Source organism: Phyllostomus hastatus, unplaced genomic scaffold, assembly GCF_019186645.2.
Source record: "Phyllostomus hastatus isolate PE091 unplaced genomic scaffold, TTU_PhHast_1.1 phas_scaffold_345, whole genome shotgun sequence".
Classification (NCBI taxonomy): Eukaryota; Metazoa; Chordata; class Mammalia; order Chiroptera; family Phyllostomidae; genus Phyllostomus; species Phyllostomus hastatus.
Window position 1 is genome coordinate 30,262,913 of NW_025334024.1, and position 136,078 is coordinate 30,398,990.

The 136,078-nt window shown below is 60.3% G+C and overlaps 5 protein-coding genes across 12 annotated transcripts in view; 4 read left to right on the plus strand and 1 right to left on the minus strand.

The window, feature by feature from the left end:
* CUNH16orf87 (chromosome unknown C16orf87 homolog) overlaps window positions 1-6,565 on the plus strand; it is a 21,627-nt gene extending 15,062 nt beyond the window's left edge. For 2 of the 3 annotated variants that reach the window (XM_045819021.1, XM_045819018.1), the window contains one exon: window positions 5,571-6,565. In XM_045819021.1, the coding sequence (XP_045674977.1) occupies window positions 5,571-5,689 (119 nt within the window). In that variant the 3' untranslated portion in view covers window positions 5,690-6,565. The remainder of the gene's footprint in view (window positions 1-5,570) is intronic. The other variant, XM_045819020.1, reaches the window with a different exon arrangement.
* A 5,444-nt stretch (window positions 6,566-12,009) lies between these two features.
* Window positions 12,010-46,632, plus strand: MYLK3 (myosin light chain kinase 3). Of its 5 annotated transcripts, none has more exons than XM_045819009.1 (13): window positions 12,010-12,220; window positions 28,193-28,283; window positions 29,035-29,440; window positions 30,875-31,323; window positions 33,384-33,489; window positions 34,044-34,137; window positions 34,557-34,666; window positions 35,298-35,439; window positions 40,803-40,873; window positions 42,102-42,230; window positions 43,241-43,393; window positions 44,082-44,214; window positions 45,077-46,632. In XM_045819009.1, the coding sequence occupies exons 1-13, from the start codon at window positions 12,203-12,205 to the stop codon at window positions 45,134-45,136; spliced, it is 1,962 nt and encodes a 653-aa protein (XP_045674965.1). In that variant the 5' UTR covers window positions 12,010-12,202; the 3' UTR covers window positions 45,137-46,632. The 5 variants fall into 5 exon arrangements, with proteins under 5 accessions (XP_045674965.1, XP_045674967.1, XP_045674964.1 ...); XM_045819011.1 differs by having other exon boundaries at window positions 12,011-12,216; XM_045819008.1 differs by lacking the exon at window positions 12,010-12,220 and adding an exon at window positions 17,056-17,210.
* Window positions 46,633-48,952: 2,320 nt separating this feature from the next.
* ORC6 (origin recognition complex subunit 6) lies at window positions 48,953-54,531 on the minus strand. 2 transcript variants are annotated; one of them, XM_045819016.1, is made up of 7 exons: window positions 54,144-54,531; window positions 52,917-53,046; window positions 51,826-51,989; window positions 51,533-51,622; window positions 50,828-50,940; window positions 50,107-50,178; window positions 48,953-49,613 (listed from the first exon to the last, which is right to left on the minus strand). In XM_045819016.1, the coding sequence occupies exons 1-7, from the start codon at window positions 54,206-54,208 to the stop codon at window positions 49,486-49,488; spliced, it is 762 nt and encodes a 253-aa protein (XP_045674972.1). In that variant the 5' UTR covers window positions 54,209-54,531; the 3' UTR covers window positions 48,953-49,485. The 2 variants fall into 2 exon arrangements, with proteins under 2 accessions (XP_045674972.1, XP_045674973.1); XM_045819017.1 differs by lacking the exon at window positions 51,533-51,622.
* An 80-nt stretch (window positions 54,532-54,611) lies between these two features.
* VPS35 (VPS35 retromer complex component) lies at window positions 54,612-76,369 on the plus strand. The gene is made up of 17 exons (XM_045819012.1): window positions 54,612-54,740; window positions 59,377-59,475; window positions 60,361-60,457; window positions 61,010-61,133; window positions 61,623-61,805; window positions 63,275-63,488; window positions 64,388-64,471; window positions 64,858-64,967; window positions 66,711-66,807; window positions 66,920-67,068; window positions 68,379-68,586; window positions 68,877-69,032; window positions 70,872-70,994; window positions 72,703-72,882; window positions 73,435-73,674; window positions 74,608-74,751; window positions 75,378-76,369. The coding sequence occupies exons 1-17, from the start codon at window positions 54,738-54,740 to the stop codon at window positions 75,555-75,557; spliced, it is 2,391 nt and encodes a 796-aa protein (XP_045674968.1). The 5' UTR covers window positions 54,612-54,737; the 3' UTR covers window positions 75,558-76,369.
* A 918-nt stretch (window positions 76,370-77,287) lies between these two features.
* On the plus strand, window positions 77,288-92,575 carry SHCBP1 (SHC binding and spindle associated 1). The gene is made up of 13 exons (XM_045819013.1): window positions 77,288-77,429; window positions 79,710-79,877; window positions 80,019-80,134; window positions 81,482-81,690; window positions 82,543-82,635; window positions 83,071-83,304; window positions 83,412-83,580; window positions 83,888-84,008; window positions 86,336-86,467; window positions 87,119-87,237; window positions 89,922-90,008; window positions 90,353-90,494; window positions 91,482-92,575. Exons 1-13 carry the CDS (start codon window positions 77,321-77,323, stop codon window positions 91,808-91,810), a joined length of 2,028 nt encoding a protein of 675 aa, XP_045674969.1. The 5' UTR covers window positions 77,288-77,320; the 3' UTR covers window positions 91,811-92,575.
* The last annotated feature ends 43,503 nt before the right edge of the window (window positions 92,576-136,078 follow it).

Here is a 136,078-nt window from a genome sequence, read left to right on the forward strand (position 1 = left end):
ACCCGAAACCCAGCCGTGTGCCCTGACCTGGCATCGAACCTGCGACCGTTTGCTTTGTGGAACAGCACCCAACCAGCTGAGCCACCCTGGCCAGGGCCAGTGTGAGCTTTTAATCGCTCGCTCTGTGCTTCCCGCTTTGGGGCAGCTCCTTGGGTGGTCGGGTGAATTCTTCCTGGTCCAATGAATTCATATTTCTCCTTACAGTTCTCCCTTTTTAGTATCTACCAGTATCTTGTTTTTTAAAAAATTCTTAAATGTATTGATCTGAGAGAAACATTGATTGTCGCTCCACTTATTTATGCATTTATTGCTTGGCTCTGTGTGCGCCAGGCTGGGGGTGGAGACGCAGCCCTGGCTCGTCAGGGCGGTGCTCCAGCCGGTTGCCTTGTTTTAATTATTAACTAAAACTTGAGCTTCTCCTTTTCTTGGACGTAAACATCGTTTATTATTTTATGTCCCCCACACTCTGCCACCTGCGGCAGTGCCTGCGGCCTCTGGGCAGAAGCCAGGCAGTGGCTGAAGACCACGGTTTGCTGTGGCGCGGGGTCCTGGGAGAGATTCGCACAGCTCTAAAAAAAGCTCGTCCTCGTGGAGAACGTTAATGACTCCACGCGAGTAGAGGGACTTGTGTGGTGAACCCTCATGTGCCCACAAATACCTTTTTCAGATCGAGGCTTTCAGGCTAGTAGTTAATGGAAAAAAGGGATAGTTGCTCTTCATAATTCTTTAAAAACCTCTATCAAAATAATTTCACTTTCAGTGAAATGCTTTTATAACGTCTTGTGTTATTTTTGAGTTAGGCGCTACTTTTTCAGGTAGTCTTCCTTAGGTATTCGAGTGTTCAAGCATAAGTGTAAATTTCTCTTTTTATAGACACAGAATTTTTTTACCTGTTTGCCACTTTCCTCTGCTTTTGTCTGAATAAAGTTACTGCTCTTAGGGGGAGTGACTGCACTGGCACAGCTGTTCCGAACTTCCGTCACAGTAAAGGGTGACACTGTGTGGCTGGAGGCAGGCGGGGCGCTCAGTGTTGGGCTGTGTTCTGTGAGGACTGTGCCTAGGCATTCACTGATTCCTTGGGCCAGTTGACTGCGTTTTCCTCCTGCTACACTGCTCTTCCAGAGAGTTTCAGTCGCTTTCTCAGTTTGGGTGTATCGCTTTAACAGTGGGATGTTCAGAAAATGTATGCTAAAGCAGAAGGGAAACGAGGTAATGAAAAGCCAACAGGAAAAGGGAGAGAGGAAGAGAGTGCTTGGCCCAGGAAACAGAACGCCCTTTGCCCCCTTTCCCGCCGCAGCAGAGGGGATGGAGCCCTCGGGGTGGGGAAGCAGCGCTCCCGGTGGGGTGGGGTGGGGGCGAGAGGACCGCAGGCCTGGACGTGCGGCATCGAGCTGCTGTGTCGTGTTCGCTGGGAGAAAGCAGCATTTATTTGGCGATAATTTTTTCAAGTATTTTTGGGTTATTATAAAAAAGTTTTAAGAAAGTTATTTCTAGAATAAAATGCTTTAATTTATTTGCTTTTCATACAAACAGGAAATGGTTAAGGCAACTTTTGTAGAATAAATAAACCTTTTAACATAGACCGGGTGGAGGGGGGAATGGTCAGCAAGTTTTTCTGTAAAGAGCCGGATGAATGTTTTAGGCTTCGTGGGAGCCTATCACAGTCTGTCACAGCCCCTCTGCTCGGTCACGGCAGCTGGCCGGCAGCCATAGCCAGCACGGACCTGCGCGGGCTTGGCCCTGTGCCAGGGGGACTGCACAGAAACAGGTACTGGCCGGGCTTGGCCCCCACGCTGTGTACTGCTAACCCTTGAGACACACCGAGTTCTCAAAATATAACGTAGAGGGAATATGATTTTTGAAGGGTCTGTATGTTTTAGAATAGACCTCTTTGATACACTTCTTAGTGTTACGTAGCTATTTAGTTTAATTTAGTTTTTGTTGACTCCCTGCGCATCGGGCACTTGAAATATTTGTTGCAAGGTTTACCATCATTGTAATAAGGACTACCTGACGTGTGTCTAAAATCACATTGTAAATGGTCTCTCTTGTTTTCTATATTTTGAAAAAGAATAGAAAGAATAGAAAACTAAAGTTTATTAGGCCTCTAGATAACATGTCTTTATAAAATCATAAAAAAATCTCATTAAACTTGATTTTTGGTTGGTTTAAGATGAGTCTTCATATATGGAGGATGTGCTTACTCTGGTTATTAGTAACATAGTGACATTTTTGACTAAAACACATTGCGCAGTTTGGAATATCTTGTTAATGAACATAGAGAATTCATGTAGACTTTCAAGTTAAAGATAGTGGATTGAATAAACACAGTTAGCCATGCACACTCCTCAAATCCTAGTGAAAGGATATTTTCAAAAATGGCCAAATCCCACAAGTACAAGGAATGGGAGAACCAGCAAAATTCTGGAAAATGATAACTGCTTTAGCACACCCGTGAAACCTAAATTGTGAGCTCCTCTGGGGACAGAAAGCGGAGAAGGAAACCGATCTTTCTTGCGCAGCTGCGTCAGGGTGAGGAGGGCGTGCACCAGCTGCATCTGGGGGAGTGGCGGTGAGAGCGGGACTGAACACTGTGTGTCTGGGAGACTCTGGTTAAAGATACCCTGGGGAGGTCGTTTATCTCGTTCTCCCCTCTCCACGTTTTCCCTTTGAAACAGGTAAGACAAAACCAGTCTAGGGAGCCCCAGGCCTCACTGAGGGCAGGGGTCCTGTGTGACGATCAGGAAGATTGGGTGAGAATTGCAGATAGTCAACATGGCATTCTCCAGGTCAGGTTCAGATCTTCCAGGTAAGAGATTAGAAGTGTCCTCTCTAGGGACTCTGAAGAGCCCAGGGAAGACATGAAATACAGATATTTTCACTAAGGATTGTACAAAGCAATGGCCCAGTCAGATCACCCTGAAGTGCTGGCCACGGTCAGGCTCCACGTGTGTGCAGGAGCTCATCAGCTTCTTGGGTTCCAGTAAGGTGTGAGCATCTTACCAAGAGCTACCCAGATACGTGGAAGGAAGCATCTAGTGTGGAAGGCTAAGACCGAATCAACAGGGAAGAAGAAAAACTTGGGTACAAGTTTTTGCATGGAGAAGAAAAAATGGAGTCTCTCATAAATACTCTTAGAGAAGATATTATAGTCATAAAACAAGAACAAAATGTTATTTCAAAGGAAATTGCAGCTGTCAAAAGTACCTGGAAAATTAACTTTAAAATACGACTCTCAAAAAAAATGTAGTTATGTGATTTACGGAAATAAAAACCCACAACGGCTTGTAGACAGAATTGAAGAAGTGTACCAAGATGTAGAGCAGTGGGGAAAAGATAATAGAACGGGAAGGGTAAGAAGTTCAGAGGACCAGTCTGAGGTCAGCCCCTACAAGTAGTTGGCATTGCAGACCGAGAGCGTAGAAGATGGAGGAGGACGTCATCAGTGAAGTAGTTCGAGAAGTTTCCCCAAACCTGGAGAACTTTGAGTTTCCGTATCGAGCTGGCCTACCACATTCCCAGTGGATGGTTAAAGTACGGATTCCACCAAAGCTTATTATCGTAAATCGTATCTCTTTGGTTAAAGGGAAATCCTTCAAGTGTTTAGGGGAAAAAGACAAAATAACCAATATGGCATTCGAATTAGTACAGTGGGACAAACTACTCGTATGAACAGCATCATTGAATTTCAAGACCATGTAAACTAAAAGAAGCTAGACACAAAACAGTGCATCCTATACGATGCCATTTATGTGAAGTTCAAGAACAAGCAGCATGGACCTGTGCTGATAGAATTGGCACGGTCTCGCTGGTGAGGTGGGGGCAGGGGGACCGGCAGGAACGGAGTCGGAGGGATTTTCCGTGTCTTGATTGTGGTGTGGGTCACACGGACATATGTTTGTCAGAACTCCAGTTACATACTTAAGGTCTATGTATTTCCCTGTAGATGTAACAGTAATATTTAGAAAACGGTTGAAGAGGGTATTGGGTTTTTTAACAGCAGCACCAGCCGACGGCAGACAGCTGTTGGCCTTCACACTACTGAGAGGACGTCTGCAGGTCTGCATCCCCACTCTGTGACTGAGTGTGGAGGCGGGCTGGGGGCGTCTTCCAGCACTCGGGGGCTCAGGACTGTGCTGCCCGTGCTCCCTTTCTCGGACAGCTGCTGCAGCATGCACGCCATCGAGATGGAGAAGGAAACCAGGAAGGATCCTGGGTCTGGGACACAGGGCCCAGCCTGAGAGAGAGAGAGAGAGAGAGAGAGAGAGAGAGAGAGAGAGAGAGAGATGGATGGGGCGCGTGTCCAGCATGGGGTCGAAGAGAGATCTCAAGAGGGTAGTTGTGCGGTGGGCCTAGGGAGCAGGCATTTCACGTTGGTGCAGATCAGATGACTTGGAGATATTTCTTCAAGAAGATAAATTTGATACAATACCTCATATGTATAAACATTCTGAAAGTTTTATACAACTAGGAGAGAGTTGGGTTCAATTAATAATGAAAATTAAGCAGATGTAAAAAAAGAACCTTTTCCAGGAAGACATTGTGCATGTCTATGAAAAGTGGAGTCATTTTCATAGTTGGAATAATGTAAACACTGAAGAGTAATGTCACCATAATTGTGATGTAACTGCAGTGGGAAGATGCAAGAGAAACGTGTGGTGGGTACAAGAGATGGAAAACAATACGATTCTAATTTTCCACTGTGGAGAGTCCATTATAGCGCCTAAAACCAGGAAACCAAGAAGTGGCGTCATGTAAAAATGTTGCCTAGAGATAGAGAGGTAAAAACAAAAGGAAACAAGTGAAAAAAAATGTGGTTGCATCCTGAGAGTGGGGAATGTGCGTGGGGGAGGACTGTTTTTGGTAACCAGTTTTGTAAAAATGATGTGACTGTAAGCTACATCCACGTTTAACTTGGATGAAAAAGCAAAACGGCAACAACAAGCAGACAGAAGCAGAACCGTGGTAGAGGCTGGAAAAATTTGGAAGGATGTACACAGAGATGTTAATTGTGATTTTAGCTGGTTTATGAGATGGTGATTTCTGTTTTGCCTCTCTGTATTTTAAATTTTTTCTACCATGAACTTGGAATACATTTGGAACCAGGAGAGGAAAAATAGAAGTAAATATTAGTTATTCTTAAATTCTGGAGCAAGGCTGAGGCGAAGTTAATAGAGTCATAAAGGTGCCATTGACGTTCTGGAGGGAATGTCTTTAGGGTGAGAAAATCCACTTTGATTGAGATGCTTTGATTGGCTCATACTAGTAAAGAGAAAGAAATATTTGAAATTCTTACAGCAATGATGTAGAAAGTAGATGGTATGTAGAAATAGATATAGTCTTCATTTTAGTCTTTAGATATAGAATGTAGTTCATGACATTTCAGTAACTAACTCCTTTGTTACATTTAAAAAAATTTTAGTTCAGTAGCATAATACTTTATAACATTTAATGTACTTTGTAGTATTCTGTATGAGATTGTCATTTAAATACTTGAAAACTGTAAATTTTTAGACAAAAATACTGCATCTGCCTCCTTTTTATTAAGCTTTCCCTTTTTCTTTTAACAGAAAAACAGGAAAAGGAAATTGACATCTATGCTAACCTCTCTGATGAAAAGGCTTTCGTGTTTTCAGTCGCCTTGGCAGAAATAAATAGAAAAATTATCAATCAAAGACTTATTCTCTGATATTTGTCTGCAGAATGTGTTGGAACTGTCTTCAGGATTGCGTCAGCAGCAGACAGCTGTGGACTCTCGGGAGCCTTCCGCCGGCGTCCGTGAGGGCCGGTGGTGGGCCGCCACCGGGCCTGGGCCGCCCTCTGGGGGCGGGGCTGGAGGCTGGACTGTTCCGGGAGCTCCTTGGTTGCCAGGGAGTCTTGTCAGTGTTTTGTGTTTGGGATATAAGTAAGTGTATTTACAAAAAAGAAAAAAGAAAAACAGCTGGATGACTGTTAAAGGTTAAAGGGATAGGGATGGGAGCAGAAGTGTGAAAACTAGGGAAGTAAAATGCTTGGTAATTTTCAGGTTTGCCACCAGAGATGCAATATTTTAAGTACTTTGAGAAAGAATGATTTTTAAAAATATATATTTCAGATTTTCAGTACTAATGGATTGCATATATACAGTTCATTTACTTTTAACAAATTGGCACTTGATATTTTATTGAATGGGGAATTAATATAAATTGTAAATTTTGTCTTAAATTGATTTTTTCTTGACCTTTATTTTTATGACTTAAGGTATGAGTTATATTTTGGGAGATACTTTCTAGACAGTTTGGAAGTTTGGGTGCTATATTAAGAAAAACATTTAAGGATTTACAATACTTCAGATATAAACACCTTGTTTTCTCGAATGTAATTTATTTATTGGTTATGAAAAAACACTTTTCTGCTCTCAAGATGGTGCCTGTTAACCTTATATTTATTACATGCAAAATATTTCTTAGCCACTTTTAAGCAGTAATGTTTTATCTGAGTGGATGTGCATTTATACATCCCGATAATTATTTAAATTGTTAACCTCACTCTGGAAGAAAAAAATAAACCTTAATATTGAAACTAATAGATTAAATAGTGTGTTACAAACTTTTTCTTGTAGTGGGGTTTGTGAAACATTTAAGTTCTTAATTTTCCTAGTGTTAAATGATAACCCTTTATAGTTGCTTTATTTTGTATTAAAAGCTTTTGTAGTTTGTATATCAATTTAATGATTAACATATTCAGACTTGACAAGAACTTCCCTTATTTTAAACCTGCCACCCATGGCCAAATCTATTTGGATGTCCTTAAGCCGAATGAGGGAAGGTATTCAGTCATCAGACTCAGCTTAAGAGCATTTCCCTTCTGGTTGTAGCAATAGCATTCAGCTTGGTCCTCCATTTCCCAAGCATGTCCCCAAAGAAAAAGGTTTACTCCCTGCCCCCACTTTATTTAAGTGGTAGCCAGCAGAGGGCGCTAAAGAGACATTCTAGGTCAGACGTAAAATTTTCCTCAGAATTCTTTTTCCGTCACTCCGTATTTACCTTCAGGTACTAGAACAGTTTTCTTGTATGCATTTTATTTATTTGTTTATTTTTAATATTTAAATCCTCACTTGAGGATGTGTTTATTGATTTTAGAGGGAGAGGAAGGGAGAGAGAGACATCGATTAGAGAGAGAAACAGGAATCGGATGCCTCTCGCACAAAACCCAGCCAGGGACGGACCCTGCAGCCTAGACGCGCGCCCTGACTGGGCGTGGAGCCCACAGCCTTTCGGTGCACAGCGCGAGGCTGCAACCAGCTGAGCCACCCAGCCAGGGCTTGTGTGCATTTTAAAGCCCTATTAACGGTGCTAATCCAACTTTATCTTTGAAACATAATACAAGAAGACTGCTTCGTTTTGAGAAAAAAAAACTACAAAAATGGGTAATAATCTAAAAATGGTGTGCACAGTTATGTGCCCTCAGAGAAAGCTAGAACAGCTTATTGAACAGGCATCTCTTCGAGAAGGTTGATGCCACAGTCTGTGCCTTTCAAGCCGAAGACCGTGGAGGAGAGCCACGTTCAAGCAGTCGTCGGGTGAGGGGGCAGATGCGACCCGGCTGGAGCAGGCCATGCAGAGAAGTGATTTCTTCAGGACGCTCATCATGTTAAATCACGGGCTTATTGAAAAAGTTCTTTTGCAGAGGGAGAAATTAGCTTCCCCTGTTTGTGATGTAACTTATTAACCAATTTCTTTCCCTCTAGGTGAGTAAGGCTCTGGAAAAAGCTTTTCCTGTGGGGAGTAGGCCTTCGTTCTGGAGAAAGATCTGGGTATGTTGCAGGATGGTTACTTCTGTCTTCTCTCTGCCAGAGCTAGGAGGGGATTTTTTTCTTGGTTTTTAACCTTGAGAAGCTGGTAGGATTCTAGCGGTGCCCGGGAAGGGGCGCGCCTCTGCCCGCCAAGGCTGCAGGCCCGCAGCCCCCGCGCTCACAGCAGCCGGGCCGCGCCCGCGTCCGGCGGGAGTGCCGTGGAAGCGTGCCTGCGTGTGTGCGGCCCCGAGGCCCCTGCGCCAGGTAAGCAGACCGTTCCTGCGATGCTCGGGGTGTGCGCCCCCCCGGATTTCAGGCTGGCACTTTGCCCCACAGCCTCAGGGCCTTCACAGGCCCCCGAAGAGTCCTTGATTTTTCAGTTTCCTTAGCCCTTTTCCTGTAAGGGTGGGAGTGAGGGCTTCCAAACTCTTCCCAGGTCAGAGCTGAGACCACAGGCCCGGTTACAGACTGTCCTGCCTGCAAACCATTGTCCTAACAGTTCCCCGGCCAGTAGTTCACACTAGGGCCTGGACCTAGTCGGTCACACACGGGGCGCAGTCTGCCCCTCGTCTCGTTGCCCTCCCTCTCCAGCCTTCCCGACTCTCGGAGGCAGCGACAAAGGCGCACCTCCGCCTGCCTGCCGCGGCCGTCCTCCCTGCCCCCAGGAGCACGCTAGCTGGCCCCATGGGGGCGTGGCCACCTTCCTGGTTGGTCTCTGACCCTGTAACTTAGATTCTGTGATAGGAAGTGCACTGTGGTGCGTGCATCTGACCTTAGAGGTGATGGGGGGCGGGGTAAGGGAGGCAGTGTCGCAGTGTCACCGTATCCCGGAGCCTCTGGGCGCCTGCCGTTCAGCACACTGAGGCAGCTCTTCATACCAGACCCCGCAGGCTCCAGCTCCCTTTGGAGCGTCGGAAGCTGTGAGCCCGTGGGTCAGCTGACTGGCCGCGCTGGTAGACCCCTTCCTCCCCCGCAGAGTGAAGCCCTGAATTCAGGAGTTGGGCTCCGAGACCCCATGTCAGCATTTCTGCCTGGTCCGCCTTTATTTGCCTTCTGCCGTGATCCCACGCTTTTAAGATTTATTCCCACACATGCACTCCGTCTTTTACACCGGTTTTGTGTAGAAAACTCATGCAGGCCCTTCAGCGTGCAGTGCACTTCTGCTGCGGGCGTCGGGGCACACTTGGGAACTCACCGGTCCTGAGCGTTCTTACCACGGCCTCGCCTTGCAGCGCTCCGCTGTGACCGCTGCTCTTCATGCGAAGTCGGAACATCGCCAGCGAACCTGCCTTTGCCTGGGCCACAGTCCCTGGTTGTTGAAGACCCCGCTTTGGAACCTTTTGTCTTACACTTCCTCTTCCGTGACGTTTTAAACCCTGTCCTTTTCAATTTGTGGGGGTTCGTGGCCCTTTTCTCCAGCTTGAAGCCTGAAGACTGTCCCGCTGCCGTCTCTCAGCAGACCAAGTTCCAGGTGTCCGGGGTGGCGAACCCCGTCGCTTCACCCTGGTCAGAAATCTGCCCCCGTGTCCGTCGGGCCTGACCAGCCCCCACGGAGCCGACGCGGTGCTGGGAGTCCACCGATGCAGACTGGGGGGCGTTCTGGGGGAGGCACGGCGTCGGCCAGCCAGGCACTCACCCAAGGCACTGGAAAAAGTCCCGGTGTGCTTGTAAACAGGCCAGGGGCCCCCGGAGCTGGCGCGGCCTGAAGCGGTTGAACAGCTGGACCCCCGGGGGGACTGATGGTGGCCTGGAAGCAGGTCATTAGTGCTGGGCTCGGGCCCTCCATCCTGATGTCAGCGTTCCTCACGGTGACTTGGGTGGGTTGTCCCTAGATTGCCAGTGGAACAGACACCCTGTGGTCCCGGCTTCCTTGGTGCCATCAGGTCACATGAACAAGGTGGTAGTCGCTTGTTTTTTGGTCCCCAACACGCGGTCCTGAGCACAGCACCTCCGCTGTTGGGACAGGAAGGCCAGGGACCCGTCAGCGCGCCCCGGGGTAGGGGGGGTGAGTGAGGCAGAGCTGGGGCGGGGCTGAGTCTGTCTGTCCTTCCCCCGCTCCAGCCTTCTTTCTTGCCTGGGCCTCCGGTTAGGGAGCTCTGGACTTTGGGTTTTATCTGTTCTTCCACATTTTCTCTCCGTTTATCCTGTGTGCTGGTGGGTTTTCGCTATCTTACGATTCACCTTTTGAACATTTTGTTTTTGTTACCCTATTTTAAATCTGCAATCGCTTCTCTGATTTTTTCTCTGATTTTTTTTTTCAAATCAGCTTCTTACGGTTTTAAAAAATCTTTAATATGTTGGAGCCAAGTTTTCTTCCATTCCCTGGTTATCTTTGTCTCCAGTAGATTTTTTTTACGTCTGTATATCTCGGTCCTTTTCTCTCAGACTGTGGGATCTGCTGATACCTTGATCTTTGCTTGGGCGTCATTTAAGAAAGAAGGTCCGTGGACCCTGGGTGTCATCTCCCCAGTGGCATTCCTAACTAGGTGCCCCGGACGTGAGGTGGGGGAGGTGAGTGAGAGCTCGTTTTTTAGGCTGAGGTCTGACTGCCAGAATGACAGCTTGACCATGAGTCATCAAGTCGATGGCGAAAAAACGTTCACCAACAGGGCTCGTTTACTGTCTGCAGAGAAGAGCTGCGGGGCCCCGTTCGCTTGCTTATGCCGGGCGGGAGTGCCAGCTACCCGCACGTGCTGGGTCTGCATGAGTGCGGGTGGGGGGCAAAGCAGGGGGGACGGCGGAGCCACCGTCTGCCTGGGCTGCCTCCCTCCGCCTCCCTCGGGCTGAGTGACAGCCTGCCTCTGCACGCAGCCCTCAGGCCTTGCCTTGCCCTCCCCGAGGTGCCCTCTCTCTGTCGGCTCCCCCGCCCATGCCCTGGCTCCCCGAGAGGTGTCGGCCCTCGCAGCCTGCGTGCCGTGGCTCCGTGCCTCTGTGCGCTCGCCTCCTGCAGCACTCACAGCCTCAGCCCAGAGGGCGCCTGTCCGTCCGCTCGCGGAGGCTGAAGGGCAGCCTGCGCTTCCCGGTCGTTACCCCACAAGCCGCATTGCTGGCAAAGGAACTGTAAACGAATGTAATGTTCCCGTTGAAGTACATTTTTTGTATTTCTTAAAAAGTCCGCAGGTGACCCTCTCCTTTAAAAAGAAACAGCAAAGAAGAGCCTACAGCCCTGGCCGGGTGGTTCAGGGGGTTGCAGCGCCATCCTGTGCACCGAAAGGTTGCGGGTGTGGCTCACCCATGGGGGTGCAGCCCCCCCATGGGGGTGCGTGCGGGAGGCGTCCATTTGGTGTTTCTCTCTCTTCAGTCTCTCTCTTCTCCCCCTGTTCCTCTTTCTGTAAAAAAATAAAAGTAAACCAAAAGTACCCCAGTAATGTACTTGCTCCTTACAAAAATGCAAATACAATAATAGCACGTGGGCTCTGCTGGGGAGGCGCCTTTCCCAACATCCGACTTGCTGTATTTCACCCAGTTGGGGTTCTGAGTTGGAGCCCCCGAGGCTCCTTACAGATGTGATAGCGAGTTCTCAGTCTGGTTGGAGTGCGTGCTCAGGGTCACTGAAACAGAACAGCAGATCTTGCCTTTTTAGACAAAGAGGAACTGCGAACTGAACCGTCAGCCAGCAGTGGGGAGAGTGATAGCTCTGCATCTGCTGCCGTGGAAAGTTACCCAGGGCCTGTGGCCAAGTTGAAGTTCACAGAGCAACCTGCGAACAAGTTGATCCTGTCTAGATTCAGAAGGTGGACGGCCCGTTAACCGGATAGACGCCACAGACAAGGGGGTCTGTTAGCCGTCGTCTGCCGGCAGCAGTCTCGGGTGCGCACCCCATTATTGACGGCATTCACTTCCCGGGAGTGGGCGGGCGCGTGAGGGGGGTCCTCCCCGCGGCTGGACTGGCGCGGGCCGGGGAGTTGGCCCTGGAGCTGCTCCCGTTTGTTCGTTTGCCCGGCCCCCAGAGACGTCACTGCCTGCTGCGTGGGTCGCTCTGGGCTAGTGATGGAGGCGTTAGCAGCTTGGCCTGGAGTGGCTCTTGGCGGCCCGGGCCAGCTGACACACGCTACTTAGGGTTTCCAAGCAGCCAAGTTGTCCCCACTCACGCAGGGCTGATGCACTTGTGGCTAAATGCGGTGTAGCCAGGGCCCCGGGCCAGCTTTGGGGCAGGAAATAGAATGCCACCTCCATCACCAGGGAGACAATGGTCTGCATGCAGGGTTTAAAACCACGGCCAGCAGAAAGCTCAGAGGGACGGACCGGGGAGAAAGGAAGGGAGAGCAGAGGCGGCCCGCGTGGGTTTTTGTCGTGGCCTGTAACCACGGGCAAGCCGCTGAGCCGCCCGCCCCCACTCTAAGTTGCTCCGTGTATGAGATGGAGGTCACGGTATTCACACCTCTCGCTGGGGGTTTGTGAAGCGGCGCCCGGCAGACCCTGGGACCCATGGATGGAAGGTGGTATGTAAGTGCGCAGGACCCACGCCTGAGAGTGTGTGTGTGTGTGTGTGTGTGTGCGCGCGCGCGCAGCAGGTGCACGAGCGGCGCGCAGCCCCTCGGCGTGGTTCCTAGGGTCTGGCCAAAACCCAGCACCAGTGACCGTGCACGCTCTCCGGTGCCTGGGTTTTGCCTTTGGCTTTGTGTGGGTCTGGGGGTCGCATGTGCTGTGTGGTCCTCGGCGCTGGGCTCAGGCCCCCTGCTGCGGCCAGTAAGGCAGGCGCTCGAGTCGTGGGAGAAGGCCGAAGTCGGGGGTCTTTCCGAACGCTCGCCGACTCTGCTCTGAAAGCTCCCCACTGATTCCTCCGCGCAAGCGCAGTCTATGAGTTGCGTGTGGAATCCAGCAGATTCGTTTTCAAGGTGGAGGGGGGCAAAATCTATTTTAAAAATAAAGTCCAAAGAGGGGAATCGTTCTCCCCGCTGGGGTTTGCTGTTTCTCTGGAACCCTGAGTGTGCACCTGTGTTCTGTTCCTTTAGCACGGGTGTCAGACTCATTGTCACCGGGGCCACATCAGCCTCGAGGTGGCCTTCAGAGGGCCGAATGTCATTTCAGGACTGTGTACAAATGTAACTACTCCTTAACAGCTAAGCGAGAGTTCGGCGCTGCCACTGGGTAAAAACAAGGTGCCAGGCCGGATAAAACAAGGTGGAGGGCCGGGTTGGGCCCACGGGCCTTGGGTTTGCCACCTGCGCTTTAAGGCTAAGCAAGCAGTTGCCCTCGGCCTCCCCAGGAGGTGGTTAAGGGGTGGTGTCTGTCCCCTGGGGTCCTGAAGGGGCCTGGCCTCTCTCAGGTACATGTTGTCTGTCTGGAATGATGCCTGTACGTCTGGGGGATAGGTGGCTGTTACAGGAAAACAAGTGTGTAATAACACAAATAATACACACTTAAAAAAATTAGAGTGGTTATGTAAACGAATCGTAGGAAGTAAAGCTCGCCTGCAGTTCTCTGGTGCAGAACTGGCCGTCCTGGCACCTGTGCATATTTCATGTATGCGGAATGGGGTTCTGGGGTGTGTGCTCCATGTTTTGCCACCTGTTTTGGGGGTGAGGTCTGCATGGAGGGGTCTGGGAAGAACGTCACACATCCCTGGGGTCTCGGGCCTGCTGGCTGATGTTGGGGTGGGGGTCCTGCTTCTGCCGCAGGCACGTGCGGGGGCGGGGCGGGGCGGGGGCCTCCGACTGCAGCCAGCACTTGCCCGGGACCTTTCCCGGGAGCTGCTCTCTCAGATGTCCCCGCTTCCTTAGTGCTCCGTGTTTTGGCAACAGCGTACACCCTAGAGCCGGTAAACACTCGCTGGTTTTAGCTTCTGTGTGGAGGACGACCCGAGACACCCAGTGCTTTTGCGCCCCGCCGTCAGGTCCGCCACCTCCTTTTCTGGTGCCCACGGGACCCGGCTGCGCACAGCCTAGATGCGGTGCCGTGCGCAAGCCTCAGGGCCGTTGACCTGCACCCAGCGGGCCTGTGGGCGCCTCCCGGAGCACGGGGCACCGCTGGCACCCCGGCGGGGGCTCCAGGTCCCCTCCCGGTCAGCGCCCGTACCCCGGGCAGCCGTTTCATGTGTTCTGACATGTTGATTTCACCGTGCTGCTTCCCACCTGAAGAAGGCGCCCGGGTGGGTGGCTACCCCGTGGCCCGCCGCTTTGGGTCTGCAGGTCTCTGCCTGAACTGGGCCCACTCTGCAGGGTCCTGCCCGCTGGGCCAGCTGGGCCTCCGTGGGCCCGAGGCCCGTCCCCTTGTGGAGCCTCGTTCGCTGGGTCCTGCTGGGACTGCCCTTGCCTCGGCCTCCCCGGCCCCACCCGTCCTTCCCGGCTCCGCGCGAGTCCTGTTTCCTGCGGGACGCCCTCCCTCTGGGCCAGGAGAGTTTCTATTTGTTTGCCTCCCTCCGCACCCTGCATTGGTGGACACCCTGCCACTGAGTTTCTGCGAAGCCCCGGGGAGACGGACACCCACCCGTGACGCTGCCCCTGCCCCTGCCCCTGGGTCCCGGTGACCACTCCGTCCCGTGGCAGACGGTTTCGCAAACCCTCTCCTCCCTTCTCCCCCGCTCTTGCACCTCACGGGGCTGCCCTAGGTCCGCCCCGCCCCAACCCAGACCCTCCCCGAGTCTCCATCTCCCCGCTCTTTCCCACTCGGGGCTGTGCACTGCCCAGCCTCTCCCCAGACCTCAGGTCCCACCAGCCCGTTCATCAGACTTGGCGCACAAACTCCTGAGTCAGGCTTCCAGAGGGTAGGGTTAGACCAAGGGGCAGAAACTGGAGCTGATGAAGATGGGGTTCTTTTTATTATCAGACGGGGTAGGGCTGGAAACACTGGCGTGTGGCCCCGTGTTGCCCCATGCCACCCACGTCCCCTGTGCCTGGCAGCTGGTGATGACCCCACGTTCCCTCTTTCCCGGTGTGTTCGGGCCTCTGCTGCCCAGCCTGCCCGTTCCCACGGCCCAGGTAGAGGGCTGAGCTCCCCGGAGTTGGCGCCGTTAAGGGTTAAGTCGGACTTAGAGAGCTAAAGTGCTTCCCACGGGGTCTGCACAGTCAGGCTCAGAAGAAGAGCTAACCCTGGAAGCCTGCAGCCCCCGTCTCCCCCTCAGGTTCCTGTGGGGCCGGGCCAGGCGACTTGGGGTCCTAGTGTGAGGTGTGGGGGAGGGGAGGGGTCCAGAGACCCTGCCAGCTGTCGTGGATGCAGGCCCTGCCGCTCTGCCCGGCTCGCCGTGGGCCCCGGCCTCTGCAGCAGGCAGGGCCCGGCACCCGGCCACCGCGGGTGGGCGTGAACGTGAGCCCGTGTCCACGCGCTCTGCTCTGCGGGGAGCACCTCACCCGTGTGCGCTGGCAGGAGGGTGGGCGTGAACCTCGTTGACCTTGTTTCAACCTGCAAATGGGATTGTATTTCTGAGTTGGTGTTTGGCAAATGCAGCCCCCAGACGCAGCCAGGTTCTGACAGGTTTTTTTTTTTTTAGAGAGGGGGAAGGGAGGGAGAAAGGGAGGGAGAGAAACACCCATGTGTGGTCGTCTCTCGTGGGCCCCCGACTGGGGACCCGGCCCGCAACCCAGGCCTGTGCCCTGACTGGGAGTAGAACCGGCGACCCTTTGCTCAGCAGGCCCGGCGCTCAGCCCACACCAGCCAGGGCCAGAGAGATGTTCTTAATGATAAGCCTGTGAGTGGCGAGCAGACGCTGGGGTCTGGCCGCCGGCATTTATATGGAGCGACATCACCACTTCGAGCCTCAGTTTACGCGTCTGGGAAAGGGGGACAGTAGTCCTTCCCCTTGAGATTGTTCTGAGGGGCAGAGGTAATTTACGTAAAGATGTAGCATGACGCTGGACACACAGACGTGCTCACTGAATATTAGCGCTTTCACTATTTCCCCAGAAGGCTCACTCAGCGAGTGAGTGGGTGGTCGTACGAATGGGTGGATGCGTGAAGGGCTGCCAGCCTGGGTTTGGTTCCTGGGGGTGCTCTTTTGGTTCTCGGGCATTTCCAGGCTGATGGCGTCTGACCTGAGTGCGTGGGAGTGGAGTGGGGGGAATAAAACATTGCCCCCAGGGGCAGGAACGTGGACCTCACAAGAGAGTGAGATTTTGGGAGCCAGCCCACCAGCCGCGTGAGGGTGCAGGGCGCTTCCCCACGCCGGGCCAGACCCCCCTCGGCCAGGCCCCCTCGGCTGAGCTCCACTCTCTGCAGAGGCCGCCGGCCTTGGTTTTATTCCTAAGCATCGCTCTTGGATTCCTTCTGGTAGGACTGGGGCTGCTGTTTCATCATCTTTCTGGGTTGTCCGTGTTTTTCCATGGAAGAGTAAGTAACCAGTCTTGTTTCCGGGGGTCCCTGCCCCCGGGCCCCTCCTCAGACAGCTGGCAGAGCCGCGCCCACGGGGTGCTCACCTGCGCGCACACATGCCCCTGTGTCCGGCCCGCAGAGCAGGCTGGGGCGTTCCCCGGCCGCACTCAGGCCGACCGTTTGCTCTCTGGTCCTGTCTGCAGCTGAAGTGCTTGCACAGCCGAGTGCGGTCACTCAGAAAACGAGCTCATGGGGGAAAAGTCTGCAGCTCCTCTGCTTCCCGTCGGCCGGGCAGGGCGGTTTGGGGTCCCCGAGGGAGGCGTGTGCATGTGTGTGCATGTGTGTACGTGTGTGTATGTGTGTGTGCGCGCACACCAGTGTGTCCAGAGGGCCCGGCCTCCCCCGGGCGCTCTGGGGAGATCTGGCCAGGGAGCCTCCCCGAGGGCAGGTGCCGAGTCGGACCTGGCATCTCACTCCGCCCCTAGCTGCCGCACGTCCCCCTCTTTCTGGGGGTGCCGTATGCCTTCGCCACCTCCCGAGTAGTTTTCTTTGAAGTGGCAGTAGCCGGGCCCTCCCAGCCTGGAGGTAAATCACCGGGCTCCCAGCTCGGGTGCCGGCAGCCCCGGTGAGGTGACCCTGGGCCGCTAGCCCCCCCTGCTGCTGTGGGCCAGGCCTCCCTCTATGCCCAGGGCGCCCGGGCAGGGGCTTCCGCCTGTCTCCTGGGCCCCCGCAGCAGGCCTCTGGGGTCTGAGCTCAGGTCAGCCGGGCCCACAGGCTCCCTCCCTTCCCCTCCGCCCAGTTCAGACCCCACCATGTTTGCTTCCCAATTGGACACTTGGCTAAGTGATGCAGGAAGTGGGCCCCTGGGAGCAGATACGGCCCAGCAGAGCAGATAAGCAGGCGAAGCCTCGCTGTGGCTCGGGGCCTGGGACGGGTCAGAGATAAGCAGGATGCCGAGCTTATCGGGGCTCTCGCACCCCAGAGAGGCCGTCCCAGCCGGCCCACCTCATTCCCAGGCTCGGGCGGCCAGGCATCTGCAGGTGGGGTAAACACGGCGTTGGCAGAGGCGCCGCGCGGCAGCGGCGGCGGTAGCAGCAGCAGGATGCGGACTCCGGGCCCCTCCCCGGCGCTGCGCAGCCCCAGCGCGGGGGGCCAGCAGCGGGCATCAGGTTACACCCAGATATTTGCGGTAAGGGCAGCTTCTGGTCTGCGGTCTGCTTTGAAGTGGGAGCCCGAGGAGCAATTGTCGGGGTCACAGGACAGAGAGAGCCTGGGTGACCGTCGGTCGGTCTCGGTCGCAACCTAGACCTGGGCCCTCTGGGACCAGGGACTCAGCAGGAAGCTTCGGTTGCCGGGCCCAGCCTGGGGTGGGCCGCTGGGGTCCTTCCCAGCGCACGCGGGGTGTCGTGGGCGGACGGGCCGGGTGGGGCCGGCCCCAGGGCTGTTTTGTCCTGGCCCCTGCGAGGCTTGCCGGGGTTCTGGTTCATCGCTTGGCTTCCTTTCCCGAGTTAGCTCCGCTTGGTGGAGGACGCGCTTGCACACTCGGGTAACACTGCCTGCAGGGACGCTGAGTGAGGCCCGGGGAGGGGGCCCCCTTCCTCCTGGCCCCACCTGCACTGAGGTGACTGAGCACATGCTGTCCTGGTGGCTGACCCTCAGGGATGGAGAGGGGTGGGTGCGGGGGCAGGGGGGTCAGTTCTGATCTCAGCTGTGTTCACGTGTAGCCTGGGCTGGGCGCTGGGCCGGGCGCTGCACTTTGTGAGGACACAGGCAGCCCTGGGCCGCTGAGCCGGCTGTGCAGGTGAGGAGGGCTGTCTGTGCGCGGAGAGGCGAAGTCAGTGCCAGGTGTGCCGCTGGCCCGCAAGTCCGCCTTTGCCCCGGACACGTGGCCTGCACCTCTCAAACAATTGTCCCGGTGGTTGATTTCGTTAGAACGAGCCCCTTCCCTGCCCCGTGTTGTATGGGCCTCCCTCGATGCTGTGCCCTCGAGCTCCCGTCCTCGCCCCAGCGGCAGACGCTCCCTGGAGTCCTCCCGCTGCTCCTCCCAGCCTTTGCCTCCGACCTCCTCCTCCTCGGTGTTGCACGCTGCCTGCCGACTTCCCGCTCAGAGACACGGAGACTTAACTCTCGAGGCCCCCAAGGCCCCTCCCCCATCCGCACAGTCCAGGAGTCGCGTTCTAACTTCATGGTCACCCCCCGGCGGCACGGTCTAACCAACGTGGAGACGGTGCTCACGGTGAAGTCCACGCGCACTCCAGTTTCACCCTTCCTCGGGAGAGCTCGGGTTGTCTAGGGGCCTCGTTCCTTTTGTCCCCCTTTGCCCTGGAAGCCAGCATCGTACCGGCGGCTAAGTCGGAGCACTTCCTGGGTGCCAGGCACGGTTCCAGGTGCCTCGTAAACCTTCTCGTGGAGCCGGCGACATCGCCGCGGAGCGTGCGCGTCGTTCTTCTCGTGTTACAGCCGGGAAGCGCAGGCGCGGAGGCCAGGTCCGCTGGCCCACCAGTCTGCCCCCCAAAACTGGCAGGCGCAGGAGTGGCACCCAGACAGTCTGACACTGGGCCGCACGCCCTGCACATGTGGCTGCGTGTCTCTGTGCTACACTGTATGCTGTTTTCTCGCCCCGAAGTCCTCCCTCGGGGGGGGGGGGCAGGGGGGTCTCCGTCCTCCCGCCTGAACTCCGGACCTAGGTCAGGGCTGGGGGTTCTTGGAGCTGAGTCCCTTATTCGTTCAGTCCCTCATTCTGCTGGGGTACAGCCTCCAAACAGCCTCCTTAGATAGGATACCTACATTTTTTTACATCTCAAGTCTTCTTTTTTTTTTTTTTAGATTTTATTTATTTATATTTAGAGAGGGAAAGGAGGGAGAGGGAGAGAGAAACATCAATGCGTGGTTGCTGAGGGTCATGGCCTGCAACCCAGGCATGTACCCTGGCTGGGAATCGAACCTGCGACGCTTTGGTTCGCAGCCCGCGCTCAATCCACTGAGCTATGCCAGCCAGGGCTACATCTCCTCAAGTCTTAAAGCTGTTCACGCTGACCTCCGACAGGGGCAGTGTCTTAAAAAATCCAAGGGTGCGTGCTTTTTGTTCGAACGCTTTGCATCTAACCTGCCTTCCAGCACCCAGCTGCTTTTCGGATGCGAAGTCTGAGGTGGTGCTGACTTCAGTGCCTGGACATATGGCTTTTTTTCTCTTAAATTTTCGGGAGACTCGACTTTTTATCCCTGTGTCCCAGAACTGCGTGAAGACAGTAGTGTTTCTTAGGTAAGCTCCCTCTCTCCTCCATTCCTGCTCCCGCAGGCCCCCGAGTCAGGCGCGGGCCTGCCGGTGCCCCTGTCCGGCTTCTCCCCAGTGTGCGGTCTCCACCCTTCAGGTCTCTGGTCCGGGACAGTAACTGTTTTCTAGCCCCTGCGTCTTAAACCTGAACAGCCATGTCTTCGATCTCCAAGGCCTGTCCTTTCCTCCATGCTTCGTGCTTCTCTGTGGCTGAGAGCCTGTTCAAGACTTTCCTCTGCTTCCTCCACCGAGGATGTGTCTGCCTGTTTGCTCTGGGCCCCCCTTTTCATCTGGGGGGCTTGCTGGAAAACCTGGTGACCCTTTCCTACCTGCGCGTGTCCCAGAAGGAGGCCCAAAGAAGTGGGTGGGTGGGTGAGGCTTGGCTGCTCGGCCCTGTTGAGGGTGATCAGACGGGCCCCCAAAGCCAGCGCGTGGCACTGTTGCAGCGTGGACCCCTGAGTCTCTCCAGGAATCGCCCTCTGACCTCCAGGGAGTGTGGGGGCTCTCCTCGCCACGCCCATCGAAGGAGGGGGGCCACGGCTTTGGGATGCACCCCTTCGCTTTGCCTTTCTGCGCCCCTCTTACCCCACCTGGGGTCGCAGGGAAAGCTGGCTGCCACGGGCCGGCCGGCCGGCGAGGGGCCCTGAGGTTCGGCGTGTGCCCATCGCAGCCCGCAGCACACGGGCCGGCCTGTGTGTTCTGGAGGGGGTCGGTGCCCTGTCCCCACCCAGGGAGGGTGAGGCCTCACTGCATGTGCTGCCCGGGCCCACCCAGCCCAGCAGCCTCGTCTCGGGTCCATGTTCTCTTGACTCGGGGGATTGTGCGGCTCCCCGATTCTCTGCGCAGGCACCGTTGCCCACAACAAGCAGCCCGTGGCTCCCACTGGGCCGCGTGTCAGGCAGTGGGGGAGCCACGCCGAGGCCCACCGTGTGCTCGCAGACACAGGCCCCCCACGGGCCCGGGAGGGACAGCAGTTCCGGCAGGGCCTCCTGGAGGTCTGCGAGACTGTGGGCTCCGGGGGAGTTCGAGCCGACTCTCGGGGGTTGCCCTGGTTCCCTGCCCCGTGCGTCCCGTGGTCCTGGGAAACCCCAGGTGCTGTCTCCTCCTGCTGGCGTCCTGGTGGCCGGCTCAGCCCCCACTTCCCGCTGGTGTGCCTGGGGGTGGGGGCAAGCCTGGGAGGCACTGCTGGCCTCAGGGAGCCTGCAGGGGCTTCTGGAACAGTGGCCAGCGGAGCAGCCGCCCCTCAGGGAGACCAGGGCAAATCCTTTTGCGTTTAAATAATGAGCCTTTGATATGGATACGCGTCTGGGACGCATGCTTCTTTTGGGTTCGTCTGGACTTGGTAGACATGGTTCCAGGCTTTCTGAACCCGGGGCTGGCCCGGACACCCGTGGCCCTGCACAGCTCTGAAGCGGCGGTTGTGATGGGGTCGTCGGTGGGGCGCACTGGTGGGGACTGTCCTTGGGGCCTGGGTCTGCCGCTGTGGACGGGTGGGGACTCCCTTACACAAACATCACCGGCACCTACTAGGCAGCCCTGCCCAGAGCTGGACTCGGGGCGCCGTAGTTCCCTAGGGGAGTCGCACGGGCAGCGTGGGGGGCACTCCCTGTCAGGACCCGGGCCGGGGGAGGCCCTGCTGGGGGCACAGCGAGTCCCGAGAGCTGCCGGACGGAGCGTGGCAGTCCCCGGTGGCTCTCTGAAGGAGAGTCGCCTTGCGTGTCTGTTGTAAAGCACAGCGAAGCAGCACGGAACACAGAACAGTAGATAGGACCGCACCCTCCCATGGCTCCGGGCGCACCGACAGTACCCGGGGCTGCACCCCCCAGAGGGGGGTCTGGGTTTCCCCGTGGGCTGCTCGGGGCGGCCGTCCCCACCCAGCACAGGGAGTGCGGGCCCAAGGTCCAGCCGTGCCCCCACGGCCCAGTGCTCAGGGGCCCCCAGAGCCTGAAGGAGCAGAGTCACAGCCACGGCAGGCTGGTGTCCGGGGTCAGGTTTCCAGGTCAAAGTGCATTCTCATAGATGCTTTTATTCGGAAGGGGAAGCTTAGACTGACACTCCAGGCCCCGTCCCCGGAGCCTCCTGCCTCGGCCCCAGAGGAGCTGCCCTCAGGAGGCGCGTGTGGGGTGGCCCCGGGCACGGCTGCTCTGGCCTGGCTCCCCGCCGCCCCCCCCCCCGCCCCCGCCCAGGGCCTGCCAGGGAACCAGCAGCGGCTCCCCGGTGGCAGCCTTGGGACTCCGTGGCACCCCCTCGTGCCCAACCTCATGTCCACTCGAGTGTTCTCCAGCTGCACTTCATGACGCTTCCGTCACAGTTCCCATCGTGACGAGGGCCGTGAGGTTAAAGCTCCGTCCCCGGGGCCTGACTGCGTCTCTTCGGTCTGGCCTCTGTCGGGGGAGCAGGGGGTCGCGGGCAGCTGTGCCCTGAGCGGAGTGTGTCCTGCAGGAACGTGACCTATGGGGCAGCACTTGGTGAGCAGCCGAGGCCATTGTTCCTCGCTTTATTTTTAGGCACAAGTGACGGGTGGCGGAGGGCCTGGTGGGGGAGGGGCCTGCAGATCCGCCCCACGGGCAGCCTAACACACTTTTGGGACGGGGGCAGAGCGGGGGGCAGAGCGGGGGGCAGAGCAGGGGCCCCGCCGTCTCGTTTGTAATCTGCAGAAGCACCCCGTGTGGATCAGGGCGGAAAGCCGAGGGCCTCACGTCTGTTTGCGGTCCTGCTTCTCGTGGTGGATTAGCTGTGTGGGTGGCGGCTGTGCCTCGGTCTCCCCGCACCCAGGGTCCCCGGGGCCCCGGCAGTGCCCAACCTTCGGGCTCGTCGCCTGGAGGACCCCCTGCCTCTAGCCTGCAGTTCCAGCCACACAGACTCCCGCCGGCTGCGGGCGGCAGGTTCTTAAAATACCCGCCCGTCAGCACCCTCTCAGAGAGGAATGTGCAGGGCCGCCGTGATGTCAAAGGGGCCCAAGGGTAAGGGCCCGGGCCAGACGCGGCCTGTCACTCACGGCTCGCGGCAGAGTGGCAGATAAGCCAAGGCTCAAAGACACCCAGCTGGTGCCCGGGCTCCGTGGAGATCTCTGGGCGGCCCTGCGGGCCTGGCTGCGAGCTCCTGCGAACAATGAACTTGCAGCCACCGCTGCCCAAGTGAACACGGGGGCGCTGGGCTCTTCCTGCCGCACCCCCTTGTCAAGCCCGCGCCAGCATGTCGGGAGCCCCCGAGGACAGCGTGGGGGCCCTCGGGCTGCCAGGGGTGGGCAAGGACTGCTTGACCACCATGGACACAAAGCTGAACGTGCTCAGCGAGAAGGTTGACAGGCTGCTGCATTTCCAGGCCGACGTCGCGGAGAAGCTGCAGTGCGTGTGCCAAGGCATGGGCCACCTGGAGCAGGGCCTGCACCGGCTGGAGGCCTCCAGGGCCCCGGGCCCGGCCGGGGCCAGCCCCGCCCCCGCCCCGGCAGGGGACGCGCAGGCTGGGTGGCCGGAGGTCCTGGAGCTGGTGCGGGCCCTGCGGCAGGACGGGGCGCAGCACGGCGCCAGGCTCGACGCCCTGTTCAGGGTGGTGGTGGCCGTGGACAGGGCCGTAGCTCTGGTGGGGGCCGTGTTCCAGAACTCCAGGGTGGTGGACTTCATCACGCGGGGGAGCGTGCCTTGGCGGAAAGGAGGCCTGACCGACGGCCCTGCGGAGGTTGGTTCCTGCGCCCGTGCCCCGCGCCCTCCTGCCCGGAGGGGCGGGCAGCCCCCAGGCCGGTGGGGGGGGCCGGCAGGTGGCTCCTCTTAGGAGAGCCAGGGGTTGTCTCACGCCCCCTTCTCGTGCCTCCTGCGTGACCTGGTGATGGGGAAAGGGAGAGGCGGACGGTAAAACTCGGGGGTGGGTTTCCAGACAGGAAGAGGCAGTGCCCGGGGAGGCCTGTGGGGCCCGGGGCAGGTCCCCTCTAGGGCACCTCGGGCTGGGGGACACACAGGCCCCGAGGGAGAGGAGGACGTCGAAGCTTCCTGGCCATCCGGTGACTTCTCTTTGCTCCTTGTGTCCCCTGTGGGGGACGGAGTCAGGGGGAGCGGTCAGTTCCTCCTGACAGGGACCCCGTTCGGAAACCCCGGCCTCTCCCTTCCTGTCCCTAACCTTGTGCCCTGTCCCAGAGTGGGTGGGGTGTGGAGTGACAGCTGCCTGTGAGGACGAGTGTTGACAGTGACCCACAGGGGACACAGGCCAGGCAGGAGCCTGGGGGTGGAGGTGGCATTTGTGGGAGCTGCCCTTCCCGAGGGTTGCAAAACCGAACCCGCTGGCTAGCGGGAGTCTGGCCGGGGTGGGGGTGTTTGTGTGTGTGTGCATGCGAGGTGTGTAGGGGCAACACTCTGTTTGGGAACAGCTAGGGGACAGCCACTTAGCAACACTCACGTGGCTTGGAGCCGCCGTGTCCCATCCGGGCAGTCACCCACCAGCCTCTGGCAACAGATAAGCTGGGGTCTCCGGATCTGGTGCCTTCCTTCCGCACCCCTAGCCTGGCTGGAGCTGCCCCCGCTGACCCCTTCCCCTCCTTGCCCAGTCACTTCCCCCGGCGCCCCCTCCACCCCGCCCCCGGCTTTCTGCCCGTCCCTGTGAGTCCGGACCTGCCCTCTGGCCACTGGTCGCCAGCCTCAGCTGTAAAAGGGACTTCGTCCACCATGTGCCCGGGGTGAGAACCATTCCTGGGGTGTATGTAGAGGGCAGACCCCTCCTGCTCCATCCCCCAGGCCTAGCAGAGGTGCCCGTTTCCTGTGGAACCTTCCAGAAATAGCCTGTTATCTAGAAGCGTGTTGGGATACGCACCGGCCTCTTTGTTTTGTTCAACTCAGTTACCCCTCACATGGGTCTGGCCCGCGCTATCCTCTCGGTCCGTGCACTTGGGGCGTCATTTCACACCGGCACCCAGAGGGCCCCCCCACGCTGTTCGAGAGCGGCCGAGTGCGCCCTCCAGGGGCCGTGTCTCCGGGGGCGGGGGGTCGCCCACCGACGTCCCTGTTGGCTCATCTCGGTTCTCGTGTCTGGCTCCTAGAGAAGGGGTGCGGCGACTGCCCGTCCGGGGTGAGGTTTCCGTCCGACGCCCTCCAGGCAGTGGGTTTGCACCATCGGTAACGGCAGCCCGGCCTTCGGAGACGGTGGTTCTCGTTCAGTGTGCGATTTGTAACACGTGGGAATGCTTTTTCATGCTTCGCCTGTCTGGTGGATGGAAACAGGAATCTTTCTGTGCCCGTGTGCGTGTGTCCAACGTTTCAGCATTAACGCTTCCAAGCATTTATAAAAGCAGCTTAGTAGGGTGACCCCCGCGAGCCCCGAAACCGGAGGCCAGTGTTCCCCACCCATTTTCCTCTTTCCGGGGTGTTGTAGCAAATCTGAAGGATTGGATCACTTTGTCCATAAACATTTCAGCATTGTTATGTAAAAGATAAGGTGTTCTGTTTTTTTTTACCTATTGTCATACCTAAAAAGTAAATGTTAATTAGTATCAGCAAAGTCACTGTTCACATTTTCCTTCCTTATGCTTTTTTTTTAAACTTCTTTACCTTTTTTTAAAAGATTTATTTATTTATTTTTAGAGAGGGAAGGGGGAGAGAGAGAGAGAGAGAGAAACATCCATGTGCAGTTGTTGGGGGCCATGGCCCACAACTCAGGCATGTGCCCCGGCTGGGAATCGAACCTGCGATGCTTTGGTTTGCAGCCCGAGCTCAGTCCACTGAGCTATACCAGCCAAGGCTCTTATGCTCTTTTTAAAAAACTTGTATTGCAATTACAGTGTATATTCAGCATTATTCAATGTGAGTTTCAGATAAACTGCATCACGGTTAGGCCGTCACATGCTTTACAAAAGGTCCCCTGATGAGCCTCCAGGTGCCCCCAGGTGCCGCACACACCACACGACATCACTGACTGCGTCCCCCGTGCTGAGCGACACCCCCGTGACTGTCCGTACCGTGCCTGCTGATTGGTGCTTCTCGGTCCCTCACCTGTGTCACCAGCACCCCCCCCTGCACTCCCCCCGCCCCGTCTTATGCTCTTTTTTCCTTACAGTTTATTCGAGTCCAGCTCCAAATAAGGCAATTGGTTATATGCCTCTTAAAGTTAACATTTTTTCTTTAATCACGGAAAAATTTAAAGACTCTTTCTTGTGGCCCTGGCCAGGTGTCGCAGTTGTCTGGAGCCTCATCCTGAGCACCAAAGGACCGTGGGTTTGATCCCCGGTCAGGGCACAGGCCTGGGTTGCGGGTTCGAGCCTCAGCTGGGGCGCGGGCAGGAGGCAGCGACCAGTGTCTCTCTCTCACACTGACGTTTCTCTCTCTCTCTGAGATCAGTCAAGACGTATTCCTGGGTGATGTGTTTTTACTGATTTTGGAGAGAATCTAAAAAAAAATCCCCAACTTTTCACTATGGAAAATGTCAAACGGAACCAAAAATAGATGATGTGTCTCACTATAGTTTTAGTTTGTATTTCTTTTCCAGACATTGGAGCGTCTTTTGTAGATTTGAAGCCCTTTACACGTCTCCATGCACTGCCCGCCCCAGCTCCCCACTGCCCCAGCTGGGAGGCCTCCGCACCCCTCTGCGCCCTGCAGCCAGGGCTGGTCACACAGGAGGTGCCGGGGGACGGCAGTGAACTGACACACAGCCCCGGCTAGTGAACTCTGTGTGGAAAACCGTGCAGTACGGAGACCTTCTAGAGACAGACCTCTTTGTGCTTCCGAAGGGGGTGGAGGCATAGTGGTTATTTGTGGACTTGAATTTGACCCTGGCACTAGCCGTTAGACCGCACAGTCGTGCCAGGACTCTGCCGAGTCCTCCGCCGGTCCCCTGGAAGGCCCAGTGGCACTCCACGCGGTTGCGAAATGAAGTCGATTATCACCAGGGCCAGGTGGTCTTCGGGAAGGACGGGGTCAGGCCCAGCCAGGGGTGGGCCCGGCCCATGGCCCAGCTGCTCAGAGATGCCGGTCCTCTGGAGTGGAGTTCGGGGCCTCTTCTCCTGGTCTTGGGTGCACCGGGCAAGGTGGGGACCGGAAAGCTGAGCCCTGAAGACAAAACCCATGTGTGTGCGTGCCTGCACCAAAGACAGACAGGGAGAGGGCAGCCTGGGCCCCACAAGGGCTGCCAGAGGACAGCCTGTTCGAGTCCCTCTCTACCGGCGGGGTGACACGGCCGGCAGCCCGCGACAGAGCCGCCAGCCCCCCAGCGACGGGGGTGGCAGGGCCGAGTCTGCAGAGAGAGAGAGAGGCTCAGGGAGGGGCCTCTGCTGAGCAGGGCTCAGGGCACTTGGAGATGATGGTGGTCACCCCGATGGCGGCCGGCAGCGTCTGTCCACTGAGTGCCAGCCCCACACCCCCAGGCACTGGGCGCTGCGTCCCCACATGTTGTGTCGCTACCGTTAAGAAGGCAAAGCTTGGTGTCCGGGGATTTCAGAGACATGAGCAGGTGACAGAATTGAGGGTGCAGGGCAGGCACAGCGGTGGGACCAGCCCATTTCCATGCCAGGGGGCCGTGTGGACGGCTGAGGGCCCGGAGCCCCCTGTTGGGGGGGGGCCCGCGCCTGCTGCTTTGTGCCACGTGGGCCTGGAGGGGTCAGGTTTTCACATTATTGTTCCCCAAGAGACACTGGGACCTTGGACTTTTTCACCAGTCTGGTTTATTGAGGTATAGCTTACATACAGTCAACCTCCCGTACACACATGTAAGCATGCAGTCCGACGGCGTACACGTCCCAGCAGCCACGCCGTAATCCGAGTACAGAGCAGCTCTGTCATGACAGGGGGGCGCCTGGAATTTCCGCTTACACGTCTCCTAGGTTTAAGGTCTGCGCAACAGAACTTTTCCCGCGCTGCGCAAGCCGGGCAAAGCGCGTCTCGGGCCGTGTCTGTCCTCTGGGCTCCCAGGCGGGGCCAGGGCGGGAGGGAGGGGCCCTGTCCCGGCCCAGGGCCGTGTCCACACCGGCTGCTCCACCAGCCAAAGCGCCAGGGGACCCAGAAATATTTACTTACTAAAAAAAAAGTTTCTTTATACAAATTACAGTTGTCCCCATTTTCCTTCCTTTCTCCCTCCCTCCTTCCCTTCTTTCCTTCCTTCCTTTAAAGTGTGTATACTCGGGACGGGGAGAGCCCCCAGCTGCTGGGGGGGTGAGAGCGCGTGCCTGGCTGGCGCGGGCCCAGCCGCGGAGGGCGGGGCTCCCCGCGCCCCTGCTCAAGGGCTCACGGAACACGACCGCTGTGTGTCTCAGGCGGGACAGAGACCCCCCACCCCCACCCCCGAGTGCTCCCGCAGCGGGCTGGGCACCCTTCTCAGCACGGTCTGCAGATTGACTCCCCCAGCCGCCCACTAACTCGGCGTAGACGGTCTTCTCCCCATTCTGCAGACGAGCAGAGTGAGGTGCGGAGAAGTTAAGGATCTTGGCCAAGCGGTGAGGGCGGGCTCAAGGGTCTGCGAGTTCACGCCCCTGACCACGCTGCCGTGACACCCTGGGGTGACGCGGGGTTCGCCCGCTTGCCCCCCAGGCAGATGTTACTTACTAACCATTCGTGACGTGCGAACCCCGGCAAGCGCGGATTCATTTGTCTTAGGGCTGCGACCCAGCCGACCCGAGGCGACATTTTAGGATTAAACGTGTTTCCCACCCCCGGTCTAAGCACCTTGAGGCCCAGCCCGTGAAGATCCCGTGTCAGGGGCTGGGCCACCCTCGGCAGCAGGGCCCTGACTCACCGGGAGGGGGACCCGGGGAAAGCCGCGGTGTCCCTCTGCCTGAGGCGACGGAGCAGTCCCCACTGCTGGTGTCTCTGCGAGACCAGGTGCACAGGCGTAGCTCCGGCGCGTGGTGGGTGCGCAGCGAAGGTCTGTGGCCCGAGCGATGGCGCCGATGACAATGACGGTGTCCGTGGTTGTCCTTTCAGAACAAGGAGAGAGAGGAAGAGAAAGGAGCCACACCGCAGCCCGTGCTGTGCACCAGGGGCGTGCAGGCGGAGCTCGGGGGGCCTCGGGGAGGTGAGTGCGGCCCCTTCGTTCCGCCCCGCCTCGCTCACCCGCAGACTAAAGGCCGCCCCCCCCCCCGCCACCAGCACGGCCACCACCCGGCACCCGTCAGAGACGGACGGCCCGCTGCCGTGTTAACGCCGCTTGGAGACCCTCCTCCCTTGCAGCCTGGGCCGCCAGCCTGACACCGTGGCTTAGTTCTGCACTTTGCTGCAGCTCTTTGCGGGTTGCTCTTCGTAAAGCTCCAGTTCCTTTCATGACTTTGCCCAATGTCTACACGGTCCCAGAGTCAAACGCACAGAACAGGGTGTGGAGAGAAGTCGGGCACCCACCCCATCCCCCTCCCCCGCCCCCGCCGCCGCGTGCAGCCACTCTGCAAAGATTGTCTCCCCACCCCCGTACGGTGCGGTGTCTCAGACCACACCCTGAGCAGTTGTGCCCACGCACACTCATGCACACACACATGCACACACACACACACCTCAGACAGAACAGAGCCATGCCGCACGCCTCGCCCTGGCGCACCTGCGGCACCCGCTGAGGCCGCCCGAGCCGCCGCGCTGCTTCTGCCCCCCAGGGTTGGGGCTGCTCGCAGCATTGCCAGCGGCGGGATGTGCCCCCGGGACGGGGGGCCTCTGGGCTGCTTCCACTCTGCCCCTTATGAGCACGTCCTGCTGCGTGGCTCCCCTGTGCTGTCCTGCTTGCGTCCTCGGGGGAGAGAACGCTCCAGCGGCCTGCTTTCCCGCCCCCCGTTTCCCCGTAGAGAGCCAGGAGGCTGACCCGCCGGAGGGCACAGCGGAGGGGCTGCCCCCCGCAGGCGCTTCAGGGATGGGGCCTGCCGTCCTGGCCCAGCCGGAGGCCTTGCCGGGGCAGGGAGATGGCGTGCCCGGCCCGGACCTCGAGGCCCCTGCACACCTGCCACCGTCCGGAGAGGCAGACGCCAAAGCTCCCGGGGCGGCTGGCCAGAGCCCCGGGACCGGCCTGGAACTGCCCGCGGCACCCAGCAGGGGCGGCGAGGCCCCTGCCGGCCAGGAGGCTGCCCCAGACACGGGACAAGGACCGTCGTCCGGTGACCCTGATGCTCGGCCTGCAGAGGAGGGCATGGAGCCGACTTTGGGGCTGCCAGCCGATGCCACGGCCGCTCCGGGGGGTGAAGACGCGCACCCGAGGTAGGTGGAGCGCCTGGGAGCTGGGCCGGGAGGAGGGAGCCGGCCTGTGGGGGAGCACGGCCGCCCGAGGGACCCGTGGGTCTGTGTGGGTGAGCGCCACGGCTGGGCAGCACTGCGCCAGCCTTGAGAGAAGGCGGAGACGGCAGCCCTCGGCACCACCCTGCTTCCAGGATCTTCGAACACGGCTGCTTACCTGGCGCCTGCAAGAATCACCTAGAGGGAATTTTTAAATACCGATACCCGGAGATTCTCATGCATTCAGCCCTGAGGGTGGCTCAGGCATTGGGTTTGGGTTTGGTTGGGGTTTTACGAGTCCCGGGTGATCCCAGCACGGGGCTGAGCGCCCCAGCTGCTAGAGCAGTAACAGCGGGTCACGCCGCAGCCCCCAGACCACACCCCTGCACCGGGCTGGGCGGACTGCGTTCCAGGCCTCGTCTGGTTCCGTTCTCACGGCACCCCAGGAGGCAAGCGGGGTCGGCCTCCCCGCGGTGGTGATGAGGAAAGAGGCCCAGGGTCCCCAGGGCCACACAGCGAGGGATTCAGAGTTGGAGCGCGACCCAGGGCACTGCGCTCCATGTGGACTCGCTTACCTAACCACGCGCCACCCTGCGTCCCCGCGCGGTGTTGAATTGAGTCCGGACTCTGTGGTGGGAGAGGAGCACGGGCAACCCGGGGGGGGTGCTTTGGGGAGGGCTGTGCCGGGACCCTGCAGGGGGGGCTGTGACGGGACCCCCAGGCCGTGGCCTCGGGACCTGCTGGGGCAGACACGGTGCCGGACAGGGAAGAGCCAGCGCCGAGGACTCCCAGCCTTCCCCTGGCCCGCGGCCCGCGTGCCCCAGCCTCCCCGCGCGCCCCTCCCAACCCCCCCCCCCCACCGCCCGCAGCCGCTGAAGGGCCCGGTGCCTCTCAGGCCTCCCTCCCCGGGCCGGGGCTCTCCTGCGCCGGACCTGGGGCGGCCTGGCCCTCCGCGGAGCCCGTCCCCGGGGGCCTGGTGCCCCGAGCTGGTGTGCATGTGCTCGGGCCTCTGGCAGAGAAGCCAAGCCCCTTGTCTGCCTTTGTTCTGGGGGGAGCGGAGCCTGCAGGAGAAGGGAGGGGGTCCTGGCAGGCGTCCTGGTCCTGGCCAGGGTTCCGAGTGTGGAATCTGGGCATGGGGTGTTGGGGGGTGGCACTTCCCATGAACTTGTACAGGGCTCCCCAAAGATTCTGAGTGAAGGGAAAGCTCTCAGGAGCCAGGGAGGCCCCCGCCGGCCCTTCCTCAGCCGGCACGGCCTTCACTCAGGCACGCTCTGCATGCAGCAGCTGCCCTGCCTGGGCCCCGTGGACGCGCGGCCCGAGTGCTGCCGTCGACGTGCGCCGCCCACCCACGGAGGGAAGACCACGGTGGACGGCAGTGGCCGTCGGCCTTCTCAGGGCCGTATTTTCCCCTCTGCCCAGGATCCCCGTCCGTGCGCAGGACACGGGTACCCCTGCGGAGCTGCCGGTGACACAAGGGGGTGGCCCCGGACCCGCATCCCCTGTGGAGGCCCCAGCGGCTGTCCAGCCAGGTGAGCAGGACCCACCTGAGCCCAGGTGCTGTCCCCAGGCTCCTGGGACCGAGTCGGAAAAACAGACCCCGAAAGGAGCCAGCGAGTGCCCCCCACCGCCTGTGCGGAGCAGCGACGGGGGGACGGAGGCTGAGGACCAGCAGGGGCCTGCGCCTGAACCAGCCACGGGACCGCAAGGGGACAGGAGGGACTCGGGCGCCGGGGCCCCGGGCCTGCAGCAGGACAAAGGCCCCGGAGCAGGGAGCCCTGAGCCCCAGAAGGCCTGCAGCCCTGGGGGCCTGGACAGAGCCGAGGCGGGAAGGACACCCCAGGGCGCCGAGGCCTGCAGCCTGGTTCTGGGTGAGTGAGGGGTGCCGTGTGCTGAAGGTGACGGGTGTGGAGGGCTCCTCCTGCAGAGCTGCCTTGGGGCTCCCAGGGAGACAGGATGCAGAGCAGGGGGAGTCCCAGGCTTAGAACAGCCCTCGGGGGCCTGCAGGGGCCTGCTGGGACTGGAGACCCGGTGGGGACTTGCGGGGGGAGCTTGGGTTGGCGTAGCCTCGGGGAGGAGGGCACCAGGGGAGTTCTCAGAGCCCCCGCCCTCCTGAGCTTCCCACCGCTGCTGTCCTCCTTCTGGAAGGACACAGAGAAGGCGGCTGGTGAAGAACAGGCGTCTGTGTGAGCCGGCTCGCCCCAGGGCAGGGAACGGGGTGGCGAGGCGCTGACCTGCTTCTGCGCCAGGGCTGTGCGAGGCGTCCTTGTGTTCTGTGAGCCGAAGCCCTCAACACCTCGAGCCCTTTGGGTCCCACGGTCCATCCACGTGGCTGCAGGAAGGCCACCCTTGGCCGAGCCCTGCCCGAGGGCCTCAGGAGGGCCCTGAGAAGGGCTGTCTGCCCGACAGTGGTCCCGGCGCCCGAGCCACTCTGGGCTCCACAGCTGCCCTGTCGCCAGCTGCTGCTTCTCCCCTGGTACGGCTTGGTCCGCATGTGGGCACAGGCCTCCCTCCCTTCCTGAAACACGGCTGAGAGCAGGCTGTGACTTCGGGGCCTCTCTGAGCCTGGGCTGGCGACAAAGCCAGCGTCGTACACTGAGGACTCGCTGTGCTGAGCAGCGTGCATGGGTGCCGGCCTGGGTCCTCGCAGGCCTGTGGGTGGATGGGGGGCACGCGGAACCCGGGAGAGGGGCAGAAACACGCCCCAGGCCTCTCTGTCGGCGCCGAAGGAGCTGGGGGCTGGCCCCTGCTGTCTGGCTTCCCCACCTGCGTGGGAACCTCACGGCGGCGCCACGCTCAGAACAAGCCAGCGCGGCGAACTGGGGGCCGGAACCCTGGATTTGGGGTCTGTTACACGCACCAGGAATCCAGGCTCTCCCAGCCTTCCCGGGGACCTGGAAAAGTGGGAAAAAACAGAAACAAAAAGAACCGCAGCAGAAGTCCACAAACGTTAGTTAGCCTGGGGGTCCAGGGCTCAGGGCTCAGGGCTAGGCGTGGCGGGGACGAAAAGGAGAAGGCGGATCCTTTTAAGGAGGATTCCGCCACCAGCTCGGGGTGCGGAAAGCTGAGAGAGACCACAGGGCTTGGCCTCTCTCCGGAGGGCGGGGCCTGCCCGGGAACACCGAGTGCTTCCGCAACAGGGACAGGCCCCACACGAGCGGCAGCCCCGCCGCGGAAGGCCCGCCCTCACGTGCACACCGCCTGACGCCGCTGTGTTCGGGGTGTGTGCTCGGTTCTTTCACTCCTCTTCTCTGGTTCATGTAGCATTTCTGGTTTCCTATCCCACCTGAAGGACAAGATGTGGGAAAAAACCCCTCTAACTCATTTTTATCTGAGCGCCGGTGTCCTCCATCCCCCCTCCCCCCACTGTGCCCCAGACCGCAGTGCCACCCCCGCCCACCCTGGGACCGGCTCCTGGGCCGCATCGCGGGCTCCCGTGCCAGCGGGGACATCCAAGGGCGAGGGGCGGGGGGAGGCCTTTGCTCCTCCAGCTGCCTCCCTGGCACCAGCCTCGCTGGCTCCGGCGGCCCCGCCCGCCCTGGAGAGCACAGCCCGTCCTTCAGCCGCTCCGTTGCCCTGCCCGGCGCCACTCCCGCGTCCTGCACCGCACGGCCCCGCGGGCCCTTCTCAGCTGCGGTGAGCAGGCGGGACCTAACCCCCCCATCCGGCAAAGAGCACTGTCGCAGGTGCCGGGAGACCCAGGTCGGAATCTTGACAGTCCCCGCCTCGCTGCATGACCTTGGCCGTCACCTCACCTCTCGGGGACTCCCCTTTCTCCTCTGCCAAACGGGTGACTTGAGTGAGAGCATCGCTGAGAAGGACGCAGGGCTTGTTGTCGCTCGAGCCAAGCGGGCCTGGGACGGGTGGCTGAGAGGGCGGGGCTGCACGGGGGAGGCTCACAGACTGCTGTCCCCCCCCCCTCCCCGAGCAGATGACAGCCCGGCCCCGCCAGCCCCCTTCGAGCACCGGCTGGTGAGCGTCAAGGAGACGTCGGCGTCGGCGGGCTACACCGTGTGCCAGCACGAAGTCCTGGGGGGGTAGGTGGACTTCCCGCTCTGACGACGGGCGGAGCAGGAGGCTGGGGGGCAGAGACACCTGGGGCGCCGGCGTGGGTGCCCCTGGGTGGGTCTCAGCAACTGGTTGAGCCAGGCCAGGGTGGGACATGCGAGCAGTGAGTGGACGGCCCGCAGGGTGGGGTGAGAAGAACAGCCCCCAGAGGGCAGGCGGGCCCACACGGCGTGGAGGTGGGGACCCACCTCCCACTGCATCCTTCTTACTGCACCCACACTGTGTGGGGGTGTACTGGAGGCGGCAGGCGGACCCCCATGGGGTGCAGTAAGAAGGAAGTCCTCCAGGGAGGGGCTCAGTGCCATGGCACTGGGACAGGCCACGTTCCCTGGGGCCTGGGGTAGTGTGGGGTGACAGAGCTCCTGTCCGGGTTTTAGGGAGCCCTGTGGAGTGGGGCTGCTGACGCGGGTCCCTCTGGGGTGCAGGCAGCCCCCGTGCGTGGTGTGAGCGGAGAAGGGGTGGCCCTGGAAGCCGGGTGGGAGGGATGGGAGGGCTCTCAGCTCCCGCGTCGTCGTGCTCGCAGGGGCCGGTTCGGCCAGGTGCACAGGTGCACGGACAAGTCCACCGGCCTGCTGCTGGCGGCCAAGATCATCAAAGTGAAGAGCGCCAAGGATCGGGTGAGGCGTCCGCCCCGGGCTGCTGGCCTCTCACTCCTTGTCGGCCCCCGGGCCCCCCGGGCCCCTCAGGCCCGGACCCGCCCGAGCTGAGCGGGAAGCCAGGCCCCCTTTCCTGCCTCCTTCCCGTGACCCTGCAACCCCGGTCTGCAGGCCACCTGCACCCCGGGGGACAGGGCCCTCCCAGACCTCTGGCTGCCCTTCCCGGGCCTCGGGCTTCCTGCCTGTGAGGTGGGTGGGCTGGCAGGGCCCCTTCTGTTGTCAGAGCCCGGCCTGGGTGGCGAGTGGAGGCCGGCTGGCGTGAGAGCCGGACACAGTGTGGGTGGGCGTGCGGGGCGCCCACACGTGTGCCTCCGGGAGGGCGGCCGGCTCCTCTTCCTGACCCCTTTCCTGGACACCCTCCTCCCCTCTGGCTCCGCAAGGAGGACGTGAAGAACGAGGTCGCCATCATGAACCAGCTGCGCCACGTCAACCTGATCCAGCTCTACGACGCCTTCGAGGGCAAGAACAGCTTCACCCTGGTCATGGAGTAGTGAGTGTCCGTGGCGGGCGGGCGGGCGGCCTCACTGTGGCCGGGGGCGCTGGGGTCCTGGGCGAAGCTCTTCTCCTCCCCCACCCCCTCCCGGGCTTGCCAGTCCAGGGGACGCACGTCATCACCTCCTCTGCCGGTCCCCCGCTGGGGAGCGTGGGGGGCAAAGCTGCTGTCCCAAAGCAGCTGCCAGTGATCGGGCCTGCAGGTCTCAGTTTGGCCTGGCCCGTTTTCCGTGGTTCTGATGTGGCGTTAGCAGTTGGAAACCGGGAAATCACGTGTTGTAACCCGGGCAGCTGGCTTTTCTTGACTATCTAGTAATGCTGGCCCCATATTTCCAGCTCGAAATGGGTCTGATTTGCCCACCCCTGCAGGCTAGTGAGCTTACAGCCTTGGCCTGGGGCGTCCAGGCTGAGGCCGACTGTCCGCACGGAACCGGTGCAGCCTCTCTTTGGCCCGTCACTTCCTTTTTGCCCCCTGCACCCTGAGCTGGGAAGGGGCCGGAGCACAGGTCCCCATGAGACCCCAGAGGACAGGGACACCCTCGGGCTCTCACCTGGGGTGGCGCCGAGCGCGGACCCGTTCCCCAGGAGCCCCGCTCAGCGCGGCGCCTGCCTCTCCTTCGCCCCGGCAGCGTGGACGGGGGCGAGCTCTTTGACCGGATCACAGACGAGAAGTACCACCTGACCGAGCTGGACGTGATCCTGTTCACCAAGCAGATCTGCGAGGGCGTGCACTACCTGCATCAGCACTACATCCTGCACCTGGACCTCAAGGTCAGGCCCCGCCTGGGTGTGGTGGGCGGGGCGGCGGGCGGGCGGGCGGCCCCGGGTTCCCAGGCCTGTGCGGCGCTGGCCCCGGAGAGCTCAGACGCCCGGCGTCCCCGCCTGGCTCCCCGCCATTTCCAGTTCTGGAGCCCAGGGCAGGCGAGGCCTGCTGACGCTCCGAGCCTCGGTTTTCCCATCTGTGAAATGTGGATGACAAACCTCTGTAAGCAGTCTGTGAAGATTCAGTTATAGGGCTTTTGTTTTTAAAAATATCGTTTAAATTAGCTTCTTTAAAATTACCGTGGGAGCAGGGGCTTCTGGTAACCAGTAGAGACCACACAGAACTGTGTGGGGTGGACCGTGAAAGCGCTTCCCAGCCAGTGTCCTCGCCAGGAGGCCTTCTGCACGAGCAACGCGGCCTGGCGCGCGAGCCCCGGGAGCCGACTCTGCCTCCCCTTCGTCCACTGGCCTCTCTTAGCCAGCAGGACACTGGGGACACCCTGGCTCATGCTCTTTCAGGGCCGTGGGTACTCCTCTGAATGAATGCACTGCACTTTCTTTTGTCTCCTGGACAAAAAGTGAGCGCTGATACTGGCAGCCATTTCCCTCTCTCTCTCTCTCTCTCTCTCTCTCTCTCTCTCTCTCTCCTTCCTCTCTCCCTCCCTTCTGTCCTTCCTTTCGTGTGGGTTTATTCCTTGGCTGTCTCTTCTGTTCCCTTGACCTGTGTGTCTTTTTTATGCCAGTACCACACTGTTTTGATGACTGTAGTTTTGTAATATAGTTTAAAACCAGGACTTGAGATGCTGCCTCTGGCTTTGTTTTTTCTCAGTATTGCCTTGGCTGTTTGAGTTCTTCAGTGGTTCCACACAAGTTCTAGCATAGTTTGTTCTATCTCTGTGAAAAATGCCATCGGACCTTTGATAGGGATTGCACTGACTTTGTAGGTTGCGTCGGGTATTAACAATATTAATTCTCCCAGTCCATAAGCACAAAATCCGCCTTCTTCAGTTTCTCTCATTCGCGTCTGACAGTTGCTAGTGCACAGGTCTTGCAGCAACTCGGCTAGAGCCAGCTCTCCTAAGCGTGCATTCCTTTTGGTCCGTTGTAAATGGGATTATCTTCTTAATTTCTCTTTCTGATAGTTTCTTGGTGTGTAGAGAAATGCAGCTGATTTTTGTAGAATGCTTTTGTACCCTAAAAATTTACTGAATTTGTTTTTTAAGTTCTACAGTTTTGGGGGGGAGTCTTTAGAATTTTCTGTGTATGATATTCGTGTCATCTGCCAAGAGTGAGTTTTACTTCTTCCTTTCCTATCTGGATGCTTCTTATTATTATTGTTCTCTTTCTTTTTGCCCAATCGTTCCGGCTCTGATCGCCACCCCTGTGCTGACTAGGAGTGGGCAGAGTGGGGAGAGGGGGACTCCTTGTCTTGCTCCTGACCTCAGGGGGGAGGTTTCCAGCTTTTCCCCACTGAGTAGGTTACATGTGACCTTTGTTACGTTAAGGTATGTTCCCTCTACACCGAGTTTGTGGAGAGTTTTTATCATGAAACGGGTGTTGGATTTTGTTATGCGTTTTTCTGCATCTGTTGGGACGGTCCTGTGAGTTCACCCGTGACCGTGTTCATCCGGTGGGCCCCGCGGGCCGGCTGGCGCGCGCTGAGCCGCCTTCGCGTCCCTGGAGTAAGCCCCGTCTGGTCGCGGCGCACGGTCCTCACACGCATTGTCGCGTCTGGCTCGCTGATACTTGGTTGAGGATTTGTACGTCTGTGTTCATCAGGGATGTTGGCCTGCAGGTTTCTTACAATATCCTTGTCTGGTGTGGGCACCTGGGCAATACGGGCCACATCAAATGAGTGTGGGAGTGTTCTCTCTCCTTTTTAATTTTTTTTTTAAGATTTTATTTATTTGCCCTGGCTGGCATAGCTCAGTGGATTGAGCGCGGGCTGCGAACCAAAGTGTCGCAGGTTCGATTCCCAGCCAGGGTACATGCCTGGGTTGCAGGCCATAACCCCCTTCCTTCTCTAAGAATAAATAAATAAAATCTTAAAAAAAAAAAAAAGTAAAAAAAAAAGATTTTATTTATTTATTTTTAGAGAGGGAAGGGAGGGAGAAAGAGAGAGGGAAACATCAATGTGCGGTTGCTGGGGGCCATGGCCTGCAACCCAGGCATGTGCCCTGACTGGAAATCGAACCTGCGACGCTTTGGTTCACAACCCGTGCTCAATCCACTGAGCTACGCCAGCCAGGGCCCTTTTTAAATTTTTGAAAGACTTTGGAAAGGATTGGTATTGGTGTTTCATTAGATGGTTGGTGGAGTTCACCGGTGAAGCCATCTGGTTCTGGACTTTTGTTCGTGGGGAGATTTTTGCTGGCCAGTTCAATCTCCTCGCTAGCACTTGGTCTGTCGTGCGGGTGACGACGTGGGGGGAAGTGCCAGGGTCGCAGTGTCCATCCGGTGTGGTGGCCGCTCGACCCTTGTGGCTACTGGGCACTTGGAATGTGGCCAGTGTGACTGTGGAACTGAATTTTACATTTTATTGATTTTAATTCATTTAAATGTAAAGACTGGCAGTTTAGTTATTGGAAAACTATTGTTTGGGACAACCTCGACTGTGAATTTGTGTTTCAGCTATAGTAGTTCCTCTTATCGGTGGTTTTGCTTTCTGCGATTTCAGTTACCCACGGTCAGCGGGGGTCTGAAAATACTACACGGAAAATTCCATCTGTAAGTGACTCATGAGCTCTAAATTGTGCGCTGTCCTCAGTAGCGTGATGAAATCTTGTGCTGTCCCACCTGGGACAGGAATCCTCCCCTTGCCCAGAGTCTCCGAGCTGCGTACGCTACCCTTGTTCACCACGTGGTAGTTGTCCGGACTCCTAGAGGGGATACCAGAGAGACAGAGAGAGGCGGAGAGGACCACATTCGCAACACTTCATGGCAGCGTATTGTGATGTTCTGTTTTATCATTAGTTGTCTTTGTTAGCCTCTTACTGCGTCTGATGTATATACATCACTGTATCACAGATGTGCAAGTATAGGGAAAACAGCATACATAGTGTTTGGTACCACCTTTGGTTTCAGGTACCCACTGGGGCATCTTGGAATGGCCCCCCAACCCCGTGGATAAGGGGGCTACTGTATACATTTCAAGAAATCTAGATACAAGCAATTCATGAAATTTAAGTCCATCTAAAATATTTCTGATGAAAATATGTCTGAATTGTGATGCACTGTGAGTGAAAAATAACAATACACTGGGCTTGAAAGACTTGATATGACAAAGGAACAGAAAATGTCTCACCAATACTTTTCATACTGGTGACCTACTTAAGTGATAATATTTTGAGTGTCTTGAGTTAAATAAATACATGATTAAAGTTCACATTTAGAAAATATTTTGAGGCGAATGAACATGGGAATGCCACACACCAAAATGTATGGGATGCGTGTAAGCCAGGAGTAAAATTTGCAGCTATAAACACTTGCATTAAGAAAAGAATAAAGACCTCAAATCAGCCATCTAGCCTGTCGCCTTAAGGAATGTGAAGGAGAAGAGCAGCTGATACTCAGAGCAGAAGGAAAGAAGTAACAAAGGCGAGAGCAGAGCTAAATGAACAGAGACTAGAAAAATTATAAAGAGGATCAATGAAACCAGAGGTTGGTTCCATGAAAAGACCAGTAAATTGTCAAATCTGTAACTGGATTGAACAAGAGAAAAAGAAGGAAGACTCAGATTTTTAAAATCATAAATAAAAGTGGGGGAATCACTACCAGCCATACAGAAATAAAGAAGCATTATAAGGGAACAGTATGGTACATTGCATGCCATTAAGATACATAACCTGCATAAAATGGACAGATTCCTAAAAGACACAAACTACCGGAAACTGACTCAGGAAGAAATAGAAAATCTGAATGGACCTGTAACAAGGGAGGCAATCAAATTAGTTTTCAAAAGCACCCACAAAGAAAAGCCTAGGTCAGGATGGCTTCCCTGGTGAATTCCACCCAACGTTTCAAGAAGAGTAACATCAACTTTTACAGCTCTTCCAAAAAATGGAAGAGAAGGGAACAGTTCCTTTCATTTTGTGAGGGCTGTCTTATCCTAGTTTCAAAAGCAAAGAACTCACGAGAAAGGGAAACCTACAGAGCAATACCCCTTAAGAATAGAGATGCAAAATCTCTCCGTAAAATATTAGTGAACCCAATGCAGTAACTCACAGAAAGGGCTACACCCATCACGCAGTGGCGCTGGTCCCAAGCACGTGAGGCTGGTTTAACGTACGAACACAAGTCAGGGGAACGTGCCACATTAAAGGAGTAAAGGGCAAAAATCACTTGAGCATTTCAAGAGATGCAGTTGACAAAGTCGAACAACTTTTCACGATGAAAACCCTGAATAAACCAGGCGTAGAACTTCCTCCGTCTGATAAAGGCCATTTGTGGAGAACAGCTGACGACGCTCCCTGGGAAGAGGTGGGATGCTTGCCCCTTAAGGTCAGGACCACGACAAGGATGTCTGCTCTTGCCACCTCTTTTTTTTTTTTTTTAAGATTTTATTTATTTACTTTTGGAGAGAGGGGAAGAGAGGGAGAGAAACCTAGGTGTGTGGTTGCCTCCTGCGCACCCCACCGAGGACCCGGCCCGCAACCCAGGCCTGTGCCCTGACTGGGAATTGAACCGGTGACCCTTTGGTTCACAGGCTGAGCTCAATCCACTGAGCCACCCCAGCCAGGGCTCTTGTCACTTCTATTAAACGTGTACTTGAGGTTCTAACAAGGGCAGATAGGCACGAAAAGAAGCAAGAGGTGTTCAGTGGGAAGGAAGCAGTAAAACTCATTCACAGGTGACGTGAGCATGTGCGTGGAGGGTCCTCCGGAGGTTGGGGGGAGACTGTTAGCACTAATAGATGAGTTCAGCCAGGATTTCGTTGCCAACACTTCAAAGCGTGGTATTTTCACATACAACCCTGGATGTTTGGCTTCTCCTGAGGACTGAGGAACTGCCTTCCTGCGTGGCTGCCCCCTTATGCAGGGTGGGAGTCCTGCGGTCCCCTGCAGTTCGCACCGCCCCGTACTGCCGCGCACCAGCCCACTTGGTTTATTTCCAGTGTCTGTGTGTCTCCCTCTCTGTTACCTGTCTCTCTGTCTCTCCATCCATCCATCCATCTATCCACCCATCTGTCCATCTGTCTGCCCATCCATCCACCCGTCCATCTGCCCGCCCGCCCACCCGCCCCGGAGGGCTGCTCTGAGCTGTTCGTTTCCCTGGGGGGCTGGGAAGCAGAGACCTTTCGACAACCAAGTGCGGGAGCTGCAGACCCTCTGGGCTGCCGCCTGAGCCTAAGCAGACTTCTCCCTCTTTCCCAGCCCGAGAACATCCTGTGTGTCAACCAGACGGGGCACCAGATAAAGATCATTGACTTCGGGCTGGCCAGAAGGTGAGGGCGCTGCCCTTCGGCGCCTGGCAGGGCGCCTTGGGGAGCGCGCTCGGGCACGGTTACCTACGGCTCGGCCAGTCTTTGGGTTTTGGGGCTGACGCAAGCAAGTTCTCTCAAGAGGAGGGGGGCCGCCTTAGGCTGTGACCACCGCAGGGGCGGCTTTGCATGGGCCCTGCCTCTCCTTCCGACACCCGCGTGAACCTAGAGGGGGGCGATGGATGGTCAAAGGAGGCGCTGAGTGGGCGCATGGTGCGGCTTAATTCCGTTTGTTCCCTGGCCTCCTGGGCCCAGGACGGCTGGCCCGTGCGATGTCACCGTCACCAGCCCTGCCCTCCCAGAAAGGACCAGGTTAAGTGGGAAAGTGTGTATGTGACCGTGTAGGGTTTGGGTCACTCGGGGCTGGCCTGGGCCCTGGTGACAGAGTGATGCAATCAATGCAGCCCCTGCCGATGGGCGGTGACAACGGTTAGATTAGGAATACACGGCGGTGCAGAGCCATCCCGGGAGGGCGGTCAGGTGCTCAAGGGTCAGGGCAGAGAGTGAGCGTCACACGTCGTTTTCAAACATCTGAAAGTCCTTAACATGTCGGACACTCAGTGGAGCACAGTCTCACCGCTGGGTCCTGCGCAGCCGCGTGTGTGGGCGACACCGAGCCTCTGCCCGCCTCCAGGCCCTGGCTTGCACACCCCGCCCCTGGGTCCTCAGCCGTAGCAGCAGCAGACCCTTGGCACTGGACGGACTGTCTGTCAGTCACATGGTGCCTGGCCAATAGAAAGTTGCATCACAATTTTTACATTGGCACTTTATTTTCTTAGAGCAGTTTTAACTTCACAGAACAACTGAGGGCAGGAAGCGGAGTTTTCCCACAGACCCCCTGCCCCGCGCGTGCAGAGCCTGTCCCGTTACCAACGCGGGGGGCCTGCTCTGACCCGCCGGCGCCACCCGAGGCCAGGGGCACTGCGGGCGACACAGAGCGCGCACCTCCACACAGCCCCCCCCCCCCCCAGTCTGGGCCCTGGCCGGGGAGGGTGGAGCGGTGGCCTCTCCGTGTCCGATGGTAGAGGCCTGGAGGGGTGGGCTGTGCTTTCTGATTCTCCCTGGGGACTCGGGGGAGCCTGAGTCGGGGCCTGGGGCTGAGCACTCCCAGCCCCGCCTCTCCCCCTAGGGCTGACTCCCGCGGTCCCCTCGAGGTCCCCTCACAGCCCGTCCGGCCCCCGCCATCCCCTAGGTACAAGCCTCGGGAGAAGCTGAAGGTGAACTTCGGCACTCCCGAGTTCCTGGCTCCGGAGGTGGTCAACTACGAGTTTGTCTCGTTCCCCACGGACATGTGGAGTGTGGGCGTCATCACCTACATGCTGTGAGTGCCCGGCGGGGCCGGGGTGTCTGGACTTCTATGGAAGTACCAAAACTCTGAGTGCAGGCCGTTCACTGGGGAGGTGTGCCCAGGAGACACTGAGAGTGGGGAGGTGCGGGTGGGGGGCGTAGCCAGTAGAGGGCGCTGGGGAGCCGGTCACCCTGTGGGCACTGCCCTCCATCCTAGAGAGAACTCGAGGTCTGTCGTGAACGCTCACTTCCTCAGTTACGCCATCCAGGGCAGGGAGATGGGGGTTTGTCCACCAGCTCTTCTCCGTTAGGGCCTGGGGCTCACCCCGGGGGCCCTAGTTCCTGAAACTCCCCGTCCCCTGGGCAGAGAGCTCTCCAGCAAAGGACTTCAGGTGGGCCGTGCAGGTGGGGCCGCTGGGGTGCCAGGGCTGCTGTCTGCCACGCCGTCTGCTGGGGCCCTCCCCTGCACTCCATGTCCTGCGGGCTGACCAGGCAGGGCGACCATGGGCTGAGAGATTGTGTCCTCCTCCCTGGGGACTTCCCTCGGCTGTCCCCTGGGCCCGTGCGGTCAGGCTTCGCTCCAGCCATGCCATTAGGCCTCGCTGTGACCGTGTCCCCACGCTCTATGTGTGCGGGGGGGGTGGGGGGAGGTGCAGCCCCAGGCCGGCCAGTGAGGGTGCCCTGCCTCTCTGCCCCAGGCTCAAGGCCTGGGGAGTATGGAGCCCCGCTAGGGTCTCAGACACGTGCTAAGCTGTTTAAATGAGGCCACTTTTACCCGACACACGCACTTTGGGTGGGCCCTGGGTTATTCTTTTCTCCGGGGCTAGGGGGGCGGCGGCTGTGTTCCTCCGGCTGTCCGAGGTTCGGTCCTCCCTCCCTCTCCCCGGGAAGCCCCCTGGCGGCGTGAGGCAGGGGCTGTCCTCCCGAGGACCCCCTTTGGTCCGGTGGCTCCCGCTTGGACCTTGCGGGGCCCCTCCGTGTCCCGTCGTTGCACGTTGGCGGACGTGGCTTCCACAAGCTGATGGTCCTTTCTCTCCTCCACAGGCTCAGCGGTCTGTCCCCGTTTCTAGGGGAAACCGACGCGGAGACCATGAACTTCATCGTGAACTGCAGCTGGGATTTCGACGCTGACACCTTTGAGGGGCTGTCGGAAGACGCCAAGGACTTTGTGTCCCAGCTGCTGGTCAAAGAGAAGAGGTAGCTCTGCGGCCTGTGGTTCATAACGCGTTCTGATGGTGACCGCCGGTGACGGTCGGTGACAGTCAGGTGTGCCGGGCAGGTCTGTCCCAGATCTCTTAGTCCGCTCCCTCTTCGGGGCAAAGAGGGAGCAGGGACCGCGATGAAGGAAAAAACTGAAAAACAGCACCTGGGAGCGTAACCTCTAGATGGAGCTTTATTGTTTTTTTTCTTTTTCTATTTCTCTCTCTCTCTCTCTCTCTCTAGATGTAGTCTCTTACAAAGGGCCATGTTTACAAACTAGTCCCGTGTCTGAGTTACTGGTGTTCATAGACGAACGCCGGAGAAAAGCTGAGCTGGGCAGTGTGACTTCCCAGGACCAAGGCCAGGAAACCGCCTCTCTGGCGGTGGGGGCCTGCTCGGCGCTCAGCAGCGGCGTCAGTGTCGTGGGCGGGGCCACCCCGTTTTCTGATTCTCGGGCGTTGGGCACCCCCGGGGTGAGGGCCACGGTCGGGGCTCCGAGACAGCTCTGGGTCCCGCGGCCTTCGCTGTCCGTTCCTCTCTGAACGCGGAAGGTTACGGGAGGGAAGGTAGTTCCAGTTCAGGTGAGCGGGTGGGCGTTGTTGTCTGGAAGGAGCGGACTTGGGCTCCTGGTCAGGGAAGGTGCCCCCCCCCCCCTCACCCCTGCGACGTCTGTGTGGTCTCGCAGCTGCAGAATGAGCGCCACCCAGTGCCTGAAACACCGGTGGCTGAGTGACCTGCCGGCGCGAGCGTCCATGTCTAAAGTGGGCCTGAAATCCCAGCTCCTGCTGCAGAAGTACATGGCGCACCGCAAGTGGAAGGTACCTTCTTCCCCTGGGTGCAGGGGGCGTGTCCTTTGACAGAACGGTAGCTCAGCTTCTCCTTACATTTGGATTCTAAATAGAAGACTGTTTAAAGGGGGAAAAAACCCCTCCTAGGTCGACGCCTGCTAACTTCAGTTCAAACGACAGCACAGACCCGGTGCGCCTGGGCGTGAGAGGAGCATTCGGTTCGCACTTAGGGGGACACCTGGGGGACGGAGTGCGGTCAGAGCGCAGGCCTCGGCGAATCCGCGTGTCAGAGGGCGCGGCCGGGGAGGCGCGCTTTGGAAGTTGTGTGTGCTGTTTGCTAATGACGGAACTCCTGGGGGCCAGGGACGCACAGTCTGCCCTAAGGGCCGCCGTCCTCCGGGGCCGCGGCTTCCCAGCACTTCCACACTGACTCAGACTCCTGTTGAAAAACCAGAGAGTGCCTCACCCACAGACCCAGCCCAGCAGCCGTGCGCATGAGTCACACGCACACGCGAGTCACACGCACACGCGAATCACACGCCCCATGCTGGCTTCCCCAGCCGGGATGCGCTCTGATGTTTCCTTCGACACTTGCTTTCCTTCCGACACATTCTGGTCCGAACCCTCGGATTTGATCGTGGGGCCCCGCCCCCCACCCTGTGGGCTCCGTTTTCCGTGGAAAAGGGCAACGACACACGATCTCACTTCTCACTTCGTACTCGCTCCAGAAAGTCACGTGACTGGTTCACCGTGCGTTTGCTGAAATTTCAGTTTCCCCTTTTATCAGCTTTAAAGGAACTCAAATGCCTCACTGAAGTCCTTTTATGTATTTATTTTTTTTAATTGGTCTAAGAATATGCCTGCTTCCCTTTTTCTCTCTCCGTTCCTCCAGAAACATTTCAACGTGGTGACCGCAGCCAACAGGTTAAGGAAGTTCCCATCCTGCTCCTAAGGCCCGACTCCGCTGCTCACCTGGGCCGGGAAGGCACCGAGACCAGCGGCGACGCGAGGGCTGGAGGTTTCAAACCATCGGGCCTTTGGCTAATACCGATCCCACTTATTTTGTAGAGAAGGCGACGGTGGTTGCCTTCCTTGTGGAAGAAAAGGGGGCTCTAAAGACAGTGCCTGGAGAGCTTTTTTCTGCCTTAGCAGGCCACTGAGCTTGAACTGCCTTGTTGCTCCCCAAGTGTAGGCGCTGGGGGGGTAGGAGCTGGGGGGGTAAGCGTGGGCGCGCTGTCCGTAGGTAGGGAAGCTTGTGTTTGCGCGGGCCGGGGCGGGGTTCTGAACATGCCGACTCAGGAACGGGGCGTGTCGGTGGGTCAGCGGCATCTCCCGTCGCCGCACCTGGAGCTCCTGCCAGTCCGATTGGCTCGCGGGTGGGCGGACGTGACCCCGTGGGCCCCGCTCCCGGTGCAGCAGCGCGGACTCAGGGCAGTGGGCCCCCCGCTTGTTTGACCCTGGGCTCCCTCGTGGGAACCGAAACGTGCAATGTTTAGTAGTCTTCCACGTTTCAGAATGTGCAACCGTCCTAGCGAAACCGGAACAAGGGTCGTTTTGAATGTGCTTTTAAAGTCTCCACCCACCCCCGGCCCCTCCCAATTCCGCCCTGTCCGGCGCCCGCTGACGCCCCGCCCTCGGCCGTGAATGGGGGTCCGGGGGGCCTGGGAACCGACGTGCAGTGTGGGAGAGAGGAGAACAGGGCAGACGGGCACCTTGCGGAGGGAGACGTTAGTGAGGGTGCGCACTGGCCGTGCAGCTGCCCTACCCAGCGCCGAACAAGGAGTCCTTCGCTGTTCGGACGCCAACAGTCCTTCTCATGTCCTCACTTCTCACCCGACGATCTGTTCCGTTCCCACCGCAGCCCCTCGGGGCAGCAGTTTTAGTCGGAGTAGTCACTTTGAGTTGTTAATTAGCCAACAGTTTCTAAGCCTTTCAGGATTTCTGTCCACATAAGGACAGGTTTTGGGCAGGAGGCCTGGGTGTGGGGGTTCGTGCTGCCGTGGTAGCTCTCAAGTTGGCTGTCCTGGTCGGAACCGGGATGATCAGGGCCAGCATGGTGGGCCTGCTGCAAGCCTGCGGCCCCGGGACCTGGGAAGAGGTGGCCTCGTCTGGAGACCGCCCTGTGCGGAGCCGAACAGGGGGTTGGTGGAATGCTCGGTGGTGAAGCAGAGGCCACCTCTCTGCAGAAGGCTGATTTGAGGGCACCTCGCAGAAGGCGCTGGTTACAGGGGGCGTCTTGTGAGTGGGTGAGTCTCAGCCTCTTTGCGAGTGAGGTCCTTGGGGAACGCTCCGGATCGTCCCCAGAAACATGGAGTGCGCCCCTCGGATCCACAGCTGCACGGCGCGCAGGAATGTGGTACGAGCCATCTGCATACCTGAGTAATTTCTGATAGCTCCTTCAGAAACGGAAACCTGGTGAAATAAACTGGAGTAATTTATTTAACACAGTGTGACTCAAACGCATTATTTCCATATGTAATCAGCATAAAAATGATTGAGACACTTTAGAGTCTTTTTTTTTATACCGAGTCTCCAAGATCTGGCGTATGGTTTACACTTACAACACATTCCCACTCGCATGCTAGGTTCTCATCAGACACACTTAACTGGTGTTTAGCTTTCAACAGAATTCGCTGTGGAGAAATACTCAAGTTGTGTGAAATATCTTAACCATTTTCTAACTGAATTAAGCGTCTAGTTTTACATTTACTTAAAGTTGAATTAGAAACTCAGTTCTGTAGTTGTATTAGCCAGTTTTAAGTGCCTGATACTCACAGGTGGATTGTGGCTTCTGTGTTGAACAGGTCAGAGAGAGAACCTTTATCTGCCCAATCTTATTTTCTCCACCACAAGCTGCCACTTTTCACCCACAGTTTCTCTCCAAAGTCCCCTTGCAGCCCACACAAGTGACTGGGGATGTGGATTTTCGCCTCCCTTATCTCAAGTTCTAAAGCTTTTATGAAGCTTTGATTTTCTCCTTTTAAAAGATTTTATTTACTTTTAAAGGGAAGGGGAGGGGGGGAGGAGGAGGGAGAGAGACACCGTCCGTGCCGAGCCAAACTCCGTGTTGCCACGTCCCCGTGGGGGACCCGCTGCAGCTCCAGGCGGGTCTGAACTGACAGGCGTCTCCCCGTTAGTGGAGCGACCGACGCTTCCACGCGCACCCAAGTTTCCCGGGATGGGCGAGGAACCGAACGGGGGTGTGTGGGAAGCAGGTGATGGGGAGAGGGGGTGTCCACTTTTCAGCACTGGTTTTTTTTTACAGTGAGCGTGCGTTACCGTTATCATTAAAAAGCAGCGACTCCGACGTCCAGCGTGGACCTTGTTCTGACCCTCACTGGAGCGAACAAGAGAAGGGTATTTTAGAGACATCCAGGGAAGTGCGTTTCTAACTTGCTTATTGGGTGACGATAGACTTTCTGTTGATGCGGGGGCCTGGTGATGGCGACCCTGGAGGTGGGGTGACTGCAGGAGGAAAGGAGGTGTTCGTCATGCGGGCGTGGCAAGTGCTCATTAGCCGTCGGGTCTGGCTGATCGGTTTGAGGTTTGATCACGCTGTTCTCTTTGCTGTTGTATGTATTTGAAAACTTTCACGATAGTTTTAAAAAAGTCAGTTAAACCACGAGGGGCTGTTCAAGGACTGGGCTTCCCAAAAGCCTTTTCGACAGGAAACAGATGGACTCTCGGTGAGTGGTGAGCTCCCTCACCGGGAGTGTGAGTGGGCTGAGAAGCTGCCGTAGAAAGAATTCCTGCCCTGGGCCCTGGGCGGGCGGTTGGAGAAGACTGCTTTAAGGCAGTTCCCCCGCCCTCCAATAGTCTAAGAAATAACCAAGCACCCACTGGGACCCCGAGAATCCAAACACCTACCGCCACATGTTTATCTGTACGGCGGTGCAGGGGGCAGGAGTCCGATGGGGTTGACGGCGAGGGGGTGCCCAGAGAACAGGGAGGAAACTCCGGCGGGGCTGGGCCAGGCCTCCTCCAGCTCAAACCCCCTGGGCGGGCTCCCAGGTCCCGCGACAGGTCGGTGCCTGAGAGCAGATAAAAGGCCGCCGTCGGGATGGATAACCACTCTGAGGAGGTTTTCAATATTCGGCTGCGTCCAAAATATTAAAATCTTTAACCGGACCGTGTAGACTTTAGTTAAAACCCTGTCTGGCATAACTCAGCGTCCATAGCAACTTATCTTCCACGAAGGCCCTTGCCCGGAGCTTTAAAATAAGTAGCACTTGGTAAGGGTACATTTCTCAGTACGTGGAAATGAAAGGAATAACCCTTGGTCCACTTGGCGTTTAACCCGGAGCAAACGTGTAGTCCACCGAGCGAGAGCCGTGCACATGCGTCTCTGCTATAATGTGTACCGTGTACCGGCGGGCGCCGTGCTGGACACCTTACGTGTGACAACTTGGACTCTCCCCGCAGTGAGCATGGACGCCGTCTCCAGCCCCACGGGCGGATGAGACCTCCAGTGGGGAGCGAACCTGCTCACGGTCACACGGGGCAGCACCCCTAGCCCCCCAAGTCTGCGCTCTGCTGAGCAGCACGGCTTGGCCTGCAGCCCCCGGGCTGCTTTCCTGCCTCGGCGGACAGCTTTGGACGCGGCACGGCCTCCCCAAAGTGAGGGCAGAGGCAACTTGAATACATATAAAAACATTTATTTTTAAAAAATTTTTAAAAGACAATCTCTCTTTTTTTAAAGATTTTATTTATTTTTAGAGAGGGAAGGGAGGGAGAAAGAGAGAGAGAGAAACAGCAATGTGCGGTTGCTGGGGGCCGTGGCCTGCAACCCAGGCATGTGCCCTGACTGGGAATCGAACCTGTGATGCTTTGGTTCGCAGCCCGCGCTCAACCCACTGAGCTACGCCAGCCAGGGCTAAAAACACATTTATTAATGAGGTTGCACCATATATTGCTGCTTTAGTCAAACCAAGAGACTGACACTAGAACTCAAGTAAAACCTGTGAGCCTCCCTTCAGCCTGAGTTTTGAGGCCAGGACAGGCGCCCTGTCTCCCGCTCACAGCCCCACGGCCCCCACCCCGCTCTGTGGGCGGGCCGGCTGGCGGGAGTGCAGCTGTGCCACCCGGGACCGGGCCGAGCTAGTGAAAGTGTCGCCCGGGCCAGGGCCCGGCCCAGGGCCCGGCCCACTGCCTGGAACTCGGCCCCGGTGCGGGTGTCCTTGCCGTCAGGGTGACAGCCCCAGGGCCCTCGCGCCCAGCTCCTGGAGCACCCGCACCTCTGCCCAGCGGAGTCGGGGTGCGAGCCGAGTCAGGGTGTGGCCCGCGGCCGTCTGCAGGCGGGACTCACTCCGCCGCGGCCGCCTGCGCTCTGGCGGCGTTTTCCAGAATCTTCCTCTTCCACTCCTCGTAGTCCAGCGGCTGGTCTTCAGTGGGCTGCGGTTTACGCGGGGGCTCTGCTGCCGTCTCTGTTTCTGCGAGGGGAAATTTTCAAAAGCGTTTCAAAATTTACAGATGACACGAGAAAAAGTAAGCTGCTTCCACAAGTGTCTGACTGTGAAGGTGACAGGGAACAGGCAGGGAAGTGTGGAGTGGAAGCCGCAGCTCACCCCCCAGACTTCCGCTGTGCATCCCGCACCCGAGACGCCGTGACAACAGGTAGCACTTCGCAGGCACGGGGACTGCGTCATCTCACTCCGCCCCCCCCTCGGTTCCAGGGAATGGGAGCTGGCGGGTGCACCCGTCTCAGATGTGGAAGCCGTGGCTCTCAGAAACTAAGTGGTGCGCTTCTAACCGCAGCCAGGACCGGTGGGGCAGGGTTTGAGCCCAGGCTGCCTCCAGCTGTGTCCTCAGTGACACTGCCCCCCCCCCCCGCCCAACAAGTGTAACTGCGAGGCACAGGCTGCGCACTGCCCGTGCCCTCCGTGCACGCCTTCCACGCTCGTCCGTGCAATGCCAGCCCCTTACCCCGTGCTCCTGGAGGTTCAGCTGCTGTCTTCTTTCTCTTCCACGGCGGACTTCCTGAACCTTGAGGGTCTCCTTTAAGGGGGAAAAAAAAGTGTCAAGGTTAATTTTTCTGTTCTCCGTTTTAGTATTTGGACATATTTTGGATGACAAAAACTAGAGTCCGTCCTGGCCGGGTGGCTCAATTGGTTAGAGCGCTGTCCTGACGTGTTGGGGTTGTGGGTTCGATCCGCAGTCAGGGCACATGAAAGAATCCACCCGTGTGTGCACGGATGGGTGGAGAAACAAGTTGATGTTTCTCTCTCTCTTCCCCAATTGCTCTCTCCCTAAAAACAAATTAAAAATAAACCAAAAACAACAACAAAACTAGATCCTTGACTGACCAAACACCAGGAGAAAGGAGGCCTCTCTGGCCTCCCTGGTCAGACTGGAGGTCACCCCCAGACCACCGGACACGCACAGAGGCTGGCGCCTAGCATCGGGGCGCGTGAACAGAGACACTGTTTCCCAGGCCCGGGCTCACGGAGTCACTGGCTCCATAAAAATGACTGAGCCACTTTAACGGAACAACAGGGAAAGCAATGTTCTCACTAAGAACCTATCAGGTCCACATTAAACATGGAATTCAGGAAGCACCACTTTTTGATTCTGAAAACACCGGACTTTCAGTGGCGGGGTTCCGTCTTCACACAGCACGCTCTCGAAACACGGAATGTGTACTCACTGTCCACCTGCTGCCCGATCTTCTCCAGCTGTTTACACAGTCGGTCGAATATGGCTTTTTTCACACCAGATGCAGCTACCATTTTATTTTTATCCACCTTTAGCTTTAAGATCCTACAAAAGAATTTGATAAATTAGTTCTGGAGACCAGTGCGATTATTTTGTTTTCTTTTTTCTTTTTCTCTTTCTTTCTTTCTTTATTTTTTAAAAGATTTTATTTATTTATTTTTAGGGAGAGAAGGGGAGAGAGAGAGAGAGAGAAACATCAATGTGCGGTTGCTGGGGGTTATGGCCTGCAACCCAGGAAAGTACCCAGCTGGGAATTGAACCTGGGACACTTTGGTTCCCAGCCCGCGCTCAATCCACTGAGCTACACCAGCCAGGGCTCTCTTTTTTCTTTTTAAATGGACAATCACAAGTGCCCGCCGTTTGAATGACAGACTCGTCAGTTACAAGAGGCACACACCGGAAGGGAAACGCTCAGGTTGTACGTGCGGCCCCCACGTGGAAAGCGGCCTTCTGGGAACACAGCTTTCCAGGTGTCAGTTGCCTTGTGGGACAAACCGAGTCTGGAAACTTCGCCATTGCCCCCAGTGTGGTATACACAAAAAAGCAGGCCGAGCTGCAATCGATCAGACTAGCGGTGTGACCCGGCGGCGAGACGTGCGCCCCGAAGGGCGGCCCCTGCGCACGCACAGACCCTCACCTGCAGGCCGTGAGCAGTGCGGCGGCCGTGAAGAGCGGCCTGGACAAGTCCAGGTCTGCCTGCTGCGTCTGGGGGAGGCTGGACTCGTAGCTGCGGGAAGGCAGTGTCAGCAGAATGGCTTGTTAGAAAACAGTGTCTCAAAGGGACAGAAAATGCAAACCAGAACTTAAAAATGTATGAGCTGTGCATCCTACCACTGGAGCACATTGGTTATTTTTTAACGCTGAGAATCAGCAGGGCATTGGCTAACGTCAGTAGGGAGACACTTCAGTGAAGGCCCTGGGGCCTCGTACCTTTGCAGCACCTGTGAAGCCAGGCTCACCGCTTCGGTGCAGCCGAACTGCACCGCTAGGTCTCTTATGCCGACACTCGAATTCAGGCCCAGCAAACACTCAAAAGATTTCAGGCAGCTCTGGTACGTCTTCTTGTTCAAACCGGAAAGTGTAGTTAAATACGCCTTTGAGAGGAAACACAGGCACGAACCGTAAGTTCTGTCTGTTAGTGCCTCCACCCCTCCAAGCTGATTCTGCGACCTGTCTCTGCTTAGAGGCTCAGCTCCGTGCGGTCCGCACATGCACACTCACACATGCACACGCCACTACACACGCAGTGCCACTGCAGCCGGGCTGCAGCCCAGGTGCCCAGGGGCCCACGTGCAATTCCCTGGGGGTGGGGATGGGGAGGGAAGAGGGAAACCAGGAGAGAAACGGAGGGTCAACAACGGAGGAGAACCGTCTCTGCCTGGACCTCATCAAGGAGGGGGCAGGGCCGTCCAAGTCCGACGGCAGCCCCCGTTCCCCCCACCTCCAGGCCGGGAAAGGGCGCTGGCTGCAGTCGTTCAAGTGCAGCGTCTGCAGAGGGAGCTGGGCAGGCTGAGGTTCGAGTTAAGAAAAGGCCGGTGAGTTTGCCACCCACTGGGAGCCCAGGGCATTGCTAATGACATTTAATGAGCGTGTCATTTTGTGACCGGTATGGCGTTAGGTGTGCAACACACGGTGCACTATTCAATCCCCGCAGTGACCCGGAGGATTCGAAGACGCTCCCAGCCCTGCCCCACAGATGAGGGCCCTGGAAGCTCACAGGGCCAGTGTGAGATCCAGTCTCAATGCGTGACCCAAGTCCCTAGCCTGTGCCCTCAATCCCTGTGACACCGAAGGAAAAACACGCATGGGTTTCTGCGTGTGGGCCTCAGGAGGCGGCCTGGGAAATGAGATGGTCAAGAGTACAGGGAATGCTGCAAAACCTTCCTTCCTCTCCAACTTGACAAAATGGTTCTAGAGTTCACCTAGAGTGATAACAGCCAGGAAACTTCCAAAACCATCAGAGCTTGGACGGGGGCCAGTCCAGCCAGAAACGGACGTCTGGTCACCCCGGGGACGCTTACCCTGTCCAGGGGGCACCGCGCGCAGGCCGCGGCCAGGTCCAGGCACACGGCCGCCCGGCCGGTCTCCGTGGTGCGTGCAGACAGCCCGGCGCACTTCACCTGCGACAGCCGCAAGTACTCCTCCGCTTTCCTGGGCAGAAGGGCAGCGCGGTCACTCGAGTCTTTCCCAGAAGTCTGTCCCACTCTTGGGCAAACTGAACCCAGCGGGTGGGCCTGACTCTGAGTCCTGGGCAACTTCCCGTGGGGCTGCGGAGGAAGCCCCCATCCTCTGGGGAGGGGCGTCGCGGTTTCGGACCCCACTGCGCTCAAGGACTACTTCCAGGCGAAGGAGGTTCTACGATTCCTCCCCAGACAACCCTTCTCCCTTCCCCACGCTCCTGGAACCGGCGTGAAAGCCCGCGGAGGCTGGCAGGTCGTGCCAGAGTTCCTTCTTTTAGCCTCTAGTTCAGTGGTGCTCAAACTTTAACGCGCGGGACAATCAATCACTCGCGGCGTCTGGAAACAGGACTGGGTCTCACCCCCAGCCTTTCCCAGCAGTGGGCGTGGGGCGGGACCGAAAACGGACTTTTCCCAACAAGGCCCGAGATGACACCGCCGCCGCCGGGAAGGAGCCCCACTTGAGAACCACAGCTCTAGATGGTAACCGAATCCAAGCGGCCTCAGTTCAAATCTTTCAAGAAGCGCCCCTCCCCTCCCCTCCCCTCCCGCCCGCTGCCCCGGGCCGGCTTCACGCCTGACCCTGGATCGTGCACGGTCCTCCCCATCCCGACGCGCTGGCACAGGCTGTTGTTACCTGAGCTCGGGCCGCTCTCCCTGCAACGTTCCAAGGCGGGCCCCTTCTATCATTCGGGTCTCAGCGCAAATGATACCAACCCCCCCCGCCCTATGCTTTTTGCAGGCCAGGCCGCGCTGGGTCCCGGTCGTTCCGGCCACCACTGTTCTGTTTTCTACGTAGTTCTGGCCAACACAGAGACCTCCGCGGGGCCTGTCTCCCATTCCTATGTTTCCCGATGCAGACAGACCCCGAAGCACTAGCTTAGGAATGACCGGAGCTCTCCGACTCTCGCCCGCCACCACCGCCGTGCACACCGGGGAGCCAGCTGCTCCCGGGGACCTCCACAGCCGGCCCCCGCCACCTCCCACAAGACGGCTGCTGGCCTACATCCCGCGGGAGAGATGCGCGGCTCACGGGCCCGGGGTCGCTGCGACGTGCGCGGCCGGACTCACCTCAGTACATCGGGCTCGGCGATGCCCAAGCGCCGGGCTAAGCGCGATACCAGCCCCGACTCCATGGCGCCAGCGAGACTCCAGCGCACCGCCGCCAGCGACGAAACGCGCGCTTCGACGCTGCGCCCTCCAGTGATGGGCGGGCTCCACCCCTCTGCTGCATCCGGATTGGTTTGGACAGGCCGCCCCGCATGCCAATCAGCGGCTTCCTTCTGCGCATGCGCACTCGAGTGCACACGCCACTGGGAACGGGAAAAAGTGGTTCTCTTTCCGTCCTCCGTTCCTCACCAACTCGCTAAACCGTTGCCTTTCCCTTTTGCTAGCTTCTTCCTGTCTCCCAGCGAGTCCCTACTCCTCGGCACCGCCCCGCCCTCTCCCACTCTGTGGAGAGACTGGTTGGCGCTTCGGTCTGTCAGGCAAGAGCCAATAAATACGCGAGACTTAGCTTCTTAGAAGCGGGCCAATCGAGGAGCCGCCTGCCGGCCAGGGGGCGGGGCTACAGAGGGCGGGGCTTCGAGGGGCCGTCGCGTCACCTGACCGCGGGAGGCTCCGCGCGCGGACGGTGCTGATTGCTGCAGGTCCAGGGGAGTCGCCATGGTGAGTGCGGAGGGCCGCCGGGCCCCGGGCGGACTCTTCTCCCAGCCCCTGCTCTCTCTCACTGCCCTGGAGCCTTGCGGACGGATTTGAGGCCCCGTCGCCCGATTCCGGTTCAGACCCGCCCGACTCGGCCTGCGGGGTGCGGGACAGGCCCGGGAAGGCCGCAGGCGGGCCGATCGGAGCCGGGGTGGGCGGTGGCTCCTGGGCGCAGCCGTGGCTCTGAAACGGGCGGCCGCTCCCAGGGGAGTCTCGGCCTGCAGGCGCCTCTGAATGCAGTCGGCCCCCGCCCCGCTGCGCCCTGAGCCCGGGAGCCGGGTCTGAGCGTCGGGCTGGGTCGGGGCGGTTCGGAGTGCCCTGGGCTCGGAGGTGGGATCGGGACCCGCCGGGAGTTGGCTGCCTTGCGGGCATCCCACCTTAGTGTCTGAGGGCCCCACGCCCTCTCTTGTGCGAGGAATACCGAGGGGCCGGCACGGTGCCCTGGGCTTTCTCGGCCCCGTCGCTCCTTTGACTGCAGTGCTTTTCAGCGATTTCTAGGGACTCGCTTACGTGAATTTCCTGGAAGGACTCGTGCTATCTGATAGCTAGTAACGTCTGGTCATTGGGCACCTTGGCTCTCTTATTGGTCTCCCCATTGACAAAATGCAAGGATTCCACTGGCTGGGAGTAGGCGTTCTCGGCGCCTGGGTGGCGGCGGCGGCGTAGCGTGGCGTGGCTGTTGGCCGGTAAACTGGAACTTCCTCAAAACGGGAACCCTTGCGCCTGGTTCCCACAAAGGCAAGTTGCCACTTGCATTTTATTGGCGTTTCACTGTAGCCTGCACCGTCTAAAGGATGCGCGGGCGCACTGCCTGTCGGTGTTAACGCTGTGGCTTTTCACTCTGCAGACCGGCTTGCGGAAGCTGGCTGCCCTTTAACTGCGTTCGTGCCAGGAAGCGGGATTCCGTGTTTGACATGTACTGCTTTCCTATGAGATGTGTCTGTGCAAGGTGATTGGTTGTGCATATTTCTCAGGGTTTTTGCAGCTGGTAGTTACTGTAAGAACAGTGCAGAAATTTCACCAGGATTTGTGTGTGGATCAATGTTTACGGGTTGACAAATGAAAAGCCGTGGTGGAGGATCTCCTGTACCCCAATTCTGGGCTGGGTGAACCGCTGGGAGCAGGGAGCCAGACGCCCAGGCCTGTCCTCAGGAATTTCACGGGGACGGAACGCTTGAGTACGGGCCTGGCACAGCCACTGTCTCTGCCTTGGGGCGCTCGGCCTTCTTTGAGTCTCACCTTTGTGTTGAGAACTGGTGCTGGCCTCTTTGGCGCTTCCCAGCCCTAAAATTCTAGGACTCAGCATCTGGGTGCCTCTGTGTCGGCCCTGGAAACGACAGGCCTTGCTCAGACGGAGCTCGGGCCTCTGGAGCAGTGGACGTGGGGGCGGGACTCAACGCAGCACAGTCTGAGGGTGCTGTACCAGTGCCGTCAGCTCTGCAGTGGGGTTGAGGTGTGGGGGCGACCATTCTGCCTGGGGACCCTGGGAAAGGCTGCAGGAAGTGCAGTGGTAACCTGGGAACCGAGACAGCAGGGGGCTGAGCAGAGATGCTCCGAGTGGAGAAGAAAGGGCATCGCAGCAGGTAAAGCCGGGAGGCGAGTGCTCCGGCGTGTGGGTCATCGTGTCCTGGGGAAACGGAGTCGGAGCTGGCCAGGTACTCAGACTGTGTCCCCTCACCATGCTCAGTTCCCCCGGCCCCAGCAGCTGTTTGTGCCGTACGGTATTTTCAGGAGCACTTCCTCAGCCTGGTGAAGCCCTGCGTCTGTGTGACGGGGGTCCTTTCACTCAGCAGTGGATCGGGGTCGTGCACTTGGGTTCCCTCTGCAGCATGGGGGGGGGCAGCTGGACCCCAGGTTGTCAGGATGAGTGGGGACCGGATCTTTGGGGCACATGGCAATAATAATGGTGACCCTTAGGAAGTGCTGATTGCTGAGTGCTGAGCACGTCTTGAGCTTCGACTCTCGCTTCATTCTGCTCTTCCCGAAGGTGATGTGAGTGCTTCGCTTTCCCTGTTTGGCAGAAGAGGAAATGGAGTGGCGAGCAGTTTCGTAATCGGGGAGTGCATGACGACCTTTGCTTTCTCTGCACCCTATAATTGTGTAGGCTTGGGAGGGCTGGGGGGCTCGGGTCTCAAGCTAAAACGGGCCTAAATCACCAGCGTTCATTTGGTCTGCATTCTGTCGTGTTTCCGTTTTCCTCTGGTCCACGTGGCTGCTGAGCGCAGAGTCCTTGTAAACGGAGAAGCGCGCTGGTGAGTGCGGAGACCGTGGTCATGGGCGTGTGCTCGCTGTGTCCTGCGCTCTGCAACATTGTCTCGGGAGCCCTCCCCGAGAACGCCTTTCTTCAGTAAGGCTTTATCTCGGTGTAGCCTACTTTGTAGTAAGTCGGTCATTTTTAAACCAAGTTGATACAAAATAGAAAAACTTTGCGAGGATTTCATTTATTTGTTTATAGATTACTGAATCTAGTTAGCTCTATATAAGTATTTTTGGAATTATTTGTAACCTCCTTATAAGCACAGTTTTATTAGCTATGGGAAGATGATCATTGTACGTAACAGCCAAAGGGGGAAGCAACCCCAGTGTGCGTCCACGGATGAACGGATAAACTGAACGTGGTGTGGGCCACGCTGGTGCGATGGGACGGAGTGTTCACTGCCCAGCCTTAGACAGGAAGTTCCGACACCTGCTGCAGCTCGGGTGGGCCCCGGCGGTGACCCGCCGGGGACAGGAGCCGGGCACAGAAGGACGGATCCTGCGTGGGTTCACTCACAGGCGCCCAGAGAAGTCAGACTCCTGGGGACAGGCGGGGAAATGGTGATGGCCGGGGGCTGGGGGACACAGGGAGTTCATGTCCCGGGGACCGAGTTTCCGTGTGGAAAGACCACGCGTGGTGGCCACGACGGGAAACAGCGTGAACGTGCCTGATGCCACCGAACCGTGCACCTGAAAATGGGCAAGGTGGCCAACTTCGTTGTGTGTATTTTAACACAATAAAACAGTAACCATAAAACTTTCCTGACGTGTCATCGCCACATCCGTAAGTTGGTCATCTGAACTTAATGAAACCCACTGATTCCAATAAGTTAAGTCTGTTGTATCCAGAGGGAACCAGTTCCCCCAAGAAATCCAAACCACAGCTGGTCACACTGGGATTCCCGGAGGCCCAGCCCGGGAAGAGAGGGAGTTGCGTTGGGGTGCGCCCCTCGGTGCCGGTGTGGCCCTGCCCCGGGGCTGTGGTCTGTGGAACCCGCCCTTCACACTGAGCGCTCCGCGGCGTGCCTTCACGCTCCCTTTCGGTCTGGTTTAGAAGACACAGTTTTTTCTCCGAGATCTGTTATGCTTCCGAAGAAGTGGGGGGTAGGGGAGCGCGTGCTACCGGAGTTTGCCTCAGGAAGGAGGAAGGGCCCCTGGCGTGGCTTACTCTTCAGTTACCCTTTTTCTCTTTCCAAGTTTAGACCAAGGAAGTTCTCCATCTTTGTGGGTGACTCTAGTTCAGAAGGGAGTTCTGTGGAGTTCTGTTCACCTCAAAGTCCAGGGTGGTTTGGACTGTCCTCCGTGATGGAACACACTAGACCCCTCGCCCCTGTCCGCTCGTGAGTGCCCGCCGCCTGCGCCCCCCGCAGGTGGGGTGCAGGTGCTCCTCTGTCTGTAGAGCCGTCCCTTTGCTAAGGCGATCCTCGCGTGACCCCAGGGTAGCCGTTAAAGAGCACAGCTCGGTGGCCTTCGGTGCGTTCACCGTGTCGCACGGCCACCGCCGCAGCCCGGTTCCGGAGCAGCGGCCTCGTCAGCCCAGGAGGAACCCCGTGTGCGTGCGACTGGAAGGCGGTGCGCTCCGTGCAGGGTGTGCACGCAGCGTCGGTCCTGCGGGCGGTGGATCCAGCTCGTTGTGTGAGCGGGGTCTTGCTGACGGCAAAGCGCATGGAGGAGCACCAGGTGGGCCGACAGTCCGCAGCTGTTCGTTTTCGTGGTGGTGGTGTTATTGTGTGGTTGGTTGTCCACACAAACAACTGGAAACAGCTGGACTCTGTCCACCACAACCGCAGCGCTCTGTATTTGCAGTGCCCCCCTGGGCGCGGGGCGAGCGCCCTGTGGAGTTGGTGACAAGGCGGCGACAGCAGTTCCGGCCCCCCCAGCCCCGAGCTGGCCGGCCCTGCGTGGCGTATCTATTGCCCGAGGGTGTCCGCGTTCTGTCAGCCAGTCCCCAGGTCTCGGAGTGGACTGCTAGGCAGACGGAGAGTCGTCTACAGAAAAAGATGCTTTTGGGGAGTCGGGGGTACACCTTCGCAGGAGGGGGGTGGGCCGACGGCTGCGTTCTGGACGGTTTGGAGCGTGTTGGCACAGCCGAGGTGGCAGCAGCTACCCCCGCCCCTGGTCTGTGAGGCCGACCTGTGCTGAGCGTGCTCAGCCGGCTCCTGGGAGGGAGTCAGGTCCCCGCACAGCTGCTGCTGTCCTCGCTCAGGGCGCGCGGGCATCAGGCCTGGGGGTGGGCGGGCTGGGGGTCAGCAGACTGGGGCGCCTCAGGAAGGATGGGCTGACAGGGCAGCGTTGCGAGCAGAGGGGTCGCTGAGATGATGCAGGAGCGTTTCTGATTTTTCAGCCCACGACTCAGCAGTCGCCACAGGATGAGCAGGAGAAGCTCCTGGACGAAGCGGTCCAAGCCGTGAAGGTGCAGTCGTTCCAGATGAAGAGATGCCTGGTGAGCACCGTGGGGGGGGGGGGGCTGCACGCCTTCTGTTGGGGTCAGCCAGCCTTTGTCCTATACCGAAGGCTTTTCCTGTCCTGAACAGATACATATATGTATTTTGCGAACATTAGCTTGAAGGTTACACTCACACCTGTTTACTTACTCTCAAATTGTGAGGTTGTTGCAGACAGGGCAGGGACGGCCTGCGCAGAGACTGGGTTCTCTGGACCGCAGTTCAGGGGATGGCGCCACACGGGCTGCATGCAAAGTCACAGCTGCCGTGGTGACGACAACCGTCTCTTCCCTGTCTGAGTTTCTGGGGCTCAGGGACGTGCTCCTCTAACCGAGGCCGTCGGTTGCCTCGCTTTTCTTGCACGAAGTCAAAGTCGGCACAAAAGAAGAGTCTCGGCGCGGAGCCCATGGGCAGGCGCGTGCTCGCCGTCGCGTGCCTCTCTGCCTCTGTGCGTGAACAGTGCTTCCTGCGGCTGCGGAGCTGCTGCTCCAGGCACCTCGGAAGGGTGTCTGTCGGCTGTGACAAAGCCACTGTCAGGGCGGCGTCTTGCTCCAGGAGAAGCAGCACGCCAGCTGCTTGCAGGAGAGCGTGAACCGTCCGCGCGGGTCGCACAGTCCCGCGGGACCGGCGTCTGCCGGGGAGCTCTCGGACCCAGACACGGGAGACTCGCTGAGCTGGGCACGCCGGCGCTATGGCGACTCACGCGCCCTTCTCTTTTCAGGAGAGAGAGAGGCGGGGTGAAGTAAAGCTGGGTTCTGTGGGATTGAAGTGTGGGCCTTGTGCCCGTTTAAGCCGCGTGTAAGACGGGTGTTCGGTGAGCGCCGGGTGGCGCGGCGGAGCGTCGGTCGCGGTGGCGGCTCACCAGCCCGCCGCTGCCCCCGCAGGACAAGAGCAAGCTCATGGACGCCCTGAAGCACGCCTCCAACATGCTCGGCGAGCTGCGGACTTCCATGCTGTCGCCGAAGAGCTACTACGAGCTCTGTATCCTTCGGCCGCGGGCGGGCGGGTGGGGGGCGTCCAGGCGGCCTGTCCTTCCCGACGAGGCCGTGGTCTGCCTGCTGGGGTGCAGGTGCTCTTCTCCGCCCCAGCGCTCAGCACCCCTTCCCCGTGCACTCGTGCTGAGTGACGGGCGGGGTGGGGGGGAACTCGGCCTCAGAGACCCTTCCCTGTGCCGCCCCCCCCTCCCTCCCTCCCTGCGGGTGTGTGCCCTGCCTCGGTGCACGCACCCTCTGCCGTGGAGCCGGGAGGTGACGGTTCTCGAACACTGGGGTTCTGTCACTCGGGACTCCAGAGGGACAGGCCTTCCGCGGTCTGACGGGTGGGTGGTGCTCGCCTTGCCGCTCTACCCCACCAGACCTCCCTGGACCCTGGCTCTGACGTGGGGCGGCCCCGGGCTCCGGCCGGCACCGTGCACGGCCTGGGGGGGGGGGGCTGGCGTGCACACTCTCTGCCCAGGGGGTGGATGCCCGCGCCGGGTTCCCCGTCCGCCCCGCGTGGCTCGGCCGTGTTGGAGCCCTTGACCGGAGCGGGAAGACATGGCCATTTCTGACGAGCTGCACTACCTGGAGGTCTACCTGACGGACGAGTTCGCCAAAGGACGGAAAGTGGCCGACCTGTACGAGCTGGTGCAGTACGCCGGCAACATCATCCCCCGGCTGTGAGTCCTGCCCTGGGCGGGGGTCTCCCCCCTCCCCTCCCCCCACCCCGGGGCGTGACCCCCGCCGACTGCGCGGCTCTGTTAGGGGCGATCTCGAGGTTACTCAATCTCTTAACAAATGGGATTCACGTTTGGGGGATAATGACTTTTTTAAAGTTGTAGAGTGTAACTGACCTCACTGTTAATGCGGACTAGTGAGGAGTCTTGGGAACAGAGAGAAATGGACGTGTGTCGTTCCACGTCGTCACCGCGAGGGGGTGAAGGGGACAGTTCTCTCCCCGAGGCGTGTGAGGGCGGTGAGCGTGTGCCTGTCCGCCTGGCTGTGTGTCCGCTGGGGGTGTCTGGGTGTGTTTCACATCAGACGGTGACTTTGTGATCGTGCGGAGGAAACCGGGCGGTCCTGCTGATCCTGCTGCTCGTATTCAGTGTGTCCGGGTGTGTCCGGGCAGAGTCGGACTCTTGACCTGCCTGTTCTCTTCCCGACCCCAGCTACCTGCTGATCACGGTGGGAGTGGTGTACGTGAAGTCCTTCCCGCAGTCCCGGAAGGACATCCTGAAGGACCTGGTGGAGATGTGCCGCGGTGTGCAGCACCCCCTGCGCGGCCTCTTCCTCCGGAACTACCTGCTCCAGTGCACCCGGAACATCCTGCCGGACGAGGGGGAGCCCGCCGAGTGAGCACCCCCTCCCCTTTTCCCTCCTTCCTTCCTTCCTTCCTTCCTTCCTGAGGGTTTTGTTTGTTTTTGGAGAGAGGGGATGGGAGGGAGGGGCAGGAAGAGAGGGAGAGAGACGTCCGTGTGTGGTTGCCTCTCAGGCACCCCCAACTGAGAACCTGGCCCCATCCCAGCCATGTGCCCTGACTGGGAATCGAACCGGTGACCTTTCGGTTCACAGGCCGGTGCTCAGTCCACTGAGCACTTTTTTTTCCTTGTTTGGCTGTGCTGTGTCTGTTGTGGAATGCCTAAAAAGCATAGAAAGCGCACAGAAGAACGTGAGTGCCCGTGGCAGTGTGCACGGTCGGCTGCAGGCAGCGTGGGTGCTCAGGTTTCCTTTGGGGGGGGCGCAGCACCCCCCCCCCATAGAAGCGACGTCGGCGTCGTCAGAGCCTGCGTTTCTCCTTCAACGTATGGGGAGCGCGTTCCCCTGCCGTTGCGTGAGGCCGTGAAACCGTGAGGCCGTGAGGCCGTGTGCTCAGCTTTTCTCACGGGCTGCCCAGTTTTCAGACTGTCCTGAATGTCTGTCAGTTTTTACAACGTGTGGACTGGACTGCTCGCTGCCCTGGAGTGTGAGAGGGTATTTAGTTATCCGTGCACTCGAGTTAGACGTCAGCCCCGGATGGGAAAAGCAGGCGCCCTGCGGAGGGGAGAGCCCGCCTCCCGGGAGGGCGGTTCGGCACCATGGCCCGCGCTCCCACGCCCACAGCGGCCGGGGCGGGGGCCGTGGCCACCGGCTGACTGGGTGTCTTGTGCATGGGGCAGGCTCCCTACAGGAAAGAACTGAATTCCTTTCTGTCAAGTTTATTTGTTCCTTTATTTCTAAGATACATAATGCGGGGGCGGGGGGGGGTTGATATATCACTATCAAATCCCTTTTAAAAGAAAAAGTACACATTTTTACAATGCACATACCAAACATGAAAACGGTATATATAGAAAAGATAAGAATGTAACAGTGTAGGGAACCTTGGGAGATTATTTGCTTTATTGTGATCTGACTCCCAGTTCTGAGCATTTAGTTATGTGATCAGTGAAATGTGGGAACACTACTGAGTTCCCCGTCTTCGGGGGTGTGCAGAGGAGCAGGAAGCACGCGGTCTCGCCCTGCTTCAAGCACTTGCGCTCCCCTGGGAAACGTCGCACACGCAGCAGTGGGCCGGCGGCATCACCAGCATGTCGCGTCGGACACCTCGGGGCTTTTGAGTCGATGGAGTTGTCATAACAGGCCTGGCTGGCGCAGGGCCCGGAGTCGGGGGGCGGGGTTCGTCCCTTCAGACTGGCGCTGCTTCCCCCGTGAGTTCGCTCCCCTTGAGCGCTGACCGGGCAGCTGCGGCTGCCTGCCCTGTCTCGCGGGTGCGCGGGGAGACGGGTCTGCCCTGGGGTGTCCAGGGGCGCGTGGGAGCACTCCCCCGCCTGTGTCTGCGCAGTGAGGAGACCACCGGCGACATCGGCGACTCCATGGACTTCGTGCTGCTCAACTTCGCGGAGATGAACAAGCTGTGGGTGCGCATGCAGCACCAGGGCCACAGCCGGGACCGCGAGAAGCGGGAGCGGGAGCGGCAGGAGCTGCGGATCCTGGTGGGCACCAACCTGGTGCGCCTCAGCCAGCTGGAGGGCGTGAATGTGGAGCGCTACAAACAGGTGTCTCTCCGCCCCCGTCCCCTCTCGTGTCCCGAGTTCCCCCCGAAGTCCGACTCTTAGGTCAGAGTGTTTTTGTTACATGGTACCACTATTGACAAAGGAGACTTAAGTAAACTGGAACATAAGCTTTGAGCTTCTGCTTGTGGAGTGCAGGATTGAGTGTTGCCAATTTCCTTTTAAATTGAGGCGCGCTGGACTTTGCCGTAGACTGCCCCTAGAGCCACGTGCGGTGGCGTGGTGATGAAGGGGTGGACACGCGGGTCAGTGGAGGGAGGCGAGGAGAGCAGGATGGACAGGCTGGTTCTGTAAAGGACCAAGTAGCAACTACTGCCTGCCTGTGCACGCCGCGTGGTCTGTGCGTGCCGCGCCCTGCGGGTGTGTGCCGGCGGTCGGGCCGGAGCAGACCTGTGTGCAGGACACACAGTCAGCTCTTTACGAAAGTGCACGGCGACCTTTTCAACACAGGGCCCTGGGGCGTCCGGGCGTCTGTGTGCAGACCACCCCCGCCCCCGCCCCCAGGCTGCGGCCCTCCTCACGCCCCGTGAAACAGCTCAGCCGCGGGCCAGGGACCCAAGTCTCAGGTCTAAGACCAGGAAAACTTTTAGGAGAAGACGCGAAGGAACGCTTTAGGACCTTGGACTTGACAGGTTTCTCAGGACGCCAGGAGCACAAACCATGAAAGACAAAAAGTTAATGAGATGAATTAGTGAGTGACTTTACGCTGAATAGAAACAGAGGACTTTTTGTTTCAAACACTTCTGTAAAATTCTAAACTGAAATCTGGAAATGAAGTGTGGGGAGAAAATCTAAAATCGGGTTTTCAGAGTAACGGTCCGGGCGCGCCCTCCGCGGCGAGTGCGCGGGCCGCCGCTGAGCCCCCTCCCCCCCCGCCCCTGCAGATCGTGCTGACGGGCATCCTGGAGCAGGTGGTGAACTGCAGGGACGCGCTGGCCCAGGAGTACCTCATGGAGTGCATCATCCAGGTGCGCGGGGGCGCCCCGGTTCGTCGCGTCCCACAGTTCTGAGAAAGGGCCTTGCCGGGGGGCGGGGGGGGGGCGCGGGGAGAAGAGCTTCCCCGAGTAAACAGCGCCTGTCTCCTGGAGTAATGCCCCTCCCCACCCCACGTCGGGGAGCGCGGCCCCACGGCTCCTGGGTCCTCTTGGCTCGGTTCCTTGTGGGTGTGCTTTGGTTACGGGGTGCTTCTCTTGGGGCTGGCGCTCGGAGAGGCTCGAAAGTTACATGTTTTAACTCAGTTCAGTGCGATCGAAGTGACTCCCCCTACAACGCGAACTTGAAGTGCCGCGAGGGAGGCCCGAGTCCAAGGTCAAGTGCTTTGGCTCCCAGCAGTGGGTCCCGCTCTGACCTGCAGGTGTTCCCGGACGAGTTCCACCTGCAGACGCTGAACCCCTTCCTGCGGGCCTGCGCGGAGCTGCACCAGAACGTGAACGTGAAGAACATCATCATCGCCCTGATCGACAGGTGAGCCCGGCGTCACCTGCGGGCTCCGTGTCTCTGTCGCGCCCTGGTCTCGTTAGCGACTTTAACGTAGCCGCACCGTTCAGTTCCGTAGGTGTGGGTGTCAGCGCGGGGCCTGCCGCGCTCGGCCGAGAGGGGCTGGCGGTCGGTTGTGGGGGGGCGGGGGAACGGGGACTGCTTTCCGGCCCCGCGCGTCATCGTCACGTGAAGACGTGGTTACGCAGCCCCGTCACTCAGGTCTCACACATCCAAAGATCTCAAAGGACGAAGGTTGTTTCTCATCTGGAGGGAAGGAACCTTTCGGTGGGCACCTGTGGGATCGGGGGGGTTCTTTAGCAAGTAGCCATGAGACACAGGTGACTCGAAATGTTCAGCAGTCACTCTGTCATCACTTGTGTTTTAGTCCTCACCTGAGGACGTGTTTATTGATTTGAGAGGGAGGGGGAGGGGGAGAGGGACAGCGATGGGTTGCGTCCCATACCCGCCCCGGCTGGGGATCGAACCCGCAACCTTGTGGTGCATGGGATGACCCTCCAAGCAACTGAGCCCCCAGGCCAGGGCCATCACAGGTTTTGTTTTCTCGAGGGAGATTTTTAAAGTATTAATCTGATAGCAAACTCCCTTTAGGTTTGAGTCTTACTTCCATAGCCCTTAGTTCTATAAAAGTGTATAACTCCCCGACTGGTGTGGCTTAGCTGTCCCTCAAAGCGAAAGGTCGCTGGTTCGATTCCTGGCCAGGGCTCATGCCTGGGCTGTGGATTCGGTCCCTGGTGGGGGCGTACAAGAGACAGCTGGTCGATGTTTCTCTTGCATCGATGTCCCTTTCCCTCTCTATCTCCCTCCCTTACCTTCTCCTTAAAAATAAATACAAAAAATTGAACAAAAACTGTAAAACTTGGCCTTTGATTGTGGCTTTCGTACGTGTCTGGTTGAGAGCTGCAGCGGGTGCTCGTCCGGGACCTGCGGCCCGCTGTGACGGGAGCCAGCAGCCGGCGAGGGGCCGGCCCCGCCAGCACTGCCGTTGCCGGTGCCGCGTTCTCGGTGCCCGCGTCACGGCTGCAGGGGCGGAGTTTGCACGGCTGAGTTCTCCGAGGGCCGGCTCCGGGCCGGGCGGTGAGAGCGATGTGGTGCTTGGGCGCACTCTTGGTGGCAGCTGAGCACGGGGCCGGCCTGTGTCGGGCGGGGTGGTGTCCCTGTCGGCAGTGACGCTTCCGAGCGCAGCACAGCACGGAGCGGTGTGACCAGGACGGGCCGATCGCGGTCGCGTGACAGGCGTGATCGTGAGCGGTTTTGCGTGTGGGAAGTAGAAGTTTCGAACCTGACGGCAGCGAAAGCGACTCTCAGCGGTGCCGCTGCTCTCGGAAGGGGACTGCGGGGTCACGGTGGCTGCGTGCGCTTGTCGCTCCGGTCCTTTCCGTCCACGCCTGCTCGGGCGGGGTTCCAGAGAGTCCGGCACGACCGGCCTGCCGGAGACCTGCTCCGCGCGGTGTCCAGTGCGGTGCGTGGTGTCCAGTGCGGTGCGTGGTGAGGACGCAGCGGCCGGGGCAGCGGTGGTTCGCTGCGCAGGTGGCAGTGGGTGCGGGGAGCGGTTGGCTGCGTCCCGTGTCCTTGTGAAAGACCTTTGTTCAGGGCTCCAGAGGAGACCCGCTCGCAGAAAACACAGGGAAGTGCAGAGAATAAAACGTCTCCCGCGATCCCACTGCCCAGGGCCTCACCTCTTTTAAAGCGAGGCTACTTCTTTTTCAGATTAGCTTTGTTTGCTCACCGTGAAGATGGCCCCGGGATCCCGGCAGATATTAAGCTCTTCGATATATTTTCACAGCAGGTGGCCACAGTGATACAGGTGGGTACGGCTTTCCCCCTGAGCCCCCAGAACCGGGACCCCTCAGCGGTGGGCCCCCTGGGACTGCCTGGGACCCTCCGGAAGTGACTCTGTGGCCCTCTGCACACCCCAGTCCCGACAGGACATGCCATCGGAGGACGTGGTGTCCCTGCAGGTCTCGCTCATCAACCTGGCCATGAAGTGCTACCCCGAGCGCGTGGACTACGTGGACAAGGTCCTGGAGACCACGGTGGACATCTTCAACAAGCTCAACCTTGAGCAGTGAGTGCGGGCCCCAGTTTTGTGCAAGCCCTCGGGGGGCCCATTCCTGTCCCGGACCTGCGTTCCCCTCCACGGTCCCTGTCTGAAATGCCCCGAGCGTTTGCTCCGTGCCGGGTTGGGGGCCGATCGGGGTGGGGAGTGGGACTGACCGCCTGGGTGTGTGTGTCGGGCGAGTGGTGGCACTCGGGCTGGAGCCGGCGTCTGGGACCCGTGGTGGCGTCTGAGACCCGTGGCCTGTCCGGGCCCTCGAGTCTGTGTGGCTGAGTCCGTTTTAAACTGGTTGGGTCGCCCTTTAGGTCACGCAGCATTTCTGTTGGAAGTGGTTTCCCACAGATGAGTAAGGTGGGAAAAATCAGGGGCATGTGTGTATCTGTGGTGCAGAAACGAGGTTGGTTTGAACTGCTCTGAGCGTCGGTCTTCGATACGGTCCGGGACAGGGCGGCCCTCTGCCGCCCGCCCCGAGCTTCCCCGGCTGCGCCTGCCTTCGTGGGCGGCCCCACTCGTGGCTGCCGTGGGCGCTCCCAGTCCCGGCTGCTCTCTGCCATCCCCCCCTGCCCCCACCCCAGCCAGCCCCCCTCCTCGCTTCCCAGCGTGGGGTCTGCCCAGACCCCGCCCGACCGCGGTTGTCCATGGTCTCGCCGCCTCCGGGGGGCCCTCACCCCCCGGCTGCCCTCCCGGGGTTTAGCTGTGAGAGGAGGGTGGCCTTTCCGTTCCCCTGTTCACCCCCCATGTTTTGGTCTGTCCCGTTTGTGAACTGAAAAGCATTTCGGATCCTGAGTGATGCCAGCAATGTATCTGTGTTTTCCTTGCTGATTTTTGAAGTAAGCTTAGACAGAAAAATAGAAGTCCCGACCTTAGGGTTCTTAAAAATAGTGGGGCACGCCTCCGCCCCCGCAGACTCCCTGCCCGCGCTCCCTTGACCCCTGCCTTTCTGGGCCGCCGACACCTGGGCAGGAGCGGCGGTCCGCGCTTCTCCCACGCCGCGGACTCGCCCGTTTTGCACGGAGCCGCCTTCCTGCGTGTTTCCGTCGTGAGTGCACGGGGCTCCCGGGCCGCCCCGGGAGCTGCCTGCCCCGCGCAGTGCTTCCCGAGAAGTGGCAGGTGCCCGCAGTCCCCTCAACTCCAGCCGCATGCCGCCGCCATCGCGTGGCGTCCCGTGTCCGCAGGACAGCCCCAGGGCACGCGCGTGTGACGACCGGCGTCCGGGGAGGAGGTGGCTGTGGCGTGGAGGGTGGCGTGTCCCTTCCATGTGAGCGCGAGAGTGTCTCGGGGAGGCGGGCCCCGCGGTGAAGGCTGCCCCCGCCCCGCAGCATCGCCACCAGCAGCGCGGTGTCCAAGGAGCTCACGCGGCTCCTCAAGATCCCCGTGGACACGTACAACAACGTCCTGACGGTGCTGAAGCTGAAGCACTTCCCCCCGCTCTTCGAGTACTTCGACTACGAGTCCCGGAAGAGCATGAGCTGCTACGTGCTGAGCAACGTGCTGGACCACGGCACGGAGGTCGTCTCTCAGGACCAGGTGAGCGCGCCCGCCCGCCCGCCCGCGCCGGAGCAGCGGCCTGTTCGCTGAGCGAGCCCTCCACGGGAGCCGCGCGGGGACGGGACGGCGAAGCGCCGTGGTCTCGCCGAGGAGGGACAGCCACCATGGACGGGTGCGCGGGGCCTCTCTGTCCACACGCCTGTCGGTGCGTGTCTGCACACATGGACTTGCTTAGAGAAGGGCCGCGTCATCGCTGGTGTCCTGTCGACGGGGGCTCTTCACGCCGATGGCCGGACTCACCCAGGGGGCTTCTGTCTCCCGCGCTCCAGGTGGACTCCATCATGAACCTGGTGTCCACGCTGATTCAGGACCAGCCGGACCAGCCTGTGGAGGACCCCGACCCGGAGGACTTCGCCGACGAGCAGAGCCTGGTGGGCCGGTTCATCCACCTCCTGCGGTCCGAGGACCCCGACCAGCAGTACCTGGTACGAACACTCTCCCGGCCCGTGCCCGGCACCGTGCCAGTGGGTCGGTGCAGTGCGCCTCCAGTGGCCCGGGGTGGCCGCCTGTCGCCTTAGAGGGCTTGCAGCTGAGGAAGAGGTGAAGTGGGATCCATAGGCTTTTACTTCATTTATAAATGCAGTTACTTGCCGTCTTCTGGAGCTGGAAGGAAGGAACAAGTTGGTTGCTCTGGCTTCTTTTAAGACTCCGTAAGGGTCACAGAAGAGCCGGTCTTCCGTTGGTGGGGTGTCTGGTGATCGTTCCCCACTCGCGTTGCTGAAACTGCATGTTGCTTTTTTCTTTTTAATTTAGAATTTATTTATTTATTTTTAGAGAGAGGAGAAAGGAGGGAGAGAAACGTCAAGGTGTGGTTGCCTCTCACGTGCTCCCTGCTGGGAACCTGGCCCGCAACCCAGGCACGTGCCCTAGGCTGGGGGTCCAACCAGCGACCCCCCGGTTCGCCGGCCGGCGCTCAGTCCACTGAGCCGCCAGCCAGGGCTGTGTGTGGCCTTCAGGGCAGAGGCGACAGGCCTTACGTTGAATTGCACTTACGTTTCCGAGGTTTGCGAGTGTAAGTTGTGTGTGTGTGTGCACGCGTGCCACACTGGAAGCGTGTGAAACCCCCCCTTCCTGGTAAGAACCGGTGGGCCTCCTCCCTGTGTGTAGTCCTCAGGGCGTCTCTGGGAGAGACCGACACCGGGGCCCGAGCGACTGCTGGGGGCGGCCCATTTCACGGCGGAGGGCACAGGCGACGGCCAACGGCCGTGGGGCCAAGCGGACGAGCCGCCGCCGGGGGCAGGAGGCTCCGCGTCCGGCTGCTGCGACGCGCACCTTGTGTGAGGCTGGGCCCCGGCTCTGTGCTGTGTGACTGCCTCTGTCCCGGCTGACAGTCGCTGCCCCTTTGGAACCCGTGGGACGAGGAAGCTGACCCGTTGGTGGGGTGAGAGCCGTGCCCTGGCGTGGTGACAGACACTTCGGGCCGGCTCCCCGAGTTCCCGCGTCACACACCCTGCCTGACTGGGCCTGCGTTTCTCCTCGCAGCCCGGGGTCAGGGCTGGGGACCGGGCCGCCCCTGTGGCCGGCGGGCCACGTCCAGGCACAGAGCCCGTGCAGGCAGGGGCGGTACGCTCCGACTGCCCACGGGGGACGCGTCCTCTTCTCCCCCGACTTCCGTGTCGGAGAAGCCCACAGACCCGCGTCTGTCCCACAGCGTCACGCCGACAAAAGGTGTCGTGTGAGTCCCTGCCACTTTCTGAGACGCCCGACCCCTGCCGCACAACGGCCCCTACAGTGTGCTGCTGTTTCCCGCGACGCACGTGGCCTGCTCTCCGGGGCGGGGGCAGCATGGGCCGGCAGGGCGCACGTCGCCGTTTGTGACCCTGTGAACGCCGACCCTCCGGAGCACGTGCCTCGGGTCGGGTGACGGCAGCGCCTCACATGGGGTGCTTGGTCGTCCCGACGACCTAGGGGAGGTGTCCTGCCCTGTTGTCCCAACGACCTGGCGGCTCAGAGAGGGGAAGCGGTGGGCCCAGGGCCACAGGTCGCGGGGTGGGTGTCAGACGGGCTCACACAGGAAGTCCCCTGCAGGGCTCTGTGCCCACCCAGTGGGCGCACACGTGTGCAGGGAGACGGCTGGTTGCTTGCTGGCCCTGGGGACCCCCCCCCCCCGGTCTGGGAGACAGGGCTCGTGCCTGTCTCGGGGTGACGCTCATGGTGGTGGTGGTGCCTGTACGGGGCCCGAGAGCACGGGGGCCGCCACGTGATTCTGTACGGGACGGACCGCTGTCCGGAAAGACTAACGGGTCTGTGTTTTTTTTGGCCAGATCTTAAACACGGCACGAAAGCACTTCGGAGCTGGCGGGAACCAGCGCATCCGCTTCACGCTGCCGCCGCTGGTGTTCGCGGCCTACCAGCTGGCCTTCCGCTACAAGCAGAGCTTTAAAGTGGTGGGTGTGCCTGCCGCGAGCCGCGGCCCTCCCCACCCCTCTTCTGTGTGTGCACCGCAGCGTGTGACCGCAGCAGGTTTCACACGGACACCGACGGACACCGGTGCCCCAAGGGCCGTGTCTCCGGCCCTCGGCTCACTGCTCCTCCTCTGCCCCGCGTCCTGGTCGAGCGGTCCAGCCCGGGCACACACTTAGAAGCGAGACACTAGGCCAGTTTAAATTTGTTCTCGGGGGTTCTGCTGCGTGCGAAGGTCACTTGTGGGAAGTTGTAAGTTCACGATGCAGCTGGCTCAGAAGGCACAGGACGCACTCCCCGGACCCCGGCGTGCGCTGTCGCCTGGGGGCGGACCGAGTCAGCTCTGCCGACGGGAGGGCCGGGCGGCGCCCTCCCCTCGCTCCGGAGCCCGCCACGGCATCACTTTTCCAGCTGGGTCACTGTTTGTGAGCTCACCCCTTCGCCAGCAGACGTACGGCCAAGGTCCCCCAGGTGTGGGTTTGTGCCTGAAAGCTGGGTGGCCGGGTTCTCGTTGTGGAACACACCTCAGTGAGCTCAGTTTTCTAGTAACGAGGAGACACAGTTATTCCGCAGACCGCCAGCAGGGCCTGCGGCTCATTCAGTCCCTTTCCAGCCTCTTACGGACGGATGGGTGCCTGAGTGTGCCGATAACCATGGCCACCGGCACTGCTGCGCCCACCCCACGCGCCGTGCCCGGAGCGGGATGCGCACCTGGGCCGTTGCACGGGTCCTCGGGACACATCTGTGACGGCTCCTCTCCTTGAAAGGTGGGAGGGACAGGGATGAAATGTGCGATCTCACCAGTAAGTGCAGCAGTGGGCCTTTTTAGAGGTCACAGCGGTGAGGAGAAAGGAAAGGTAAAGCTCAGCCGTGGCAATGGTGCGATGAAAACTTCCTCGTCTAGCAGTGATGGGAATGCCAAGTGCTACGGTCTTTCTAGAAAACTCTGGCGGTGTGCGACTAGAGCCTTGAGGGTCCAGTACACGCACTCCTGAGAACTCACACTGAGGTGTGGACTGAGTAAAGCTTTGTGTGCGTGGACTGTCCCTTCGCCATGGAACCACAGGTGGTTTCCAGAGGGGCGTGGCTAAGTACACCATGCCTCGTGCCGCGCCCAGCCTGGAACACATCCTCGTGGTTGGGATGATGTGAGTAACTTCAGTATCGTGAGGAGGACTGCTGCGACAAAACGAGTAAAGAAAAGAAGTTGGACACAGGTCACGTGCGGCCTGAGGCTGGTTCAGCTTGCGGCGGGCTGCTGCCGGAAAGGGGGAAAGGCAGCCACACGCAGAGGCCCTGTTCCCTTCCATTCGCAGAGCAGACAGACAGGAAGACATCAACTCCAGAATGTGCTCAGCGATTGGTGCAGGGCGGTAGTTAGGGATGATTTTAATTTTTAAAATGCTTTCGTCGATTTTCCTAACCGTGTCCAGTTTGGGGGCGTGTTGCTTGTCTGGTGAAGAAAGGCACGCACCCAGTGTGTGGAGATGCAGGGCCGGGGCGCTCCAGCGGCTGGCGGGAGCGGACGCCGTTTGAGTGCGCGTGCCCCGCGGGAGAGGCGGCGGGAGGGGAGGCTGGGCCCGGCTCTGTCGCCGGGCTCTGTGGGTCCTGCGGGAGCTTCGTGTATGGCACGCGCACCCGAGCACGCTGGTCCCGCAGCGCAGGCGGTCAGACAGCGTTTTCTCGCCGCAGGACGACAAGTGGGAAAAGAAGTGCCAGAAGATCTTCTCCTTCGCCCACCAGACCATCAGCGCCCTGATCAAGGCCGAGCTGGCCGAGCTGCCCCTGCGGCTCTTTCTCCAGGGGGCTCTGGCCGCCGGGGAGATCCGCTTTGAGAATCACGAGACCGTAGCCTACGAATTCATGTCCCAGGTGAGGGGCTGCCCCTGCCCTGGGCTCCCTCTTGAGGGGCTCGTGGCCGCCCCCTTGTGGCCGCCCCCGGCCCACTGCCTCGGGAGGTCTTAGTGCTGTGGTCACGCTGGCTGGCGGGCCTGGCGACGGGAAATCGACCATTGGCTGGGTGCTAGTGAGACTGAGTATCTCCAGGTGGGTCCCGGCGAAGCTGTCGTGGGGGACAAAGGTCCACAGGTAACTCGGTTGGGGAGCCCTGGGTCAAGTGATGATAAGACCCGCTTCCTTGTTGCAGCTGCTCTGTGTCCTCCCTCTGTCTCCATGCCTCCTGCCTGTCCCCGGGGGCCCATGTGCTCTGACCCGGAGGGACCTCGGAGGCTCCCGGCTGGGGGTCTGGTGGGAACGGCCTTGGGACGCGCCAGAGTCCGAGGTGGTGCGCGAAGGCCCTCTGACCTGTGCCCTCAGGCCCCCTGCCATGGTCTGTGTCTCTCAGGCCCCCCCCCACGACCTGTGCCCTCAGGCCCCCCCACGACCTGTGCCCTCAGCCCCCCCCTCCACGATCTGTGCCCCCAGGCCTTCTCCCTCTACGAGGACGAGGTCAGTGACTCCAAAGCCCAGCTGGCGGCCCTCACCCTGATCATCGGCACCTTCGAGAGGATGACGTGCTTCAGCGAGGAGAACCATGAGCCCTTGAGGACGCAGTGCGCGCTCGCCGCGTCCAAGCTCCTGAAGAAGCCCGACCAGGGCCGCGCCGTGAGCACCTGCGCCCACCTCTTCTGGTCCGGCCGGAACACGGACCGAAATGGGGAGGAGGTGAGGCCCGTCCTGAGCTGCTGCGGGGCGGGCGGGGGCGGGGCAGGCACGGGCCCTGCGGGGCAGGCGCTGGGAGGGCGCGGACGCCCGGCAGAGGAGGTCGCTCTGTTGTGTCACGAGAGACGGAGAGGAAAGGGGTGTGCAGCGTGAAGTTCCGGAAGTGAAGCCTCCACTTGGAGACACTGTGGCCCAGCAGGTCCATGCCGCGGCCTTCAGCAGGGCTCCCTGGTGCCAGTGCACCTTGGGGGGGTGCCCATGCGGCGCGTGCCGCAGACCCTGCATGTGCACGCGGCGCAGGTGTGGGGCGGCCCTGCGGCGTCGGGCGGGTCTCCGCACGCGCTCCCCACCGCCCCAGCGCCGAGTCCTGCCTCTGTCACAGCCTGCTCGTTCTCGCAGTGTCTCAGCTCTTTTGGTTATTGGTGTCCACGTGTCCTGGTGACCTGTGTCCCCTGATCTTCACTGTTGCTGCTGCAATGGCTTTGGGGTGCCGTGGACTGCACCCATGGCAGTGGGAACTCGGTGGCCGGCTGTGTCCTGACTGCGCCACCAGCCAACCGTTCTCGTGTCTCCCTCCCTCTCCTTGGCCTTCCTGCCCCTCGGCTGGCGGACTGCAGTCCAGTGTCGCTGGAGCCCGTTCGAGCCGGGAGCCAGGACGGTGGGCCCGCTGCAGGGCGGCGTTCTGGCAGTGCGGTGGGCTGGGCCGACCCGCGGTGGTTCTGAAGGGCGCCTGCTCGTAAATGCAAAATGTGTGTGAATACACAAGTAATGTATTCGCTGTGGAATAGAGCTGTGAGCTGTAAAGTATGGAGACTCAGGGTCCCCGTGGCCCCGCAGAGCCCGACGAGGCACGGGGCTGCTGCGTTCGTCCCCGCGCGTGGCCGGGGTGTTTGTGGGTGCCCGTGCCCCTCTGTGACCGCGCCCCCTGCTTTCCAGCTGCATGGCGGCAAGCGGGTGATGGAGTGCCTGAAGAAGGCGCTCAAGATCGCCAACCAGTGCATGGACCCCTCGCTGCAGGTGCAGCTCTTCATCGAGATCCTCAACAGATACATCTACTTTTACGAAAAGGAGAGCGACGCGGTGAGTGAGCCGGCGTCTCCCTCGCGCTCTTGGGTTAGATGCATGCGGGAGTTCGCCGTTCTGATGGTTTCCTTTCTGTTTGCAAGAGCTGGGGTGGGAGATTGCCCCTGCGGGTGTCTGATTCTCCAGAAAGCTGCCTCTGTCTGCACAGGTGCATCTCTAACAGAAAAACCATATGAGCAAGGCAGTTCCTATCTCTTTTGCTTGGGAGGATTTTTGAAAAGCAGCCCTGTTCAGAAAACACGGAGTGGCTCACAAACGCCGAGCAGTGGGCGGGCGGGCAGGCGGGCGGGCGTGCCAGCGTGCCGTCCGTGCGAGTGTAAGTCGCTCCCAAGGGGCCAGTGCCGCCCGGTCCTGCTGACAGCGCCGCGCCGGCCGAGGCTGGCAGCCCGAACCAGGGCGGCCATGCTCTCGTGCGGCTTCGTGGTACTGCGAGTTTTCACTGCCTCTTCTTCCTGGGGCAGAGCGGCCAGTTGTTCAAACCAGGAGGCTGTTCGCACCTCTCGTTTCCATAGTTACTCTGGTAATTGACGAGAGTGACACAAGCTCCTCGAAACGTTTTTATTGACTCGCCTTTAATTCCTTGTGGTACCTGTTTGACCGTGAACTCGTACGTGCTCTTGCAGGTCACGATTCAGGTGTTGAACCAGCTCATCCAGAAGATCCGAGAAGACCTCCCCAACCTGGAGTCCAGTGAGGAGACGGAGCAGATCAACAAGCATTTCCACAACACGCTGGAGCACCTGCGCCTGAGGCGGGAGTCGCCCGAGTCCGAGGGGCCCATCTACGAGGGCCTGGTCCTCTGAGGGCCCGCCGCCCGGGGCCGCCCGCCCCCTCCCGCGCACAGCCCCCGAGGGTTTCATTACGCCAGGCCTCCCTCCCATAGATCGTGCCTTCCAGACATGCCGAGGTAGGTTTCCCGTCTCTGACCGCTGGTGCGTTTGACCCGGCACCTCCGGACACTCGCCTTCAAGACCTTAATAAAGTCCCTCCCTTCGTAAGTGTTCAGGCCCTCCGGCCGCCCGCAGTAGCCTGGTCGGTTTGCTCCTTAAAGAGTTCCTGTGACCTGTTAAGGAAAAGAAAAAACCCAGACAAATGCTTAAAAACCACTTCTCACGGCTACTAATGAAGCTCTCCCCCCTCCCTTCCTGTTCCGTTCCACTGTTGGTTGTGTAACTTCCCTCCCTTCCCCGCGTGGGAGCGCTAACCCGGAAGTGTCTGTCCCTGTCCCCTAGTCCCGTTGGCCATTAATTCAGACGAAAGGATTACGGTATGTGGAATTCAGCTTGGGCTTTTCCCTAAATGCAGAGTAAGGCCATGTACAATATTTTCCCTGACACTAGAATATATTAATGCATGTTTGGGAGTTTTAAAGCACCGTGGTCAAAGCCAGAAGCTCTATTTTGCATATTTGGACTCAGCCACCCAGTAAGAATCTATGTTGTCCTCTTGACATATTTATCAAAATAATTTTTGTTCTTAATAGTATAAAATAGAAAATTTGTGACCTATATAATTTATGTATAACCTTCATTATTGTAAATTTAGGGGGAAATGCATCATACAGTTATCATGATTTTTTTTTGCACCAGTGAAAATAAAGTTGCTATTAACAGTGGTGGACTCTCGCACTTGATTCATTGAAGGGACGGTCGATGCCCGTGGAGTGGGCCTGTTTTAGCCTTGCCGTCACCACCGGGCTCTCGGCTTCTGCGGGACTCGTCACACCCGCGTTCTGCTGGCCTGGGCTCTCGCTGCCCCGAGCAGCCAGGCCTGGGGGAGCCTTCCGGGGTGGCTGCTGGAGTCTGGCCGCTTTCTGACTCTCCCTGAGCCGGGTTAAACTGGGCGTTCCCTCCCGTTCCTTATTTTCATTTTTCTCCGTATTTTACTTATCCTTGTGATGACTCTGTCTCCTCACCTGTGAACTGGGGAGAATAGTATCCCCCCCCCTCGCAGGTAGGGTTTTGAGGAGTGGGATCATGCAGGTCAAGTGCAGGGAACTCACCAAATGTTAGCTGTCATCGGAGGTTACAGTGCCTTTGATGGACAAATATGGGCAAAACATACCGTTAGTAAATCTGAGCCGACATTTTTGAAAGTGCTGCGTGTGCGCGTGTAGTTGCAGGGGGAGGAGGGAGGGGGATTCTGGGTGGTGAAAGGCTGCGAGCCGCCTCGTGCACCGTTACTGGGGTACACCGTTGCTGGGGACGGTAGCCGAGAGGCGGAGAGACGGCAGAAGGAAGTCGAACGACTGTGTGTGTTGGCTCTCACTCCGCCTTTTTCGCCCCACCCCATTTCCAGGCATGGCTTGGTAGTTTTTTTGGAAATTATCCCGAATGACCCAGTTGAATTTCTTCCACTGTCGTTCCAGTGAACGGGCGAGAACAGCAGTCCGCCTGGCCAGGAGGTGGCGCCCAGGTGCTGTCACGGGGGGCGGGGGGAACCCAGGCTGGAGAGGGTGGGGCCACGCAAGCCTGCTTTTGATTGGTCTGGGCACTCGCCCTCTGTCCAATCAGGAGTGCCCGCGTCATCACGTTCCCGGGCTGGGCGGTGCCCGCGGGAATTTGAAATGGCTGAAGGGTTGCTGGCGGGGTTTGGGCTGGAGTCCGAAGCCATGGGGCCGCATCCGGAGCGCACGGGCTGGGCGGCCGAGGAGGAGCCGGCGCCCCTGGAGAAAGGTGAGTGCCCGCCAGCCGGCGCGAGGAGCCAGCGGCAGGCCGTGCCCGCGGCCCTCCCAGGGCGCCTTCGGGTGGCGGCGGCGGCTGCGCTCCGCCTGGTCTTCGCGGACCCCGCAGCTTGGGCCAGGCCGGGCCCGCCACCCGCCCTGCGTCTCTGCGTCGGCTCCCCGGGCCGCGTGACCCTCCTCCTCGGCCGGAGCTCCCCGAGCACCGAGGGCAGGGGACGCGCCCGGAGTCCCGACTCCGGCCGGGAGGCTCCAACGCTTCTTCTCCCGGCGTTGGAAGCTCGCTCGGGCTTTCGCTTTGGCCTTTTCCGCGGCTCTAAGTAGTGGAGAAGCGTAGGGGACTTCAGGCCCCGGCTGCCCCGCGTGCGCAGCCCCTGGGCCCCGCTCCCCCATCGGGAAAGCTGTCTGCGGTCCTCCCGAGGGGTGGGGGTGGGGTGAGGTCGCGGGGGGAGAGGGACGCTTTCAAAGGGGCTGCGCCGGAGACAGGCGTCCATCTGTTGTTACTCTTTCCGAGCGCACCGCACAGAAGTTACCACCTGAACCATCTGCAGGCCTGCAGCCGGGTGGCGTTAAACGCAGTCACGTCTCCTGCGTCCGCCACCGTGCCCAGAACTCTGCGGCCAGTCAACCTGAGCTCCGGTGTGGGTGGGACAGGGCTGATGGAAGGGAACCTCCCTGGGCGATGTGATCAGGGCGGGGGCCTGCCCCTGGCTCTTACTTCCGCAGTGAAAGGTTCTAAGCCGGCTTCGTTTCTTTGCATTTAGGTTGACACACCTTTGAGATCCCAGAAGTGATTCCCCTCAAGGTGGGGAGGGGCTCTTAATCCTCCAGGGAGCACTTAATCTTAACCCTCCTGTGACCCCCTCCCTCCTTGCTCTCCCCACCTCCACACACGCAGCCTCCCTCCTGATCCCACCTGCACACAGGAAACGGCCGCCCGCCGCCCCAGGAGCCCTTCCCAGCCTGTTGACTTCTTGTCGCTCACAGGCGCAGCCTCTGTTCGGCCCCAGTCAGTGACTGGGAGGTTCTCTGCAGGCTCGGCCGCTCTCACGTGACAGAATGGACACGGCACCCGTTTCTTACACTCAGGCCCTGTCTCCCCGACCCCAGCCCCGGCCCCCAGCCGTCTCCTTTCTGCCTACGTGTGTTTTGACCAAGTCGCCCCTGTGGGTGGGGTCTCACCGTGTTTTCCTCTCTGTGACTGGCCACTTCCAGTTAGCGCTGCGCCCACGAGGCTCATCCATGCTCCCTTTTCAAGGCGGAGTAGTAACGCTCCCTTGTGTGGGCGGCCAGGTGTCTGTGCCCTTTCGTCCATCGTGGGCCACTCGGGCGGCCTCCGAGTTCGGGCCCCTGTGGGGCAGGCTGCTCTAACGTGGGTGGGCATGTGTCCCCTGGAGACCTGCTTTCCCTCGCCAGGGGCAGCGGACCCAGAGGGGGCATGGGGGGCCATGGGCAGCCGTGTGTGCGTAAGTGTGTGAGGGGCCGCCACGTGCGCCCCACGCCGGTGCCCCGCAGCAGTACACACGGGGCCGGTTCTCCACTGCCTCGCCGGCACCGGTTTTCCCCAAGGCTCTTCTTGGTGCTTTTTGAAAGAAGCCGCCTCCTGGGCGTGAGGGAGGCCTGGGTTCGTTAGCGATTGCATGTGGTGGGGTGGGCGCTGTTGGGAGTGCTGGCTGATGACTGGGAGAAGGCGTCTGTTTTCATCTTCCCTTCCTGGGGGAGGGCACTGAGGCAGGGAGAGACTGTCCTCTGCGGCTGTGTGCTCCGGGCACCGCGGGGGGTGGCCTCGACGGGCCAGGAGGCTGGAGGAAGGAGGAAAGAACGGTGTGGGGGACAGAAAGGCTGCATGCGATAGTCCCAGGACCCCCGTAAAACCCCGGCCCCTGCTGGGCAGCCTGCGCCCCCGCTCAGCGTGGAGGTTTTGCTGCCGTCTGTGCATTAATGACGACCCGAGCCCGAGCACATTGCTGGCCGCAGCGAGAATCATCGCTGTCCGGGCACGGTGAGCTGGGTGCCTCCCCGGAGTTCGGGGGCAGCCCTCCTCTGCCTCCTGGGAACCCTCACCAGCACAGACCTCGCGGGCACGCACCTCCGTCCTCACCGTGCGCCGAGGGCATGGCTTTGGGGTCGCACTGGGGTCTGGTGAAACCCGCTTCTCTGGGCCGCGTCAGAGCGGGGTGGATAAGCGCCGCCCCAGACCCGGGTCCGCGCCCCATTGGTGTTTCTGAGTCCCGGGCGCCAGCTGCTTGGCCGGCTGACCCGGGGGCCCTCTCAGCCTTGTTCCAGGACGGAGGCTCGTGCAGCGACTGCAGCGGGGACAGCGGGCCCGGGTCCCGGTTACCCAGCTTCGTGCTGCAGGGGAAGACCAGCTTCCCGGAGCTGTTCCAGACGGACCACCTGCTGTTCTACGAGCGCTTCTCGGCCTACCAGGACTACATCCTAGGTGAGTGGCTCTCGGCGGCTCCCGGTGCACGGGCCCCCAGACTGCCAGCGGTCGGCTCTCCGCAAGGGGGGGTTCGTGGGGCCCCCCGCGTCCCTCTGCCGGGCACAGTCTGAGTTCTGTGTGTGTGTGATGCGTTTGCAGCGGACTGCAAGGCCTCGGAGGTGAGAGAGTTCACCGCCGAGTTCCTGGAGAAGGTCCTCGAACCGTCCGGATGGCGGGCCGTCTGGCACACGAATGTGTTCGAGGTGCTGGTGGAGGTGAGTCTAGTTCCGCCGTTCAGCCACTTGTCCCCAGCTAAAAGCACTCTCCTCAAACTGTTACAGCCAAAGTGCTTATTTTTAATTCAAGTTTACAAGCTGATTGAAAATAGCATGTTTCCCCTTCAAATTGCCAGGGCGTGTGAGGTGTCCGCACATTTGAAGACCCTGAGGAGGGGCTGTCGGGGGTTGGGGCGTCTTTCGTCCCTGTGCCTTTTGACCTGGGGACCTGGGTGACAAACCCGCCAGGGGCGGGGGTGTTTGGGACCACTGTGGGAAAACGGCGCCCTAGCTATGAAGTCAGCGGAGTTTCAGTTCGTTTTTCTCACCTTTGTGGCAGCCCATGAAATAGCTCAAGCCAGACAGACGTTTCAGAAACCAGCCTGGTTTCTGCCTAACGCATCTGGCGACTCGGGCTGCTCGCCGGATGCTGCGGCGCGCTGCAAGAGGGAGAGACCGTCTCATTTTTCAGCTGACTGGGCCTTTTGCATGAAGTGTGCACCCTAATTATAGCTGGGGAGTTTCCCCGGTGTTTGTTAGCTGGACCACAAGAAACCCCGTTAAACTAAACTGTCAAACCAGAGCGTGGTCACCGGTCGCCGCACAGCTCCCAGGGCTGTGCAGCTCCCAGGGAGGGGGCGCCGCCGACCGGGCGGTGGGGGCCGCGTTTCCCAGCGATTCTCAGATTCTGGGTGCTGCCACTGTGGGTGCAGTTCAGGCCTCTAGGTTAGCTTATGAGAGGCACCCCCTGCCCCCCACTCCCCAAGTCGGCTCCCTAGGAGCAGTCGGGGTCAGCTGTGGAAGAGAAGCGTGCGCCCCTCCTCGCTGGAACCCTCTGGTCACTCACCAAAGGCCCGGTTTCCGGGCTCCTGCCTGCCGGACAGCATTTCCTGTCCAGGATCAGTCCCAGGAGCGCGGGTCCTGGACACGCCCCCGCCCCCCCAGCCCACCTGGTCCCCTGCTGCTGCCCCACCCTTTCCTTCCTGTGGCCCCGGCAGCCGCCGCCTGGGCCCTTTGCCCCTCCCTGTTCTCCAGGGGGCTGCTTCCATCCCAGCCTCCCCCCCCCCCAAGCTCCCAGCAACCCCCTGGCCTCCCCCCCACCCTCCCCTGCTGGTGATTCCCTGTCACGTGCCTGACAACATCCTGTCGGCGCATTCGTTTCCTCCCTTAAACGTGAACTTCATGCGGGTCAGAGCCAGGCCCGCCTGTCGGCCCTCTGTCCTGGGGGGAGGCCCCCCTCCCCCCGGGCGGTTAGGGGACTTCGGGCTGCAGGGAGTGTCCTCTGTCTGTGTGTGCGCGCCCCCCCTGTGATCTCCGTGTGCTGAGTCCCTGCGCTCTAACTCGGAGGTCAGGGACGTGGACTTCGAGGCCCTGAAGGCCGTGGTGCAGCTGGCGGAGCCCTGCCTCTGCGAGTCCCCGCTGAGCACCTTCACCCCCGAGTGCCTGCGCGAGCTGCTGGACCTGAAGGCGTGGCGGCTGCCCCTACAGGAGCTCTGGGTGGTGTTCGACGGCTCCGGCGCGCTCGACCAGACCGCGCTCGCCGTCGAGCACGTCAGGTAGGCGGTGGGTCTGGGGGAGACGGCTGGCCGCGCGGCCAGGGCGGGGCCCGGTGGGGGGACGCGGTGCTCCGAGGTGACGCTCAGACCGTCCCCTTGGTCGCTGCAGGATTTTAGAACACTCAAAGGCAGCCGAGTGTTTGTTAAATTGAAAAAATGTACGGAAGTGTTTGAAATTTCTGTCTCGACACAACTTCGGACTTACGGAAGGTTGAGAAGAGTGCAGAGAGGTCCGTGCTGTGGCCTTTACCTGGTGTCCCCACGCGTGTCGAGAGGGGCTCTGAGTCTGGTCTGCGCAGATGTGGAAATGGCCGCGCAGGTTCTGGACACCCAGCCTGCGGCTGACGTCCGTGAGAGAGAGGAGGGGAGAGCCAAGGACTGGAGGCCGTCCCGGGACCGGGGTGTCCGGTCGGCGGGGGCCTCTCCTCCAGCCGCACCCCGGCTCCCGGCACAGCGCCGGGCTTCCCGCTGCCTCCGGCGTCGCGGTCTCCACAGGCGGCAAAAGGGCGGCTGGCGGAGAGCCGCCCTCCAGACTGGCCCTGGGTGGTCTCATCTGTGGCCCCCGACCCTCCCGGAGCTCCGTCTGAGTGCGCGCTGGCACCGGCGCTCGGAGGCCCCCGGGCGGCCGGTCACTCCTTCTAGGACGGAGTCCCACCCGGACTGCCACTGTGGGCAGACTCCTGGGGCCGGTGCAGAGGAAGGATTTCAGCGGCGCGTGGCCGCCACGGGCGGCAAAGGCAGCGCCCACTCCGTGGCTGATGGGGTTGCTGTGACCCTCCCCTTCCCCCCTCCCCACCACCCCTCACACTCCGGCTGGCGGCTGGATTCGAACGCCGCCCGTCTCCCTCCCAGGTTTTTCTACCAGCACATCTGGAGGAGCTGGGACGAAGAGGAGGAGGATGAGTACGACTACTTCGTCAGATGCGTGGAGCCGCGGCTGAGACTGTGAGTGTCCCCCGGGGACCGGGCAGGGGCCGGAGAGTGCGCTCCCTGTCGGTGCCCCCTGGGGGCGCTGCAGGGGCTCTGGCAGAACAGGCTGGTCAGCGGCAAACCGCCCCCTCCATGGTCTGGAATGGGGAGGGGGCGCTGATGGAGGGGGCTCGGGCCTCGGGGTCCTGGGGGAAGCAGACCTTTGGCTGAGGAATAAAGCAGCGATTTCAAACTGCGGGTGGCGGCTGTGCGGCTGTGCTTCTCTGTCAGACCCGTTCATCCCGCACTGCCCGGCCCGACCGTCTGTCCGCCCCTCGGTCCCTTCCTTGCGTCCAGAAGCACTTTCTGTCCTGTCTGCGTGTCGGGGCAGGTGTCGGAGCGAGAGAGCAGGCTCGAGTGTGTGTGTGTGTGTGTGTGTGTGTGAGGCAGACACACCCGTTGACCTTCCAGGCACTACGACATCCTGGAGGACCGCGTGCCCTCGGGGCTGGTGGCCGAGTACCGCAGCCGGCTGTCCCAGTGCGAGGACGTGTACCGGAACTTCCTGAGCCTGCGCAGCAGCCTGTCGGCCTGCGACTCGGACAGCGAGCAGGGGAACCTCTCCATGGTGGAGGGGCTGAAGCTGTACTCCGAGATGGAGCAGCTGAAGCAGAAGCTGAAGCTCATCGAGAACCCCCTGCTGAGGTGCGCGGGGCGGGGGGGGCGCCCACCCAGCCAGCCGGCGTCCCCGCCGAGCCCCCGTCCCCGAGCAGCCGCCCCCGAGCCCTCACGGCTCCATTTGGTCCCCCAAGGTACGTGTTCGGGTATCAGAAGAATTCTAACATCCAAGCCAAGGGCGCCCGTCCCCAGGGCCAGAAGGTCACCCACGTGGTGGCGTCCACCTTGACGGCGGGGCTGCTGCGGTCCCTGCTCCGGCACAGGCTGTGTCGCGAGCCCTGTGAGGAGGACGCCGAAGTCCAGGTGAGGGGAGTCTCCTGCTCCGGGCGGCCGCCCTCCTCCGGGCCTGCGCGGGTTCTCCCGAGCTCTGCGGGGTGTCACGGGGCCTCCCGGGCTGGTCTCCTGTGACGCGGGGGCCGGGCTGGCCCTGCCTTCGCGCGGCGCCTGTCCCTGCCTTCGCGCGGCGCCTGTCCCTGGGCCCGCAGCCCTGGGGGCGAGGCGGCAGCGTGGTGCTGGGCAGTGGTGCCGGTTGTGTGAGTGGCTCCTCGTGAGAGCGGGGCGTGGGACGCCCGCAGGAAGCCCGGTGCAGGGTGTCGTCGCTGTCTTCCAGTTCCACAGGGACCTGCTGTCGGCCGTCGGCGCCTGCTACGAAGGCGACACCGTCATCGTCTGTCCCGGCCACTACGTGGTGCACGGCCCCTTCGCCCTCGCGGACTCCATCGAGCTGGAGGGTGAGTGTCTGGACACGGAGCCAGCCCCTCCCGCAGGAGGGGCTGCAGGGGCGGGGCCAGCCCGGCCACCCCAGCCAGCCCCACGCACTGAGGGCAGTTAGGGCTCACCGGTCTGCGCGGGGCTGAGCTGCGGGGTTGGGGGGCGGGGCAGAGGGCTCCCCGTGGCACTGCCGCTTGTGGGGGAAGACAAGGACCCAGAGGACAGAGGCTGTGAGGTTAGAGAGAAGCATGTTTTCCAGATTGGGGGCAGTTTACGGAAAGGAAATCTCGTTTCTGGAATAAAAAATACCCCCAGCATATATTTTAAGAATATTTTTTACTTATTGCTTACTCTTATTTCACAAATGTTGTGGATATATCAGTACATTTTTTTTTAAAACTTAGGTTACTGTTGTGAAATTGAATAAAAAAGTCTAACCTTAATTTTTTAAAAGCTTGCGGAATGTCGCAAATCCTACCCACTCAACCTTGACCGGAGTGTGTGTTGAGAACTTTGCTGTGGAAGGGTTATGTTAAAACCAGCGTTTCAGCAGCGGTGGCCTCCTTGCACTGGAGAACGATTCCTCCCTTCGGGCGCCCGCGCAGTGCCCCCCCCGCCCCGTGTGTTTCCGTGACGCGTCCCATCTGGGGGCGCCTGTTCGCCGGCTCGCCAGGAGAGCTCCCTCCCAGTCAGCGAGGAGGCGGGGGCGGCCGGACGCCGTCTGTCGTTCCGGAGCTCGCGCAGATGTTCAGGGACTGTCGGCTGTGTTCTTTGCTTGTCTAACAAGTACACTGTCTCGTCGGGACTCCTCGCTCAGACACGGCCCGGCGGTCCCTTTCCAGCCGCTGGCCAGCACGCCGCCGCACCCCCTTTCCTGTTTCACGCGTGTATTTTTCATTCTCTCTTCTCCGAAGTCTGATGTGTAACGGGGGTGTGTGTGTGTGTAAATAGCTCATCTGCAGGGTAAATCCCCGCGACAGACACACTCCGCGTCTTGGCTCCGTGAAAATAGCGCCGGTGTTACAGACCGGGCGGAGGAGAAGAGCTCTCTTCCTAGACGGGCGAGGAAATGAGAATGCGACTATTGTCGCCGCGTCATAAGTGGCCACAGAGAGTTCTGGCGGTTACACCTCGGAGCGCACGGGCCGGCAGCCCTGTCGCTGGTGTGCGCCAGGGAGCTGGGCTAACGCCCAGCGGACAGACGGCCACGCGGTCAGCGGTGAAGGCCAGCGGCAGGGGGCGGGGCATCCGCAGGGGGCGGGGCATCCGCAGGGGGCGGGGCACTCAGCGCCTCCTCGCCTGGAGCTTCCATTCCCTTTGGGGGGGGGGGGCTGTATTGTTTTCATTGCTAAGAATAAGTACCTTCTTATGTCACAATCTGTTTTCTTCTCAATGTGGCACTTCAAAAATGTTTTTAACTTTTCTGGTAATTAAAAACGGCGGCCATCGTGGAAAAGGGGGCGAGGAGAGGCAGACATAGGAACGAGAAGAAAATGGGATCACGATGCAACTCCCCAAAGTGACCGATGGGAGGCGCTCCGCCTGGGGCGGTCTGCCTTCGCCTTCCGCCCGGAAGGGCAGCCTGAGCCCCGGCGGGTGGGAGGGGTGCAGTGCCTTCCCGCTTAACGAGGTCGCCGCTTTCCCTTAGGCGCACAGGCTGCCCTCCCCGGGGCGGGGGCACTGGGTGCAGCCTCGCCCGCGTGGTTCCGTTGAAGGAGGCGAGTCCGCCGGGTCTCCGGGCGCCCCATGCGCTCCCGAGCTCCGCGAGCCCGCCGGGAGGCCGGCCTGCGCTACGGGCTTCATGTCTGTAGCGATCCGGTGCCCCGGTGTGTTTCACTGGTTAAGGAGGCAGACCCGTGTTCCCATTAGCTAAAAGTGTTTTAAGTCAGCTTGTCAAATTTTAATACAGTCTGTTTAACAGAATATTAAAGTTAGATAATCTTGAAAAACGCTTAGGCTTTCTGAACCCCAGTGTATATTAGAATAATGGGATCTTAGAGTTGGGAAAAAAGAAACAACTTCTAAGGGGTATGCGCTTTAAAGCCCTTTGACCGGCTGCGAGAACCTGGGGTGACTGTTTTCAAGCGGGTCTGTAGGTGAACTGAGCGCGGAGCTGGTCGGAGACGGTTTCGGGGCGGGGTTCCTGGCCGGGAGCCCGCGGAGGGGTGGCTGTGAACAGCTGCGTGCTCTGGTTTAACGGGAAGGAGACTCTGCTCAGGCGCACCTGGCCTGACCCTCCCCGGTGTCCTCACGAGTTACCGCAACGCAAACGCCGCCGCGGCTCTTCGCGCTCGGCCCTCCCCCGCCCGTCCTGAGCAGCCTCGCTCCCCTCCCCCCTCCCCCGCAGGGTTCGGGCCCCCCGACGACGTGGTGATCGAGCAGCGGGGCAAGGGGGACACGTTCGTGGACTGCACGGGCGCCGACGTCAAAATCTCCAACATCAAGTTCGTGCAGCACGATGCGGTCGAAGGGATCTTAAGTGAGTACCTGGGTTTTTCGAGTACTATTTCTTCCAGGCTCCGAAGGAAACTGTGCTTTCCCTGGAAGATGCAGTTTGATGAAAGGCCACTCTGGAGTATGCAGGAGCCGATTAATGATTTATGAACATAGCATGATGACCTAGGAAGCTTTTTCCAAAGTGGAAAGTGGTTTGGCCTATTCCTGGAAGTTGGTTAGTGAGATAAGTGCCTTCCATGGGCCCACTCCTTTCCTCTGAAACGTCCCAAGGCCGCGACCCGCGTTGTTAGCGTTCGATTCAGCTCGAGGCGAGCCGGCCGTCTCCCTGGGTCCCTGTGCCCTTCCCGGGGCTGGGCCTCCCCTTCTTCTGCCTCACGTGCTCGGGGCAGGGACCCTCGGAGACCTTTTATGCTTTTTGTAACGAAAAGTGCTCTTCACCTTGATTCTACGTGTCTGAGGCCACGTCGTCCTTTTTTAAGCCTCCTGCTTTCAGACTTCAGATTTCAGACCCTCCCTGGAAGCAGATGTCATCTCACACATCCCAAACGTGTAACTGGCAGCCAAGCTCAGGTGGTGGCTGCCGGGAGACACCTGGCCCGTCTGCGCAGCTCCGGGCCCCCTGCCGCACGGAGCGGGGGCGCGTGCCCGCGTGTGACGCGTGTCCCCCTTGCAGTCATCCACCAGGGCCGGACTGCCGTGGAGAACTGCGTGCTGCAGTGCGAGACGACCGGCGTCACCGTGCGCACCTCCGCCGAGTTCCTGATGAAGACCTCGGACCTGTACGGGGCCAAGGTGCGTCCTCCCCGCCCTCTCAGGGCGGCGCTCGGGCTGAAGCTCCAACCGCGCCGGAAACTGTGGGCCGGGCTGGGAGGAGGATGCGCCCCCCCCCCCCCCCATTCTCGTTCTTTGGAGGGGTGCAGAGGCTTTGGGCTGAGTCGGCCAGACTTGGCGTGGGAGGTTCTGATTGGCCGCTTTCAAAGCAGGTCCGGGAGGGAAGTCATTAACCTTACACTTCGCCGTCACACCTTTGTGAGGGGTTGGGACACTTCAAGTTACCTTGGCACAGGATTTTGCAGCGGTTGTGCTCAGTTGCTTTTTCAAATGAGACTTTTCTTTTGAGGCGACTGTAGATTCACACGCAGTGGGAAGAGGTAACAAACCGGTCCCCTGAACGCATGCCCTGTCCCCTCCTTGTCACGTCCTGAGGAACCGCGGTGTGACAGACAGCACGGCCGGGGCGGCCTTGGCTGGGTCGCCTGACTCCCTCCTTCCCCACGAGGCTGCCCCCGGGCCTTGCGCCCACCTGCCTTCCCTTCCGGTGTCTCCGTGGCCCTCCCCTGCCCCTTCCCCGTCATTTCTTCCCTGCGAGAATGCTCTCCAAGCGGACTCCCAGTCTGTCAGCTCCCGGGGTGACACCCAGCACGACTTCTGGATCTCCGTCCAGGTGGCCACGTGGGCCAGTCCGTGGTCCCCCATAGCTGCCCCCCCCCCCCCCACGGAAGGAGGCTTGTGGGTAAAAAGGCCTCGACCTCATGCACAGGCCTCTGAGGGCATGGGGTCTCATCGCCCTGGGGCGGGCACCCTGAGGTGCGGCTGCTGCTCAAACCTGTTGAAGGGAACTGCCCAGCTGCTTCCCAGAGCAGACCCCCCCGCCACGGCACCTGAGCGGCCCAGCTGCTCTGCAGCCTCGCCAGCACTCGGGAGCTCCGCTGTTTGATTTTAGTCATCCTGACAAGTTGTGGTTTCAGTTCGCATTTCCCTAATGGTTAACAAGGAACGTTTTTTTTCTTTTGGTGAACAATTTTTCACGTGCGTATTTGCCATCCTTATCTCCTCCAGTGAAGTGTCTCCTCGTGACCTCTCCCATTTTCAGGTGGCGTTGTTCTCCTCCCCTGGAGGGTCTTGAGAGTCTGTGTGTTCTAGGTACCGGTGCCTTGTTGGGCTGCGGTTCGCTGACACGTTTCGCTGGTCTGTGGCCGGTCACATCCGGGTCCCACGGGCTTCTGTGCAGCAAAGGCGCCCTCGGGTGAAGGCCGGGTCACTGACTGTTGTCAGTGCTCTTGCTGTTAGATGTAAGAGCTCTTTGCTTAGCCCTAGATCTCGAAGATGTTCTCCTGTTTTTAATCCTAAAAATGTTGTAGTTCACCTTTTGCATGTAAGGCCGTGATTCATTTTTGAGTTAATTTTGGCGTAAGTGGGAGTTCCAGGTGAAGGTCCGTTTGTTTGCCGGTGGAGGTCCACCTGCAGCTGCCTTCCCGGAAAGGCGGTCCCTGGGTGGGCTGGCTTCCCCCTCGGCCCTGTGGCTGCCTGCCCCCCAACCCCCACCCTGCCTGCAGCTGCCCAGGGAGCCTGGGAATCGGGCCCAGGGGCCCCTCCCGCCTCATTCACCTCTAAAGTCTCTCTGTCATTCTAGCTCCTTTGCCTTCCAACACAGGTTTTAGAGAAATCCTGTCCCTATCTCCAGGGAACCTTGCTCCGGCTTCGATAGGAACTTGCTGAGCCTGTGTGTCAGTGTGGGGAGAGTGGGTGTCTTTTTTTTTTTTTTTTTAAGATTATTTACTTATTTATTTATTTATTTATTTTAGAGAGGGAAGGGAGGGAGAGAGACAAAGAGAAACATGAATGTGCGGTTGCTGGGGGTCATGGCCTGCAACCCAGGCATGTGCCCTGACTGGGAATCGAACCTGCGACACTTTGGTTTGCAGCCTGAGCTCGGTCCACTGAGCTACGCCAGCCAGGGCTGACAGTGGACATCTTGGTTCTGCCGAGTCTCACCTGGTGAACCCGCGCGTCTCCACTTCCATCTTTGTTTCCTTCGCCAGCATCGGGGTCGTTCACAGCATGCCAGCCTCGAGTGTGTTTTGTTAGATTTTTTCCTAAATATTTCATTTCATTGGAGGGGTCCTGATAGTGTATTTTTAAATTTCTATTTCTGTTTTCTGAGAATTTTTATAATGAAACTGTTCACTTTTTAAAAAAAGACTTGATTTATTTTCTTTTATAGAGGGGAAGGAGGGAGAAAGAGAGGGAGAGAAACATCAGTGTGGTTGCCTCTCCTGCGCCCCCTACTGGGGATCAGGCCTGCAACCCAGGCTGGGAATCAAACCAGTGACACTTTGGTTCATAGGCCGGTGCTCAGCCCACTGAGCCGCTCCAGCCTGGGCGAATGTGTGTTCACTTTTGTCACATGTCTTTTCTGCACTGTTTGATGTGGCCACATGGTATTGATTGATTGATAGACTGACTGAGTCCGGAAATGAGTGCTGATACTTGACCTAGTGCCGTGTTCGTGAGCACATGTGGGCTCTGAAAGCGGCGAATGATAGCCCGCTGGAAGTGGAGCAAATGGCAGCGGTCGTCAGAAACGCCTAGTGCGGTGTTCGTGAAACACATCTGCACTCGCACGGCGCTCACGTCTGAGAAGCGGCCCTGCCCTCCGAGAACCGGTGGTCACGGCCTCCCGTGGTGCCTTGCAGGGAGCGGGCGTGGAGATCTACCCTGGGAGCACGTGCACGCTGAGCGACAGCGAGATCCACCACTGCAAGGAGGGCATCCTCATCAAGGTGGGCGGCCCCGCCCCCGGGGCTCCGGAGCGCTTCCCCTGGGCGGGAGAACTCCCCAGTGGGGTTCTGGGCTTTCCGGTTTGGGCAAGCGTGAGCGGCGTGTGGACCTTAGTAACGGGACAGCCCGAGGTCCAGGGTCTTGTGGGAGCGCTGTGCTGGGTGTGGACCCGAGGGGGCGACAGAGCGCAGTGTCCCTCCGAGCTTGGGCCGCCGTCACGCGGCAGCAAGCATGGCTTTCGACTGCGTTTTTAGAGTCGCCTGGAAAACGTGCGAGTTTGAGGCAGGCGGCGCCAGGCAGCGCTGCTTGCAACACTGGTTTAAAGCATTTGTTTTCGGCGTCCCAGGACTTCTTGGACGAGCACTACGACCTCCCCAGAATATCCATGGAGAACAACATCATACACAACAACGAAGGCTACGGCGTCGTGCTGGTGAAGCCGACCATTTTCTCCGACCTGCAGGAGAGCGCCCCCGGCGGAGCCGAAGGTAGGCCGCGTCGCCTTGCTTCTGAGCAGGGCCGGGGGGACCGGCTGCAGCTCAGCCCTGGCAGAAGCTCGGGGTGAAAGGCGCTTCTGGCGGCTCGCTCAGAACCTCGCTGGGTGGCCCACCCTGCACCCCGCTTGGCTTTGTGTGACTGTGCAGAGGGAGGTGCCCTGCTGAGAGCCACGGCGGCCGCTCTTTGGCACGTGAAGGCCGGAGGCTGCGTCTCCTGGAGGGGATCGTGGAGTTTGCCGCAGCTTTTTATCGGTCCCGTGCAGGCCTCCCGTGGGCTGTCTCAGCAGCAAAGCTGCACTGATGCGGTGGGAGGCTCGTGCATTTCAGGCCAGGACCCAGACAGCTGTGGGATCTCAGCCGCTGAGCAGGGTTAGGCGTTTGTGGGGGGCAGCCCCACCATCCAGGGCCTGCTCCAGCTCGCTCTCTGCAGCCCCCTCTGCTCTCTCAGTCCCAGGTCCCTGTGCAGGCTGGGCTTGGGGCCTCGCGGGCGACACCGAGCTGCCAGCCGGCCAGGGCTCCCACCTGAAGTTCTGGGGGAGCATCTGCTGAGCTCACTCGGGCTGCTGGCGGGACCCGCTGCCTTGAGGTGCAGGGCTGACGTCCCCACGCACTTTCTGGAGGGCCCCTGACCAGTCACCTTCCACACATCTGCGCAAGCCTTTTGCCCGCTGTCGGTTGGGAAGGTGACAGCCAGGGCAGGCGCCCGGGGCGCCGAGCGGAGTGAGCACGCACAGGGCCCAGCCAGGGACGGAGCCTGCGGGGTCAGAAGAGAGAAGTGCAGAGTTGGTTATGGTGCGAGGGTCAGGAGACCTTGCCGCAGGGGCAAGGCCACCGTCCACTGTGACACTGGTGGCAGTTTGTCACATCCAGTGAGGGCACAGCGGGGATCCTGAGCCGGAAAACCTTGAAAGCTCTGATCGACTGGAATCGCAGGTGGGCTGGGTTCGTCTGTATATTGAACTGTGTGTGTTTTTCCAGACAATAAAGCCCTGAAGTCCCAGACCAGCCGAGAGGCAGAGGCGGCCGAGAGAGTGGACCTGGAGGAGCTGATTGAGTGCGCGGCGGCCGGGAGGGCGGGGCTCGGCGCCAGGCCCGGCCTCCCGGAGCAGGTCGAAGGCAACTGCGAGATCGTCAGCGAGCTGGTGGCGGCGTCCACCCAGAAGGGCCGGATGAAGAAGAAGAGGCTGAGCGAGCTGGGGATCACGCAGGCGGACGACAACCTGATGTCGCAGGAGATGTTCGTGCGCATCGTGGGGAACCAGTTCAAGTGGAACGGCAAGGGCAGCTTCGGCACGTTTCTGTTCTGACCTGGCGCTCAGGCAGTGGGGGGCGGGGCGCGGCACCCGGCCCGGGATCCCTGCCGCCCTGGCCCTCCTCCTCGTCCGTGCAGATTCGAGTGCCGGTGGGCTCCCGGCTGCAGGCGCACAGAGAACGTGCCGGGTGTTTAAGAGGCGCTAAAGTCATGTAAAGTAGAAGGTGCTGCAGACTTCGTGCCTAGAAAGGCTTGCACGGTTCTGTGACATTGGGCCTACTGGTAACCTCCCAGTGTAAATACACTTCAGCGACCCAGCACTTCCGAGAGCAGGAGGGAGTCGGGGGACGCGGGGCGGGGCACACGCTCGCGGTCCGGGTCGGTTGCGCAGACTTCCCGCGGTGTCCGCTGCTCCTGCGCCTGGCGTCCGTGGCGTCTGGGCGCGGTGCCCGTCTCAGGAGAGCGGCTGTTCTAACCGGGGCTGCCTGCCTCACAGCCTCTGCCCCAGGGCGGGGGCTGAGGCGACCCGCGTCGCCGTGGAGACAGGAGATGACGAGAGCAGTTAGCGGCAGAGGTGCGGTGAGCCACCCTGAGCCAGGGCCTCCGCCGGGCGCTGCTGCTGGGGGTGCTGATGAAACCGAAGCTGGCGCCTCACCGCGGCGGCGCTCTGATCCAACCGCGTGCAGACCACACCCGGTGCGCGCCGCGCCGGCGCTGTGCTGCACCGTCAAGTGCAAAACCCGCCTTTTAAAAATATTTATATTAAGAGATACTGTATGTGACATTAATATGTCTATTGATTAAAATTATACTGATGAACTAACAAATCGAATCTTGTTGTATTTTTCCAAACGCCTTATGGGCCGGAGTGACCCTTTGAAGTACAAACAATAGTCGATGACATTTCAGATACTATATTTTTCAGCCCAAGATGGGGTTTTTTGGGGGGCGGGGGTGGGAGGACTCTAATATCTTTCTCTTCCTCACGATTACTCAGGGCCCGGCAGAAGGCAGGCCTGCCTGAGCGTGGTTGGCAGGGCGGTCATGTGGGTGTAAAGATTTATAGTTTTAATGCGAACGTTTCACCTAAAAACGTCCTATGATGTGCTTGAGTGCGGTAGTGTTATGCTACAGAGTTACATGCATTGGTTTTGTTATTCCAGAGTTTGTAATAAAAAAAAAGGGCGTTCTTCCTGCCGGGCCCTGCATTTCTGCTTCCTCGAGCGCGTGGGACAGATCTAGGGTAACTGCTGTAGAATCTTTGGCTGCGGGCTTGATCTCGTTCTGTTGCTGTGAGTTCATTTTCCTCCTGGTCGCGGGGACTACTTCCTGGCGTCTCTGCCGCCTGCTTGCTTCTGATTGGATGCCGGGCGCCGCGACGTTTGCGTCGTTGCCGGAATTTGTTTTGTTCCTCCGAGCCGCGCTGGCTTTGTGCCCGGCGTGCAGGTATTCGGCATCCGGTGAGTCCTTCTCATGTTTGCTTTTAAGCTTTTTGTTGGGCCTTTCCGGCGCGACTTGCAGTTTAGGGGTAGTTTACCCCTGGCCCGGCCTTTTTTTTTTTGGTTAGAATTCTGTCTGGTAGCTCGTGTGTTAGGAAATCTCACTCCGGCCGGCAGAGGGGACAGTTTGTGCGTCTTCTGTGTCCCGGCCTCGGGCAGTTCCTTCTCACACCCACGCAGGCTGGGACTCAGCCGGCCCTCGGGGCCACCGCAGGTCCCTGGGCCTCCCTTCTCTGTCCACCTCTCCTCCGGGACTCGGCCTGGCGGGCCCTGGGCACCGCGGTCTGGGCTCTCGTCTCGGAGGGAGCCGACTCCTGTCTTCTGACCTCGGCCAGTCGCCGGGCTCCGTCCCTCCCCACCCCAGTCCCGGAAACCCCTCCAGGCCCCGAGCGGGTCCGGTTGCCGAGCTCGCCCTGCCCTTCCCAGGTGCCCCGGGCCTGCGTGGCCCTTGTCTGCCCCCGGGGACCCGCCGTCTCCCGTGTTTGTCCGGCTGTCTCGTCCTGTAGGGAGTGAGGGTAAATCGGATCCGTGCCTCTAAGCCTGCACTAAACGTGGACGTCTTGCGTCCTGTGGGTCGGGGCCATTCCGAAGGGAGTGGGGCACTCCGCCATCAGCAGTGTCCGGCTGCTACCCGGTCACGTGTCCCGGTTTCTCTAGCTTGTTTCTGTCGAGAGCTTCACTGGGATGGTCGGTGTTTGGTCATAAGAACGTTTTTGCAGCATTTAAACAAGAGGAACGGAGTCACCGCTAGCTGGCAAATAACCTCTCTGGCTCCTGCTCCGCTGTCGGGCCGGTGGACCAGCACCGTTCTCCCTGAAACGTTGGAATGAATCTCAGTGCGTAGCGACTGAAAGGCCATTTTGAATAAAGTCGGACCCATTTACCAAGCAATTAAAAACTAATTAGCATCTTTGCATTATGTTCCTGGGAGGCGTCGTCCGTGGCCGGTAGAATGTTCCTGCAGCATCTGGTGTTCTGACTCGGGCCTGCCCTCCGCCCAAGGTGGCTGACGGGCGGTTCCAGGCCAGCAGGACAGGGCACCACTCCCTCCCCCAATGCTCCCACTCGGAAGGCTGCTGCTCAGCTCCGCCCCGCCTGGGCCGCCCTGGTGCGGGAAGAGAATGCTCTGCCCTTAGCTTTCCTTCAGTGCTTCCGATGGGGCGGGTGAGCAGTTTCACACTTTCTAAAGTAATATATGTTACGCTTTACAGCCCTAGAAACCTATTTAATTCCCTGTCATTGCCTCTAAAATGCATTTCAGGTCTGTCGTCGTTGGTAAAATGCTCAGAGTCATTGGAGAATCGTTTCCGACTGGGTGTTTACATCCAGAATCTGCTAGTGAGACAGACCCCCGCAGGGCCGGGGGCGATGCCCCGGCTGGCTTCCCACATGGCGTGGGTGTGTGGTCGGAGCTGACCGTCTCCTGGGTCCTGCCATCCAAGGAGGCGGAGAAAGGCCGACAGATGTCATCCTCCTCGTTTTGGAAAGTCACTTCGTCTCGGTCACGGGGCTTTCTTCTGAAGCCATTTTTCCCTTCTTTTAAATAACCATTCTGTTAAGTCAAGAGTCTATAATTCTATGTCCCACTGAGGTTGTCCCTGAACTTGAAAAGCAGGATCCACGGCCGCAGTTCTGAAGCTCGCACGTCTGGGCGGCGGCCGACCATCCAGCGGTGGCCAGAGAGCGGCTGCGGGGCTCTGGGGCGCCCGGGACAAGAAACAGCCTCCTGGCGACAGATGTCGTGGGTCTTTATTCTGCCTTGCTCCCGGGGATGGGAGTGTCTCTCGGGCTGTGTGTCACCGTCACATCGGTCCCAGCTCCTTGGTGCCCCGGTGCGTCTCCTGCTTGGAAAGGGCACCTGGAGACGTTCTCCGTGTGCTGGGCACGGGGCATGGAGCAGAGAGGAAGGCTGGGGGGGCCTCGGGCTGAGGGTGGGCGTTGGGGCAGGACTCTAGAATGTCCCTGGGTGGCGGCTGTTGGGCCAGGGCGTCATCGTCATTTTTCAGTGCCAGGCTCTCGGGCCGCCGTGGGGAAGTCGCTCACGCCCGCCCCGGCCGGCCTGGGTTCAGAGCGGGGCCGGCTGCCCCAACTCGGCCGGAACTTGGGTCACGTGGGGTCACGACTCCAGACTGGGGCCTGGAATTCCATTCCCCAGTCACCTAGAGGGAGAGATTGGTTTGAGGGTGCAGTCAGTGTGACTCCCCAAACCTCGAGAGACCTGGAGAAGGCAGCGGCTTGGCCTGAAGGGGGCCCTCCCCTGAGTGGGGGCGAGGAACTCGGGAGACAGAGGCGGGAGGCAGCCCCGCGCCCGCAGGGCCCCGGGGTGGCACACTCCCTCCGGCCAGGCGACTCGGCCCGAGTGGAGAGAGCTGAAGTCACCGTCGGACTCCAGGGGAGACCCTCCGCCCGGCGGCCCCCAGAGCTGCTTGGTGTGGCCTGCGTGGCGCTGAAATAATCCGGTTAGTGACAAAGGAGGACTGTCACAGGAGCCGCCTCTGCTTTTAATCCGCTCGGGCACGTGTGACTCGCACACCTGGCACACCCGGCGGGGGCCGCCCCGGCTCCCGGTTCCCAGCGCCCCTCGGTGAGCTGGGTCGGCAGCAGGCGATTCAGCTCCTGCCCTGGGGGGCTGGGGGGGGGCACCTGTCGGCCTCCCCCGCCTTCCTGGGGTCTGGAGAATCGCTGCCCCGCTGGGCACACCCGTCCCGTGAAGCCCCCTGCCCCGTGCAAAGGCGGCGGGCTCTCCTTTCCTGCATTTTTCCCCGCGTCCATAAGGAGTCCCGCCCTCGCACTGTCTCGCCTGCCTGCCAGTGGTGTGGTGTGACATTGATCCTTCCCCACCCCCCGAACGTCACCCTAGTAACAAATCAATTCCAGCACCTGCGCGTGTCCGACCTGGGCGGGGGGGCGGCTGTGTGGAAGCCCGCCCCCCGCCCGCCGCCCCCTTTGTGAGGGCCACGCATCGGCCGTGATGGATGGAGGACATTAGTGAGGGGAACTTAGCACCGTTTTGATTTATTCTGTTTACTTTGAAACTAGTTTTCTCACTTGCCAAGTGGATTAATTATGAGAAATGAGTTACGGGCTGGGCGGGGAGGGAGGGAAGAAGCCTGGCATTGAGAGTCCCCCATCCAGGGGCCGTGTGGCCGAAGGGCCACCGCGCCCTGCTGGCCCTGCGCTGTGGCCTCCTGCCCTGCCCTGCGGTGACAGCGGCGGGCACAGGGTCCCCGAGTCACCCAGGCGTTTCCTGCCGGAGGGGCGGGCTGGGGACAGAGCGCACGCACCCTCTTCTGGTGGCAACCTGATTCCCACGGCCTCACTCAGGGTCTCCACCTAGTTTGTCATTTCCCCAGGACCGATGGCCTTTTCCTTCAGGACACTGACGCGTCAAATGCAGTGACATCAGTCACCCTGAAACCCATGTGATCTTATTAACGGGGGTCACCCCAATACATTCAATTTAAAAAATAACGTTCCTGAAAACAAATGGGGGAAAAAGAGGTACGTTTGCTGATAGGGACTGGCTCCCTGGGGACGCCAGAGGAGCCCCCTGGGGCAGAGCCCAGTGTGGGGGCCCCCTCCCCCCCACCCCGCTCATGTGCTCAGAGACGCCCTCCAGGGGCCAGGCTCCCACGGCCCCGCGGGCCCTTCAGCGTCCCCCGGCGCACGCGTCGGGGTGACCTTGTCACTAGGAACTGAGTCCTGGCTGCATTCAACGTCAGGGGCAGGGGCTGCCTTTGCCGTCTGGGCGGCGGGGGCGGGGGTGCGGATCGCCCCGTCACAGTGGAGGTGGGACCCCCGAGGAGGGGGTGCGTATCCACCGCCCGGAGGAAGAGAGCATTCCCAGAGGGGGAGTGACCACCCAGCCACCCCGGCGTCCGGCCCTCCTGAAGATCCGAGCCGCCCCAGAGTGGATGGCGCGGCTGGCGGAGGCTTCCTCCAGGGGAGGCTGCCGCTCCCCCTCCCTGCCCCCCTGCCCCCCTGCCCCCCTGCCCCCCCCCCCCCGCCACAGGAAACCCTGTCATCCAGCCCGGGGCCTTGTTCACCGGGGAAGTAAGACACGGTTGGTCACCAGGATGCAAAGCGGCTTCAGGGACACCCACTGTGTGTGAAGCCGTGAGAGCCCCTGAGAAGGAGACGGAGCCGGGGGGTGGGGGGCGTTGGGGGGGGCGTTTGGGACCCGAGGCCATGCAGCCACAGTGTGACTCCGACAGGGAGGCGGGGCCCGGGGAGGGTGGGGTCGGTGCCACAGGAGGGGCCGCCCAGGCAGAGCCCTCCAGGGGCTCAGGGCCTGGTGTCACAGGTGCAGGCCTGGCCGAGGGGCCCGGCAGGTGCTTGGGGGAGGGCTCTGTCACCGAGTGGTGACCCGTAACTTCCCTCCTGGTGCAGCGGACACCGGGACACCTGTCTCGCCACCGCAGAGGAAGTGGTCTCGTTAGTTCTCGGTCGGTCGTCTTCTCGTTTCCCTCCCGGCCCTGAAGCGGGGGCCCAGCTGAGTCAGGGCTCAGCAGCTGCAGTGGGGGAGGGGCGGGGGGGCGGGGGTGGGGGTGCAGATGCCAGGCTGGCTCCCCCTGGGCCCGCCCTGGACCCAGACAGCTCTCCACAAAGCCGGCTGTTTCCTTCAGGAGCCCCCGGTTCCAATGGTTCCTCTGTCCTTGCTCCCTCCTCAGACTACTCACTCACTCACTCATTCATTCATTCACTCTCAGTCATTCATTCTCTCATTCATTCATTCATTCACTCTCATTCAATCATTTATTCTCTCATTCATTCACTCATTCCTGTGTGTTTGCTGGGGAGGACTGTCACCACCCATTGTCCGTCCCCCCCCTCCCAGCAGAGGAGGAGGGACAGCCCTGTGACACAGCCTTTCCCTGGTCTCAGAATTATTGGGACCAGTGTGTTGTCACCTCACCCCTCTGCCTTCTTTCCCAGGAAGCTCACGACAGAGGTGATCGGAGAACAGTCACGAAAGGTGACTGAATGAGCTTCCTCCCCCTGGTCCTGAGTGCGAGAGCCCAGCGCTGGGTGACCGAGGGGCTCTTTTCCGAGTTTGCTGAGACCCTCAGTGACACTTGGTGGCCGCATGGTGGCGGTCACAGCAGTGCTTGGTGTTGGAGGTCGGACATCTGGGTCACTGTCCCTTGTGGAGGGCAGTAGGTCTGTGACCACCACAGCAGAATACCAGCAGGAAGCCGTGGGTGGGGGTGAATCGGTGAGGCCCCCCTGCCCTAGTCGCTCCCCTCCTCCAGCAACACCCAGTTCCAACCCCTCTCCATCCCCACATGCACAACCGAGGGTCCCAGCCCCTGTGCAGTCCCCCAGACAGGGTGGCCCGTCCGGCTCGGGAGCCAGCGCATCGCAGGGGCCGGCACACACGGAACCCGGGCCCGTCCCAGTGCCAAGGAACAGGGTCCCCCCTCCAGCTGGGAGGTGAAGAGCCCTGAGCCCCGGGGGTCTCTGCAACCGCTGGTCGGGCCAGGGCTTCAGCTGCAGCCCGCACAGTCCGCTGTCCCCACCGGCCACCACGCGCGCAGGGTGGGGAGGGGCGGGCGCAGGGGAGACGGCTCCGTTGGCCGACCACCACGTGCCCCGAACACCCCTCTCCCGCGGACACGCTTGCACTTCACACAGACGGCAGGCTCTCCTCAGACGGAGCAGCGGTGCATGGATACTTCATGTCGTCCGCTCTGGAAATTTTAGCAGCAGGACTTAATGCTGCCGGTTACCATGGCAACGGGCAGAGTTGGAGGTTTTGAATGTTGGGAAAGTTAACTTCTCCGTGTGTGTCTGGGGGGGTTATTTACAGACTACACGGCGTCAGAGCCGTGAGGACTTGGTGTGGCCGGCGTCACCTGGGGGAGCCCCTGGAGAGGTGGGGCCGGCGCCGGGGTGCCGGTCACCCCTCCTTCTGCAGGCTGAGTCCGGCTCCGGGCGGACAGACGCCCGGCCGACTGGGCATCTTGCGTCGCTGGTGGAGACGGAGGATGAAAGAAACTTCCAGCGGAGCGCAGACTGTTCCGTCCTTCATTCCTTCACGTCCGAAGACTCCGCCTTCTCGGGCCCCCCATCCGCCTCCCTGGGGCTGCCGACGCCCGTGGGCCACTCACTCGGGGTCCTGACTGGCGTCAGCTCAGGGGCATTTCTGCCCCCAGCCTACGGACACCAGCAGCCGCTGGTCTGCGTGTCCGTCACACAATTCCTTCTGTCTCCCCCAGAACTTCCCTTCTCGGTCTCCCCGCCATCGCCGTCTCTGCTCGCGGCTAGGCTCCTCCCCGCCCCACCTGGTGCCCATTCCCTCTCTCTCCCTCTCCCTCCCTCTCCCTCTCTCTCTCTCTCTCTCTCTCTCTCTCTCTCTCTCTCTCTCTCTCGTCTCTGCCTGGCCTTATGTTTCCTCTCTGCACACTGGCGTTCAGGAAAGACAGCTTTTCCAGGACCTCGGAGTCGGCGCCCTTCCCTCCGGGAAGTCCCCTTTCTGGGCGCCTGGTCTCCCGCACCACCCGTTAATCCAGGGGATGGGCTCTGACCGGTCCTGGTCGGACGGACACTGCCCACTCCTGGGCCGTGGCTGCCCTGGGGAAGGAGCTGCTGGGACCGGCCGGGTGGCCTCGTGCGCCCGCCTGCAGGAAGGGGTGGGTTTTGAACCCTTCACTGGCAGTGCTGGAAGCTGGGAGCCAATGCTGGCTGGACGTTTGAAGGGCGGGGGGGGGGGGGGGGGGCGGAGACAGGATTCCCAGCCGGGAACTCTATCTCCAGCCAGGCTATGGAGCCGGTGTAGCACCTGGAGAAGGATGTTTTTGGATGTTTAAGGCTCATGCGCTCATTGTCACAAAGTTCCTGGAAGAGGCACTTCACCCAAACTGCGGTTTAGGCTGAAGTAGATGGTGGGGGGTTGGAGGGAGGGGGGAGGGGTAGGGAGAGAGAGAGGGGGAGGAAGCAGGATACAGGATACACGAGGGGGGATCTAACCCAGGCGGCTGGCCAGGGAGTTCTCAGGGGGTGGCTGAGGGGGGATCTGGGGACCACACGGCGACCACACAGGAAGGCTTCTGTGCAGAGCTGGTTGGAGAAGCTGGCCAGGCTGGCCGGGGATTTCTCCCAGGAGGCCTGGGGTGGAGAGCCGCCAGGAAGGGAAGGGAGGAGAGGAGGGGGTCCGGGGAGCCGTGAGGAGGGCTGATTCCCCGCCGCACAGGGAGGAAAACAGACAGTGCCTGAGACTCCTGGGCTGGCTGAAACGTCCAGACGGTTTTTCTGTACAATAAGAGACAGATTTTTAGTTTTCACCAATAACTTTGTTGATTTGGGTATTCTGAGTGTGTCGGCTATCTCCTGCGTGGTAGGGCATTGATTGCTCTCAGTTAATGTCTCAGTTTGATCGCCATCAACTTCAGCTGGTCTCCCCTACCCGACCGTGGAGCACCGTCCGGTGAGAAATCTCCGGCACGAAACTTTGCAACCACTTCTGACACGTTCGATCGGTCCCAGCGCCTTCTCCACACACTGTGCACATCTTTTTTTTGAGTTTCAGTTGCATTTTTACCTTTCTTGAAATAATAAAGCATAATACTGGACGCCCGTGGCCCAGAGGTGACCCCCTGTGGGCCGAGGGGCTCACGTCCTGTCTGGGGAGCATCTCCCCGGCAGGCGGCCCTGGCCTGCAGTCGCCCCCCACCCCATCTGGGTTCGCTCCCAGCGCACGACAGTGACAGCGTGGCAGTGTGCTTCGGCGATGGGGGTGCGACGTCGCCCTCCCCTGGCCAAGCCAGCGCCCTCTCCTGTGTCTGCGGTCCCCCAGGCAGCCGCCCCGTGTCTCTGAGAGTCACTCCCGCCCCAGCAAGCGAGGGTCGCGTGCAGAGCGGTGAGAAATGCCGCGAGCCTCCCTCTGACACCGTCTTGGTCTGGGTGGGCTCCTTGGCGGGGGGGCGGGGGGCAAGGCCAGACGCCTCTCGCAGATCAGCCCCAGGGCGGCTCCTGTCGGCAGAGGCCGCGGCGGCCCCTCTGCAGGATCGCTGGTCCTGGGGCCACCGCCTGTCCCCAGCGGGGCCTCCGCGTCCCGTCCTGTGGCCGCTGTCTCCAGGGCGGCGCGCTTTCCTCACTGAGGAGCACACACCGAGAGAGACGGAATTGACCTTGTTCGTTGTGGGGGGCGGGGCAGCCGGTCGGGTCACAGACTCTGTGGCCGGCCCCCCATGAGGGCACCGGCTGCTCCCCCCGGATGATGTTGTAGGAAAGGCTTTAGGATTTAGTGTGGTCAAACGTTGCAATTTTTAAGGAGAAGCTGAAGATTTGGATTTTTATGTAAAAATCTCTCCATTTTTAATGGTGGCTTCCTCCCTCCCTCCATTCCCTCTTTCCTTCCTTCCTAAACCGTAGGTAGAAACCAAAACAGAGGGAAAATAAAACAAGTCTACAGGCCGATTCAAGCCAGCCTGTGACCTCTGACCTCTATGGTTCCACGGGGACCGCAGGGACCCGTGTAGGTGGGGCCTGGGAGACGGGTTTCCGTGCAGTGAAGTGATGAATGGCGTTGATTCCCAGGTGTCTGCTCAGCGCCCATCACTCCCCCCCGCCCCCCCCGGGGCCTGGCAGTCAGTGGGCGTGGCTCCGTCTAGGTGAGTAGGTGACAAAGTGACGGCTCTCCCTGTTACTAGGGAAGAAACCAGTGACTCGGCGGCGTTCGCGGGACCACCGGCGGCCAGGCCTCCCAAGAACCTGGCGTCGGGTGTGGAAAACCAGGACGCTGTCTCCCGGACCGGCCTGGTCCCTTAGTATCTCTCCCGCCCCGGGCAGACTGGTTTCTCCCTCCGTCTGTGAGCGCTGGGCCGGCCTCTGCCAGACAGAGCGGTCCCTGACACGGACCGTCCTTCCTGCAGGGGGCTCCATCGCATTGCCCCCAGCGTGGAGAGGGGAGAGACGCCCGAAGGAACAATAAAGCAATTTGACAAGGGGGGGGGCGGCTGCTGAGGGGGCAGCTGCTGCGGGGAGGGGGGGGCGGCGGTGGCAGCTGCAGAGGGAGGCGGGTCGGGAAGGGCTCTCCCCGGAGCTGGCATTTCCTCGGCGCTCTGACAGGTGAGAAGGAGCCGGTTGCCGGTCAGATTTACGGGTTAGACAGACGACTCTGGCAGGAGGGAAGAAATATCTTTGCTTCCACGGTCTTGGGAAACAAAGTGCATTCAATCAACTTGCCGGCTCAGAGAGGATTCCTCCAGGGTCACGTACCAAGGTGCCCTCGCCGCCCTCCGCCGGCGGGGACCTATTTGCATCCTCGGGCAATAAAAAGCAGCTCTCACCCGTGCAGCGAGCGGTTTGGAGTCCATGACGCACGCCCACCTGCAGCAGTGCATGCACCCTGCAGGTGTCGCTCTGAGGCGGGCAGGGCGGGAGGGGAGGGGGTTGAGAGAGACCGTCGCTTACCCCAGTTCGCAGGTGCAGGGCTCTCAGCCCCCCACGGCCCCCTCTGTTGGGTGCGCGGGGTCACGTTGGTCCGGAAGCACCCCCCACCCCCCTGTGACGCCATGCAGCGGAACTGGTAGGAAGGCCTCTGGCCTTTTCTTCCCCAATCTCTCAGAGCTTAGCGATGGGACCCCAAACCCCAACACTGTCTCTCCTCAAAACCCACATCTTTGTCCAAACCTTTAAAAAAAACCATCTGAAAAAAAAATGACTTACGTTTTCCTCGGCAAGGCAGCAGCTCCTGGAAGCTCATCCTCCCGGGTCTGAGCCCCCGCACCACCTCCCGCACATCCTGGTTTGAGGGCAACGTGCCACCGATGCCGTTTTTTCTCCCCCAGAGCTCCGCCACAGAACCCCCCAGGGAGCCTCCGGGAGCTCCGGTCCCTGGGCCTCTCCCAGACTTGCAGGTGGTGGGGGTCCTTCAGGGCTGGGCTCCCCGGTAGACTGCAGGCCGCCTGTGCCTGTGCGAGACCTTCCACTAGGTGGCGGTGGAGTTGCATCTGACTTCCGCAAGGTGCGGCCTCTGCCTGAGTCTGCGTGGGGACGGCAGTTTTCCCACGGCTGGAGGCCAGGGGCCTGCTTCCCGGTTTGCACCGCCCCCCACCCCCACCCCCACCCTGGGTGAGGGGGCACTGCAGGCTCGCGGCTCAGGACAATGTACTCATGAAAGCCCCCACCGCTGCCCTTGGGAGAGGCCGTTGGGAAGGACACGGTGCCACCGGGCGTGCACAGGTGTGGGGGACACCGGCCACCTCTGCACCTCTGAAACCTCTCGTGGCGAAGACCCCGCCGAAGCGTGCAGAGCGCAGCGTGGCCAGGGCGGTGGTGACGCCGTCACTCCGCCTCATCTCCAGAGTGACCGACCCCCACCGCTGCCCCTGGGGCTCTGGCCCCGCCCAGAATCCCACTTGTAAAACGTTTTGTGAGAATCTGGTCCCCTCGAACGTGGGAGGAGGTCGCGGTGGGCTGGTGCCCGCTGACCTCTGGACGGCAGCACAGCCGGTTGGGGACCCCGTGCCCCAGGTGTCACTGTCCCCATCTCGGGTCTGTCCTTGTCCACCCCGACCTGTCCGGTCCCGAGCTCGGAGAGCAGGAAGCCGCACCGCGAGCCCAGGCGGGAGGAGCTGGCGCCGGCGGTGTGTCCGCTTGGGGCCGGGTTTCCAGGGAGCCGAGGGCGGGGTCCCACGGGAGGGACGCACCTGGCACCTCTGGCTCCGAGTCCGGTGGTCAGCGAGGCGGAGGGAGGGACACAAGGGAGGGGCCCGGCCCCGCTGAGCGCCTGGATGTCTGGGTGTTCCCCAGGGAGTCTGGGCAGAAGTCTGAGACATGCGGGGGTGGGCGGGGGCAGAGTCTTCCTCCGGCCGCCTGTTTTGCTCCTTGGCAGAGAGATGAGGACAGAGGGGCCTTGGGGGCCCGGCAGGGGTGCGAGAGCCCCTCGGAGTAGGTGATCAGACCTCACAGCTGGGGGCGGAGCGGCTCTTCCTCAGGAAAGAAGCAGAGAACGGAGGAGTGGGAGCCGGGTCCCTGAGTCACGGGGCTGGAGGGGACCTGCCCGGAGCCAGCACAGCCCACAGGGCGGAGGGGGCGGTCCAGGCCCGGGCGGGCGGCGGGGCCGGGCCTGCGCCGGCAGAGGGAGGGCCCTCCCTGCCCCGCACTGGGCGGCTTCCTTCGGAGCCCGGCCGTGGGGAGCCCGGCCCCCACTCGGTTCCCGGAACAGAAAGCGGAGACCACACTCCGCGCCTCTGAACCGACGGCAGCGGAGTTTTGTCCCCTGCGCTGCGTGGACGCAGGGGGACCCCGGGCCCACCAGGCGTGCCGGGAAGGACAGCCGGTCACTTGTGAGGCGGCTGTGAGGGCAGACAGGCCGTTGTACAGGTTTAACGTTTGCTGCTTACCGTCAGGCGAATCAGGAATGTGCAAAACCCACGGCTGTTCAGTAAAGTCATTGAACTTGTCATCCCTTCTCCCCCGCTAAAACCTATCCTTTGAATTAAGCCAAGTCTTTAAAACAATCTTGAAAAATTAAAAAAACTTAATTTTTTAAAATGATAGTACAGAGGACCTGAGATATGAACAAGACTGGGGAGGTGGTTGGCGGGTTTGGGGAACAGTGGTGAAGGGGCGTGGCCTTCGGGGCCCGCGGCCTCGTGGGTGTTACTTGCTGGCTGTGTGACTCGGGGCCGGTGGCTTAGCCTCTCTGTGTCAGTGGCCACAGTCGCAGCCACGGAAGGCTCTCTGAGAGTGACTTCCTGCCCTGTTTTGTGCGGGGGGGGGGCTCCCCCGGAGTGTCTGGGAGGCGCTTACAAGCCTGCCTGTCACGGGGTTGCCCTTTCGGGGGGCTGGGGCGCCCCGTGAGTAAGGAGCACTGGGGGGCAGGCTCCTGGGTGCTGGCTGAGGGGCTGGAGTCCGCGCACCCGGAGCCGAGGGGCTGTGCGCGGTCGAAGGGCAGGTCCCCCCGAATCAACGCCCCCCCCACTGCGGGCGGGACATGAGCTCCGTGATCATCTCGCAGATTCACTGTCGCACCTGTGGCCCCTTGTTGCCCGAAGTGTCACCATGGGGCGCGTGACTGTAGTTTCCCCTGAAACGGAGAGGGGGGCTGCTCTTGGGGCAGCGGTGGAGAGGGTGCCTCGGCTGAACGCTGAGCGCTCCGCTGCAGGAACCCGATGGCCGAGAGCCGCAAGGGCCCCGGGCCGAGCGGGTCTGTCCCGCGGTGCGGCCTGCGAGGGCGGTGACATCACCTCTTGGGCAGCGGCGCCCGTCTGCAAACTCCACGGGCCCGCTCGCCGCCCCTCTGCGGGGCCGCCCCGGGTTTCATTCGGTTGAAGGGCTTCCCGCCGCGCTTAAGAGGGTCAGGAACAATCTTGCACTTGTCTGGATTTTAGCGAAAAGTCAAGTGTGACTCGGCAGTCAGAGGGCACTTGACTTTCCCGGAGTGCTGCTCACAGGGACACCCTCGGGGCCCTGCGCAGGCCAGGCGGGGCCGGCGCGCACCTGCGGGCGGCCTTGCGCCCCGAGGGTGTCCGTGCACCCTCCGCGGCGCCGTGGGCTGGGAGAGCTGCGTTCGGGCTCGGGACGGCAGGCCAGGGCCTGGCTGGCTCTCGCTGCGCCCGTAGGTGCGGCCCTGCGGCCCCCCCCCGCCCCCCGTCCCCCGCCCCCCGAAACGCTCCGCCGCGTCACCCCGCCCCCAAGTCTCTGTTCCGTGCGCTCATTCACGGGTCTGCAAACCAGGTCCGCTTCCGAGAGCCTCTGAGGCTCGTGGCTGCTGTGGTCCCCGAACCACTGTAAACACTGGCCTCGGTGCCCGTCGCACAGCCGGTGCCCGTCGCACAGCCGGAGCTCGGCAAGCGTGTGCTCCACGGGTGAGTGGACTGTTTATCAGAGTGCTGCTGGGCCTCGGGCCGTGCCCTGGGGACGCACCGGGGACCGCTCCCGGCCCTGGGGGTCTCGGTGTCCTGCGACGCGGCCCGGCGGGCAGCCTGCCTCGTGGGGAGGGGGAGGCCCCTGCGGAGGTGACGGCTATGGCCGACGCCGGAGGCTGAGCAGCCGTGGCTGCGGGACTCGCCGGGGGGGCGTTTCCTAACCAGCCAAGGAGCGGGTTCAAGGGCCCTGGGGCGGCCAGGGGAAGTCCCGGCGGAGGGGCCGGGCGGCGGGAGAGGAAGGTGGGGGCCTGGGCGGGGGTGGCTCCCGCAGCCCCCGTGGGCCCGGAGTTCCGAGTGTCATGACTCCCACCGGCGGGCCCGTGGGTGCCGCCACGGCGACCACCCAAGGTGAGGCTGAGCGTGGCCTTCAGTTGCAACACTGTGGAAGCACTTGCCGCGGCTTCCGACGGACCAATCAGAGTGTCCCAGAGTCCTTCTGGGGGTGGGAACAGCAGTCACACGGACCAATCAGAGTGAGCCAGAGCCTGGCGCCGCGGCTGCCTGGGGAGAACGGGTAGGTGACCCCGAGGGGGCGCCCCGGAGCCCCCCTGGGGGACGGACACGGGACTGGAGGAGAGAAGGGCTCTGTCCGGTCTCTAGAATGACGACACCCCGGGAGGGCCCAGCCCAGCCGCGACCCGTCGGCGTCTCCCCTGCGCCTCCTTCGGTTGCCGGCTCTGCTCCTTCTGCGAGGCCGTCCTGCTCAGGACGCCCCTCTTGTGGGGGCGGCGAGACGCGGTGACACGGGCGTCTTCCGGTCCGCCGGGCCGAAGCACGCAGCTCCGGTGAGGTGGGCCCCCCGGACGCAGGGGAGTCCCGTCCCTCGCCCTCACGGGTTCTGTGCACGCGGGCCCCACCTCTGGGGGCGGACAGGGGCACCCAAGGAGCCCGCCTTTGCGTGGGCCCCGCTGCCCCGCACCCAGGTGAGCCGGGGGCGGCCCAGGAGGAGTCCGTCACGTGGCCGCCGTTCAGGGCCGGGCTCCGTGCCCCCCAAGGCCCGCCGAGGTCTCTCTCCCTCTCCCCCCGTGTTGGCCTGGTGGCGGCTCCGCCCCGTCCCTGGCTGCTGGCGCTCCGCGGTTCCTTTGCTAGAAAATCCTGGGGAAGAAATAGGGTGGCTGTGTTCGCTCCTTGGCCTCCTCGCTGACCGGTGCTGACTTTTGTGTTGTCTCGCGTTGTGCGTGCGAATCGAATCGTTCGCGTCCACCTGAGCCGATGGTTTCCTGCACCCGGAAGGCCGTCGGGCGCCACCGTCTCCTTCTCATCCACGGGGGGGATTAGGAGGGCAGAGGGGGAAGAAACACCCTGAAGGGTGGCCGGCGGACCCTAACGCTGGTCCTGCTGCGCAGAAGGCTCTTTCATAGCGGAGGCTCTTTCATAGGGTGAGCGGAACAGCAGTGGGTTGCACAGCAGAGTCAGAAGGGGGGGTCTGGTGCTGGAAGGACTCCCAGGTGGCCAGAGGGTCCGGCCCCGGGGGAGGTTCTGGGAAAGGGGCCGGGCCAACCTTGGTGACTGGGACAGCTGGGGACAGAAGGACACAGACCACGGCCCAGAGGAGCTCAGGGCCGCCCCTTTCCCGGCAGAAGAGAAACTCGCAAGAGAAAAGCTGGCTGAAAAGACAAGCCCGTGATGGAAAAGAAGAGGGAGAAACCAGAAGCGGAGAGATAATGCAGATTGAGAATTTTTTTTGGTGTTTTTATTGTGTTTACAGAAAACTCACATACGATTAATTGTGCTCCGAATTTTCCTAAGAGGTTGTTTGGCAATGGGGCCAAGGAACAGTAAATAAATATGCATCACATGTACATGCGTCTACGCTGGGACGCCTGCGGGCGTGAAATGCGGCCGCAGGTCTGCGGACGGCGAGCCTTCGGAAGGCTTGGGAGTGGACAGCGACACCTGCTGCCGCGGTCCTGGGCTGGCCCGGCGTGCCGGCCGGTTCTGGAGGTGACGCAGGTCGCCGGCAATCCAGGCGCGGGGGAGGGATTCATGTTTGACGGACCCCGAAATGATTTCGCTGCAACACTCCGACGACGTGGCGAGCATGATGCGGAGTTTATCCTCCTCGGGAGAGCGCTGTGGGCTTTCATGTCCCATTTACATCCGTAGCGGGATGATCCGTCTTTATTACAGGGGGTGCTGAAGGGGGTGATCGTCATGTGCTGCTCGTTACGGCGCTTCCAGCCGCACGAGAAACCCCAGAGGCGGGCGAGAGTCCTTAAACCCAGCCACGGGGCGTGCGCCGCGGCGCTGGCTTCCGATAATCAATAGTAAATGATCCATGAATCAGAAATGCTTTCTCAGGGTGATCGTAATGGTTTTTATTCCTCTCCTTTCCGGCTCATTAAGAGGGGGAGGAGGCGCGTTCCCAGGCAGGGCCCGCCTCGGCGCGTGGGAGCCCGCGTGGTGGGCGGCCGGCCGGGGCATGTGGGGCCCTGGTGCTGTCTCGGAGACGGCACAGTGGCGGCCCTGTCCCAGGCCCGGTCCTCTGGCAGCATCCCGCACTTTGCCCAAAGTGTAATAAAATAAAAACGGAATTCACTGCCACTATGTAAAAATCAGGAGATTTCACAACGAAAAAAGAGACTTTGGGTCTCTTTGTAAAAACCAGAACAACGGGCCATACCCCTCTGTCCGCTGGGTGGACCGAGGGGCCGCTGTCCCTTCTGGGAGGAGCTGAGCTCTGCAGGGGGCCTGCTCGCTTCCCCCCCTTCTGTGCTCCGCAGGCACTTGGACTTGGGACCATCGCTGCTTTGCTCATCGGTGTTTGTCCCCTCACGACCCCACTGCCGACCGCGCCGGAGACCAGGGCTGCATTTGGGGGTGGGCCCCGGTGGAGATAACCAAGGTCACCGCCGAGGGCCACTGTGGTGGCCGGGTCCAGCTAGACACTTCAGGTCCTTCACCTCAGGCGCCGCGCCTGCTGGGAGGTTGCTCGGCTGCCCTGGGGACCCTGCCGGGGTTGCTGGGGGTGGGGGGAGGGACGTGGGGACAGCGCTCTGGCCAGGCTGCCAGGCCCTCTTGTCAGCCTCCCGGGTGGACGGACGGCAGGTGTGCAGGGCTGGGCCCGGGGGTGCTGGGCGCGTCTGACCCCTGGGCGCGGTGTCTCCGCTCTCCGAGCCCCGTTCCTGCAGGAACACCGAACGAGCAGGTCTGCGGCCCCGTCCAGTTCCGCACATCCCGGGCTCTGGTCAGGTCTGGGTAGGAGGTGGCGGGACACACGCAGAGGCAAATGCAGGAGTGAGCTGCGAGGGGAGGACAGAGGGACAAAGGGGCGGCAGAGAAGAACAGTGAGATGGAAATCGGAGGAGAGAGAGGAGGAGAGAGAGAGACAGAGAGAGATGCACAGTAGAGAGACTGCAAAGGAATGAAGGACAAAAGGGTTCTGCCCTGGCTGCTGGTCGCCATGGCGACAGGATGCCGTTGGAGGGTGATGGCCGCCCTCCCTGCGGCGAGGCTGCCCAGGCTGCCACAGCAGGGACAGGGCCTGGCTTAGTGGCCTCCTCGCCAATGGCCCTGATGGCGGGTCGCCCGGTGGGATTAGCTCTGGGAAGACGTCCTCTGGCCCCCCAGGGACGTGACCGGTGGCCCGCCCAGGCTGCCCGAGGGGAACCCTTCCTGGCTTCCCAGGGCTGCTGGGGCTCCCAGTCTAGGTCAGGGGGCTCCCCAGTGCCTCCCCCGCTGCAATGCAGGCTGCCCGGGGGTGCTGTGCTGGACTAGGGGCCCTTGACCTTGTCGTGCTGACAGCCTCTCCGGGGGAAGCCTGGGGACCCCTTCTCGGAGTGATGTTTTTAAACGGACGAAGCAGCACACCCAGGATTTGCACAGAGAGCCGACGGTTTGGAAACAGGTATCAGCGTATTGAAATGCAGCGTCACGGCAGGCATGCTCCTCTGTCAACACAGAACAGGAGGTCGCGGTGGTCTGACGGTACCGTCGATAGGTGCCACGTGGTGCCACGTGGTGTGTTGCCTGGTGTCTCGGCCGCCGCGACATGCTGTAGGAAGGCTGGGGTGTATGTCGGTGGCAACGTCCGGACTTCCGCTAAGGAAACGCCGAATTTCAGTGCCAGGTCAGTGCACACAGAAGAGTGACTTTGCATCCACGGTCACAGACTTCCTGGATCCTCTCCCTGGACCCCTTGGTGAGGGTCTCTGGTCCCCCGGGGAAGCCCCCACCCGGCTGTCCTGCCGTGTACCCCACCCCTGCCGACCCCTCCCTTGCTCACGGCAGCCCGGTCCCTGACCTTCTGGCGGGGCCTCTGTGAGTACGTGCAGTTCTTCCGAAGTCGGGGCCGCATGCCCGTGTCCCTGCTGCCTGGGACGCCTTCCCTGGCCCCCCACACCTCGTCTGGACGAGGAAGGGGCAGTCCCGGGAGCCCTGGGGTGACGGGAGGCCGCCCTTCCTCAGGGCAGCCTTCTCGGAGGTCCCAGGCTGGAGTTCATCTTTCCTGCTCACCTTGTCTTTTCAAATTTTTAAAATTTTAAAACTTGGGTTGACGTACGAGATTATATGAGTTTCAGGTGTACGGCCCTGCGATTAGACGCTTTGTGTGACCTGTGAAGTGTGCCCGCTGGTATTCCCAGGACCCACCTGGCACCACACACCGTCATCACAGGGCCATCGACCGCGTTCCCTGCGCTGCACTTCGGGACCTGTGACTGTTCTGTGACCGCTGCCCTGTGCTTCCCCATCCCTCCACCCCTTCCGCCCGCCCCCAGCCCCTCCTGCATCTGACAGCCATCAGAACACCCCCTGCCTCCGTGAGCCCGCCTCTCTCCTGCCTGGCTGGCTGTCTGGTTTTCTGGAGTTCTCACAGAAGTGAAGTCACCTGGCATTTCCCCCCGTGGTTCTTGCTTCTCGCTGCAGACCGAGTGCCTGGCTTCTGCGGTGCCCACCACATTGTACTGCTGATTGTGAAACGAGGAAACGTGCAAATAGATACACAGTTGCTGGCGAAGAGTCTAAACTCCGTGGGGAGATCGCTGCCGCCACGTTGCTTTGCTCTTTGCTAGAAGCCCAGAGCTGGCGGTGCGTGTGAGCCGCCTGGACACCAGCCAACGGCTGCAGGATGGATGAGTGAGGGAGTGGATGGAGGGCTGGGGCGTGAATTTGTCTTTGTGGCTTTAGTGCTCAGCCCCGTGCCCGCACACAGTAGGTGCTCATCGCATGACAGTGGAATGAATTAAAGGCAGGCTGGCTGGAGGGAAGGTCGGGGGGTCTGGGAGCCCTGAGACCTGCTGGGACTCTGCCTCACAGCTGCTGACCTGAGGTTCCTGCATTTTTGATTTTGTCTCCCTGTCTCTGGTCCAAAGGCAGGTTTGGGGACCAGCTCTGAGTGCTCTGTCCATCGCTCCACACCGTCCTCTGGTGGTCGGTGGCTTTGGTGACTCGAGGAGCTGGGACTGGGCTGTGATGAGGCTGCGTCTCCGGGAACAGCGACCTCTGTCCCCGCTCCTGGGACCTCAGTGTGGGACTCGGTCCTCCCCCAGCAGCTCGCTCACAGTTTGCCTCCGAGTTCCTTTGATTCACACTTAACTAGCCTCGGACGCTCCTTGGCTGCTGCCCAGGGAGCGAGCCAGGCAGCCATCCCCGGGCGGGGAGCCGGGGAGCTGGGTGGGGGCGGCGGCGGGGGGGGGGGCACAGAGGACCCAGAAGAGAGACAGAGGGGCAGGGTAGGCGGGCAGCCCCGCCCCCCACCTCGGTGCCGCTGTCCTCCTGGCCAGGGCAGGAGCTTGTCCTGCTTCTGTGACGCCACTCACGCAGGACCGAGTCCCACCCTCTCCCACCCAGAGGAAAGCCAAGCTGGGGGTCGGGCAGGAAAGTCACGCTCATGGGGGGCTGGTCCCCCCCACACAGGGCTTCGCCTGTCTCACCCGTGTCTTCAGGTCTGTGCCGCCAGACCTGCGAGGCCCTTGATGAATGTGTGTGTGTGGCCCAGGCAGGAGCCGGGTGAGGGCTAGCTGCTGAGTCGCTCCACGGGACGCCGGAAATGGGGCCTGCGACAGCCCGTTCCTCACAGCGAGGCCGAGTCTCAGCCGTCACCGACCCGACTGCGCGTGGCGGGCCACCTCCACGAAGCCCAGCGGCGGCCCTGCCCGCCCCCTGGTGGCCCGGCAGGTCCCCAGATGGTTGGTTATTCAGCTTCTTGTCGTTCGCGCTGGAGCCACTCTTCACAGGGCCTAATTAGAGCATTCAGAGGACCTGCTGAGGGCTGACTGGGTGCCTTGCGGAATGAAACATCTCGCTCCCACGAGACGAGTGAGCTGGACGTTGTTAAATGTAACACCGGGAACCGGGAACCGGTGATCACTCACACTTCGCTTGCCTTTAGTTTCTGCTCAGCCGAGGGCCCCCGGAGGGAACGCATCTGACATTACAAACGCGTCCCCTTGTGACACCAAACGCGTTCGCGGGCGTGTTCTCCGTTAGTCAAACACGCGTTCTGGGCGGCTGGTGGAGGGAGGATCCAGCCCACAGCCGGGACCGGGCTCCCCTTCCGACAGCTGGGCGGCGCGTGTCTGCAGGCAGCCGCCTGCCCGGCAGCCGTGCGCTCCGGCGGGCGCTCTCCGGCGAAGGGCGAGGAGACGCGCCCCTCTTTGGGGGCCGGCACACAAATCCGGGGGCCGGGGCTGCTCAGGCGCTCGGAAGTTGGCCGCCCAGGGACGGGCGGGGTCGGCAGGGAAGGGGGGCGGGGGGGGCACAGAGTGGTCCGGGGACAGTGACTCGGTCCGTCTCCCGGGCCCTCGCCGGGCCTCCCGGCTCGTCTCCTGTCCGTCCCTCCCGCACGGGCCCGCCAGGCGGAGGTGTCTCAGCTGCCGCTCTGTCCCCCGAGTCCAGCGCTCCGAAGCGCTGGTTCTGGTCTTCCCGGCGCCGTGGCCGAGCCTCTGCTTCCCCTGGAGACTCGGGCCCAGACCTCCACCCCCGGGGGCTTTGATGGGTCCCCCCCTGTCCAGGAGTCCCCACCTCCGCCTCCGGCCAGCCCCAGCCCCCCGCCTTACTGGGCCAGCCAGGGAGAGTGTCCCCCCACCCCCGGGGACAGCGGGGCATCACGTGGGAGCACCGCAGGGGAAACGCCGGCTCTGCAGCTCGGCCGTCGGTTGGGTAATTTTGGGGAGGACCGCGGAAGTGGATGGCCTGGGCCGCGCGCCGCGGGGGAGCTGGAGCGATTTGTGATTGGGCCTCTGAGCCTCTCGTCCACGAGGGGGCGAGGCCGAGGGTAGGGCGAGGCCGTGATTGGCAGAGCGGTAACGTCGCTCACCGCTGCGGGGCGGGGCCTGCAGCCGCCCCGTCACGTGGGCTGCGCAGAACCCTCGTCCTGGTCTCATCGCCGTCTCAGGGCGCCCTCCTCCGAGGCTGCGTCCGGGACACTGTTCGCACCCAGCAGGGGGTGAAATGGGCCCGGCCCCCGCGAGTGGGGGGCCGGCTCCCCGACGCCAGGGTCTGCTTTGTCCTTCCTCGCCACCCCCCAGAGCACCCGGCCCACACTTCCCTCTGGGCCTCCCCGAGTACTTCTGACCCACTCCCACGCGCGGGACGGCCGCTGCGCGCTGGCCGCTGTCGTTTTCCAGCGGCCGTCTAAGGGAACGAGGTCGGGGTCCCTGAGCAGACGGTCCGATGTTGCATGTCTCACGCCTGCTCGCGGCGCGGCGGGCGCGCGTGGCTGCCCCAGGGAACCTCTGCCGCCGCCGTCCCGGCTCGGGGCCAGCGCCCGGGCTCCGGCTCCATCTCTCTGCAGCCCCCCAGGCCCCTCCGGGCAGCCCTGTGCCCCCAGGCGCCCCGCACGGACCCTGCGGTCGGAGCGGCGGTGCTGCGGCCCCGGCCCTGGTCTCCGTGTTGGCCTCGTTCTGCGCCTGCCGCGCAGCGATGCCGATGCCGGGTGGCCGGGTGCTGACGGCCCGCCCGCGGTGGGGAACGGGAGGGTGGGGGCGGCAGTCGGGGCCTTTGCGGATGCTGTGTCCACGGGGGGGCCGTGCTGGGCTGCGGCGCTTCCCTGAAAGCTGGGCCACCAGCGTGAGCTGGGCCCCTCTCAGGACAGAAGGGGACGTTCGGTACAGCGAGCTGTGCAGGAGGCTGCGCAGCCCCCGTTACTGTCCCCCTTTCAAATGAGAATGTCACCCCCGCAGAGAAAGACCCAGGGAGGAGAAAGCTGTCGGTGACGATCCTGGTCTGTGTGTGTGTCTGGGGGGAACAGGGCATGTGCACTTGGCCGGCACAGCGGTGACGTTGTCCAGGCGACCCGGGGAAGCTTTGCCCTCGGTGGGTGTGGGGGAGGGGCGGTTGCACCCGGGAGCGGTCCCCCACGGTGTGTGCCGAGCGAGCGCCGGGACCTGGCGTCTCCGCAGGCTGCGTGCCCCTGCACCCCCAATTTCCTCCCCAGCTCACTCAGGCGTCCACTTCTTTTTATGGAAACTGCACCCCTCCTTAAAATGACCGTTTAAAACAGCCACCTTCCGCGGAGCGCATACAGGAAATGACCTTCCTTCATTCTAAATGCTCTGAAAATCAGGTTTCCCCAGGCTGTGGGCTGTCTGCTTGGGACAGGCATTTTTTTTTTTAATGTACTGGATATTGCTTTCAAAGCTCTCTAATTGCCTAAATTAATAATGGCTTTTTTCCCTTTGGCTCCTGTAAGGGATAAATGAATTTGAATCTGTCTCTGAAGAACTGACTCTCCAGCTATCTCATTCCGATTCCTTTCTGCATTCATTACTCGGAGTGGGAGATGATCTTCAAGGTCACCTTCCCCCCCTCCTCACCCTCTGCAGTCTCCACGCGGCCCCTCCTTCCAGCCTGCAGCCCAGCCACCGGGAGGAAAGTCCCTGGCGTCTCTGTCCCCAGCGACAGGGCCCCGGACTCCCAGGGACCTGATACTGTGAGGCACAGCAGACTTCCGATCCCGTGACAGAAAGAAGCAAACGTCCTCAGGGAAACCCCAGGCAGGCCGCCCAGCAGACCTGTGCACACATGACGTGGGACCGTCCCCCGAACCCCTCGGTGCCGCCCCCCTCTTAAAGGCACACCTTTCAGGTTTGTCTGCCCTCGTCATGTCCCTGCCAAGCCACCCTGCTGCTGGGTTTTACCTGAAGGGATCCAAACCCCTCATTCAAAAAGACGCACGCAGCCCTGTGTTCACTGCGGCGTTACTTACAGCGGCCCAGGTACAGAAGCAGCTCCAGTGCCCATCAGCAGGCAAGTGGGTAGAAAAGCTGCAGCACAGTCACACCGTAGAATACTGCTCAGCAAAAAACAAACAAACAAACAAACAAACAAACAAACTCTGGCCATTGGCAACAGCATGGCTGAACCTGGGGAGTATTATGCTAAGCGGAATAAGCCAGTCAGAGAAAGACAAGTACCGTAGGGTTTCCCTTATATGTGGAATTTAATGAACAAAACAAACAAAATAGGAAAAAAGGAAAACGCATATGGGTCAGTCTAAGGTCTCTGTTCCGGGAAAACTAGGACAAGAAGTCCCCACCCCTACTCGTCTGTCCTGAGCCCCGCCCTCCACCCGCAGCACCAAAGGCGATGGTGTGACGGAGCTTCCCCGCTGAGGGGGTATGTGTGTGTGTGAGCGCACAAGCATGTGTGTGTGCACACGTGTGTGTGGTGCGGACAGATGCCTGTCTTTCTCGGTCGGCCTGAGCCGCTCCACTGCGGCGCGCCGGGACGCAGGACCTCACGGAGGACCTGCGCGGTCATCCGGGGCTGACGGCAGGGGCGGCGAGCCAGGTCTGGTCGCCCTCCCGTGGGAGCACAAACGAAGAAGGTGGTCGTTAAGTGGTAACAGGGTGAGGGGGGGACGGTGGCCCCCTGGCCAGCCACCAGCGCTGCCTGAATGGACAAACTCCATCTCAGCCCTGCCGCGGGGAATACGGACCCAGTTGTGCAAGAAATCCGTGTTTTTGTGCAAAACCTCCTGATTGCGCATGAAATGAATCCAACATCGTGATGAGCACTCAGTGGGCCCCAGGAATGATGGTTAAGTTTTAATTTCTGCTTAGGAAGTGGGGGCAATGGAAGGTGTTTTAGGGCGAGGGGAAGCGGAGAGACGTGGTATGACCTGGTCTCTGAACCCCTTTAGGGAGGGGGTGTGGACTTGGGGGTTCCTGGGGTAGAAGGCATGGTGTCCAGAAACTTACCGGGCCCATAAGGGAGGGAGGGGGATGAGGGGCAGATGGAGAAGGACCCCGATGGGCGGTGTTGCCTTGACCTCCGGCCTCCAGGGTCACGGCCCTGGGCCCACGGTGGGGCCTGCTAGGACTCCCTCCCCTGCCTTGGCCCCGTAGCTGAGCCCAGTTCCATAGCGCATTATCGCTGCTGCTCTGGGAGCGGCCACCAACCCCCAGCCGTGTCCCTCGGCCGCCAAGAGCGGGTCGTCTCCAGAAGGACCGGAGACCCCACGGAGAGCGAATCTGTCCTCTGCTGTGGCGCAGAAAACAGGCCGTCACCAGCGGCACTCACAGCCGTCCCTGCCGCCTAAACTGCTTTGTGCCGCTTTCTTAATTAAGACCCATTAACTTGTGTGTGGGTGATGGTGGGGGGGGCTCGCTCTGAAGGTGGTGGGGACCCTCTGCTCCTCCGAGAGGTTCTCAGAAACCCAGGCGGGGCACGTAGGCCGCTGACCGCCTGGAATCGAGGCGCTGCCCTAGCTGGGGGGACATAGGTGACAGCGAGGCCGGTGGGGGGGGCATGACACCCCTGATTGTGGGAACAGGCCTCGGAAGGGCGGCTGAGAGGCTGAGCGACCTGAGCGGCATCACCCTGTGCCTCCCAGCTGCAGGCGGGAGAGGGGGCATGGCTCCGCCCACCTCCCACTCGCTCCTGGGCCCGGCCCCGCCTGTCGGCGGCCGACCGGCAGCCCTGCTTGGCCATCGATGCGCAGCCGGGCAGAAGGTTCATGGAGTTCGTCGCCGGTGTCCCCAGAACGCTGGCCCAGGGCAGCGGAGCCGGCCACCTGCTCCAGGGGAGGCCCTGGGCATCGGGAGGGAGGGAGCCGCGGGGTCTCTGGGGCCGGCTGGCCACTGTTTCCCCGATGAAAGAGGGAAAGCAATCCATTTCGGTGAACTTTCTGGCACTTGAGAGCTCGGGAAAGAGTATTTGCCATGTTTGCCCAATTCCCTGTCCTTTCTGACTCTTCTGGAGGTCGCCCCAGCTCCGAGACCGGGCTCCAACAGAGGACTGTACACAGGCGAGGTTCGGGGGCCTCGCTGGCCCTCTGAGCAAACGGCTTGCATTAAATTTTTTTTCCTTTCCGGTTCCAGTCGACACACAACATTCTGTCAGGTCCCGTGTGCGGCCCAGAGGTGAGATGTGGACAGACCTACGGACGACCCCCCGGAGAGCCTCGGGCCCACCCGGCCCCACGCACGGCTCCCACAGAACTGCTGGCCGTGTCCCCCGCTGGGCGCCGTGTCCCCCAGTGGACGCTGCGTCTGCGCGGCTGCTGGTGTGGCCTTTGCACTTCTGCGTCCCTACCCCAAATCAGCCTGCCCTTCCGAGGGCACCTGCCTGGGGCAGGGGACACGCAGCTCATTTTGTTTTGTTGTTGTTATTTTGCCCCTTTTCCTCTTAATCGTAAGCCATTCTTTTAAAAAAGTGTTTTTCAGAAACAATAGTCGAATAACAGCCACAGGAATGTGAGGCAAAAATTCCCTCATTTCCACGAAATAGTCCAGTAAAAGCCGCCGTTTGCCTCTGTGACCGTCCAGTCTCCCTTCACGCTCCTGGTCCCTCTCTCTGGCCACCGGCCTCTGGCTCCACCGCCCCCCCCCCAGCCCCCCCCCCGCCCCCCCCGCGCTGTTGCGCTCCGCCTGCCGGGCCAGCAAGAGTGTCTGGCTGATCTGTGCAAAGACTAGTGAACAGGAAGTAGGGGGAGGGCTGGAAACCAGGCTGGGGAGGGAGCAGGACCGGAGGGGGTTCGGATGCCCAAGGAACAGACACTCTCATCCTTGCTGTGTGCCCAGCGTCGCCGGGTCAGCTGCCGCCCCGGCCGCACACCACCCGAGTCCGAGAAGGAGCCGACTGACCAGGAGGCCTGGGCCCCGGGCCCACTCCCCACTGTGCCCTCTGCCTCCTCTAGTGGGGGGCGGGGCCCTGGCCTTGCTGGTTCACGCGGAGTGTGTGAGGACGGGTCACCAAGGACGTCAGGGTGCTTTCAGGAGGGGGTGGACAGCAGGAGGCCAAGAGGGACAGAGGGCCAGCGAGCAGAGTGCCGGGCCTTGGGGGCCTTGGCTCGGAGCGGGGGCCTGACCCGGGATCTGGGGTGAGATGCAGCCAGCTCTGGGCTGGGCTGGCGCCCCCGCGCCCCCCCGACTGCCCAGAGGTGGCAGCCGCCAGCCCCTCCTGCCGGCTGGAACGGGAGTGAGCCGGAAGTGAGTGAGAGGGAAGTTCAGTCCCCCGGCGGCGTCAGACACACGTCGAGGGCGCGGGAGCCTCGTGCGGCCGGTGGCCAGTGGTCAGTGCTGGTCACTTCCTCACAGCGGTGTTGGAGGGCCGGTGGGCCCTTCCCCGTGCCCTCACCTCACGTGACATCGAGTCCAAAGCCACCGCGGGGTTCCCGTTTGCCCTGCGTCTGCGGTGTGCCGAAAGGGAGAGGACCCGCCGCGTGCTCTGCCTTTCCTTTGTCCTTGGCGGTGAACAATGGCACGGCACGGACACGTTACACGTCACAGCGGCCCAGGGGCCGGCGATGCGGTTTTGTTGGGACAGGACAGACGGGCTCAGACAGACGGACCGACCGAGGCAGCCTCCGAGGGAAGGGAAGGGTCTGCCGGGTGGGGGGCTGGGGGCGTTTCTGTTGGTTTGATTTCATTAATACTCTTCAAAGGGTCAGGTCTGACGTAGCCTTTTGCTTGAGGAAGGGTTGGTTGTTTTTGCGTAAACGGGGTGCGGAGGGTCACACGTGAGCGGCAGGGACTCACAGCACCGTTTCCTGTGGGTCACAGTGTAAACGGGGTCCGTGAGCTCATCTGTCCTCCCGACACCTGGCCTGACTCGAGCCAGGGCGGGGACTGGAATCCTGGGCCCCTTTCTGGAAGTAGGTGAGATACAGATTAAAAATTCTTTCCGTGCGGACGGAACCGGGGTTCAGATAGTTAAACCCCCCGGGCTCTGAGGTCACACGGCTTGCGCTCAGGGAGGCTGGCATTTCACCACCCCCCCCCCCCCGCCGTTTCTGGCTTGTAGTTAAGTGCCGGGTCTCCGTCCCCTCTTGGTACCCCCCCTCGCGCTCCCCCAGCCTTCTTCAGAGAGGAAGAGCTGGGCACGACTCACCTGTGATGCTGGGGACTCATTATCAGTGCCAGCAGCTCTCTCTGATCCCTCAGGGAGGGAGGGCTTGTTTCAGCAGAGATGGTGCACAGGAAGCTGCTAAATGACGTGGTGAGAGCTCCCCGGTGTCTCGGGGTTAGCAAGGGCGGGCGGGTTTGGGAGAGCAGCCGGCGAAGCGTTCGGAAGCTAATTGGCAAATTTGCGACGTCTTCCAGTCGATGCAAACAGCAGCCCTGAACTTCCCCCCAGCCTGAGACTGGAAATGCATGCCCCCCCGCCCTGCAAGGTCGTTCATACCCATCACCTATGGAAAATTGTGCTTTCAAGGCCCCAGTTAACGTCCGACCCACTGGAGATCATGGCAGGACGGGCAGCCGGGAAATAAAAACAGCGCATTGGGGGCCCCACTCCTTGCTTTCTTGCAACAGAAAAATCACATTGTTTCTTCTGCTGTTTTCCAAACAGAGCCAAGCCCTGGCAGTGGCGGGGCCCCAGGCAGGGCAGAGCCCTGGGAGGAGTGGGATGGTGAAAAGGCTCCTGCCTAGCACGGCCGGCAGGAGCAGGCTGCAGAGCTGGGCGGATGCTGAGATGCTGGCGTGCCTCATGCCTCGGGGCCAGGTCTCAGCTGCGGAGGGCACGAGGCGCACTTTGGGGCGTGTGCCCCGAAGGCTCCTGGGCCTGACGGAAACCCAGCCCCGGGAGAGGCATGCTCCCTCAGCTGCGGCGAGCACTTGGGCCAAAGCCCCGGCCTCTCTGTCCCTGCGGGCGGGGGGCGCTGCATATTGCCACGGCCCCCGGGACTGGTGGCTTTTCTGGTCTCTCAAAGGGAAAGTTTCATGTATCCTTGTTTGTGTCCCCCCTCCGTCACTTCCTGACGACGGCCTCTGTGTGCTGGGACAGCAGCGCTGCGCGGGGAACTGGGAGGGTTCAGAAGCTCCATAAGGTGCCAGCACCTGCGCCCCGCAGCCTGGCCTGGTCCCCGGGCCCCCAACTCCTGTGTGGTGAGGCGCACCAGGCGCAGATGGAGGGCAAAACGGTGCAGGGAGCTGGGGGCGCGGACCCACCGCTGCCCGAGCAGCCGCTAAACCGCACGCCTGTCTCCTCTCCACCAGCCAGGCTTTCTTTCCAGTGCGGTGCGCAGCCAGCGTCCAAAGGGAGCCTCTCGCACAACCGCGTGGAAGACAGAGGCTAACGGGTCAGCCAAGGACGGTCACCCGCAGCGGCCCTGTGGCCAGAATGGCCATTCAGAGCAGTAACCGCCCCCCGCCCCGTTCCTGTCCGTCCCCTCCATCTCCTTCACTTGGACCCAAACCGGCATCATAAGGAGAGTTACGAGCCAATGATTTGGTTCATGAATTTTTTATGTCCTCCTTGTTCCTCACCTGGAGCTGCCAGCCCGCCTCCGCTCGCTCCGGAGCCCCATCTTCCCCCGATGGCTCCCCCCGGCCGAGACCCGCGATGCTGCAGGGGCAGGGCCGACCTTGAGAAAGGGGACTGTCCTCGGCACTCAGCACGGGGCAGCCGAGGACACCCGTGCTGAGTGGTGACCAGGGAGAGGGCCTCCCGGCACCGTGCACGTGGGGGAGGGGAGGGACCGGTGAGCTCAGGCGGGTGGCGCCAGGACACTCCCGGCGGGGCCCGCCCAGTGCTGGGTGCCCCCACCCTCGCAAAGGGCCGCAGGTGGTCTCCCTCACGGGGCACACGTGGGGAGGCCCCTGCTGGTGACCGGGTGCCTGCCCGTCTGTGCTGAAGTCCATCTCCCCACTGTTGGCGAGGAGACGCCCTCACCCAGCGCCAGTGACGCTCGGGCGCACAGTCGCTCGTGGACTGGCTCCCACGTCATCCTCGGTGACTTCGTTACTGCAGATATTTGACATCCGGGTGCCCTGACATGACCTTTAAGTCTCTCTCTGCGTGGAGGGACTGGGAAGCTGGTGAATGGGCAGGTGGGCCCTTGGGGGCAGCGCACAGAACCTCGGGTGGGAGCGGGGAGACTTGAGCCGAAGTTCTTTAAAGCCCTGGTCTCAAGAGTAAATTCCTTCTCACTCGGTCCCTCCTGTCCGTGGAACCGTGACTGTTCCTTTGCTGACAGCATGTCCGTGGGAGATAACACCTGTGCCCCCACCCCCTCGGGCCATAGTACAGACTTCAGCCGCCCGAGGGCTTTTCCCGAGGCCAGAGTCCACTCTCCCGGAGCCCAGTGAGCAGGACAACACCCCCGAGAGCAGGTCACAGCGGAAGGCTGGCTTGCGTCGGTGTCTGAGTGCCCAAGTCCCTTTGTCTTCAGTGAGTCAAGCCTGAGGGGTGACCTACACGGAGCCTTCTGGAACCTGCGTGCCCAGCCCCTGCCGTGCGCCTTGTGCCGCGTGCACAGTGGGGGAGCAGAGGGAAGGGGAGGGGCGGGCCTGCCCTCGGGGGGTTACGAGTTTCTGGGGAGCAAGAGACCAGACCGGCCGCCCGAGAACCTCAGACCTTCACGCCGTCTCTGTTACCGGGCGGCTTTGGGCAAATGACTCGTCTCTGGGTGGTAACCGTTTTCCCCACGAGAAGTGTGTAGAGGGGGCACAGGGTGGTCTCCAATCTCCCTCCCAGCTCGGGGACTCTGGGGTTCTCGTTTCCCACCCCGCACCTCTCGGGAACACGGGGTGCGTCCTGCCTTTCGGAGGTGACGTCTGCGCAGGAAGGTGGCACGGTAGTGACAGGAAAGTGCTCCTGTTTGCAGCCTGCGGCACCACCGCCGCGGCGGACACGTTTATGGCGCGCCCCGCTTTAAATGCAGGCGACGTCCTATCCACGATCATCCTCTGTCGCAGACGCCTCGCCCGCCGTCCACCTGACGGCGAGACGGCTCCTCAGTGGCTCGCGGGAGAGCGGTGCTCGCAGCGTGGAGATGCTGGACGGAGCCACGATTCACCTCCCGGGAGGGAGGGGGCGCGGGGCGAGGGACTCATTCCGCAGCCCGGAGCGGCGTGCAGCTTAGAATGTGTGGTTGTTAATCAACACGTCCCTCACCGCACACCTTTCCTTTCTCTCTCTCTCTCTCACTACCCACCACAGTCACCGCGGTCGTGTACCTGGGTCCTCACGCCTCGCCCTCTTACAGCTGGAACGCTGGCGGGAGTGGCGGGATTTCCCCCCCTCACGGCTACACAACACTCTCCTGTATGCACCCCACGCCTTCAGCCACTCGTCCAGCGTAGACCCTGGGGTTGTTTGCGGAACTCGTCAGTGGTGGCCGACGCTGCGACATCGTCTGCATACCCTGTTTCCCTGTGCGCGTCGCTGGGCCAAACGGCAGCTCTAGCTTTAATTTTGTGAGGAAGCTCCACCCTGTTTTCCGTAGTGGCGGCACCAACTCACATTCCCACCAGCAGTGCCCAAGGGTGCCTTTTCCCGCCACCCCCACCCCAACGCCTGGTATTTCCCGTTTGTTTGTTTGCTTTAATAAAAAGCCACCAGGCTGGGGTTCGATGTGCTTTGCCCTGGTGGTCAGCGCTGTGGGGCATCTGTGCCTGCTGGCCGGCTGCACGTCCCCTTTGGGAAAACGCCTTTAATGCCTGAATGCCCCCTTCCCCTGTGTTACGGCTGAACGTAGTAATCAGGGAAAATTTCGCGATGAGGACATCCTGAAGAGAAATGAAAGTCTGGTCGGACCTTCTCAGGGGCCTTAGTGTGGAAGACAGAGCCAGCCGTCCCAGGGGACTGGCTGGGGGGCTGGAGGGGGCACCCTCGGTTTCCCCCTGTAGCCACCCTCGGGCCCAGCTCCAGTACCTCAGCCGTGGGGAGGCCGGTCCACGTGTTCACTTCTGAGTGTGCCCCGGAGTGTCACAGGGCTGGGGAAACGGAAGGGTCAGGGTGCGCGGGCGCCGCTGCAATGTGACAAAGGGCAGCTGGCAGGCCTCCCAGAGCATCTGGCACTCGTCCCAAGGGACCCACTCACACGCATCTCCCATCTCCCATGATTGTGCATTTCTCTGCACCCGGTGAGTGGGAGACTCCAGTTGTCCCCGCGCCAGGGCCCCATCCGCGATCGTTGGCAACAGAGAGGGTGCACGCTGGGGTCGACCGAGAGGCGGAGAGGAGACTCGGGAAGGGGCTCCGGCTCTGAGTGGCACTTTCATCCCGAATTCGCCCAAGCTCAGGGGTAGCTAACGGGCCGAATGCGAAGTCGCTCCTACAGCGTTGTGACTCCCCGGGGAGTGTTTCTGAGTGGGGACTCCTCCGAGGTTCTGGGTCTCGGTGACGTCTCCCCGTCCGGCTGCCTTGCTTTCGGGGACAGGGATGGTGCCGGTGTGTGTGCAGAGCTCATGACGGCCACCTCCCCTCACAGAGCAAGGACGCCCGCTGCGTCTGCTTTCACTGTTGATAACATGTTTCCACCTCAGACGACTATGATGCCAAAGTAACCTGACTGTATGTGGCAGCTAGCTTTCTGAGTGATGGGCACGTCTTTACGGGCTTTTTTTTTTTTTTTTTTTTTTTGTAGACTGGGAAGAACGCTCACATTGCATCCGTGAGGCTTCGGTAGCGGTGAGGTGAGGAAGGGAGGTGGCAATCTGGTGGGCTTCCTGGAGGAATCCCTTAAGAGAGGGGGACCTATAGTCCTTGCTGTTTGAGGAGCTCCTGCAGGCACTCAAGGCCTGAATGGCTATTCGGTCATCCAGGACCACCCTGCCCACAGGGTCCCCTTCTAGACTTCCTTCCCATTTCTTTCCTCCCTACCCCCTTCATTCCAACTCCCAGTGACCACCCAGGTCAGGCGTTTCCCCCAGGGCTTCACCTCAGTTGCTGCCTGGGGGAGGGGAGGCAGCCAGAGGTGTTCCGCCCCTGAGTCTGGAAATGGCCAGGAGGGGGCGGTAGGGTGTGAAGGGGAGAAATGGGTGCCAGCGTGACTGTGGACCCGGTGGCACCCCTGTGCCGGGGTCCGGTGAGAGCGTCCCCCTCTGCCTCACGTCTGCTCTGGGGTATCTGAGACCCCCTGCCCAGGAGAAGAGGGTGGGGAGGAGATGCCGATTTTCTCACCTTGAAGTTTCTGCCTTCAGCGTGGAGAGAATGTGTTCACCTACAGGTGCCCAGGTGAAGTTTATTATACACCAGGCAAAATGGGCACCTACGCACTGAATTCGGTGACAGAAGGCTACACGTGTGTGCACACACAAGATTTATAGCCTGTGTGACGGTAACACGTGCTAATGCTGGTGGCCCTGATTTGCACTCGGTGGCCCTTTATGGGCCGTGTCTGTCTGACCCTCCCGACGGCCCACGGCGCCGAGCTGGGCCGGAGCCCAGTGTTCTCTCTCTCTCGGGAAGCCCGCCTCCTGTCCCCGGCCCCGTGCTGCTTCCGGGAGCACGCGGGGAAGTTGTGCGTCTTGGCGGCTATCGATGCAGGGGAAGACAGAGCCCTGGGTCGCTATCAGGGGTCTGTCCGGGGCTTGCTTCATGACTTCCAACAAGGACCTTCTTCTGCGCCAAACCTTGTTTCCCCGACTGCCACGCAAGGGGAATCGGAGTAAGTCACGGCTCCCAGACGGGTTTCCTGTAGGGTCCATGCTCCCGGTGTTTTGTCTGAACTGTGCACGTGGGCCGTGTCACAAATCCCTCCGGAGCACGGGGCGGGCATGTGGGGGCGCTGGCCGCGGTGCTGAAACAGGGCCCAGGAGGGAACCAGTTGGTTAGCGGCTAGGTGCGGGCGGGCGCTGGCCGCGGTGCTGAAACAGGACCCGGGCTGGGGACCTGCTGGCTAAGGGTTAGGGGCGGGCGGACGCTGGCCGTGCTGTCGCTGGATGATGGACAGTCTGACAGGTTCCGGGGCAGGCCAGGGCTGCCAGGGTACTCGTGCGGGTCATTTGGAGGGCCCAGGATAATAACTTCTTAGATCAGACGGAAGGATTTCACTCTTTTAACAGCCTTCACAGCAGACCTGGTAACTAGGAGCCAGCTACCAGCCTTTCCCATGTAGTGATTGTATAATGACCTATGATTATACTTTGTTTCCATTATTTTAAAGTATTACATTAATTATCAACATATAAGACCAGGGGAATGTTTGCTTATACACCTGGATATTCAGCTTCTCTTAGGGGGAAAAAAAAAAAAAGACTCTGACCCCTCTGGACCCGGCCTTCTCTCCTGCCTGGGAACAGTGACTCGTGGTGGAAATGTGGTTGCTCCTCTGATCCCAGCGGGTCCTCCCTGGGTCCCGACGGTGTTCACTCACGTTCCCTGCTGCCTGCAATAGACATGTCATCTTGTGATTCCCTGGCTAATAAGGTCCTTTCTGGCCCTGAAGCTGGAGGGCTATTAAAGCTCCCTTTTCTCTTCGGTTGCACTCCTGAATGAGGTGCAAGAGGCAGACAGGCAGGAGCGGAAACACTGGGCCCTGGCAGGAGTCAGCGGCTTTAAGGTGAGATGTGAAGCCCATTAAAGCCGATGACATCTCTTTAGGCTGTAAATTGCCCCCTGTCAGGAGCGGGCGAGGCAGGCCTTGGGAGCAGATTAATCCCAAGGATGTTTCATTAAAATCTCTGCATAGCCTGTCCCGGGAGGTGACATGCTGACTTGACTGGTACTTTTTTTCCCCCAGAGGTGACATGTCTGTTCTTGATGTCACACAGATAGCTACGGCTTCTCCTGCTTTTAGTCTCAATTATAGGAGTGGCTTGTCAGTGTGGCTGTAGTTCTGAATTACCTCCTTGAGACCATGTGCCGGCCGAGGGCAATGCTTTCTGAAGTCTTGTTAAGTGTCTGTCAAATAGCTGGCCACCTCGGAAGGCCTCGCACTGCAGAGCGAGTCATTTCTGCTTTTGGAGCCCTGACTCTGGAAGGACAGGGAGGCCGTTCCCCGTCACCCGGCAGCCTTTTCCTGAAGTCCAGTCCTAAGCTCTCCTTCCTTCCTCCCCCCTCAGTGGGACACACGGAGGTCCCAGAACCCAAGTTCGTTCAAAGTCCAAAAAGCTGCCGCATCTGCCCAGTAAATACTAAAGATAAATGGTCTCCCTCTTTTCTGTTCAATAATTGACTGATTATTACCGGACGCAATGGCGAATAAGTCAGCTTAGCAGAATGGGTCGTCCCAGACTTAGCCTTGGGAAAGGGGCTGCCTTAGCCTGGATGCCTCTGAGAAAGGGCTCCAGTGCCAGTCCTGCAGGTGGGACGTGCGAGAAACAGGCAGAGGTGTGGAGAGAGACACACGGTCCTGTGTCAGGAACCGCAGGGGACAGCTGGAGCGTAGGCCCCTGCAAGACCGAGGAGACGTGTAAGACACACCTCAGGGCTGCCCCTCCCCAGGTGCTGGAGTCAGGGTATCTACTCTCTGACTTCAGAGCCTCGATGCTGGCGGGCTGCCCCGCGAGGCACAGTCCTTGGCACTTTGGCCACCTGGGCAGTGGCCTTCCGGGGTTCCGAGAGAAGCTCTCGGGATCAGGGAGATTGGCTGAGCCCCCGGGAGTGATAGGGTCGGGGGCATAGGGGCAGGGCACTGGCAGCACCTGCTGTAGAGACAGATGTTAATCAAATACTAATCCAGAAAAACCATGAAATGACAGCTGGGGTAGAGGTTCTAAGGAGAGGTACATGGAGGAGGGATTTGTCCCACTCAGATTTATTTGGAAAGACGTTTTGCATATGCGATTTATTGGAACTCTTAGAACTCCACAGGATGGAATGATTGGCCCGTGGGAGTCAGAGCCGAAACTTGAGCCCAGGGTCCTAATACAAGAAGCAGCATGGCCAGAGACGCTGCCTCTCTGGCTACCGTCTTCAAAACTAACGACCCAGAGTCTGGTCCTTGGGTCAGCTGCTAGAGGAATGCCCAGGGTCCCTCGTCACAGTGTGCAGTTCCAGCAACCAGAGAGCATGTGGGGTGCTGTAGTTTGGGGGTACAATGTAGATGAGTGGGCCTCGTGTTCAGAAAACACAGCTAGCCTCCATGTAATGTAAAACTATTTTCTATTAACATCGACAGCCTGTGCTTGCTTATGCAGAAATAATTATAATAATAGTTTTTACAGTTTTCTTTCCATCCATCCGTCAGTTTGTTCATTTATTCATTCATTTATTCAATGTTTATCAGATAAGTAAATACTAGAACAGCACATGGCCGGTACACATATGCAGCAATCAGCACAGGCTGAGTTATGCTGCCATAACAAAGGGTCCCGAGAATTTCCATGCATTTTCAGTTCCCATCCCTCAGGGGTTGACCATGACTCTTCCACATGACCTTTGTTACAAGGCAGAGGAGCAGCCTTTACCTGGCACCCTCTGGCTTTATGACCCATGACAGCCCACAGGCAGCTCTCGAAGATCTGTTGGTCAAAGTGTCAGAGCAGTGGCATGCATGATCCCCCTCGGCAGCAGAAGCCTGAATGTTTTGGACGAATAACACAACGGACATCAGTGTGAGCAGCAGGATCGTTTGGAGGAGGAATTCCCGTCGACAGAACGATCAGTTCGGATGAGTACTTTGGGCGTTTGTCGGGGAGAGTTCATGCAACGTGAACCTGAAGAACTTGGGTAGATCAGCCAAGAAGTGAGTTTTACTAACAACATAGCTTTGGTATTTTTGGCCAACACAGTGGTTTCTCCGCTGTTCATGCTCGGTCTCTAGGACTCCCAGACTGGGTTTCTATAAGCAAGACGAGCCCAAGTTCCTCACTGCACAGCAGAAGAAGAAGAGTGGAAAACTTTTTGGAAGAAAGTTCTTCCTGGGACTCAGATGCTGGGTTTGCTACTCTACTGGAATTGAACCTTTTGACTTCGTTTATGCAAACTTTGCGTGCCTGCACGCAGCTCCCTCCAGAGAGAAGTCGAGTCACGGATTCTCAAGCTGCCAAATTCAATGAAAGTTCCTCATGCCAATACCCAGTGAAAAAAATGGTAAACTTTATTAGTCGTCTTACAGAAAAAAAGCAATAATGGGACATATTTTTTATGGCATAAGGGAAATTTTATTTATAGTTTATGCAGAGCAAGTAGCCAGCATTATTAGACAGTAATTTGTAACTTCTAATGTCAACATTTTGGGAGCAGTAGTATCAAACGTGAGTGCTAATTAGAGAAAATATCTCAGTGATAACAGATTGACTAGGAGCAAGGAGCAAGCTATTTACAACTCCATGCTGTTTTAAAATTCCGTTTCCTTTAATCGTCTCTGGACAACTCACAGACGGCCGAGCCAGGCAACTGGATCTGCAGTTCAATTTCTGTAAATACCACTAAACTTTGCAGACATGACAGCGGGGTGGCTAGCTGTGATAATTAAGAAGGGCTATTAACTGGATCCCTCTCTGATGGGGTCATTTGAGATTCTAATGTCTTCTGCGCTCCACCCCCCGCAGCAATGATACATGCAAGCATTATTTTAATTATGTTTTTAACAATAAAGGGCACTTTAATCAGCAACCTTTCAGGAGCGCTCGCCTTGCAGTCATTTATCCAAACAACGAGAAAATCGAGAAGTATCTCCGTGAGGACGGGGCGGGGCGGGGGAGTCACAGCACTCATCTGGGCTCCGCGGAGTCTGCCGCCACTTGACCTCCAGTGTCTTTGGCGAAGCTGTTGTTTCCAGTGTTGAGAGGGGGCTGAGGAGTGATTTGCTGCCAAGGGCACAGCCTTCCTCGCAAATAATAAGAAAAAGATTAGTTCTTAGTGGTGAGAGGATGGATCGCAGGGTGCAAGAACCCATCTTCTCCCGTGGCCCTCTCTGCGAGCTGGAGAGGGGTGTGCAAGGAGAGGGAGTCAAAATTCACCCACCTCATTTAAACATGCACCGTTTCATAATGTCCCAGTGTGACATTCTGTGGCTTTTTGAACATCCACACTAGCCTGCCACCCCCACTCTCTGATTCCAGAATGTCTCTATTTCCTCAAGCAGAAGTCACACGCCCGTTACACAGCCGTCCCTGTCTCTCCCTCCCCGGGGCCCGTGGGGAGCTCTGTCTGAGCTGCTGTCTCTGTGGGTCGGCCGTGTTAGACATTCATTCCCTGTACGTGGGACCCTGGACACGTGGGATTTCGTATCTGGCTTCTTTCAGGTGGCACCGTTTTGAAGCTTCATCCGTGTTGTAACTTGCATCAGAATTTAATTCTTTGTTGTGACTAAATAATACTCCAATGTATTAATAGACCATGTTTTAAAACAAGATTTTATTTATTTGTTTTTAGAGAGGGGGAAGGGAGAGAGAAACAGAGGGAGAAAAACATCAATGTGTGGTCGCCTCTCACACGCCCCCTATTGGGGACCTGGCCTGCAACCCAGGCCTGTGCCCTGGCTGGGAATAGAACCGGCGACCTTTTGCTTCACAGTCTGGCACTCAATCCACTGAGCTATGATGGTCAGGGCCTGCTTTTTTCCCCCACTCTTTCATTCATTAATGGACATTTGGGTGGCTTCCACTTTTTAATGATCGGAACAATGTTATAATCAACATCCCTGGGCAAGCTACGGTTGATTCGCATCAGTCAACTTCTCGGCGCCGACCGACGCACCAGCCCTGGCTGGGGAAAGGCTCGGAGGGTGTCTGCGCGGCGCCCTGAGTGCACACTTACCAACCCTTCCCCTCCCTCGGGCTGTAACCACGGAGAACCACCCCCTCCACTTTTGCTACAGAGGGCTAAGCCCCCCAGTGAACCGCAGTTAATCAAACCCACAAAAGAGGAACGTCTCTTAAAAGCTTCATTAAATATGGAATTGGGTGAGAATCTGCCCTGTGATGCTTTTAGTTTAATTTAAGAATAAGAAAAAAAAAAAAACTGAGATGGCGGGGTTCCACCGAAAGTAGCAGGTTGGAACCAAACGTGATGGGACGGTGACCGCAGTCATCTGCCGCCCACAGACGACCGCGGAGGAATGCAGACACCTCCGGCCGACTGCACAGGTCGTTCCGGCCAGCGACCTGCACAGCAGGACGCATGCCAGGAGTGCTTGCGTTGTATCTGTTTTCCCTGCAAAAGCAACATGTTTGCACCCTGGAAAGTCTGTAAACTCAGGAAGATGGAGCCATGTTCCATTGTTTCCACATAGTCTTTAACAATGTATCCTTGTATGTTGAAGTCAGTTGAACCTCGGTTTCTTTACCTAAGGTTGTAATGGAAGCATTTGCTCTTTCTGCTGTAATTCTCGCAGTTGTAACTTTTCACGGATCTATCATGTTTTACTCTACAGTCCATTCATTTCCAATTTCTGTGATTTTAAATATTGAGGGGGGCATTTTTGTGGACATGATTTTTGGTCTTTAAGAGTCTCCCCCCCACCCAGCCCCCACCCAAAACTAAACTCCTAGAGATGAGATTATCAAGGCAAAGGTCGTGAACATTTCTAGTGGCTTTTGATTTTCATTGTCAGGTTATTTTTTCAAAAGATTGTGCAAGCCGCATACATCCTGGTTTGTATTGTGCCAATTCCCTACACGCTTGTCAGAAATAGGAAATATTGTTTAACATTCCTAAGTTCTCCCACAAAGCCTTGTTACTGTGGAATCAATCCTTTCTCCGCGCTGACTTTCTCGTTACCTCGGGCAGGAGAGACGCTTTTATGGTGATTTTGCAAGCGAGGGCACAGTGAGAGCCGCGGGTGTGGGGGCTGCGGGGACGCGGCTGGGGCGCGGCGAGCTGGAATGCGTGGCCCCGGGCTCCCCGGGGCTCCCCGGGCTCCCCACGCTCCGACCAGGCCTGGTCCTCCTGTGTGAGCGTCTGTGCCCTCTGCCGCCCCCTCCTTGGGGGCCGTCCCCTCATGTCCTTGAGCCTCATCCTCTCTGCCTGCAAAAGGAACAGCTTGGACTGGAATCAGTGACTTTTACTGTGTAGTTAAGCCGAAGATTTTCTTCTAGGAAATATTGTGCGGAAGCCTCGTAGAAGAAATGCTACAAGCACAGCTGCTTCCCGTTGACCGCGAGGGGCTGCGGGGATGGGGCCCCTGGTCCCTCTCCGACTCGGTGGGACGCTCTGAGGGGCGTCCTCGAGGTGGTCAGGTGCCGGCTACAGTGGCGCTTCCGCTCCCCGGTTTCACCGAGACACGGTGGGCGCGTGCCCTGCACAAGGTTAGCGTGAGGGGCAGGGGCCTGGACTCACTCACACAAGGTGGGGGAGGCCTGGTGGTTCTCAACGGTCGCCCGCCGTCCCACGCAGCTGCAAGGGCTCATGGGAAACGTGTTCTCACAGCGTCTTTGCTCACTTAGCCCCGGTTCCTGACATCTGGGGACTTGTTTGCGATGACACAGGGCTCGTGACTCGGTGAGCAGAGAGCTGGCTGGAGAGCGGGGACCCCCTGGGTCTCTCCTCCTGTGACTCGTGCCACCCCTGTGCGTCTTCCCACAGGAAACGGGGGGACCCAGCAGGGCTCCCCACCCTGGCGAGGGTCACAGGACGCTGCGCGCTGCTCTTCCCGGGCAGGTGGGAGGTGGACCCCCCCCTTTTCTGAGGGTGGGCACAGCCGCGTGATTTGGAGCCAATGATGGGCCCGTGGAAGGGACATGTGTCCTACCCGGGCATGCGTGGCAGAGCCAGCACCCAGTTGCCCACGTTCCTCCCCCCTCCTCTCGCCTCATGTCCACATGAGCTCCCGGTCAGCCCGGGATACAAGTGTTCATCACACGCAAAGCCCCTGCGTAGCCAAACCAGCCCGGGTCGTGATGAAGAGATAAGGGATGGTGGCACTGAGCCCTGAGACAGCAAAGCTGGCCGTGGTCACAGCAGAGCCCATCCCAGCCCAACCAGTACAGTGTGCGTGAAACGGCGACACTGTCACCCACGGGACCCATGACATGCCGTCCTCACCTGCAGAGCTGCTGAAGCCCAGAGCCCGGGGACCTGGGCAGAACCCTCCCCGGAGACTGGTTTGAAACTGCTCCGAGCAAAAACACATTTAGCGATCTCGCAGATTTGTAAAATCTCTTCTCTTGCGAGGGTAAAGCTCAGAAAGGGGAGGGAAACATCGCCTGGGCCAGATATCCGGCTGTTCCTCCCTCCTCAGATGTGGAGAGTTTGTTATTTTTTTTTCTGCAGAGATTTGAGATGTCCAAAGTAATCCCTTGCTAATCCTTTCATTCTCCCAGCGAGCTCAGGAACTCAGTGAGCTCAGTGTCTGGGAGCACACAGGGGAGGGGAGCGCGCCCGGGGAAGGGGGCTGGCTGGGGGGAGAGCTCACGCCCCCCCCCCCCGCCCCGAGGTGGGCCTTGTCTCCACCCAGCCGCCATAACTCAAACACGGAGCTCTGAGTGGCTACCGATGAGGAACAAATTCGTCCTGACCTTCCAAGGCGCCTGGGCGGCGCTCTGCGGCAGCTGCGGGCTGGGCGTGACCCCGCGAGGCAGCCCTGAGGTGGGTTCGCTCGCGTTCTAACACGGGGGACCCCGCCCAGCGCAAAGGTGCCTCCTCTTAGGAGACCCTCTAATTCTCACCCCCCTGCTTCAGCATGAAGACATCCGACACGCATGAGATTGCTTTAAGAAGAAAAGAGTCGTTTTGTAATGAGTCTTTTCCAGCTGAAATTTCTATTCGGTTTGGAAGGGGTTGCCTGGGGACCCCCCCTCTCTCCACGCTGAACCCTGGAAGGTCCCCTTTATTCGGTGTTTACATCCTAAACAGTTGACGTGGACTACAGCGCCCCTAGTGGCGAGCCCTGCGACCACCCCGGCCTGTAGGTGAGGAAACCAGGCTTAGAGCGTTCAGGCCGGCACATGCACCGGTTCATTCCGGGGCTTTCAACGGCGGAGCTTCGGATTCGTCCCCTTTCTGAGTCCTGCTCCTCCTTGTGCGCCCGGTCCTGCAGACCCTGGTGGCGGGGCCCCTGCGCGGCGTCACCCGCCGCCCTGGCCCAGGGGCGGAGGGCGCTTAGCTGGGGCTTAGCAAATGCCGGACAATGAGCGCGGGGACGCGAGGACAGCCGACCGACGGGGGGCGGAGGGGTCCGCAGGCCGTGCTTTTCGGGGGGCAGGGGAGGATGGGCGGAGGTCGCGGTGCTGGGTGCGAGCCGAGACGCAGGTCTCGGGCGCTCACAGCGATCCCAGAGCGGCTGGCCCTGGGCCAGAGGGCGCGTCTCCAGCCCCGGGGCTAGAAACGCCAGGTCTGCAGGTTTGCGCGGCGTTTCTGCCCATCCTCCCCGAAACCTCTGCGCGGCGGCCAGTCGGAAGGAGTTTCCCCCTAGTTACTAGGCACTGGGGCAGGGAGCCGCCGCCCAGATTTGCCGTGCAGTTCACGCTGGAAACCCCCACGGTCTTTATCGGTGTTGGGGCGAAATTTCCCGTCTGATGGCCCGAGGCGGTGACCCAAGACCTCAGGCCACGCTCGAGGGTTCCCGCTCGGTGGCTGTCCACCCCGAGCATGTCTGCCAGGCGGTGCTGTGCGAGTTCGAGGGGGCGCCGCGGAGCCCCTCAGCAGTGCCGCCCCCACTGCGCCCCCCAGAGCGATTGGTCTGTGAGGAAGAACATAATTCGACACCAGCGGTCGCTTCACCGCAGCTCTCCCGCAGAGGAAAGGCCGCGAGCCCCGGTTCCGGCAGCCTCGACGCGGGTTTTGCTCTTGTGCCAGCGGACACTCCTGGTGGACAGGGCATGTGGAGGAGCCCACAGCTGAGAGTTCACCGCCCCCCCCCACCTCCTGAGGCCTGAAGCATCAGCGCACGATGGCGGGGAGGCTTTGGTTCCGGGGCGGGGGGGGGGGGCGCCACACCGGGTGGGCAGACGTGCACCCTCTCGGCGGCCGGAGACCCTCTCTGTCGGAGCACGCGCTCCGCGAACACGGGAAGGAACCGTGAGAACAGCCTGGCGCCAACAGCAGCGTTAGGGACGCAGAGGGAGCGTGAAGGGAACCACAGTCTGTGCACACGACACCTGGGCAACTCTGCACCTGCGTGTTGTCGAAGCCGAGCTCCCTCGCCGAGGGTGGTCTCCAAGCGAGGACGGGCCATCCCGCCTGGCCCTGCCGGCCACGGCTCCGAATCTTGGAAACAGAGCCCGAGTGTTGGCTGCAGTGTTGCTAACCAAGGCGGTATTTGCTGGCTTTCTTCTGCCCCCCTTCGCCCATCCTTCCTTCTGTCCTCCTGTCCACCCACCCATGGATCCGTCCATCATCCACCACCCACCACACCCCCGGGTAACTGGAGGCCCCCCTAGACCCGGCACCGCTCCAGGTGGTGGGCCAGCGAAGAAGACAGACATGCAGTTTCATTCTGGGGTCTGCGGGTGTGGGGGAGGCGGACCGGGACAGGGGAGCACACCGGGCAGTTTCGGAGCGTGAGAAAGAACGTGAATAAAAAGTAAAGTTGCGTCTGCTGGGGCAGCGGCGTGTGGGGTGGGTGGGCTGGCTGCTGCCGGGGGAGTGGGGTGGGGCGGCCTCTCAGCCGGGGTCGGAGGGGCAGGAAGGAGGAAGCTGCGAGAGCAGCTGGGAAGCATCCCCCGCAGGCACAGGCAAGGGCAAAGGCCCCGGGGCGAGATTGTGCGTGGCTGCCTGAGAAACGGAGCGACCTGACGAGGGGAGGGTTTAAGACGTGGAGCTCAGCTGTGTCCACGCAGACAAAGAGCGGAATCAGAGGGATGCGGGTCGTTCCCGTCCCAACACTCCCCAGAATCTCTCTCTCCCTAGGACACGGGTCCTCCGGCTCTCGCGCCTTTCCCGGCGTTGGCCTCGTGGTGGCGCTGTTGCACCGCGTTACTGGGCCGCGTCCCGCTCGCTCGCAGCTCCGAGAGGCTGACAGCCCCGCGTCTGCCCGGCTAGGGTTCAGGCAGCGCGTAGCTCCCGCGGAGAGTCCTCATCAAAAGCAAGGGGTGCTCCCCCCCAAACGTAGGAGAGAGTTGCCCCAGACTCCTCTTGGTGATGCTGGAACCCCAGGAGCCCTCAAACTGTCTCCACCGGGCTGCCAGGGGCTCACGTGTCCCCTGAGGCAGGGCCGGGTGCCACCACTGCTTCTGGAGAGAGGGGCGGTCGGGGCGCCCCCGTCTGGAAAGGCGGCACCGTGGCCACGGAATTACTGAGACGCAGCCTCCCCCTCAGTGAATCTGGGGGCCTGGCTGCTGCAGGCTCCGGGGTGTCCCTTCCAGGCCCGGTTTGCTGCTCACCAGGTCGTTTTTAACATCCCGTGTGACGCTAAGGCAGGAGACAGCGCCAGGGCCTGGGTGCGGGGAGGGCTGATGCACGTGGCCCCTTGTGCAGGCCTGCAAGCTCCCCTATGAGACCCGGTTCTAAATCCGACTCCCCTCTTCCCGGAGAGTGCACCCCCAGGTGCCACCAACCTCCAGCGGGGTGTGGCTCTTGGGTCCCCGAAGCTCTGGGACCAGCACCCCTGGCACCACCTGCTGTGCCTTGGCAAGCAACCGATCTCTTTGCTGCATCAGATGGGGCGTCACCAGGCCTGGTGGGCTGCAAAGTCAGTGGGCCTGGACGAGGTCCCCGCTGAGCCCTGTCCCCAGCTGTGTGACCCTGGGCTACCCACGCCTTTGCACAAAGGATAGTGCCTCTGTCTCACAGGGAGGTTTAAGCTGATCGGTGAAGCCGGAAGCACCCGGTAATGGCCAATGCCAGGTATAATTGCCATTCTTCCTGATACACTCCCTTCTTCATTTCCCCGTCCAGTCCTCAGGAAAGGAGAGTAGACAGGAAAAGCACCACCAGCAACAAGGAGTCAGGAGCGGGCTGTGAAAGCTGGGAAACCAGATGAGGTTTCAGGGCGCAGGGCCCTGAGCC

Bases quoted from the DNA above. Each gene is read 5' to 3' on its own strand.
- VPS35 (XM_045819012.1), top strand. The intron at 61,806-63,274 runs GTGAGCACCCCC...GTGTCTGCGCAG, and splicing joins GACGAGGGGGAGCCCGCCGA to TGAGGAGACCACCGGCGACA. The intron at 63,489-64,387 runs GTGTCTCTCCGC...CCGCCCCTGCAG, and splicing joins ATGTGGAGCGCTACAAACAG to ATCGTGCTGACGGGCATCCT.
- ORC6 (XM_045819016.1), bottom strand. From the start codon at position 54,208: ATGGAGTCGGGGCTGGTATCGCGCTTAGCCCGGCGCTTGGGCATCGCC. The intron at 53,047-54,143 runs GTGAGTCCGGCC...CCTTCTGCCCAG, and splicing joins GCCGAGCCCGATGTACTGAG to GAAAGCGGAGGAGTACTTGC. The intron at 49,614-50,106 runs GTAAGGGGCTGG...TTCCCCTCGCAG, and splicing joins TGAACCTCCAGGAGCACGGG to AAACAGAGACGGCAGCAGAG.
- MYLK3 (XM_045819007.1), top strand. From the start codon at position 22,491: ATGTCGGGAGCCCCCGAGGACAGCGTGGGGGCCCTCGGGCTGCCAGGG. The intron at 22,974-28,192 runs GTTGGTTCCTGC...TTGTCCTTTCAG, and splicing joins TGACCGACGGCCCTGCGGAG to AACAAGGAGAGAGAGGAAGA. The intron at 34,667-35,297 runs GTGAGTGTCCGT...TCGCCCCGGCAG, and splicing joins TTCACCCTGGTCATGGAGTA to CGTGGACGGGGGCGAGCTCT.
- SHCBP1 (XM_045819013.1), top strand. From the start codon at position 77,321: ATGGCTGAAGGGTTGCTGGCGGGGTTTGGGCTGGAGTCCGAAGCCATG. The intron at 83,305-83,411 runs GTGCGCGGGGCG...TGGTCCCCCAAG, and splicing joins ATCGAGAACCCCCTGCTGAG to GTACGTGTTCGGGTATCAGA. The intron at 83,581-83,887 runs GTGAGGGGAGTC...GCTGTCTTCCAG, and splicing joins AGGAGGACGCCGAAGTCCAG to TTCCACAGGGACCTGCTGTC.